Source organism: Rutidosis leptorrhynchoides, chromosome 3 (assembly GCF_046630445.1).
Source record: "Rutidosis leptorrhynchoides isolate AG116_Rl617_1_P2 chromosome 3, CSIRO_AGI_Rlap_v1, whole genome shotgun sequence".
Taxonomy (NCBI): Eukaryota; Viridiplantae; Streptophyta; class Magnoliopsida; order Asterales; family Asteraceae; genus Rutidosis; species Rutidosis leptorrhynchoides.
The window spans coordinates 69249087-69393265 of record NC_092335.1 but is presented as its reverse complement, the minus strand read 5'-3'; the positions used below and the strand labels follow the sequence as shown (position 1 = coordinate 69393265).

The 144179-nt window shown below is 34.6% G+C and overlaps 2 protein-coding genes and 2 pseudogenes across 2 annotated transcripts; all 4 read right to left on the bottom strand.

Annotated features, from left to right (window-relative positions):
- Positions 1-44888: 44888 nt before the first annotated feature.
- Positions 44889-48287, bottom strand: LOC139900075 (uncharacterized). The gene is made up of 6 exons (XM_071882880.1): positions 48218-48287; positions 46684-47873; positions 46360-46609; positions 45825-46274; positions 45395-45405; positions 44889-44972 (listed from the first exon to the last, which is right to left on the bottom strand). The coding sequence occupies exons 1-6, from the start codon at positions 48285-48287 to the stop codon at positions 44889-44891; spliced, it is 2055 nt and encodes a 684-aa protein (XP_071738981.1).
- Positions 48288-49462: 1175 nt separating this feature from the next.
- Positions 49463-54698, bottom strand: LOC139896293 (RNA pseudouridine synthase 3, mitochondrial-like; annotated as a pseudogene).
- Positions 54699-56164: 1466 nt separating this feature from the next.
- LOC139896292 (conserved oligomeric Golgi complex subunit 4-like) lies at positions 56165-110037 on the bottom strand (annotated as a pseudogene).
- A 424-nt stretch (positions 110038-110461) lies between these two features.
- Positions 110462-111157, bottom strand: LOC139900074 (conserved oligomeric Golgi complex subunit 4-like). Its single transcript, XM_071882879.1, has 2 exons — positions 110843-111157; positions 110462-110782 (listed from the first exon to the last, which is right to left on the bottom strand). Exons 1-2 carry the CDS (start codon positions 111155-111157, stop codon positions 110462-110464), a joined length of 636 nt encoding a protein of 211 aa, XP_071738980.1.
- Between the last annotated feature and the right edge of the window lie 33022 nt (positions 111158-144179).

The window sequence follows — 144179 nt, the reverse complement described above, 5'->3', positions numbered from 1 at the left end:
ACAGCAATTACAACAATAATCGCAATAATTATCCCAACAATCGCAACATCAATCGCAACTACAACAAACGGCCCAACAACAACAACAACAACAACATCAGCAACTACAACAATCATCCCAACAACAATAATAACCGCAACAACAACAACAATCAGAAGCAGCTATGCCAAAGGTGTGAAAAGTATCACTCGGGGTTCTGCACCAAATTTTGTAACAAGTGTAAAAGAAATGGTCATAGCGCAGCGAAGTGTGAGGTCTATGGACCAGGGGTTAATAGAACGAAAGGAACAAATGGTGTCGGAACGAGTAATGGCGGAGCAAGTAGTGTCGGAGCAAGTTATGCCAATGTAGTTTGTTATAAATGTGGAAAACCAGGCCACATTATTAGAAATTGCCCGAACCAGGAGAACACGAATGGACAAGGCCGCGGAAGAGTTTTCAATATTAATGCGGCAGAGGCACAGGAAGACCCGGAGCTTGTTACGGGTACGTTTCTTATTGACAATAAATCTGCTTACGTTTTATTTAATTCGGGTGCGGATAGAAGCTATATGAGTAGAGATTTTTGTGCTAAATTAAGTTGTCCATTGACGCCTTTGGATAGTAAATTTTTACTCGAATTAGCAAATGGTAAATTAATTTCAGCAGATAATATATGTCGGAATCGAGAAATTAAACTGGTTAGCGAAACATTTAAGATTGATTTGATACCAGTAGAGTTAGGGAGTTTTGATGTGATAATCGGTATGGACTGGTTGAAAGAAGTGAAAGCAGAGATCGTTTGTTACAAAAATGCAATTCGCATTATACGAGAAAAAGGAAAACCCTTAATGGTGTACGGAGAAAAGGGCAACACGAAGCTACATCTTATTAGTAATTTAAAGGCATAAAAACTAATAAGAAAAGGTTGCTATGCTGTTCTAGCACACGTCGAGAAAGTACAAACTGAAGAAAAGAGCATCAATGATGTTCCCATTGCAAAAGAATTTCCCGATGTATTTCCGAAAGAATTACCGGGATTACCCCCACATCGATCCGTTGAATTTCAAATAGATCTTGTACCAGGAGCTGCACCAATAGCTCGTGCTCCTTACAGACTCGCACCCAGCGAGATGAAAGAACTGCAAAGTCAATTACAAGAACTTTTAGAGCGTGGTTTCATTCGACCAAGCACATCACCGTGGGGAGCTCCTGTTTTGTTTGTCAAGAAGAAAGATGGTACATTCAGGTTGTGTATCGACTACCGAGAGTTGAACAAACTTACCATCAAGAACCGCTACCCACTACCGAGAATCGACGACTTATTTGATCAACTACAAGGCTCGTCTGTTTATTCAAAGATTGACTTACGTTCCGGGTATCATCAAATGCGGGTGAAAGAAGATGATATTCCAAAGACTGCTTTCAGAACACGTTACGGTCATTACGAGTTTATGGTCATGCCGTTTGGTTTAACTAATGCACCAGCTGTGTTCATGGACCTTATGAACCGAGTGTGTGGACCATACCTTGACAAGTTTGTCATTGTTTTCATTGATGACATACTTATTTACTCAAAGAATGACCAAGAACGCGGTGAACATTTGAGAAAGGTGTTAGAAGTATTGAGGAAGGAAGAATTGTACGCTAAGTTTTCAAAGTGTGCATTTTGGTTGGAAGAAGTTCAATTCCTCGGTCACATAGTGAACAAAGAAGGTATTAAGGTGGATCCGGCAAAGATAGAAACTGTTGAAAAGTGGGAAACCCCGAAAACTCCGAAACACATACGCCAGTTTTTAGGACTAGCTGGTTACTACAGAAGGTTCATCCAAGACTTTTCCAGAATAGCAAAACCCTTGACTGTATTAACGCATAAAGGGAAGAAATTTGAATGGAATGATGAACAAGAGAAAGCGTTTCAGTTATTGAAGAAAAAGCTAACTACGGCACCTATATTGTCATTGCCTGAAGGGAATGATGATTTTGTGATTTATTGTGACGCATCAAAGCAAGGTCTCGGTTGTGTATTAATGCAACGAACGAAGGTGATTGCTTATGCGTCTAGACAATTGAAGATTCACGAACAAAATTATACGACGCATGATTTGGAATTAGACGCGGTTGTTTTTGCATTAAAGACTTGGAGGCACTACTTATATGGGGTCAAAAGTATTATATATACCGACCACAAAAGTCTTCAACACATATTTAATCAGAAACAACTGAATATGAGGCAGCGTAGGTGGATTAAATTATTGAATGATTACGACTTTGAGATTCGTTACCACCCGGGGAAGGCAAATGTGGTAGCCGATGCCTTGAGCAGGAAGGACAGAGAACCCATTCGAGTAAAATCTATGAATATAATGATTCATAATAACCTTACTACTCAAATAAAGGAGGCGCAACAAGGAGTTTTAAAAAAGGGAAATTTAAAGGATGAAATACCCAAAGGATCGGAGAAGCATCTTAATATTCGGGAAGACGGAACCCGGTATAGGGCTGAAAGGATTTGGGTACCAAAATTTGGAGATATGAGAGAAATGGTACTTAGAGAAGCTCATAAAACCATATACTCAATACATCCTGGAACGGGGAAGATGTACAAGGATCTCAAGAAACATTTTTGGTGGCCGAGTATGAAAGCCGATGTTGTTAAATATGTAGGAGAATGTTTGATGTGTTCTAAGGTCAAAGCTGAGCATCAGAAACCATCAGGTCTACTTCAACAACCCGAAATCTCGGAATGGAAATGGGAAAACATTACCATGGATTTCATCACTAAATTGCCAAGGACTGCAAGTGGTTTTGATATTATTTGGGTAATAGTTGATCGTCTCACCAAATCAGCACACTTCCTGCCAATAAGAGAAGATGACAAGATAGAGAAGTTAGCACGACTGTATTTGAAGGAAGTCGTCTCCAGACATGGAATACCAATCTCTATTATCTCTGATAGGGATGGCAGATTTATTTCAAGATTCTGGCAGACATTACAGCAAGCATTAGGAACTCGTCTAGACATGAGTACTGCCTATCATCCACAAACTGATGGGCAGAGTGAAAGGACGATACAAACGCTTGAAGACATGCTACGAGCATGTGTTATTGATTTCAGAAACAGTTGGGATCGACATCTACCATTAGCAGAATTTTCCTACAACAACAGCTACCATTCAAGCATTGAGATGGCGTCGTTTGAAGCACTTTATGGTAGAAAGTGCAGGTCTCCGATTTGTTGGAGTGAAGTGGGGGATAGACAGATTACGGGTCCGGAGATTATACAAGAAACTACCGAGAAGATCATCCAAATTCAACAACGGTTGAAAACCGCCCAAAGTCGACAAAAGAGCTACGCTGACATTAAAAGAAAAGATATAGAATTTGAAATTGGAGAGATGGTCATGCTTAAAGTTGCACCTTGGAAAGGCGTTGTTCGATTTGGTAAACGAGGGAAATTAAATCCAAGGTATATTGGACCATTCAAGATTATTGATCGTGTCGGACCAGTAGCTTACCGAGTTGAGTTACGTCAACAACTCGCGGCTGTACATAACACTTTCCACGTCTCGAATTTGAAGAAATGTTTTGCTAAAGAAGATCTCACTATTCCGTTAGATGAAATCCAAATCAACGAAAAACTTCAATTCATCGAAGAACCCGTCGAAATAATGGATCGTGAGGTTAAAAGACTTAAGCAAAACAAGATACCAATTGTTAAGGTTCGATGGAATGCTCGTAGAGGACCAGAGTTCACCTGGGAGCGTGAAGATCAGATGAAGAAGAAATACCCGTATCTATTTCCAGAAGATTCGTCAACACCTTCAACAGCTTAAAATTTCGGGACGAAATTTATTTAACGGGTAGGTACTGTAGTGACCCGAACTTTTCCATGTTTATATATATTAATTGAGATTGATATTTACATGATTAAATATTTCCAACATGTTAAACAATCAAACTTGTTAAGACTTGATTAATTGAAATATGTTTCATATAGACAATTGACCACCCAAGTTGACCGGTGATTCACGAACGTTAAAACTTGTAAAAACTATATGATGACATATATATGGATATATATATATATATATATAGTTAACATGATACTATGATAAGTAAACATATCATTAAGTATATTAACAATGAACTACATATGTAAAAACAAGACTACTAACTTAATGATTCTTAAACGAGACATATATGTAACGATTATCGTTGTAAAGACATTTAATGTATATATATCATATTAAGTGATATTCATACATGATAATATCATGATAATATAATAATTTAAAATCTCATTTGATATTATAAACATTGGGTTAACAATATTTAACAAGATCGTTAACCTAAAGGTTTCAAAACAACACTTACATGTAACGACTAACGATGACTTAATGACTCAGTTAAAATGTATATACATGTAGTGTTTTAATATGTATTTATACACTTTTTAAATACTTCAATACACTTATCAAAATACTTTTACTTAACAAAAATGCTTACAATTACATCCTCGTTCAGTTTCATCAACAATTCTACTCGTATGCACCCGTATTCGTACTCGTACAATACACAGCTTTTAGATGTATGTACTATTAGTATATACACTCCAATGATCAGCTCTTAGCAGCCCATGTGAGTCACCTAACACATGTGGAAACCATCATTTGGCAACTAGCATGAAATATCTTATAAAATTACAAAAATATGAGTAATCATTCATGACTTATTTACATGAAAACAAAATTACATATCCTTTATATCTAATCCATACACCAACGACCAAAAACACCTACAAACACTTTCATTCTTCAATTTTCTTCATCTAATTGATCTCTCTCAAGTTCTATCTTCAAGTTTGCTAGCTCACTTCCAATCTTGTAAGGTGATCATCCAACCTCAAGAAATCTTTGTTTCTTACAGTAGGTTATCATTCTAATACAAGGTAATAATCATATTCAAACTTTGGTTAAATTTTTATAACTATAACAATCTTATTTCAAGTGATGATCTTACTTGAACTTGTTTTCGTGTCATGATTCTGCTTCAAGAACTTCGAGCCATCCAAGGATCCGTTGAAGCTAGATCCACTTTTCTATTTTCCAGTAGGTTTATCCAAGGAACTTAAGGTAGTAATGATGTTCATAACATTATTCGATTCATACATATAAAGCTATCTTATTCGAAGGTTTAAACTTGTAATCACTAGAACATAGTTTAGTTAATTCTAAACTTGTTCGCAAATAAAAGTTAATCCTTCTAACTTGACTTTTAAAATCAACTAAACACATGTTCTATATCTATATGATATGCTAACTTAATGATTTAAAACCTGGAAACACGAAAAACACCGTAAAACCGGATTTACGCCGTCGTAGTAACACCGCGGGCTGTTTTGGGTTAGTTAATTAAAAACTATGATAAACTTTGATTTAAAAGTTGTTATTCTGAGAAAATGATTTTTATTATGAACATGAAACTATATCCAAAAATTATGGTTAAACTCAAAGTGGAGGTATGTTTTCTAAAATGGTCATCTAGACGTCGTTCTTTCGACTGAAATGACTACATTTACAAAAACGACTTGTAACTTATTTTTCTGACTATAAACCTATACTTTTTATGTTTAGATTCATAAAATAGAGTTCAATATGAAACCATAGCAATTTGATTCACTCAAAACGGATTTAAAATGAAGAAGTTATGGGTAAAACAAGATTGGATAATTTTTCTCATTTTAGCTACGTGAAAATTGGTAACAAATCTATTCCAACCATAACTTAATCAACTTGTATTGTATATTATGTAATCTTGAGATACCATAGACACGTATACAATGTTTCGACCTATCATGTCGACACATCTATATATATTTCGGAACAACCATAGACACTCTATATGTGAATGATGGAGTTAGCTATACAGGGTTGAGGTTGATTCCAAAATATATACAGTTTGAGTTGTGATCAATACTGAGATACGTATACACTGGGTCGTGGATTGATTCAAGATAATATTTATCGATTTATTTCTGTACATCTAACTGTGGACAACTAGTTGTAGGTTACTAACGAGGACAGCTGACTTAATAAACTTAAAACATCAAAATATATTAAAAGTGTTGTAAATATATTTTGAACATACTTTGATATATATGTATATATTGTTATAGGTTCGTGAATCAACCAGTGGCCAAGTCTTACTTCCCGACGAAGTAAAAATCTGTGAAAGTGAGTTATATTCCCACTTTTATAATCTAATATTTTTGGGATGAGAATACATGCAGGTTTTATAAATGATTTACAAAATAGACACAAGTACGTGAAACTACATTCTATGGTTGAATTATTGAAATCGAATATGCCCCTTTTTATTTAGTCTGGTAATCTAAGAATTAGGGAACAGACACCCTAATTGACGCGAATCCTAAAGATAGATCTATTGGGCCTAACAAACCCCATCCAAAGTACCGGATGCTTTAGTACTTCGAAATTTATATCATATCCGAAGGGTGTCCCGGAATGATGGGGATATTCTTATATATGCATCTTGTTAATGTCGGTTACCAGGTGTTCACCATATGAATGATTTTTATCTCTATGTATGGGATGTGTATTGAAATATGAAATCTTGTGGTCTATTATTATGATTTGATATATATAGGTTAAACCTATAACTCACCAACATTTTTGTTGATGTTTTAAGCATGTTTATTCTCTGGTGATTATTAAGAGCTTCCGCTGTCGCATACTTAAATAAGGACGAGATTTAGAGTCCATGCTTGTATGATATTGTGTAAAAACTGTATTCAAGAAACTTATTTTGTTGTAACATATTTGTATTGTAAACCATTATGTAATGGTCATGTGTAAACAGGATATTTTAGATTATCATTATTTGATAATCTACGTAAAGCTTTTTAAAACCTTTATCTATAAAATAAAGTTTATGGTTTATTTTAAAAATGAATGCAGTCTTTGAAAAACGTCTCATATAGAGGTCAAAACCTCGCAACGAAATCAATTAATATGGAACGTTTTTAATCAATAAGAACGGGACATTTCAGATGACATACTTATTTACTCAAAGAATGATCAAGAGCACAAAGAACATTTGATAAAAGTGCTAGAATTGTTGAGGAAAGAAAAACTGTACGCTAAGTTTTCAAAGTGTGCATTTTGGTTGGAAGAAGTTCAATTCCTCGGTCACATAGTGAACAAAGAAGGTATTCAGGTGGATCCGGCAAAGATTGAAACCGTAGAAAAGTGGGAAACCCCGAAAACTCCGAAGCATATATGTCAATTTTTAGGATTGACTGGTTACTATAGAAGATTCATCCAAGATTTTTCCAAAATAGCAAAACCCTTGACTGCATTAACGCATAAAGGAAAGAAATTTGAATGGAAGGATGAACAAGAGAAAGCGTTTCAGTTATTAAAGAAAAAGCTAACTACGGCACCTATATTATCATTGCCTGAAGGGAATGATGATTTTGTGATTTATTGTGACGCATCAAAGCAAGGTCTCGGTTGTGTATTAATGCAACGAACAAAGGTAATTGCTTATGCGTCTAGGCAATTGAAGATTCACGAGCAAAATTATACGACTCACGATTTGAAATTGGGTGTTGTTGTTTTTACATTAAAGACTTGGAGGCATTATTTATATGGGGTCAAAAGTATTATATATACCGACCACAAAAGTCTCCAACATATATTTGATCAGAAACAACTGAACATGTGGCAACGCAGGTGGATTGAATTGTTAAATGATTACAACTTTGAGATTCGTTACCACCCGGGGAAGGCAAATGTGGTAGCCGACGCCTTGAGCAGAAAGGACAGAGAACCTATTCGAGTAAAAGCTATGAATATTATGATTCACACTAACCTTACTACTCAAATAAAGGAGGCGCAACAAGGAGTTTTAAAAGAGGGAAATTTAAAGGATGAAATACCCAAAGGATCGGAGAAGCATCTTAATATTCGTGAAGACGGGACCCGGTATAGGGCTGAAAGAATTTGGGTGCCAAAATTTGGAGATATGAGAGAAATGGTACTTAGAGAAGCTCATAAAACCAGGTACTCGATACATCCTAGAGCGGGGAAGATGTACAAGGATCTCAAGAAACATTTTTGGTGGCCGGGTATTGAAGTCGATGTTGCTAAATACGTAGGAGAATGTTTGACGTGTTCTAAGGTTAAAGCTGAGCATCAGAAACCATCAGGTCTACTTCAACAACCCGAAATTCTGGAATGGAAATGGGAAAACATTACCATGGATTTCATCACTAAATTGCCAAGGACTGCAAGTGGTTTTGATACTATTTGGGTAATAGTTGATCATCTCACCAAATCAGCACACTTTCTGCCAATAAGAGAAGATGACAAGATGGAGAAGTTAGCACGACTGTATTTGAAGGAAGTCGTCTCCAGACATGGAATACCAATCTCTATTATCTCTGATAGGGATGGCAGATTTATTTCAAGATTCTGGCAGACATTACAACAAGCATTAGGGACTCGTCTAGACATGAGTACTGCCTATCACCCACAAATTGATGGGCAGAGTGAAAGGACGATATAAAGGCTTGAAGACATGCTACGAGCATGTGTTATTGATTTTGGAAACAGTTGGGATCGACATCTACCGTTAGCAGAGTTTTCCTACAACAACAGTTACCATTGGAGCATTGAGATGGCGCAGTTTGAAGCACTTTATGGAAGAAAGTGTAGGTCTCCAATTTGTTAGAGTGAAGTGGGGGATAGACAGATTACGGGTCCAGAGATAATACAAGAAACTACCGACAAGATCATCCAAATTCAACAACGATTGAAACCCGCCCGAAGTCGACAAAAGAGTTACGCGGACAATAAAAAAAAGATATAGAATTTGAAATTGGGGAGTTGGTCATGCTTAAAGTTTCACCTTGGAAAGGTGTTGTTCGATTTGGTAAACGAGGGAAACTAAATCTAAGGTACATTGGACCATTCAAGATTATTGATCGTGTCGGACCAGTAGCCTATCGACTTGAGTTACCTCAACAACTTGCGGCTGTACATAACACTTTTCACGTCTCGAATTTGAAGAAATGTTTTGCTAAAGAAGATCTCACTATTCCGTTAGGCGAAATCCAAATTAATGAAAAACTACAATTCATTGAAGAACCCGTCAAAATAATAGATCGTGAGGTTAAAAGACATAAGCAAAACAAGATACCAATTGTTAAGGTTCGATGGAATGGCCGTAGAGGACCCGAGTTCACCTGGGAGCGTGAAGATCAGATAAAGCTGAAATACCCTCACCTATTTACAGAAGATGCGTCAACACCTCCAACCGCTTAAAATTTCAGGACGAAATTTATTTAACGGGTAGGTACTGTAGTGACCCAAACTTTTCCATGATTATATATTAAATGAAAACTATATTTGCATGATTAAATATTTCCAACATGTTAAGCAATCAAACTTGTTAAGACTTGATTAATTGAAATGAGTTTCATATAGACAATTGACCACCCAAGTCGACCAGCAATTCACGAACGTTAAAACTTGTAAAAACGACATGATGATATATATATATATATATATATATAGTTAACATGATATTATGATAAGTAAGTATCTCACTAAGTATATTAACTATGTGTTATATACATAAAAATGAGATTATTGAGTTAAGAAACACGAAAACGATATGTATAACGATTATCGTTATAACAACGTCTTACTAAATACATATGAATCATATTAAGATATTGTTACACTATGTTTAACATGATAAAATGATAATTAAGTATATCATTAAGTGTGTTAACAATGAACTACATATGTAAAAACAAGACTACTAACTTAAGGATTTCGAAACGAGACATATATGTATCGATTATCGTTGTAACAATATTTTAATGTATATATATCATATTAGGAGATATTAATACATCATAATATCATGATAATATAATAATTTAACATCTCATTAGATATAATAAACAATGGGTTAACTACATTAATTGAGATCGTTAACTTAAAGGTTTCAAAACAACACTTACATGTAACGACTAACGATGACTTAACGACTCCGTTAAAATGTATATACATGTAGTATTTTGAGATGTATTAGTACACTTTTGAAAGCCTTAAAGACATATATCAAAGTACTTCTACTTAACAAAAATGCTTACAATTACATCCTCGTTCAGTTTCATCAACAAATCTACTCGTATGCACCCGTATTCGTACTCGTACAATACGCAGCTTCTAGATGTATTTACTATTGGTATATACACTCCAATGATCAGCTCTTAGCAGCCCATGTGAGTCACCTAACACATGTGGGAACCATCATTTGGCAACTAGCATGAAATATCTCATAAAATTACAAAAATATTAGTAATCATTCATGACTTATTTACAAGTAAACAAAATTACACATCCTTTATATCTAATCCATATACCAATGACCAAAAACACCTATAAACACTTTCATTCTTCAATTTTCTTCATCTAATTAATCTCTCTCAAGTTCTATCTTCAAGTTCTAATTGTTCTTCATAAATTCTATAAGTTATAGTTTTATAAAATCAAGAACACTTCCAAGTTTGCAAGTCTACTTCCAAGCTTTCTAATCCATTCTAAGTAATCATCTAAGATCAAGGAACCTTTGTTATTTACAGTAGGTTATGTTTCTAATTAAATATAATATTCATATTCAAACTTTGATTCAATTTCTATAACTATTACAATCTTATTTCGAGTGAAAATCTTACTTGAACTGTTTTCGTGTCATGATTCTGCTTCAAGAACTTTCAAGCCATCCAAGGATCCTTTGAAGCTAGATCCATTTTTCTCATTTCCGGTAGGTTTATCCAGAAAACTTAAGGTAGTAATGATGTTCATAACATCATTCGATTCATACATATAAAGCTATCTTATTCGAAGGTTTAAACTTGTAATCACTAGAACATAGTTTAGTTAATTTAAAACTTGTTCGCAAACAAAAGTTATCCTTCTAACTTGACTTTTAAAATCAACTAAACACATGTTCTATATCTATATGATATGCTAACTTAATGATTTAAAACCTGAAAACACGAAGAACACCGTAAACCGGACATACACCGTCGTAGTAACACCGCGGGCTATTTTGGGTTAGTTAATTAAAAACTATGATAAACTTTAATTTAAAAGTTGTTCTTCTGGGAAAATTATTTTTCTTATGAACATGAAACTATATCCAAAAATCATGGTTAAACTCAAAGTGGAAGTATTTTTTCAAAATGGTCATCAAGACGTCGTTCTTTCGACTGAAATGACTACCTCTTACAAAAATGACTTGTAACTTATATTTCCGACAATAAACCTATACTTTTTCTGTTTCGATTCATAAATTAGAGTTCAATATGAAACCATAGCAATTTGATTCACTCAAAACGGATTTAAAACGGAGAAGTTATGGGTAAAACAAGATTGGATAATTTTGCTTGTTGTAGCTACGTGAAATTTGTAACAAATCTATATTAATCATATCCTAGCTAACTTATATTGTATTACATGTATTCAAACATATATTATGTAATCTTGGGATACCATAGACACGTATACATTGTTTTGACATATCATGTCGACCCATGTATATATATTATTTGGAACAACCATAGACACTCTATATGCAGTAATGCTCGAGTTAGCTATACAGGGTTGAGGTTGATTCCAAAAATATATATACTTTGAGTTGTGATCTAGCATGAGGCGTGTATACACTGGGTCGTGGATTGATTCAAGACAATATGTATTAATTTATTTCGGTACATCTAACTGTAGACAACTAGTTGTAGGTTACTAACGAGGACAGCTGACTTAATAAACTCAAATCATTAAAATGTAATAAAAATGTTGTAATTATATTTTGATCATACTTTGATATATATGTACATATTTGTATAGGTTCGTGAATCGACCCGTGGCCAAGTCTTATTTCCGACGAAGGAAAAATCTGTAAAAGTGAGTTATAGTCCCACTTTTAAAATCTAATATTTTTGGGATGAGAATACATGCAGTTTTATAAATGTTTTACAAAATAGACACAAGTAATCGAAACTACTTTATATGGGTGAATGATCGAAGCCGAATATGCCCCTTTTTGCTTGGTAGCCTAAGAATTAGTAAACCGATCTACTAATTGACGCGAATCCTAAAGATAGATCTATTGGGCCTAACAAACCCCATCCAAAGTACCGGATGCTTTAGTACTTCGAATTCTTTTTATATCATGTCCGAAGGGTGTCCCGGAATGATTGGGATATTCTTATATGCATCTTGTTAATGTCGGCTACCAGGTGTTCACCATATGAATGATTTTTATCTCTATGTATGGGATGTGTATTGAAATATGAAATCTTGTGGTCTATTATTACGATTTGATATATATATATATATATATATATATATATATATATATATATATATATATATATATATATATATATATATATATATATATATATAGGTTAAACCTATAACTCACCAACATTTTTGTTAACGTTTAAATCATGTTTATTCTAAGGTGATTATTAAGAGCTTCCGCTGTTGCATCATAAAATAAGGACAAGATTTGGAGTCCATGTTTGTATGATATTGTGTAAAAACTGCATTCAAGAAACTTGTTTCGATGTAATATATTTTTATTGTAAACCATTATGTAATGGTCGTGTGTAAACGGTATATTTTAGATTATCATTATTTGATAATGTACGTAATGCTTTTTAAACCTTTATTGATAAAATAAAGGTTATGGTTATTTTAAAAATTAATGCAGTCTTTGAAAAACGTCTCATTAAAGGTCAAAACCTCGCAACAAAATCAATTAATATGGAACGTTTATAATCAATATGAACGAGACATTTCACTTTCATGTTTCAAACCTGAAGAAATGCCTAGCTACCGAAGATCTCATTATTCCTTTAGACGAGAAACTAAATTTCGTCGAAGAACCTGTCGAAATTATGGATCGTGAGGTCAAACGACTCAAACAAAGTAAGATACCAATCGTTAAGGTTCGATAGAATGCTAGTAGAGGACCTGAATTTACTTGGGAACGAGAAGACCAAATGAAGCCGAAGTACCCACATTTGTTTCCCGATATCGCACGTTAACTAGGTACTATTCTAAATTTCGGGACGAAATTTAATTTAACGGGTGTGTAATGTAACGACCCGGATTTTTCCGATAATATATCGAAGATTAATATTTATATAATTAATATTTTCAACATGTTAAGCAATCAAACTCATTAAGATTTGGTTATTTAAAATGAATTTTATACAAATGTTTGAACACCCAGTCTGTCTGACGATTCACGAACGTCATAACTCAAAATAATTATATAATGATGTATATATGGATATATATATATACTTATGATTTGATAAAATGATATTTAAGTATCTCATTACATATAATAACAATTGGTTATATACATAAAATGAGATTACTAACTTAAAGACTTCAAGATTATAAACATATATACGTAACGATTATCGTTGTAATAACGTCTTAATATTTATATATCGTATTAAGATATATTAACACACTATGTTATCATGATAATATAACAATTTAACATCCCATTAGATATAATAACAATGGGATTAATTACATTTAACAAGGTCGTTAACTTAAAGGTTTCGAAACAACACTTACATGTAACGACTAACGATGACTTAACGACTCCGTTAAAATATATATACATATAGTGTTTTAAGATGTATTAGTACACTTTTTAAAGGCTTAAGTACATATATCAAAATACTTGTACTTAACAAAAATAATCATAATTGTATTCCCATTTGTTTTCATCAAGAATTCTACTCGTATTCGCTCGGTATTTGCACTCGTATTATACCCAGCTTCTAGATATATTTACCATAGGTATATACCAATAAAAATCTGCTCCTTAGCAGCCTTAAATGATTAAGGAACATGTGGAACCAACCATTTGTGAAGTAGCATGAATTATTTAGCAAGAAAATAAAATTAGGAATTTTTTCTTTCTTTATAAACTAAAAACGTTTTTATGCATACACACCATTTCTTCATTCCATTTTCTCATACTTACACTCCCATTTCTCTCTCAAAATACTCCTAACTTCGTACTTGATAATCAAGGTAAAATACTTCTCAAAAATCTTTGTTCAATTCCTTGTATAGTTGCTATCTTATTATACTTATAAAACTTGTAAAAACTAAAAGTTGTTTTGGTGAACACCAAGCTTGTTTGAAAAAATAATCTAATCTTTCTAACTTAATTCTAATAACACTTATTTATATGTATTATGATGTTATATTAAGTTAATATAAGAACTTATAACTTGTACATATGAAGAACACCTTGAAAATTAATATATATCCTTTAATCTTCATTCAGTAAAAAGCGGGCTGTTTTGGGTTGGGAATTAAAAACGTATCTTAGACTTTGAGTTCGAGGCTAAGACTTTGGAAATATGTTAATATATGTAAATAAGACTTCCAGTATTTTTTCATGATTTTAGACAAAGTGGAAGTATTTTATCAAAAATCATATATTGGGTGGATGTCGGGATTTTTCCAAATCTGTCCACCGACACAAAAAGAGGGTAAAGCTCTAAAAATTACTACTTGGGATGAACTTTTCGAATTGATTTTTTAAAATTTACTTTTTAAGGAATCCATAGCAATTTGATTCACTTTAAATGGAGTTGTAATGAATATTTGGCGAGCAAAACAAAATCTGCTAAAATTAACGTTGTATGGACGAAATTTATATTATAAAAACTATATTAACCATATCCTTGTTAACTTGTCCTATATCCTATATATATATTTGGACATGTTATCAGTAGTATAATAAAATATTATAATCTTGGTTAATTCTGTGATTGTATAATAATATTCTTGGTACGTTCTAACACAATAAGTATACAATACGTTTTGATAAATCCTAAGACAATACGTACACACTACGTCTTAGTTAATTCTAAGACAATAAGTATACAATACGTCTCTGGATTGATGCAAAGACAATACGTATACAATACGTCGTGGGGTAATTCTAAGATTATATATATATATATATATATATATATATATATATATATATATATATATATATATATATACCGATTATTAGACTGTTGGACTTTTCAGACTATTTTGGACTACTAACAAAGGACTAATAACAATGAAATATTAAAAATTATTATATAAGTATTCTATGAACTTGCTATATTAATTTTATTCACATGTATTATTATCTGAATCGTTATTATTGTTATAGGTTCGTGAATCCAAGGACGACGGCCATATTTTTAATAAGTTGAAAACTTATTATTAATATACTTTTACTACTGTGAGTTATAGTCCCATTTTTACTATCTAAATTATTTTGGGATGAGCATACATGCAAATTTATAAATGTTTTACAAAATAAGCACAAGTTCATGAAACTACATTCTACGGTTGTTTTGTTATACCGGATATCTGTACTTATTATTATTATGCTTGGTAACCTAAGAATTAGTGAAAAACACTAATTGACGCGAACCCTAAAGGTAGATCTACGGGCACCAACAACCCCCATTTTCGAATAGTGGAAATGCTTTAGTAATTCGAAGGGTTCTTGTCATACATTTGAATAGTGGAATGTATGATGCCAGATATCTTAAGCGCTCTATGTTAAGGTCGGTTACCAGGCGACTCATCGTATGAATGATTTTTGCAGTTGTAATGATCCTGCGCATTTAATTAAATGAAATCTTGTGGCTTATTAATTATTATGATTATTATATAGAAATTAAACCTATGACTCACCAACACTTTTGTTGACATTTTAAGCATGTTTATTCTCAGGTGAATATTAAAAACGCTTCCGCTAGCTGTTGTATGTCAACCCAAGGTCAAGATTTGGAGTCGGCATAATTGTTTATATTGTTTAAACTTGCATTCGGAGTGTTTGTTGTAATATATTTGATCATATTGTAATGGGTTGTGTAAAAACTTATTTGTTTGAGGAGATTGTCTTTGATAGACAATCTAAATTATGTCATTAAAACCTTTATTCAATAATAAAGGTTATGGTTGTTTTTAAAAACGAATGCAAGATTTCAAAAACGTCTCATATAGAGGTCAAAACCTTGGAAAGAAACTAATTAATATGAAACGTTTATAATTAATATGAACGGGACATTTCACATCAATGTCTTTTAATTTGGAAACCGGTTTGCAGTTGTTACCCGATGTCTTTGAGGTGGAATTTGTTTTTCGGTTAAGTTGTGAAAATTTTAATTTTTGACCACTTCGCGCACAATGTTTAATGTATAAGAATTTGGATCTTGTGCTAATCTTGACGCTTTCAAATGGAGGTTTGTGGATGTGTTGTGGTTTCAATGGGGATTTAGGGACCTGAGTGTCACGAGCAACTTTCTTGAAACAAACATTATTAGTTTTCACGTAATGATTCTTTCTGTTTCTTTTTCCTTTATCGAGCGACTTCTTTTGGCCAACTGATGGATTAGTTAATATATCAGATAGATCGATATGATATGTTGAGATATGTGACGGTGTAGTACCATGGTATTTTACGGTTGGAGAGTGGGTTGTGGTAGTAGGGGTAATGGGCTTAGGTGTTGGTGGCGGGCTATTGGGCTTGGTTGTTGTGTCATTAGGCGTGTGGATGGACAATGGGCTGGACAGGTTGTTGACATGTAAAGGTGAATCCATGTTTAAGTTCATGGGGTTGAAACATGGAGTCTATGGCTCATTAGGGAAGGGTATGGTAGATGGTGTAATGGGCTTGGCTGCTAGCACGTTATCCATTAATTCAATTGGGCTTAATTGAGTGGTTTGGTTTGGGATAGTTATACTTGGCGAATTGGTGTTGACATGAGAGTTAATGTTGGATTGGTTTGGTGGGCCATCATCGAAGGTTGATTCCGAGATATGTGTTGTTTCTTGTGCCAACTGAACGTTATTGTTTAGGTTTCCAACATTCTCTGTTTCTTTGCAATGATTAGGGGTGGTTGAGAATTTGGTAGTTTCAATGCGTCTTGAGGTTGATGTCGACGTGGAGTGATTCCGGTGAGGTGATTGTGCATTGCCGGAGTTAACTTGATGGGCATAATTATCAATATATATATATATATATATATATATATATATATATATATATATATATATATATATATATATATATATATATATACATATACATATATACATATTTATTTACAAACAATTGTTCGTGAATCGTTGAAAACAGTCGAAGGTTAAATGAATTCATGAAAACAGTTCAAAATTTTTGAGACTCAACATTACAGACTTTGTTTATCGTGTCGAAAATATTAAATCATATAAAGTTTTGAGTTAAAATAAGTCAAAATTTTCCGGGTCGTGACAAACAGAAACAAACCACATCCACTACACAACCACATACTAAAGAAAACCCTCACTTCAACTCTAATAACCTAGTTAATGAAGACGCAAAATTCGCTGACGTCCTCAACAACAAAATCCACATCAAACACACCGATGATACGCCCTTTACCAAACAATTATCTATCAAAGTGCCTAGTGACGATAAAATCATTGGACTTCTCGCACACGCGCTAATTGGTGAAATCAGAAACATTGAACATCTAGAGTACTTCAACGAAATTTGTAAGTCCGAAATCTAAATGGTTTTGATTCTAAATACATAGGGGGTAAGGAAATCATGTTAATTTTTGAGGATATTCGTCTAGCATTAGATGTAATCAATCTTCAAAGTTTTGGTAAGAAACACCCGCTATGGAACCGGCTAGATAATATTAGACCATGGGAGCCGGATGAATACACGTTATCTGGCCGTCTGATTTGGATCGATATAAAAGGTGTTCCAATAACAAGTAGGTCCGAATCCACGTTCCACAAAATTGCAAACTGTTGGGGAGAGGTCATCGAACTACAAAATTGTTCACTGGACGACAAAGATTCTCAAGATTTATCCACCGGCAAAGCCCTTATAAAATATGATTCATACGCTCCTGTTATCGGCCAGGTATGTTTACACCATAATTCCAAAATATTTCACGCATACGTGACTGAAAACCGCTACACACCCATCGAATTTAATTCCACAGATAATGACTCTTCTATTTGGGAAGAAGATAAGTTGTCTGAAGATTACATCTCAGATGAAGAATCCCATATGGATGAAGATTTTGGAAACGGGGCACAAAAACCCGATAACCACAAATCACAATCCACAAACGAGCCTATATGTATATATAAATATATATTATTACTATACATAATTGATAATTATATGTATATGATAATATATTAAAATGTATAACTATTAAATATTTAATATATGTTATATATGTTATATGATATTACATAATTAATAATATATAATATTAATATGTTAAATTTGATTATAAGTTAAAAATATAGTTGTTATAATAATATTATCATTACTTTCATTATTATTATTGGTATTAATATCAATATTAGTATTATTAATATTATTATTATTATTGTTATAATTATAATTCTAAGGTTATAATTATCAAAATAAAGATGTTAAATATAACTGTTATTATAAGAATGATTAAAATTATAATTTTAGTTATTATTATGATTATTATTATTACCAAAAATTATCATTTTCATTTAAAATTATTATTATCATTAGTCTTATTACTTTCATCACTATTCTTATTATTATTAGTATTATTTTGATATTATTAATATTAATATTATTATTACTATTAGTTCTATTATTAATTATTAAACTACATACTAATTTACGTAACTAAACTACAACTCCATTGGCTATTCCACCTACAGCAAACCAGCAACATGCACAATATAACAGTGCCCTCACTTCACTGTTTAACCTAATAGTGATTCTTCCAGACTCCACCCTCCTTGGCTTCTTCACCCTTTCTCACCCACCAAAGCTGAAACTCATTATCACACACACACACACACACACACACCCCCCCCCCCCTTTATCATCACCATATTCATTTAATGTCCAGATGGCGATGACGAAGACGGAACTGAATCGGCAGCAATAACACCCCGCTATCTTCCACTTCTACTCGCTCAAAATTAGGGTTCATAACATTATACAGTAATAAAATCAGAACGCCTGACATCGATTGAAACTCTATTGGCTGTGATTGTTACGGTGTATGGATTCATCATCGGAAACTGACGGAAACAAACCGAAATACATCGCCGGTTCAACTTAACGACCCAGGTTAAATTTCATTACTCACTTTGTTAATTAATTTGGGTTTTTTCATGTGATTTAAATTATTTAGGGTTTGAATATACTTTTCTTAGTAATTTCGTATATATGTAACTTATATAATTAATTTGGGTTTTTTTAATGTGATTTAAATTATTTAGGGTTAGAATGTACTTATGTTACTAATTTTGTATGTATGCAATTTATGTATGATTAGGTTTGTTTAATATTATCGTATATTTTGTTAATCAAATTGGCACCGAGTGGTTTTGTTATAATTGTTATGTTATTGTTATTATTATAAGTCATAATAAAGTACACAATATAGTATAAAAATATATTTGAACTAGTTGGGTGGCCCGCACTTCGTTGCGGGTTTTGATTATGTGTAGTAAAACAATTTAACGTATACGTGTGCAAATTTTTTTTTGTCTAAGACCTTTAAATTGTTGAGACGGCTCTGTTGGTCATTATATACCCTGTTTTCCATTTTTTGTTGTAAAATATGTATATATATAAATATGTATACCCACATGGAACCGAAACTAACTCCTAGACTTTTAATGCGTTTGTATTTGTTTTTAAGAGTATTGTGCAAGCCCGCTTCGCTGGGCTGGCCCAAAAGAAAGAAAAATATCCTCTGTAACTTAGCACTCGGGTTTTTTTATTACTCATTTTCTTAATAATTGATATTGATATATTCAGTAAATTGAAATTGAAATTGAAATTCATTATAATATACTAATAATATACATTTCTCTCTCTACCAAATTATCTTCTCTTTGTTTCTAAAATCTTCTCCCACCACACACAACTTAGACCACTCCCAACCATGACATGCTTCTTAAGAAAGACTGAACTCCACGTCAGCACCACATCAACAATTTTTTATAAAGAGAAAAAAAGACTGAACGCTACCAACAATAATACATAATTCTTCAAAAAAGAATGGACCCACTCATTTTTCATTCAAAATTATTAAATACCAATAGTAATAAATTAATATTATAAAACTCCAAAATTAGACAAAAGACTCGAATAATATGTTGGCCTGACACTCTTGGCCCCACAATTCACTTTTACACCGTCTCTCATAGTTTGTTGAACGACCGAAGTGCAATTTTATTTTAAAAAAGACGTAGATGACGTTTAAATGCCTATGGTGTCATTTTATGTTGAAAAATGACGGTACAAAAGACACCACCATTGGTTGTGGTCTTACAACTTCTCAGCTCCTTGACTCCTTCTCTGATCAGGCCACCGCCATCACCACGAAACTCCTCTAAGAAACCAGCTCTCTATCAACCAAATGCTGCTTTTAAGGTATGTGTTTATGTTTATGACTTACTAAACCGCTCTATTTTAGATCTTATTTGTTTATTTTTCAGATCTGTATAAATTTTTCATCAATCACCAAAGGCGTTTATTTTAGATCTGTTTTTGATTTTTTTTCCCTTTAGGTATGCGTTTTTTCAGATTTAATTTTGTTTTGTATATACATATGTTATTTTTATGTTTTAATTACATTTCTTTTTACAGATCTGTGTAATAGTAGTGGTCCATAGGAATCTTTATTAATTAAAAAAGTAAAAGTTGTTCATCTTTGAGTTAATGTTTTTTCATATTTGAGCTAATGTAATATTTTTGTATCCATGTGTGTTTTTAAAGAGAATATTGAATTTTCATTTAGTTTTTTAATTTTAGAAAAAACTTGTTTATATATTCTTCCTGTCATTTCTTCCTTGTCTCTTCAAACTTTCTTACGATAATGATTTTTTTGTTGTTTTGCAGGTTTTTGCTACGTAGGTTGTGTTTTTACTATATAGGTGGCGGTAGGTGCGACGTTTACCGGTAGGTGTTGCTGGTGGTGGTTGATGACGGTGGTTGTTCATTTTTTGTTTTTGTATTTAAATTATTAAGTATTAAATGTTGTACTCTATGCTATCGAAGTTGTACCAACTCTGAAAAGTGATAGTAGTGTATGGGTATTTTTGTTTTTGTGTGTTTGTTGTGTGGGAACCACCGACGTATGGTAGTTAGTATATATAGTAATAATATATCAAGGGTCCAGAGTCTTCTTCCAAAAAAAAAAAAAAAAAAAAAAAAAAAAAAAAGGGAAAAAAAGAGTAGTCGCTACAGGTGAACAGTGGGGTTAAGGTTAGAAAGCACAGTGGGGTTAAGGTTAGAAAGCTGTACGCAAATTAGTATGTAGTATAATAATATAATATAATTTAATGTATCTTTATCATGCTTATGCCTGATATTTTTGCTGCTGTAGTGTGTGTAGTTTCTTATATATATCTTGAATGTTATGGATTTGTTATGTATGTATTTGAGTGTTTATATGAAATATATTGCCACATATTACTGATTATAAGTTTATAATCTTTTGATTCAGAATTTAGAACTTGATACACTTGCTGAACTGTTTTGTTATTTGAGATTGATGCATATGTACGGTTTTTGCCTGAAATAAACTTGCAACATGTAACGTTCAGATTGGTGACTCCTTGGTTTGCTAATAAGATTGAATGACTGTTTGTTCCGACATGGTAACATTCAGATTGGTGCGACTGAGTTGTAGCCATGTAAACTCATGTATATAAATGAGGTGTTTCTTGGTTGGGCATATCGGTTGGAGCCATCCTCGATGACGAATAATTATACCTATATCTAATTGAGATAGTCCAAATGAATAGTACTATTTAGACTATCTCAATCTCACACTAACGCCCTCAAACTTTATTCAAATTACGAATCCACCCCTTCTCAATTTTTCTAAAAAACCTCACACCTTCAAGAAAATACCAAATGAATAGTCCTATTTGGACTATCTCACTCTCACACTAACGCTCTCAAACTTTATTCAAAGTACGAATCGGCCTCTTCCCAATTTTCCTAAAAAAACCTCACACCCTCAAGAAAATACAAAACACTCCCCAACCCTACCCCTTTACCCCGACCCGACTCGCCTCCCCATATTATAACTATAATAATATTATATAATATATTTCATCATTTCACCTTTTTTTATTTTTTTTATTTTTTTTTTGTTTTCACCTTTTTTTCCTTTTTCCAAAAAAACCTCCAAACTTTGTTCAAAAATTAAAACCTCCCCCCAAAACAGGGGAGTAAAGTGTCAAATAACCATTTTCATAAAAACTCTTAACTAAACTCCACCCAAATATTCAACGGGTCATATCTTCTCGCTCGCAACGAGTTAAATTTTTCCGACACCATCGTTAAACTCGAAATAATTTTAAGAACACAATATCACTAACTATACGCAAAATGGAATCTTTTTAAAAAACGCTAAATATTTGAGGTACTTTTCATACACGTTGATTTTGCATCAAATTTTTAAAAGTCGGCAATTCCATAGTGAAACGCGGATATGCACATAACACATATATTGTTAATTTAAAATAACATTTAAATCTTTCACGGATTATACATTTTAGTTCGACTCGAGTTGCGCTTCAACGACATCATCGTTAGCCACGAAATAATTTTACAAACTAAAAGCATTAAAATACATTGAAAACCGAACCTCCGGCGCGAAGCGAGGGTTCGTAAACTAGTTATTACTACATCCTGAAAATGGACAAGAATCGGGTCATATCTTGGCATGATGATCCCTTCTCTCATTATTTGAATTATTAATTGTATCACTTACATGGGCAATGATGATGAACATGTGAGTGCTAAATTGAGCAATAATAATAAATGGGGTTGTAACTTGGCAAGACAACATAAGTTGCAGCCGTTACGACTCATTATTTGTTGTTTAATTGATACACATGTTTGAGCCCCAATTATTATATTATCCTAATATATTATGTAAAAAAGTTGCCCCTGCCCCTGTGAAGTTACTGTTTTCTTTGTCCTGAGTTGTCCTTTTACAAATTTTTTAGGGTATTTCGATTGCTTTAGTAAATAGTTTTATATTGGCTGTGATGGTAAACATGTGATAAGATGGTCAATGAAGGAAGGAAGATGAATACATACCTTGGCGTGGCAACCTACTGATTGCAGCCATTACGAATCACATCCTATTCCCTTATGATATTATGCACATGTCTAAGCCTAATTTTATTAGCTGCTTAACTTAACATATAACTAAAGGTTTTATGAGTTGTTGTGGCATGTGTTAAATAAGGAAGCTCATTGTACAGGAAACATAAGGTAAGTCCAAGTATATATATGTGAATACCCGTCCTAATCCATCCGGACGAAGTCCATATCGATTATAAACGATTCACAACAGTTGATTACATCGCGAGGTACTTGACCTCTATATGATACACTTTACAAACATTGCATTCAATTTTAAAAGACATTCTTTCTTTACAACGAAAATTGACGGCATGCATACCATTTCAGAATATATCCAACTATAATTGACTTAATAATAATCTTGATGAACTCAACGACTCGAATGCAACGTCTTTTGAAATATGCCATGAATGACTCCAAATAATGTTTCTAAAATGAGCAAATGCACAGCGGAAGATTTCTTTAATAAACATGCTTTAAAGTGTCAACCAAAAGGTTGGTGAGTTCATTAGTTTAATATAAATAACCATTATCATCATTTTAATAGACCACAAGATTTCCATATACAGTTCTCATAAACATACGTCCCATGCATAGAGACAAAATATCATTCATATGGATTGAACACCTGGTAATCGACATTCACAATATGTATATAAGAATATCCCCATCATTCCGGGATCCTCCTTCGGACATGATATAAATTTCGAAGTACTAAAGCATCCGGTACTTTGGATGGGGCTTGTTGGGCCCGATAGATCTATCTTTAGAGTTCGCGTCAATTAGGGTGTCTGTTCCCAAATTCTTAGATTACCAGACTTAATAAAAAGGGGCATATTCGATTTCGATCATTCAACCATATAATGTAGTTTTGATTACTTGTGTCTACTTCGTAAAAACATTTATAAAAATTGCGCATGTATTCTCAGCCCAAAAATATAAAGGGTAAAAAGGTAAATGAAACTCACCTAATGTATTTTGTAGTAAAAATACATATGACTATAGTGAACGACTGAACAATGCAGGGCTGGCCTCGGATTCACGAACCTATATCATTATATATATATTAACACACATACCATTTAATCAACTATGTTTACTTATATTTTATAATTTATTAAAATTAGTATCTTTAACTATAATTATACTTATATTAAATATATGATATATAATTTAATTAAAGTTTTATTAATATAAATGGTAATGTATTAGTTGAAACATATTAGTATGTAATATTAGTTGTCTTGTAATATATTTTTATATATAGATAACATTTGTTTGCTGAAAATAATAATTATAATAATACTAAAATAATAATAGTAATGATAATAATAATAATGATAATACTTTTAATAGTAACGATAATAAAAATAATAATACTTATAATGATAATAATAATGAAAATGATAATGAAAAAAAAAAAATAATGAAAATGATAATTTTAATAAAAATACTTTTGTTAATAATAATAATTTCAAGAATGATAATTTTAGAGATAATACTAACAATAATATTAATAATAATAATAATAAATATAATAATACAAAAAAAATATACTTAATAATAACAATAATATTATCAAATAATACCTTAGAAGCATTAAAAAGAAACAAGCTGCCCAGGACGGGACTCAAACCCACGACCTCTCGATTAACACAAACACTCCTCACCACTCCTCAGCGATTTCATTTATGTTATTATAAGAATTTTATTTTGTTTTAACTTATTTTCTGTTTTCACCTTATTCTTCTTAAAACTAATCCAGCAAGTGACACTCGATAATCATAACCACTTCATCATCAACATACATCACCATCATCTTAATCATCACTATTATAAATATCATTATGCACCGTCATCTTATTTTCATTATCGAATCATTATATCATCACCATTCATAATTTCATGTTTACGGTTTCATCTTCATAATCGTCTAACATCATTCAACATGATCATGAAATCGTAATAGGTAGCAGTTTGATGTTGAATAAGTTAGTTTTCCAGGTTTAGTTCGAACAATGAAATAAAATAAAATAAAAACGATGGTTCTTGATGACTCAATATCATCTCAACGGTAATGGCCCAAGTTCATTAAGTACATTAGGAGCCCAATTTGTATTTAGTGGCTCAAGAACATCAAAAGTCCAAGTGAATGTTCATAAAAAGAATCGGCCCAATACCTGACAGTCCAAATATGTAAATTCGTGGCCTGTTCAACTTTTCCTGAATCTCGACGAGTAATAATAAAGAGTAAGTACCGCAGCTAATTGTTAACATCTTTTAAGAAATTCTTCATGTCGGCCATAGATCCACATGTATGCTTTTATATAATAAATAAGAAAGTTGACAAGCTTTTTAATAGAGGACATATTTAATACTTCCCACTTGGTGATCTTTAACTATGAATATAATTAACTCATTGCATCAGTTTCTTTTCATTCCTACATGTTTTATCTTCTTTGATCGATGGTTGAACAGAAGTTGAAACAGAGACGGGATGCAGTAGACGAAATAGTTGTAAGGTAGTGATTGGTGACGGTTGTTGGGAAAGTTAATCTGATGAGTCAAAGTATTTTGCAGATTTTAGAGTCTGATGATGTTAGAGTCTGAGGAGCAGATGATGTTAGAGTCTGAAGTTTTCAAAAGTCAACTGCCGAATGATTTCTTGTTGATAAAGCCATTTGAAGATTCTGGAAGATCTCTTTTATATTTAGAAGATATATGATGATGCGTTTTTGTGTTTATCTTCCAGAATTAATCTCCTTAAGTTTAGCTTTGATCCTTGTATGTCTTTTCCTATTTTGTAGAGTAGTTTGTTAAGAAACCAAATCTGGAAGATTTGGTTCTTCTTGTATAAATACACGTTTATGTTTGCAGTTTATATATATAAAAAAAAAAAACACGATTGTGCTTAATATATTATTGGTTTTCTTCTAATTCGTGTTCTCTTAATTTTCTGCACTTTAATTCCTATTGTTTGTGTGAAATTAAGAGTCTGGTGTTCATAGTTGAATTACTGTGAACTAATAACTGGTATCAGAGCGGGTAAGGTGTAAATCCGTCAAAGGTAATCTTTAAAACGATCTATTTTTCATCTTTGAAGAAATCAAGATGTCTACCAGTACAATTGTTACTCCAGTCATGGCTGGAAAAGGTGTGCCGATTTTTGATGGCACAGACTTTGCAACATGGAAGCTAAAAGTTCTATGGTTTCTTGGATCTGTTCATGAAGATGCAGAAACTGTCCTTACCACAGGACCCATTACACCAGGTCAAATGGTCGATGCTGTTCCTGGATCAGATACTGTTGCTGCACAACCTGCTTATTTTCGTTCAACTCCAAGAGAAAGATGGACAGAAGCAGAAGCTATAAAGTTTAAGCTTGACAGCAAAATAAGAAGTATTATTGGTAATGCTGTCACTGTTCCTATTCTCAGGAAAATTAGTCATGCCAAGACTGCTAAAGCTATGTGGGATCTTTTACTTAATGATTATGAAGGAGTCACAGTTGTTAAGACTCAAAAGAGAAAGAATCTGATCAGATGCTATGAAAACTTTGCTGCTGAGCCTAAAGAATCCTTAAGTGATCTCCACTCAAGGTTTCAGGTTTTGATAAATGATCTTGAAAGTGTTGGTATAGAAAAGACACAACAAGTTTTGTGTCAAAAGTTCATTGAATTACTACCTTCAAACTTTGAATCGGTTATTACTTCTATGGTAATAAGTGAGAAGATTGAAGGGTATGAGCTAAGTGAGTTGTTTGGTATTCTATCAAATTTTGAAGAAACACAGTTGAAGAACAAGATCAATGTTAAGAAGGTTGCTAAAGATCCAGAGGCAGCTTTGGTGGCTACTACAAAGAAGAACAAACAGTTGTTCTCCAGTTACTCTAGTAAGGTTGAATCTGAGGATGATGAAACTTCTGATGATAGTGAATCTGAAGAAGATGAGGAAGATGATGATCTGGAGGCCCAGATAGCTCTTTTGGCTCAGAGAGTTGAGCAAAGAAAGTTTGGTTTTAAGAAGGGTAAAGGTAAGAGTTCATTTGATCCAAAGAAAGCTAAGTGTTTCAAGTGTGGTAAGATAGGGCATATAGCTGCTGATTGCTGGTCTAAGGTTGAAGGAGGTTCAGATTCCTACAAGTCTGTTGACAAAGCAAGAAAGTACAAGTTGAAGTACAAGAAATTAAAGAATGAAGCTGAGAAGGCAAAGGGTAAAGAACAGGAGAAGGCTTTGTATACTGAAACATGGGAGGATGAAGATTCATCATCAGATGATGAGGAAGACAAGTGTTTTATGGCTTTAACTGAAATGGTTGGTGGATCCAGTAATTTTGAAGAGGATCTGAAGGCTATTGAGAAGATGGATATGGATAGTTCTTGTAATAAAATTTCTGCCTATAAGGTACAAAACTTTGTGAACTATTTTGATAATGAAAAAGTGAGAATGTTTCAGTACTTGTTGCTTGACTTTAAGTGGTGTTTAGAAGACATTGATAGGTTAAGAACACAAATCTTTGATCTTAAACAGTCAATTATGGAAAAAGATGCTGAAATTAAAGGATTAAAATCGTGTGAGGCTGAATTAGACACTTATAAAATGGCATATGCTGAAGAAACTAAAAGATTAAATACAGAATTAGGAAGATCAATTAAAAGGTCAAAACATTATGAGTCAATTTGTAGATCTTGGTGTGTATCTTCTAAAAAGAATTCTGATGCTATTGCCAAACAAATTCCAGATGATGTTAAGGCTATATTAGGTGAAAACTACATATTAGACAATAATGTGGAAGCTGATCCTAATAGATTTAAACCTGATATTTTACCAGATACTTTTGTAAAGTTTGATGGTGATAAAAAGATTTTGACAAATGCTTTTGTAAAATCATTAGATCCTGTTGAGCCTTTAGACATCATTGTACTTGAGAGCAGAGATCCTTTAGAGTCTGAAATTTTGTTACCATCAGACTCTAACTGGTCAGAAAGTAAAAGTCAATCAGAGTCTGAACTTGAGAAATCTTCAGACTCTAACAGTTTAGATTTGAAAATTAAAAGTGAATGTTCTGACCAGGAGTCTATCACCCATGAGTCAAGTTGCAAGGACATATCTGATTTATCTTCTGTTACTAGTACCAGTCCAGATTCTAAAAGGTCAAAAAGAAAGTCAAAGTCCAAACAGACTAAGACTATTCGAAAACTTAAAAAGGAAATTTCAAAACTTAATAATGTAATCAAAAGTAAAGAGAAATCTCCTGTTAAGAGTACATGTTGTCTTCCAAAGAGAATTGAAAAGTGTTGGAAACCCAAAGTCTGTGAAAGTGAAAGTGTTTTGAAATCTGTTAAAGACAAGTTGATCTGGATTGGTAACAAAGCTTTTGTATGGAGAGTAAAAGATTCTCCTATTGAACCCACTGAAAAGTGGGTTCCCTCCAAGAATTAATTGTGTAGTTGTTTGTGTCTTGTGTAGCAGGGTAGTAAGTGGTATCTGGATAGTGGCTGCTCAAGACATATGACTGGATGCAAAGAACATCTTGTAGAGTTTGTAGAAGAGAAGGGTCCTCCTGTGAGATATGGTGATAATTCTGTTGCAAAGACAGTTGGTTATGGTACTGTGAAAGCTGGTAGTGTTACTTTGATGAAAGTTGCCTTAGTTGAAGGGTTGATGCATAATCTGCTAAGTGTTAGTCAAATTGCTGAAAGAAGAAACAGAACCCTTATTGAAGCAGCTAGAACTATGCTATGTCAATCGAATGTAGCTTTAAGGTTCTGGGCTGAAGCTGTAAACACAGCATGTTACACTCAAAATAGGTCACTGATTGTGAAGAAACATGGTAAAACTCCTTATGAGTTATATCACAAAAAGGTGCCTACTATTCATTATTTTCAAGTTTTTGGGTGTAAGTGCTACATTTTAAATCAAAGAGATCAGCTTGATAAGATGAAGCCAAAGTCTGATGAAGGTATTTTTATGGGATATTCTTCTGTATCTAAAGCTTATAGAGTTTACAATCAGAGGAGAATGAAGATTGAAGAATCTATCAATGTTTCTTTTGATGAAAGCTCCTTAGAAATGGATCAATCATCCAATTCTGAGAATTCTGCACTTGAAGAAATGTCTAAGTTAATTTCAGAGAACATTGTTCAGACTCTGGATTCAGAGTCTGAGTCTGATGAACAGTGGTCAGACTCTAAAAATATTATTGCTGAAGGTGTTCATACAGAAGAATCTACACAAGAAGAAGAGATTGTTGTTAATCAAGAGAGTGGCCAATCATCAGATACCACCTCAGATCCCATTGTACCTATCAGAAGATCTTCAAGAAGCATAGTTCATCCAAAGCATCTTGATGATTATGTTGTGGATACTACAGGGTTACCCAAGACTAGTTCTTCTAATCAGGCTGCTGTGTCTGAATCTGCCATAGCTAATTTCTGTTTGTTTTCAAGTTTTCTTTCACTTATTGAGCCTAAGAAGATTGATGAGGCACTAGGTGATGATGACTGGAATGAGGCTATGACTGAAGAACTTACAGAGTTTGAAAGGAATGAAGTATGGGAATTGGTTCCAAAGCCTGATGATAAAACTATCATTGGCACAAAATGGGTATTCAGGAACAAGGTGGATAAAGATGGTATTGTTATCAGAAATAAGGCAAGGTTGGTTGCTCAAGGGTACAGGCAAGAAGAAGGGATAGATTATGATGAGACTTTTGCTCCTGTGGCTAGAATTGAAGCTATCAGATTGTTTTTGTCTCATGCTGCTCACAAAGGGTTTAAGGTATCTCAAATGGATGTGAAGAGTGCTTTCTTGAATGGAGTTTTGCAAGAAGAGGTGTATGTGAAACAACCTCCTGGTTATGTAAGTAAGAAATTTCCAAAACATGTTTACAAATTGAAAAAGGCATTGTATGGTCTGAAGCAAGCTCCAAGAGCCTGGTATGATACCTTGTCAACATTTCTTCTAGAAAATAATTTTTCCAGAGGAGCTATTGACAAGACTTTGTTTGTCAAAAAGGACAAAGGTGATGTGCTACTTGTTCAAATTTATGTAGATGACATTATATTTGGGTCTACTAATCCTAACTTGGGAAAATGGTTTTCTGATATTATGTCAAAAGAGTATAGAATGAGTAATTTGTGTACATTAAACTATTTTCTTGGGTTGCAAATAAAACAAAGTTCTGAGGGTATTTTTATAAACCAGAGTAACTATATTGCTAACATGTTAGACAAATATGGTTTCAAAAATTGTTCTTCTATAAGAACACCAATGAGCATTTCTGAAAAACTTGATAAGGATGAGTCTGGTAAACCCACTTGTCAATCAACCTATAGAGGTTTGATTGGATCTTTGTTATACTTAACTGCAAGTAGACCTGATATAATGTTTGCTACATGTCTTTGTGCACGTTACCAATCTGACCCTAAGGAGTCTCATTACAAAGCTGTGAAAAGGATTTTTAGGTACTTAAAAGGTACCCCTAACCTGGGTCTTTGGTATCCCAAAGACTCAGGGTTTGATCTAATTGGTTACACAGATGCAGACTATGCAGGTTGCAAATTAGACAGGAAAAGCACTTCTGGTGGATGTCAATTGTTAGGTGGAAAACTGGTTAGCTGGTCTAGTAAGAAGCAAAACTCTGTTGCTACTTCTACAGCAGAAGCTGAATATGTTGCTGCAGGAAGCTGCTGTGCTCAATTACTTTGGATGCAACATCAACTTTTGGATTTTGGGTTGACATTGTCCAACACTCCAATCATGTGTGACAATGAGAGTGCAATTGCTATTACTGAGAATCCAGTGTTTCACTCAAGAACAAAGCACATTGAAATCAGACATCATTTTATAAGGGATTGTGTTGAAAAGGGCAAAGTGTATTTGAAGCATATTGGTGCAAAGGATCAATTGGCAGATATTTTTACTAAGGCACTTAATGAAGAAAGGCATTTTTATCTTCTTGGACAACTTGGAATGTTAAATCCATCTAGTGAAATGTTGTCTAGTGATGACTCTTCCGGAGTCTGATGTTTTAATGAGTCTGGATGAGTCGATCATCTCAAAACCCTCATCTGTTTTTCGAAATTCTCTTGCGATTACAATGGCGAACATGAAATTCATCCCTTTTGTTCTGGAACCAACTGAAAGGATGCATCGAGCAAAGGATTTTAGAGGTAATAAGGAGGTACAGGTATCGGTGAACAATAGGGTAGCTTGTGGTAGAATTCCAGAAGGGTTTGCTAATGAGGGATATGAGGAATTGATGCTGTTTATGAGGAATCATCCTTTGAAGGATGCCTTCTTTAAGACAACGGTGATGTATCCTGAGATGCTGGCTGAGTTCTGGTACACTTGTAATGGGAACAGAGAAGCAAGGTCAATTACTGGTACTTACAGGAATGGTAACAACACCTTAACAATTACTGAAAATCATTTAAGGGCTGCTTTAAACCTTCCTTTTAATGAGAATTTTGTTCGAACAGCAGCAAAATCTGCTGTACGAAATTGTTTTAACCTAGTTGGTCAGCCCTTAACCAATTCTAGTGTCAAAATCAGTATGTTCAGTCCAAGGTGGATGTTTCTATTGTCAAATATAATCAGAAGTTTGAGTTTTAAATGTGGGAGTCTAACTGAAATAAATGATTTTGAGGCTCATATTTTTGATGCCATGGTAACAGGGAGAAATATAGACTTTGCACGTCTGTATTTTAATGAACTCTTAGTGCTTACTGAAAAACCTTTAAGAGATCACAATGTGCCATTCATAAGATTTATGAGTCTAATGTTTGAACAAGCAATGACACCAATTTTGTACAATGGTTTGCAAACTTTTAATGTCTATGAGTACAGGTATTTACCTGAATGCAGTGTCAAAATGTTTCATAGGCACATTGATGATGGTCAAGAAGTCCCTCTTACAGCTGCTATGATGCATTGGGTCAATTTGGGCCGTGCAGACCAACCTGCAGATCCTGAGCAATCAGAATCTGAAGGGGCATCTTCTTCAGGATCTGAGCAATCAGAATCTGAAGAAGGTCACAACAATGGTCAACAACATTCAACAGAATCTGAACATTCAGTTTCTACCCCCCCAATTACTCCACCCCATATTGTCAATCAAACAGAGCAGGCTGAAGATATGGTTGAAGAAACACCACTTCAATCTAACCCATCTTCACCCACTGCTACTGAGCAAATATCTTCATCAAACAACCTTATGAACTCACCAGTTCATACAGAGAATACCACCATACTTGAACCCTTAGATGATTCAGCACCTGTGAATTCACCATTACAATTCACTAGGCAAGATGGTGCTAGTACTGTTTCTTCACCTCTGCTAGAGGTTGTTGCAAGCAGTGCTTTGACCTTAACCAAACCTGATAGGTTAGTTAACTTGGATACCCACATTACAGTTACTGATGCAACCCCCTCAGTTAACTTACAAACAGAGGTCCCAATCCTGGACTCATCAAACCAAATTCAACAACCTACTGAAATGGCCAAACCTACTTCTACCTCAGACTTAAGTCTGTCACTACCTTTCCAGAGCATGTCATCCTTACACACTCTTGCACAGGCTGCCAATGCCACACTCATGTCACAGGGTGTGGTACAGGCCTCAACACCTTCTTTATCCAAGGATTGCTTTTCTTCACAACAGGAAAGTCATGAGGATATACCAACCATACCCACATCTATTGACACTGCAGGTCAGACTGGGGCACCAGTTGAATTGGTTGGCTTGAATAAGGCTTTGACTAATTTGACTAAGAAGTTTGATGACAAACTATCTGTTGTGCAGTCTGATCTTTCTAAAAACTTTAATAATAATTTTGTTTCAAAATCAGAGTTGATGGAGGTGAGGAGGTTGGTTGGGGAGTTGCAGGGTGGTGCTGGTAATTCAAATTCTGTGGTGATGTTTAATGACAGGTTGGATGTATTGGAAAAGAAAGTTGATGGGGTAGAAAGTTGTTTTACAGGGTTTGCTTCTGATTTGGTTACTTTAAAAAATCAACAAGCTGAAATCTGGGAAATCATATCTTCTCTTCAGGTGGATGATGTCAAAAAGGGGGAGAAAAGAAAGAGAGTTGATGATGCAGAGGTTGCTGGTGATAAGAATAAGAGAGCTGCTGTTGAGGGGGAGAATCAAATTGAGGGGGAGCACATTGTTGTTGATGAGGTTGTGGTTTCAGAAAATGTGGTTGAGAATGTTACTGTTGGTGATGAAATTGTTGCTGGTGGTGTTAAGGATAAGGGTAAAAATGTTGCAGCTGTTGGTGAGATGATTGCAGAATCTGCTGGTGATATTTCTGAAAATCCTGCGGTCTTGAATGATCTGAGAGCTAAGTTGAATAAAAGGTTTAGATTTAGAAGGTATGAAGGAGAAGTGTTGAAGGTTGAAATTGATAGGACTGAGTATGATGGAGTGTGTTTGTTTCTGACTTTATCTCATGCTTCTGATAAAAGATTAAGGGTGAAGTTGAATCAAATATTGAGGTTAGGATTTTGTGAATGGAGAGGAATTGCATTTGGTTTGAGAGGTTGTGAAGGTGACAGGGTGATTTTAAGTGAGGTGTTTAAGAGGATTTTTATGTTTGTGCATCTGGTGTTTGAAGAAGGGTTTATTAGTTTGAAGGATTATGAAGTTTTCTGTGAAGCCTTTAATTTGAGAAAGAAAGAAAGAAGGGTCAAGAGGATAGTTGATACATATGCTGTTCCTGAACATATGGAGTTTATAGATGATTTTTATGTTGAGTATTTGGATGCATTGCTGGTTAAAACTTCTAATGGAAGGAGAATGTTGATTAGAGTGGATCAGTTTGAGGATGCTAATATTGAGCTGCTATTAAGTTTGATGACAAGGTGTGAATCTCTGCAGACCTTACCTTTTCGAAGAAAGTTGTTGATGCACTTGTACAGCAAGATCAGTATGATGAAGAAGATCTCACACATGAAGCATAAGTGCAAGCTGATTGAAAGAGAGGTCAAGAAGTTGATGGGTTAGTAGCTTGAATTGTTTTGACATCATCAGATAGGGGGAGATTGTTGGGAAAGTTAATCTGATGAGTCAAAGTATTTTGCAGATTTTAGAGTCTGATGATGTTAGAGTCTGAGGAGCAGATGATGTTAGAGTCTGAAGTTTTCAAAAGTCAACTGCCGAATGATTTCTTGTTGATAAAGCCATTTGAAGATTCTGGAAGATCTCTTTTATATTTAGAAGATATATGATGATGCGTTTTTGTGTTTATCTTCCAGAATTAATCTCCTTAAGTTTAGCTTTGATCCTTGTATGTCTTTTCCTATTTTGTAGAGTAGTTTGTTAAGAAACCAAATCTGGAAGATTTGGTTCTTCTTGTATAAATACACGTTTATGTTTGCAGTTTATATATATAAAAAAAAAAAACACGATTGTGCTTAATATATTATTGGTTTTCTTCTAATTCGTGTTCTCTTAATTTTCTGCACTTTAATTCCTATTGTTTGTGTGAAATTAAGAGTCTGGTGTTCATAGTTGAATTACTGTGAACTAATAACGGTTATAAAGGAATAAACAAAAGTTGCTGCAGTAGTAGTTTAACAAGTTTTGGATTATGAAAACTAATCATACAGAAGCAAATGAAAATGTTCGACTGGGACAGAAAATGATAGCAGATAAAAAGTTATTCAAATGGGTTTGGTTGTTCATGGTGTTTCACGAAGAAGTGAGAGAAAAATAATGAGAGAGAGAGAGAGATGGTTGCTCAAGGTCGTTATGGTGGTGGTTCGGCTACTTGATGGTTGGTTAAACAAGACAGAAACAATAGTATGGCAGTTGATAAGTTAAGTGATGGTGGTATTTGTTTTCATCAAGTAAAAACATGAAATGAAACCGGGTTTGTTTTAGTCGTGATGGTGGCGATGAGTTTCATGAGGTAGGTAGTAGTGGTAGTCGATGGTTGGGTATTGTTGGTGATGATTGATGGCGTAGAGATGGTTTGGGGTGGTGACCGTGGCGGTAGCGAAGGCTTAGGGTGATGGTTGATGAAGCAAGTTCACCAAAGGGACAATAGTACTGTTAGTTGCATCATATAATGGTGATGGCAATGGATATTTTTTTTTCTTCAAGTATGTATGTGTTAATATATATAGAAAATTTGGACAGCTAATCACTATAGCCTTAATTTCACATTCAATCAATATTTGATTGCTTTCACGTGCAAAATTTAACAACTAATTCTCCACTAGCATGAATAGAACAGCAGCCTAAAATTTTGTATTGTATCTACCGACGGTTCTAGTAGGTACTGCTAAATCGGGCTCCGTTGATAAATAGTAGTGAATAAAAGTCTTCAGAAAAATCCTAAATTTTTAGATTAACTAAATTTATTTATTTTGGTTATTATGATATAAAATTTGATCATGAATTATTAAATAATAATTTCATCAACTGTCCCTCTCATTTATGGGTGAAATATAAAAAGTGTTGAAAGTTATTAATTAGCTTCTAAATATATTTTTAATAAGCCTAAAAATTTATATAGTTCAATTTCGGATCACCGTTTATTTTAAAATAATATAAGTTTAAATTTTACTTGTGTAATATCCTTCGAATGGCGATTGAGTGCTACTGTCGTTTACTAAATAGATTTGAAATCACAAAATATATATTGAATATACTTTATATATGTTTATTTTAATAATAACTTTTATTATTACTTATATCATTTTATTTTACAAATTTAATTCTAATAACTACATAATGTAATATTTCAAATTATATTAAAATGTACATATATACATTTTTAAATATATATGTATCTATTTACAAAAAGTTGTTCGTGAATCGTCGAGAATAGTCAAAGGTTAAATGAACACATGAACATAGTTTTCAAAGTTTTCGAGACTCAACATTACAGACTTTGCTTATTGTGTCGAATTCATATAAAGATTAAGTTTAAATTTGGTCGAAAATTTCCGGGTCGTCACAATATATATATATATATATATATATATATATATATATATATATATATATATATATATATATATATATATATATATATATATATATATATATATATATATATATAGTGGTAGGATCAAGAGGGAAGTAACCAATCGGGGGAGAAGCGGGGGAAGCAATTTTTTTTTCTTCGTTTTTTGAAAAAATTTTGTTCACGAACATTATAGATTGGATGAAAATAAGAAAATTTAGAAAAGACACTTCGTGATGAATGTTATTATTTTGGCGGGAAAACGCTCGAAGAAGTAATATATAACAATTATCGTGTTTTCCGAGCGTATGTTGAGGGTTTAGATATTAGGGTTTATAGGGTTTAGATATTAGGGTTTAGAAATTTAGGGTTTAGGGTTTAGATTTAGGATTTAGATTGAGTTTTTAACACGAAAGGTTTAGAGTTTAGGGTTTAGGGTTTGGTGTTTTGGGTTTATGGAATAAACCCAAAACACCAAACCCTAAACCCTAAACTCTAAATCGGGCTAAATTTTACTTCACAAAACATGAAGAAGAAAAAACGTTAACATTTTTCACGAACAATATTATCTTGAATGTTATTTTTGTCGAGCGTTTTCCCGCCAAAATAATAACATTCATCACGAAGTGTCTTTTCTAAATGTTCTTATTTTCATCCAATCTATAATTTTCGTGAACAAAGTTTTTTCAAAAAATGAAAAGAAAAAAAAATTTGCTTCCCCCCGCTTTCCTCCGATTGGTTACTTCCCCATTGATCCTGCCCCTATATATATATATATATATATATATATATATATATATATATATATATATATATATATATATATATATATATATATATATATATGAAAACTATTTTGGGTTAAATCTTAGCTGGATTCTTATAGTATTAGGGCTTAATTAGTGTTTTTAAGGGTTTGGTACTAATAATTAAATACATTGATTTTAGCATAAGGTGTAAATAGTTGGACTATGCACTCTTAAGTAAGTACAATAATTTGTTGGATAAATGCAGTCAATTCGATTCGTAGTATGGTATGCATGTTTCTACTGTTAACATAATGGATCATTTCCTATAGAATAAAAATATGCCTAATAATGGGGAGAAAAATGTTTATAGGTATTAAATGCATTTTGTGTATGAGAAATATATTAAGCATGTCTTTTAGATGTTGTATCATTGCTATTTTTTTGGGTTGGATGTTAATGAATTTATTAAGTGGGTGGTTTGTCAATTGTACTATACTTCATATGGGCTTTGAATTTTGATTTATAAGCTTCTTGATAATGTTAGTGGGTGGTTTATAAGCTTACAGTATGATTTATTTTTACAATTAAGTAGTCAATATATAATTATTTGTGGATGTATGGTTCTTAAATTTGTTATCTTTATCATTATTTATTCACATTCATACATTATTTGTTATGGTCTTCCACTATTTATTCTTTTTTTTACATGATCTAATTTACCTTTAGTCAATCAACACTGGATATAACATGTTTGTGCTCTTCCAATATAATAGGAAAATGATTGAAGACATGGTCTTCCAATATAACATGTTTGTGGTGCACTTACAGCTTCTATCAGTTACCTTCCGATATTAATGGTATGATGTTTTGCAGAAAAAAGGATTTCTCTGTTGTGTTGGGTATTTTATTTAGTTTCCAAATATGAGGAAATTAAAATCAAGCCCAAGGCCTAACAAATTAGGCCCAAATGTTGGTTGACTTGGTCAATCATTTGAGGGCATTTCAAATCTCAATTGGGTGCAGCTGTTTTCATTATCAAGAGAGAAAGAAAGAGAGTAGAGAGATCAAAAAGATCAAAAAGAAAAAGAGAGATTCTCAATTTCCGTCTAAAAATACAGCAGTTCAGAAAATCGACGATCCCCGGAGATCTAACCGTTGGATCTTCATCAAATTTGGGCTGTGTCTTCCTGACATCAGTGCCAAGGTTTTCAACCGTTGAATTCGACTAAAGAGGACTGTAGCTCGTGTTCTCGCTGCTGGAACAGAGGGCAGTTTATTGGGTGAATCATTCATCTTTTGTCTTTAATTTCTTCATATACTTGTTGATTATTGTTGTTCAAGAGTATGATGATGTTGTATACCTCTAGTTGATCTAGAGAAGGATTATTGTATTGCTCTCTTTGTTGATGATAGTGGAATTTAAGTGGCTTACGAGTCCCGTGGTTTTTACTCTCGATTTTGAGGGGTTTTCCACGTAAAAAGTCTCGTGTATTTAGTGTGTGCTTGATTATTGTTTAGCTACTGATTTGGAACAGATTTGGGGACTGATTTGGGTTGGATTTGATATAGCTTGTTTGTTAGTTTCCTCACGGGTTCATACGGGTCGGAAAAGTGTTGGTCAAACGGGTTTGTTTCCGCTTTGTAGATTGTCCGTCGTGACCATTTTCCCATCAAATTGGTATCTAGAGCTAGGTTATTTGATTTGACTTGTGTAAAAGATGGAAGCTAATACAAGTAAAATGATTAGTTTAAATGGTTCAAATTATCATGTTTGAAAAGGCAAGATGGAAGATCTTCTTTATGTGAAAGATTATTATTTGCCTGTTTTTACTGAGGATAAACCTGAGAAAAAATCTGATGCTCAATGGAAAATTTTGCACAGACAAGTATGTGGGTATATTCGGCAGTGGGTTGATGATAATGTTGTGAATCATATTACTGGGGAGACTGATGCGAAAGCCTTATGGAAAAAGCTTGAGCAGTTATATGAACGAAAGACTGGGAATAACAAGTTGTTCTTAATTAAGCAGATGATGGCTTTGAAGTATCATGATGGGACTCCTATTACAGATCACCTAAATGCATATCAGGGTATTATAAATCAGCTTGCAGGTATGGGTATCAAGTTTGAGGAAGAGATTCAAGGTCTCTGGTTACTTGGTACATTACCGGACTCTTGAGAGACTTTTAGGACATCTTTGTCCAACTCTGCACCGAATGGTACTATCACCATGGAATTGGCTAAGGGTAGTATTTTGAATGAAGAGATGAGAAGAAAGTCACAAGGTTCCTCTTCACAGTCAGATATCTTAGTCACAGAAACGCGGGGGAGAAGTCATAGTAGAGGTCAGGGTAAAGGAGGAAATCATCGTAGCAGCTCACGCAAAGGTAAATTTGCTAATGTTGAATGTTATAATTGTCATGAAAAGGGGCACACAAAGTGGTATTGTCCAAAGTTGAAGAATGAGAAGAAAAAGGCATATGACAAAAATAAACTAAAGAAAAGTGATGGTGGTGATGATGATAAGGTTGAAGTTAACGCTATCACAGATGAGTTCTTTGTTTGTATTGATTATGATATGATCAATCTTACTCATGATGACACGAGTTGGATTGTTGATAGTGGTGCTACATGTCATGTTGCAATTTGTAGAGATCACTTCTCATCTTACACTCCGGGTGACTATGGATTTGCTAGGATGGGTAATGCCGGGTTATCAAAAATCATTGGTATTGGAGATGTTTGTTTGAAATTTGACACGGGGATGGAGTTGGTTTTGCATAATGTAAAACATGTTCCGGATATGAGACTTAATGTCATTTCAACAGGCATTCTTGATGATGATGGTTATCATAGCGGTTTTGGTAATGGTATTTGGAAACTAACTCTTGGTTCTATGATAGTGGGAAGAGGCAAGAAAGACTCAAGATTATACATCACGCGTCCGAAGATCATCCAGAACGTTGTTAACGCAGTGGACAATGTTGATTCTACTGAGTTGTGGCATAAAAGACTTGGCCACATGAGTGAAAAGGGGATGTCTATCTTGTTTAAGAAGAATGTGTTGTCGGGTGTTAATGATATTAATTTGAGTAAGTGTTCTCACTGTTTGGCAGGAAAACAGACCAGAGTTGTGTTTAAGAGTCATTCTCCTTTTCGAATGGAGAACGTACTTGATCTAGTTCATTCGGATGTTTGTGGGCTTATGAAGACTAGGACACTTGGTGGATGTTCCTACTTTGTTACATTCATCGATGATCATTCCAGGAAGGTGTGGGTTTATACCTTAAAGTCAAAGGATCAAGTATTTGAGAAGTTTAAGGAATTTCATGCACTAGTTGAAAGGCAAACGGGAAAGAAACTCAAGTGTATTCGAACTGATAATGGCGGTGAATACATTGGCAGATTTGATGCTTATTGTAAGGAGAATGGTATTCGGCATCAAAAGACTCCACCAAAGACACCTCAGTTGAATGGCTTAGCAGAGAGGATGAACAGAACTTTGGTTGAGAGAGTTAGATGTTTGCTTTCACATGCAGGGTTGTCCGATTCCTTTTGGGGTGAGGCTTTAAATACGGCAGTTCATATTATTAATCTAACCCCTTGTGTTCCTTTGCGTTTTGATGTTCCTAACAGGGTTTGGAGCGGCAAAGATGTTTCTTACCATCATTTACGAGTCTTTGGATGTAAAGCATTTGTTCATGTTCCTAAAGATGAAAGGTCAAAGCTTGATATGAAGACTAAGCCATGTGTATTTCTCGGCTATGGTGAAGATGATTTTGGGTACAGGTTATATGATCCAGTTCAAAAGAAACTTGTACGAAGTCGAGATGTTATTTTTTCAGAAGATCAAATGTTGAAAGATGTTGAGAAGACAGAGTCAGTTCGTCAACACAATGCCGATCTTGTTGATTTGGATCTAGTTCCTCCACAACATGTTGATTCAAATGTTGGAGATGATGTTCAGAATGATGAACATGGTACTGATGATAATGATGCTCTGGAGCAGGTAGAGATTCCAGTACCAGATATTCCCTCATTTGTCCCACTTAGGCGGTCTACCCGAGACCGTCATCCTTCTGTCAGATATTCTGCTGATGAGTATGTATTAGTTACTGATGGGGGAGAGCCAGAATGTTATTCAGAAGCAATGAAAGATGAGCATAAGAAAGAGTGGGGTGAAGCTATGCAAGATGAGATGAATTCTTTGCATGAGAACAATACTTATGAGCTGGTGACGTTACCTAAAGGCAAGAGAGCTTTGAGAAACAAATGGGTATTCAAAGTGAAGACAGATGAGCTTACTTCACAACCAAGGTACAAAGCTAGGTTAGTCGTTAAAGGATTTAGCCAGAAAAAGGGTATTGATTTTGATGAGATTTTCTCTCCGGTCGTGAAGATGGGATCTATTCGAGTGGTTCTTGAGTTAGCTGCTAGTCTTGATCTTGAGGTTGAACAGATGGATGTCAAGACTGCTTTTCTTCACGGTGATTTGGATAAGGAAATCTACATGATGCAACCTGAAGGTTTTCGGGTTAAGGGTAAAGAAGATTATGTTTGTAGACTTCAGAAAAGTCTATATGGGTTGAAGCAAGCACCGAGACAGTGGTATAAGAAGTTTGAGTCGGTTATAGGAAAGCAAGGCTACCGAAAGACAACTTCAGATCATTGCGTTTTCTTTCAGAGGTTTGGTGATGATGATTTCATCATATTGTTGTTATACGTTGATGATATGTTGATTGTTGGTAAAAATATTAAAAGAATTGTGCAGTTGAAGAGAGAATTGAGCAAGTCTTTTGCTATGAAAGACTTAGGGCCAGCAAAACAGATTCTTGGCATTCGTATTTCTAGAGATAGAGGTGCTAAGACGTTACATATATCACAAGAGCAATACATTGAAAAGGTGCTTAGTAGATTCAACATGGAGAATGCTAAAGTGGTTAGTTCCCCTCTTACTAACAACTTTAAGCTAACAGATAGAGATTGCCCTTCTTCAAAGGAGGATATTGAGGAGATGGACAAAGTTCCATATGCTTCAGCGGTTGGTAGCTTGATGTATGCTATGGTGTGTACTAGGCCAGATATAGCTCATGTGGTAAGTGTTGTTAGTCGGTTTATGTCAAATCCGGGTAAGAAGCATTGGGAAGCTGTTAAATGGATTCTGAGATACTTAAGAGGTACTTCTAAGTTGGGTATCACGTTTGGAAAAGGAGAGCCGATGCTCGTTGGTTATACAGACTCAGATATGGCAGGAAACAAAGATAACATGAAATCCACTTCTGGATATTTGATGACTTTCGCAGGGGGAGCAGTTTCATGGCAATCAAGGTTACAAAAGTGTGTTGCATTGTCTACGATCGAGGCTGAATATATGGCAGCAACAGAAGCGTGCAAAGAACTATTGTGGATGAAAAGGTTTCTACAAGACCTTGGGTTTAAGCAATCACGATATGTGATTCTTTGTGATAATGAGAGTGCGATTCATTTGGCTAGAAATTCTATGTATCATAAGCGGACAAAACATATAGATGTGCGGTATCATTGGATTAGAGAACGTCTTGAAGATGGTTCGTTTGAACTTGATAAAGTTCACACCGATGATAATGGTTCCGACATGTTCACAAAGACTTTAGCAAGTGAGAAGCTCAAGGTATGTTGCTCGATCGCCGGGATGGCGATTCCTTCCTCATAATTGAAAAGAGGGAGATTTGTTGGGTATTTTATTTAGTTTCCAAATATGATGAAATTAAAACCAAGCCCAAGGCCCAACAAATTAGGCCCAAATGTTGGTTGACTTGGTCAATCATTTGAGGGCATTTCAAATCTCAATTGGGTGCAGCTGTTTTCATTATCAAGAGAGAAAGAAAGAGAGTAGAGAGATCAAAAAGATCAAAAAGAAAAAGAGAGATTCTCAATTTCCGTCTAAAAATACAGCAGTTCAGAAAATCGACGATCCCCGGAGATCTAACCGTTGGATCTTCATCAAATTTGGGCTGTGTCTTCCTGACATCAGTGCCAAGGTTTTCAACCGTTGAATTCGTCTAAAGAGGACTGTAGCTCGTGTTCTCGCTGCTGGAACAGAGGGCAGTTTATTGGGTGAATCATTCATCTTTTGTCTTTAATTTCTTCATATACTTGTTGATTATTGTTGTTCAAGAGTATGATGATATTGTATACCTCTAGTTGATCTAGAGAAGGATTATTGTATTGCTCTCTTTGTTGATGATAGTGGAATTTAAGTGGCTTACGAGTCCCGTGGTTTTTACTCTCGATTTTGAGGAGTTTTCCACGTAAAAAGTCTCGTGTATTTAGTGTGTGCTTGATTATTGTTTAGCTACTGATTTGGAACAGATTTGGGGACTGATTTGGGTTGGATTTGATATAGCTTGTTTGTTAGTTTCCTCACGGGTTCATACGGGTCGGGAAAGTGTTGGTCAAACGGGTTTGTTTCCGCTTTGTAGATTGTCCGTCGTGACCATTTTCCCATCATGTTGGTACTTTTTTTTTCCTTCCTGTTAATTGTTACTGTATTTCACTTTATTTTAGAAATCTCATACAAGCCTACTGCAGCTGCTACTTGGAAGCTGCAGCTGGACCTCAACAACACTAAGAATATAGATGAATGACAGATGCTGGTACTTCGATGCTGTTGCTGCTACCGTCGACAAAACTTGAGAATAGTGTAGACGTAGATGAATACTGCACCGTGTAAAAAACGTGTAATACACAAACATTCGCAAAAAAAGCGCAGCAACGCGCCCCCCTATTACTAATTATTATTATTATTAGTATTTCTACTATTATTAATAATATTAATATTAATATTAATAGAATTATTATTAATAATATATATTTATTAATTTTTAATAATTATTAAAAATAAAATATAATAGCATATAGATACAAATTCAGTTTAACTATCAGTTTTTTTAATTTTTCTTCATGATTGAAAACTTTGTCGACTCCAATTCACTACAAAACTACAGATACAATTTGTTAGCAATCGTAATCAACTTTTTATTTTTATTTTTTTGTTTCTCCTGTCCTTGTTTGTCTGATTGAGAAAAATTGACACCCACGTTCCTTATATGATCGATCAATTCAGGTTATAAAGCAGTCATTCGAATCTATTTTCACTATCAAAAGCAATTATAACAACCATTAGCTGTTAGATTGAACAGAAATATAAATAAAAGCTCGATATACTCTGTACGTGTATCTTTTTGTCAAAAGCTCGAATTCGAAACAATTTTTCAAAATATATAAATGCAGTATTGTTAGGATTCATCTAGTAAAACTATCTTCAAAATCTTGGCTTCCAATTCTTGATATCGATTTCGAATTTTAGAGTCAAAGTTTTATTTCAAAAAGTCAACCGAAGTGTTCTTGGTGAAATTCAAACTCGTTTTAATGTTTCAAGTTAAATTGAGGATTACGGAAGATTCTGGGAAGGTTTTAAAACTTATTTCATGTAGTAATTTTTGGCTAAAACGATCTTAAATTCAAAAAGCAATTTAGAGTTCATATTTTTTTTTTTCTCGTACAGACTGCTGCTGCAGTTTTAATTTTTATTTTTTTTTTATTCAAAACACCACAACTGATGATTCATGATACGTTTGAAAATCCTAAAACCAAATAAATAATTCGTTGTTATGATCGGATTGAACTCTGGTCGTGTGAATCTTAAACGGAAAATATAGGTTAAATAAAATTTATATTGATACTTAATCAGATATGAACGAACGGAGGAATGGTTAGAATGGTTAGAGGGGTTTTCGGGTTACCGTGACGTCTCGGGTTCGAGCCCGGCCAATGGCGTTCCGCGACTAGATAAGATCGTCTCTCCTTCTACTCGAGAGCCAAGAGATTGCTTCCCAAAGGACCTCCGGCCACAAAATGCTCATCAAAACGAAAAAGTGCTAGCATGCGTACCTGTGAGAGTTATGTGAGCCTAGGCAGATGCAATCATACAAAGCATCCATAAAAGAAGACACATATAGCAGTGATGCACAACGGTATGACATATAGCATGAATAATAAGAAGCGCAGAGATATGTAATATCAAGTAGACATACCAACAAGCAAAAAAAAAAAAAAAAAAAAAAAAAAAAAAAAACACACATACACACACACACACACATATATATATAAATGTATATATGGATCTATATACCTAGGTACATATACATACATACGTATATACATGCACCTAGATACATAGAAACATATACAACTACAAAAATATACATGAGTACCTATATATAACCTAAAAACATACACATAGATACCGAGGCCTATACACGTATACATATAAACATAGGTGCAAAAACCTATACGTAGATACATATACTGACCATCGAATAACCTGTAAATACAATGGGAAAATATGAAAACAATAATGCAATGTATAACTATACAGCCTAAATCCAACTAAAAGAAATATTACTACACCTTGAAAAAAAAAATTAATAAAAAAAATAAAAAAATTAAAAATTAAAAAAAAAATTACTCAATTACTCTAATTCTACTCCTCCACATGCTCCTATCAGAAGTCTTATTCTCTAAGGTAGAATTATTATTATTATTATTATTATTATTATTATTGTTATTATTATTATTATTATTATTATTATTATTATTATTATTATTATTATTATTATTATTATTATTTCTTAGGTCTTCCAACTGGATTGTGGTGTTTTGGTGCCTTAATAGTTATTGATGCCTGAGACTTTACCTACATGTTCCTTCCATTGATTGGTTTTATTTTGTTGCTATACACACTCTTCCAGGTCTCAAGCCAATAACATGGATGAACCCATGATTCTTCTGGGCCTGGATTTAAATTATTATCAGCCATATCCATGATGGCACGCACAGCATGCTTGCAAGGCATTCCTGTCAATTCCCACTTTCTACAACTACATACTCTTTGTGTTAAATCAACCACACATTGGTCACCCCATGGTCCAGTAACTTGGTATTGACTTCCTCCGTTACAAATTACATTATATTGGGTTGCTTCATTTTTTATAACATTAAATAACCTGGTAGCTTTTGGTGTTAGTGGACCTTCAGATTTCTCTATCACTCTTTGAACATTAACAATCCTCTTCATTAAGTACTCACGCACATACTCTAAAGCAGTGATAATTGGCTTATCTCTTCCATCTCTCAATTCCTTGTTAAATACTTCACACAAATTATTTAACAACAAATCCGAATGAGCTCTACCTGTAAAGATTATAATTATTTAACAACAAATTAGTGACTAACAAAAACAGATTCATATGTATATAAAGATCATAATATATGTTACCTGTGAAGTGTGATCTAGTCCAATTTTGAGGTGGAATTTTTGTCAACCATATATATGCTGCAGTGCTCAACTGCCTAATCTCTTGCATAGCACTTTCAAAACATAGAACAGTTGTTGCACTTGCTGCCTTCCATAGGGCTTTTTTATACTCTTCACCCCTCCAATTCTTTTTAAAGTTCTGATGAAGGTGTCTAACACAATACCAATGCTCTGCACATGGATATACACTTGCAACAGCTGGAAGAATACCCTGTTAACATTATTAGTAGTTAGTAAAAGCTAAAGTACTATTAACTCAAAGACAAAGTCAAATATATGTATTACCTTTTGTCGATCAGATATGAAGGTGAAGTTGGAGTTAACTGATAAGTCCAAGTCTTTTCCTAAGCATTCTAAAAACCAAGTCCAAGATTGAATGCTTTCTGCTTCAACAATTGCATAGGCTAACGGGTATATGCCATTGTTTGGGTCAATTCCTACAGCCGTGAGTAACTGTCCAGGAAATGGACCTTTCATAAACGCACCATCTAAGCCAATCAGTTGCCTCATACATGCTCTAAAACCTTCTTTAAGTGGGCCCAAACAAATATAAATCCTTTTGAATTGCCTAGAAGTAGATGTAGCATTATGCAAAGGTTCAAGATCAATGGTAATTGTTGTGCCTGGGTTCTTATCAATTATCTCACCACAGTAATCTCTAAGCAAACCGTATTGTTGTTTGTAATCACCTCGAATACGTTGAAGTGCTTTCTGTTTTGCATAATATGCTTTTTGATTACTCACCTTGACTGCATACTTTTTCTCTAACTCTTGTTTTAAAGCTTGCGTTGGTATGTCAGGATTGCCCTCAATTTGTTGCATAATCTCCTTTGCCAAATACACAGATGAACATTGCTTGATCACTCTAGATTGGTCACATTTATGTTTATCACAATATGTTTTAACCTTCCATGTTTCACCAATTTGTAACTTGCTAACGTGTAACACCCAAGGACATTTGAATTCATTCTCATCAGAAGCCCCTAAAACAGTTTTTTTTCCAACACAAATAACTCTTACTCTCTTCAAGTCATTTTTTACAATCTTCAATTCCCTTCTAGTTTCAACTGCAATCTTGTTGACTAAATCTTTAACTTCTCTTGAAGTTCCAAAGGTTTGCCCAAGTAAGAATTGTGTCTTTGGATCGTGATCAAGACCTAAATCCTGAAGTTGATTCTTTTTCAATTCCCTTATTTTCCTTGCTCTAATTTTAACATTTTCATCAACCTCATCTTCATCTGTAGCACTATCATTCAAATTATCAATAATTTCCAAATCTTCATCTTCAAATATTGGTTCATTATCACATGTGAGGACGAGTTGATTTCGAGAAGTACCCATAAACTCAACCTCCGTATCAATATGTAAGTTGAAATCGATCATATCAACATGAATATCATCTGCTTGGTTCTCCTCATCAACTAAATAATCACTATCTTCTGCCTCATCACTCTCGTCACCTTCACCATCAATATCTATACAAATACACATATAATCCATTAAAACATAAACCTTATCACTAAATCACATTATGACTTTAAAACATAAACCTAAACAATTAAAAACCTTATCAATATATCACATTAACCTTATCAATATATCACATTGAGATATGCCTGATCAGTTTTGAGTAACAAAGTATTCAGATATCTATTTTGAGATAAGCCTGATCAATTGTGAGAACATATCAGATTATCATAATTAATGAGTAGAAAGCAGTCGTTCTATATCAGTAAAAAAGATATGCCTGATCAGTTTTGAGTAACAAAATATTCAGATATGAGTATTACATCTAATAAATGTATTAACTACAACTTACGTGTATCATCATCTTCACATTCATCTTCCAATTGTTGAACCTCATCCTCTTTTTCTTGTGCTATGTTCATCGTGGAATAGAACAGTTGGGAAACTGAAACTTTTTTTTTTTTTTTTTTTTGCGATATAAAATTATGGGGAAAACCCTAATGGGTGCTCGTACGGGTTTAAGTAATATGAATCGACCAAATACATATCAGTAGGGTTAAATTACCATATTAGACATCATGTGAGATTCACGTGTGTAAAAGGAACGGAGCTGTTAGCCAGAAACTTGATAGAAGGACTAGCGCCATTGAACATTAAAACCACAGTGACTAATGATGTAATTTTTGAGAAATAAGGACGACCGCCGTAATTTACATTAGACCACAGGGACGAACGGTGTAATTTACTCTTATTGTTACTCTTATTGTTATTATTATTATTATTATTATTGTTATTATTATTATTATTATTATTATTATTATTATTACTAATATTAGTGTTAATTATCATTTATTATCATTATTATGATTATAGTTACAACAAGATCCGGCCGGCCCGCGCGATGCGGCGGGGGCCTCTGGAATGTGTATTTATGGTTAACGTAGCGATTTGTATTTATGTACATAGTTGTTTACATAAGTTAGTTACACTAAGCTCGTTTTACAAAATCCTATTATACAAAAGCTACATTAGGATTCAGGGGCAAAAAATTCTAGTCTAAGCTATATTGGGATTCTAAAGACAAAAGATTCTAGTCTTTTATTCTAGTTTTTTTTTATTCTTTTTGCTTTCTTGGTGTGCGTCTTCTAGAAATAGTGGTCGTTTTGTTCCGGTGTTGCTTGTTTGTGCTTCGTCTTTTTGCGGTGTTGGTGGTATTGGTGTTGTGGGGTAAGCTACTACTGTATTAAAGAGTAAGCATGAAGTATGACAGGTACGCTTCAAGCATATGCAAAACCTCCCTCGAGAAGTAACATAAATCCCACTTTTCAGTTGGAAGTGTCATATTCACTCGTACAATATACACATAATATTATATTATAATTTACAAAAAATTAATAAATATATTTATAAAGTCATAACACATGTCTAATGATCTGCATAGACATATGGAGATAGTAAAGGAAATCATTCAAGTTCATTTCACTATATTGGTGGAATAATTACAGATATTTTGGTAATTTTTTAAGATACTAAGTGACTATAGTATGTATAAGCATCCATATGACAGGAACTTCAAAATGTTCATTAATGTTACATTTTAACAAATCATAAAGAATACTTATTAATTATTTTCAATATAGTCGATATTTAAGGTCAAAAGTCACATTTTAAACAACATAAAAAGTTAAACCAAGTAAGATGACATGAGATTCCAACTAATCTTCATGTGTGAAGGCCATTGATGCCACAAATCTAAGCACATCTGGCTTCAAATTTTTTTAGAATTTGTCGTTTTGAGGACCTCAAGATGTTTAGCAACATTAGGTATTACAAGCTCCCTGCAATGCAAACGCAGTAAAGGAACTTTTGATAATACACTTCCTTTTTGAACATCTAAACCTTCGGGCCGTCTCATCTTGTACGCTTCCGGGTTGTCGGCTCATAATCAGTTCTCGGCATTTGTTTCCATCTGCTGTGCACAAACCAACCATATTTGTAGTCGCCGACTACAGGCGTACCAAACGCTTCAGCACAGTGCACCCGGATCTAATATGAAATTATATATGATGTGATTATAATTGAACTTAGAAGAGTTTTGACTTTAAAGTGGCGGTTATTGAATATTACAAGCTTTTTATGCACTTAACGATAGCCCTAAGCGCTGTCGATAGAAAAATCCAAACAAAATTGAATTTCAATAACCAGTTTCTATATTCGCTAAACAAATCTGGTTTACGGAATATCGGATTACTAATGGGCAAGGTTGAAAAAGACGCGAGACGGGGCCGAAACGGGGCCGAAACGGTAGCGACCTCAAAACGTCGCAACGGAAAAAACGGAGCCGAGACGGGGTTGAAACGGATGTTGACTAATGTTGACTTTTATATATATAAATATATATTTACACATATTTTAGAGCTAAAAAACCTTCGTTGACAAGTTTGTACCTATAATTGCTATTAGCGTTAATATAATACAAAATGGAATACTAAACTAAGTCAATTTTTGATTGATTTAACCGATTTTAACAGAATTTCTGACTTTTGACCGGCGTTGACCCAATTTTTCCTGCAGTTGACCTGACTTTTGACCGTTGACCGGCTTATAAGAAAACGGGACGGGGTCGAAACGGTTTAGTCACCAAACGCCGCAACGGACGTCGCAACGGACGCCGTTTACAACAGTGCTAATGGGTAAGAAAATACCTATTTTTCTTATAAACCAATTTAAGGGACCTATATTCAAAAACACGTCACCTTTTATACAAACACTGGAACATTTAGTTATCTGATTATGTCAACACAAAATCAGTTATGGTTAATGAATTTAATACTAGCGGCGACAAACAGACTATTCAAGGGTATGATAATCTTACCTCTCTATTCAATATTTGCTAAAACAATCAAATCATTTCATAATTTGATTATACAACTTGTAAAAAGATAAGCAATTTCACATCCATTCAGTATTTTGTACAACCACCACACCTTATTATGTGATTATGATTATATGAAGACATGGAATCACATTAACAATGCACATTCACGCAACAACTTAGTTATTTGAAAACACAATATTAATATATATTGAAATTCAGGGTAACGAAACGAGTGTCAACATGGTTCATACCTGATGCTTATGATTTGTAAGTGGGCGCAGCTCTAGCCATGAACAACCGCTACTTGTAGGACCAAGCACTCGATATTCGGTGACAGCCTCTTGAGAACCTTCTGAACCAGAACCATAAGCCAACATTACCCTTTCAGCTTTACCGCCATTAAGGAGAACCTGTAGCCAATAACAAGAAACACTTCACATGTTGTTTTCTTTTTCCTTTTTTCAAGTTTAGAAAAGTCGTGAGACGGAGACGAGTCGGTTGGGACTTTGAAACGGCTAGTCGGTCGAGTCGGGGACGAGTCGGGTGTTGACTTTTAGTAATATATGTAGTACACATATATATATCAAACATAAATATTTCAAACGTAAATATTTTCCAAAATTTGACTACAAAAAATACTATGATTTTGAGTACAAGAATTATTAAGATTTTGACCTAACTTTGACCAACTCAGACCCAACTGAGACAGACTCAGACCGACTTTGACTAACTTTTTTGACCTGACTTATTAGCGTTGAACGACTAATTAGACATTTTTGGGCGAAACGGGACGGGCTAGTCACCAAACCGACTAATCGATCCGCTACTCGGCCGAGACGGCCGCTGTTTACAACACTGTCTTTTCTTCATACTGGTGAAACTTATAACGATGAAAGGCGAAGAAATAAACCTTACTGAGAGGGGCACATATTAAACCCTCCTTTTCCTTAGGGGTACCAATGACCAGCGCCCAATACTTTTGATATGTAGTTTCGCCCGAATCATTCCTTGCCTTATTTTTTTGATGAATAATGACATTAGGATCATAAGTCAACAGTAGCCTGCCTAAAAGTTGATGTGTACCTTTAGTGAGGACTTTGTTGTTCGGTTAACGTCACTGAACAACCAATGAAGATGAGAAATGCTCTCTTTTGATCTGCCCATTAGAATAATCCCTCTGCTTTCTCTATCAAGACGATGAACCTACATAGCAGTCACATACTTCAAATGAAAAAAAAAAAAAAGAGGGTTTTAGGGAGATGCAAAAACTGGTGAGTCGGCTAACAGACCATATTGGGTGGGTCGAAAACGAGTCAATATTGAGAAAGGAATCGGGTTGCACACCTGCCAACATCTTTTTGCCTGTTTTTTTTTTTTTTTTTTTTACTATTCTAAATAATATATGTAATATGTATTGAATATGATTACAGAGGAGATAAAACAGGTTGGTTGGGTAACAGGCCAAAGAGATTCAGGTCAAAACGGGCCACTTGCAGTCGTGGATCCATAAGTTGAAGTGACCCGCATCACGATTTTTTTCATAGTACTAAACAAATAAAAAAAATTATGAACATGTACGATATCATTAAAAATTATATCTAAATAGTAGTTATTTAACATAAAAAGGGGCTAATCAACTACTGAATCAGTAGCACAATTTTTTGGACCTGTAACAATTATAACAAACAAGTTCTTTTTAAGGAAAAGAAAAAAAAAAAAAAACGTTTCAAATGTCAAACGGACCCATAGCTACGTCTCTCGTCACTTGTCACTTTTAGGTACAGCTCTAGAAGACCATTAGGCATAAATTTATAGCGCTACCAGAAATTGCACACTTAAGTGATATATAGTGGATTAGTGACAAATTTAGAGATAATTACCAGTTTAGGACCCTCGTCATAATCATAGCATAATGCAGCAGCTGCCAACGCAATGCATCCATACTATTATGAACAGCCAATATTCCCCTAAATCATAGATGCAAAGTATAAGGGAAAATAGCATAAAATGGCCTGAAAATATAAAGTTTGAGCTAAATTACTAACCTTTACCGGCACCTTTGGCGGCTTATTAAGAACAAGTAGAGCAGAATCCTAAAGTTTCAGAATAAAGTGATCAATGAATAACATGTACTGTATAAAACTACAAAAATCAATCCTAACAAATGTCACAAATGCTACAATTCACGTATAAAAAAAAAACCCTCATATTATATGCAGATAACATAAAGGTATGAGAGGTATAAGTATACCTTGTACATGACAAGTCTGCAAATATTGTATTTCGTCTGCGTTTGGACATTGAGATGCACTTGGTATCCTATCAAATCTCTTGGAAATTTTAGATTCGGCAACAGACACAGGTACATGTATTGTGGACCCTGTCTTCATAACCTCATTGTGTTTGATCTGTACATTGATGAAGGATTGTCAGATCAGACTTAAAAGAGAGAAGTATAAATGGGAGCCAAATTTGATATTTTAAATGAACAAAATTTTAAAATCTCCTGCGAAAGCACCAAATGTACTCCAACATTGTTTGGAGTGGTACAGTCTAAACAAGCACTCTGATACATTTTGTAGTAAATTTTCTTTCAGATTGAATAGCATATTAATTTTTTTTTTATTTGAACAACATGTTAGGAGTCACTGACGGGGGTCAGAAGCCACACACCCGATCATATCCGGACTACGTGTTAGGAGGAAACCCCAGATGAACTGAACTGCCCAGAAGGCACCCCCTAGGAGAAACCCTAAATTAACTGCCCCCCATAAGGCACAATCTGAAGATGACTCCCCCTCCATTCGAACCCTCCATCCCATGAAATCCGGATACCGTGGGGTACCACTCCTCTGTTAACGCAAAGTGGCATAATAAATAGGCTCTACCTTTTTCGCAAATTTTGTGTGTCCTTGCTTCCCTTCATCTTCATCAGTATCGCAACACTCCATTTTCACCTGGGAACAAATATAACATTAAACCCAGACATTTGAAACAATCACAACATTGCACATAATACTCTTTATCAACTTAATTACCTAAAACAAAGATTGTGAATAGGAGTTTAAAAGGGAAATGTACTCACAAGTCCCTTGTTAAAATGTGACTGGATCACAGAACCCTCCACATCAGCAAAGTAATACTTCATCCAACTAATAGCGGTAGTATGAGAACTGTGATTAACATTCTTTCCAGGTAGAGGATGAGGTGGGAACGGAGGCAAGGATAAAAGTTGTCGAGGTTTGTGGCCAGCTTTCGGGCAACCCAAATAAGTTATGTTGTTTGAAACACGCAAAACGGTTTCATCGCATTTAGGTGGTGGAGGAGACACTCTGGAAAAGTACCTCACAGTAAAAGACATGCATTGATGACGTGTGATGTTGAGCCACATTGTAGCACATACTGCCCCTGAATATAAAGCAGTGAAATAATAAGTAACACTAGCCATATCGGCCGAAATATATTTACTACTTGAGAAAAATTAGTATCATATCATAAAATTCAAACCTTACAACAAGGACATTGTTCAAAATCAATCTTCCCACTTTCTGTTAACGGTTGGCTTCATATGGAGCTTTGATTGTGCCTACAAATGCAGCAGCCGAACTTTGAATTAACGACTTAAGTCCGTAAACTTCGAGTGATCTACTCTTCACCTTAACTAATTGGACTTTCAAAATCCTCAACGCAGATTCATAATTATAGAAAATGCGGATGTGAATGTTGTTGAGACAAAAGTGTCTAGTCTTCTCTATTTTTCACTGTAGAATACTTGCAATTTGTAATAATGATTATAACATAAAAATGAAGTGTCAGGTTATTAGTTTCTTTAATACCGGTAGTAGTGATAGCTATTAGATACAAATAGATTGACCACTAAAATTCTGACTACACATATATATAAATAAAACTTCATATACAAATTAACCTAGCTAAATGCGATGCAAAATCCATGTTTTAGTTAGAAAACCTCTCATAGGTAGTTACAGTACACAATCTGATCATGGTGATACGATAGAATGAGTCTTTGTCAACATAATAAGCTAACGAAGAGCGAATTTGTGTTCAAAGACATTTCATCAAACAGTTGGTGCGCATAATGCTGGAACAGTACATATAACACATTTAGACCAAACAGATTTGAATGAAAGTGAAAATAATGATTGTTGGCATCTAGGTGATGTTCAATACAGTAAATAGGAACTTGAACTAACGGAAGATTGTAGCATGTGATACCTACTAATCCAGGAATGTTCAATTATCTGTGTGTCAGTAGCAAATGAACTGAAGAAGCTGACCAAATGGAGATTGTTGTGTTCGGCGACGACTTCAGGATTTGACTTTTGATCAAACGTAAAGCAAATTTTGAGTGACAAAATTATTTGTGTGGAGTAAAAAAACATGAGGGCTAAAAAAGCTTTTTACTAAAAGTTTGATTAGTTTTGTGTTATACAGTACTAGTACTATTTTGATTGATATTGATATTGATATTGATACAGATAACTAGTCTTAGCTTAAACTTTTTTTTTTTTTTTTTTTTTTTTTTTTTTTTTTTTTGAGAACAGCACTTATGTGATAATGTGAATGAAGCGTTTCTCTCCCGCAATTGAATAATCCACCTCAACTACAACAACAACAATATCCAATATCACATTATGGGGGATAATCCACCTCAACTGCTACCCAAAAACAAAAAAAACTCGGCATAATTCTAAGGCATGGACGGTAAAAACCCTCTTCCCTACCGCCCTTGCAACACGACGATGTGCCGAACCTTCTAAACTATCTACTCCTTTTTAATGAGTTCATAACCATTGATACGGTGTTTCATGTTACTATGGAGTATAATTTAACTTCTAAGAAAGCAATTCTTTCGTATGTGTTAAAAATACTAATTATAAAATGCTCCCTTCTACAATCATTATTTTTCACAATGAGTCTAAATTTGTTTATCCATTGCTCATCATACCACTACAAGATAGCATAGCATTATCATATTTTTTACAATGAATATCAAGTGCAATCCTCATTAACAACACGTGCCAAAATAGCCACAGACATGGCAGACCTAGCACCAACATGGTGCAATCGGGATCCTATACGACCTAATTTTGAGTATTTGTATGTTAAAGTTTGAATGTCTTAAGCTATTGTTTATACAATTTGTAACATTTTGCCCCGCTGGAAAAAATTGGTTCTCCCCCTAGCCGGAACTTGAAAAAACCATCGCAATTTACCAAATAAAAACAAGTAATATATAAGCAGTTAAATAAGTTATAATACTGCTGACCTACATATCATATTTTTTTAATCGACTCTATAAAGAGATTCCACTTTTTTAACAAAAATGAACGAACCAAGTTACATATTAAGCAAGATATAGAAAAGGATCCAGTGTTGCAAACTGAATTGAATATCTGTAAAAACCCGTAATTATAACTTAAGAGCAGCAATGGCCTCCGGTTTGAAATCAACCCTCATACCCAAAACTCTCCTCACCTCAGCTGGAGTCAGTCTCCATGTCATGGGTCCTGAATTTTCACCCCAAAAGTCCAAAATCTCAGACACCTTTTCCAAGTTCAAAATTGTCGCCATTTGTGTTAACCGCGCAAACTTATCTCTAACAGTCCGTTGTGTCACACCAGAAAAATGGCTCACGAGAGTTCTCACGTCTCGGTCCAATTGCAAACCACCAAGCTGACTAAATCTTTTTTGCATCATAATAACTTCAAGCCTTTTTACAATAAAGTCAATCACCAAATGAATAAACGAGTCGTAGTTATTGCCGGTCATTAAAGGCTGTAGCCAACTTGTGTTAGTCTCGACAGCATGAAGAAGTCTCTGGACCCACGGGTCGTTTACCTCGTTTTCTGCATATTCTGTTTCGGAGAGTTCATTGTTGGGAAATTACGGTCTCACTAATTCCCACCACCCAGCCCAACAATAATAGTAAAGAAATAAGAACAATACACAACACAAGATTTAACGTGGAAACTCCAAAACAGGAGAAAAACCACCGGCCCCCAAAGAGAGAAATACACTATATCACAAATTGTTACAATGATATAGACGACTCTCTTAAGCCAACTACACTCTCCAAAATATTTAACTAATACAACTCTCAAACAAGAGTAAGAAAGAAAGAAATAATCAAATACTTAAAGTGTATTGATTGGTGCGATTTGGAATGAAGACTTAGCCTCTCTTATATAACCAAGTCACTCACTCCTCACATCTTCCTCCCACCAATGTGGGATAAACATATCTTCTACTAGCCAAAATAAACCAACAAATCTCCACCTTTTGAATAGAAGAAGATAACCATGCTTCCACATTGCAAGGATAACCGATGTAGACGCTTCCTCGACGACAACTTCAAGATCCTCATCTTCATGCCGTTGACATTATCTCTAACCCAAGAAATAAAATTTGCATCTTCATCGAATATTGTCAAGACTCGACAATCATTGTCATAACAGACAATCATAACTCTTAACAGAATTATCATACTCCACCATAAAGAGTATAGCACTTAGAATATCGCATTCCAAGCATTTCACCTCGGCACGTGTTGTATAACCAGATGAACAATTATGGTGCAACTTCCTGTTTGGCTTTCCCTGGAAGTTTCATCAGCTACAACATCAGCTTCCACCACACACCTTGCATCAACGCCAAACCAATGTCCATGTGTAATTGTGGAACCGCTAACAAACATCCCTTTCCACGGTGGCGCGGACACACCATGAGGATGACGTGACTTCAGAGGAATTCGTCACTCTCCGTAACAACGGAGACAATGTTAGCGTCTTTGGAGCCATTTGCCGGATTAGCTCCACCGGAACAATTAACCCTTACATGTCCAGTCTTCCCGCACTTCCAGCATATCAGATTCTTTCTAGAGTTTCTCTTCTGCCTATCCGAACACAACAGTACCGTAGCTTCTGATGACGAGACTCCGTTACCTTCCAATCTTTTCTCCTCGGATAGGAGCTTGCTAGTAACATCTTCAAACTTCAACGTTTCTTTCCCGTACATTAAAATAGGTTTCATGTGTTCATAAGACGATGACAAAGATAATATCAACCTCAAAGCTTTATCTTCATCATCCGTTTTAACTCCAATAGCCTCCAGTTCTGAAACAATACCGTTAAGAATACTTAGATGATCTGAAATCTTTGAACCCCCATCCATACGCAGAGTATGAAATTGTTCTTTAAGACACAACCGATTTGAGATGCCCTTGCCCTGGTACAACTGCTCTAGTTTAACCCAAAGCTCCTTTGCCGTTGATAACCCGTGCACATTTGCAAGCACGTTCTTTGCAAGACACAAACGAATCGCACTTGCCGCCCTCAAATCCATATCATCCCATTCTTCTTCATCGAACTTCTTGCTAGAATCACTACCGGGAACAAGGGTGGGTTTACCCTTCAAAGCCTTGTGTAAACCAGACTGAATCAACACATCCTTGACTTGAACCTGCCATAAGCCAAAATTGATCATCCCATCAAATTTCTCTACATCAAACCTCATTGGACTGAACTTCGACATCGTATCCGTATCCTATAGACAACAACTTTCTCTGATTTTGCTCACGTTTCGAATAGCCAAAAGATGTAGCAGGTAGCCAGGACCCTTTAAATCGGAAATCCACAACTCGCCACTAACAAATCCAACTATTACTACGAATCAGAAAAAATATTGTCTAACCAGATACCCTATACGATCGATAGAACTCGTTTCTGATGTGGACGATCCACTCCCGTGGCAACCACAGAGCATACTCCGACTCCTATAACCGAGACTCCCGTCAAACCTGACGCTCTGATACCAGTTGTTGGGAAATTACGGTCTCACTAATTCCCACCACCCAGCCCAACAATAATAGTAAAGAAATAAGAACAATACACAACACAAGATTTAACGTGGAAACTCCAAAACAGGAGAAAAACCACCGGCCCCCAAAGAGAGAAATACACTATATCACAAATTGTTACAATGATATAGACGACTCTCTTAAGCCAACTACACTCTCCAAAATATTTAACTAATACAACTCTCAAACAAGAGTAAGAAAGAAAGAAATAATCAAATACTTAAAGTGTATTGATTGGTGCGATTTGGAATGAAGACTTAGCCCCTCTTATATAACCAAGTCACTCACCCCTCACATCTTCCTCCCACCAATGTGGGATAAACATATCTTCTACTAGCCAAAATAAACCAACATTCATAACCGGCGGTTGCTACGTTGTCTAAGACGGGTCGGATTCGGTGTGTAACCGTACCTAAGAGCTGCTCCAACCCAGCAACTAAGGCTTTTTTGAAGCCGTTGCTCATCTCTACTAACTCAGATAGACATGACTTGATCCTTTCTCTATCAGCCGGAGCAGGAAATACCTGATAAAAACCAATATTGTTAAGTGATTGAAATTCAAGCCTCGTTAGAACTAGTTTAACAAGGATAATATTGGTGCATGTAATGGGCCGATTTTGGTTATGTTTTCACTCTAATGAGTCAAACAGCTACGATAAAAGAAAATGGGTGTACTAGAAATAGGTAAAGATTGTCTCACTAGTCGAAAAAACATCCAAAGTGTGTGTGTGTGCGCTTGCGCGCGTATGATAAACTGCCTAAATCAATTAAATCTATGGACTGGAGAATGGAGTTTATATTAAAATTGTCACCATATGTGCACAATGTTTTTTCACATAAGGATCAACGATTCAACGATAAACACGGCTATTTAAGTTAAAGAAAGTAAATGCATTGACAAGTTCAAACGCATAAGCAACTAAAAGTTGATACTATATGTGATTATGTGTAACATAAGTCCATCCTAAGATAAAGCCTACTGGTTGGGTCCTCAGGGATCCAACCACTTGACGTTCCCGGGTAGCCTGATTTGCTGCAACTAAAAAAGGACGTGTACCATGGACTAACCAGTTAACCATAATGTAAGAGTTATGCAGTTTCAACTCATTAAAGGCATAAAACCTGTAACAAGTTTCTAGCATTCAGCTGCTGATATCCACCACTTCAAAACATCACCGTGCTAGATATGCCAAGCGTCCTCTTGCGTAATATATATCGTTACCCTCTTTTGTAATATATGATATATGATATATAATACCGTTCAACGTTATTTTCAGTAAATTCAGTAAATACGACTTTCGAGCTCTAAGAAAATTATCTTAATTAAGTAATAAATTATAAACTTCAAAGTTGAGCTAAATATATTGGTTACTAAAATTATAATACTCGAGTAAGAAAAGGAAAGGAAAAACCAACCCATTAGACTCGGTTGTTGATTGAACTAGTTGGGCCAGTATTTTAAATGGCTTATAACTAAGACCCTCTTAAATTTTACCTGTATTCAATAAATCACTAATCTTCTATCCCTTATCAAAAAACCAGCAAGCTTAGTACCCTCACATCCACCATCTTCTACCTCTTGTGGAAGGTCTACTCCATCTGACCATTTGACATCAGATAATAATATGGATGTATTAAACTATGTCACCCTAAAGAACATATATCAAACCATTATTCAGTGTCCGGTTAACACAATGTTGTCCGGTGTTTAAAAACACAATAAAGATACAGATAATTGACTCGGTTTCTGAGCAATGATGACTGAAGTGAAACTGTATTGAGCAGAACTAGGAAAAAATATAGTACTCCGTATGATTTAGGAACAAATCTCGAAAGTTGCGGGATTGGATTGCACTTCATCGAGGCGTTTAAGGTGAGTGTAAATTTACTATACGTGTATGTATGCATAGGATGGGTGCGTGTGTGTAGAGTGACCCTTGCTCGGGTTTACTCTATGTTGTGTGGGAGAATGGACTCCTCTTGTGCTTCGGGTCCATCTGATACGCTTATGCGTTTTGGGTTACTACCCTTGATGTTGTGATTGGCTAGCGTGTTGGATAAACCCTTTGGCGATGGGTTTTGCTAGCATTTGTCGTGGAGATGATTCGGGTAGTGAGTCGCGTGATGTTCGGGTTCACTAAGGCGCGTGAAGTTCGGCCAACCCTATTGTGATGTTTGACTAAGGTATGAGTCGCGTGATGTTCGGATTCATAAAGGCGCGTGAAGTTCGGCCATCCTTAATAGTCAAGTTGTTTGAAGGTAGTGAGTCGCGTGAAGTTCGGATTCACTAAGGCACGTGAAGTTCGGCCAACCTTCATGTGGATTAGGTTAAGGGGTTAACCTTGTCGATGTTGTTGATTATATTTATTGTATATGCGTATATACTTATTGTTGTGTTGTAGCTAATCTTGTGGCGTTAGCTTGGTGATTACGTAGCGTGTAGCTACTTTGTGTATGTGCTCTTTTGTAGCTTGTTTACCATGCAGAGGTGGTATGTGTTTACTTTTGTGCTTGGTGATGCGTAGTCATTTTATGCATATGTATGTGTATAGTATCTTTACATTCACTAAGCATTAGCTTACCCTCTTGTTGTTGATATTTTAATAGGTTCGCGTGATGGCGGCTCGGGTAAGCGTGGGGGTTTGAGATCTTGGCTAGGTTGCTTTAGAAGATCTTGCTTTTGGACTCGATTTAGGATTGGGTAGCGTAGTCCCAATCACCATGCTCGGTTTTGTGTTAAGTAACTAGTCGGGTCATGTGACGTATATCGGTGTAGTCAAATGGGTCATGAGTAATAACTGGTTTATGATTTAACTAACGTATTATTGTATTAAGGAGTTTAAATTATTATTGTATGTTTTTAAGTTCGTTGAACTTACTTTGAAGACAAATACGTTTTAGAAATTGTACCTAAAGTGTTATTTAATGTATATTAAAAGAAAAAAAAATTATGGGCCGGTAATTGACGGATTGGGTCGTTACAGACCCTCTTAAATTTTACTTGTATTCAATAAATCACTAATCTTCTATCCCTTATCAAAAAACCAGCAAGCTTAGTACCCTCACATCCACCATCTTCTACCTCTTGTGGAAAGTCTAATCCATCTGATCATTTGACATCAGATAATAATATGGATGTATTAAACTATGTCACCCTAAAGAACAGATATTAAACCATTATTCAGTGTCCGGTTAACACAATGTTGTCCGGTGTTTAAAAACACAATAAAGATACAGATAATTGACTCGGTTTCTGAGCAATGATGACTGAAGTGAAACTGTATTGAGCAGAACTAGGAAAAAATATAGTACTCCGTATGATTTAGGAACAAATCTAGAGAGAGGCCAATCCCTTATAAAATGGGTTCGATAATGATGATGATGATGTGATGATGATGTATTTTTTATATTTGAAGAACTAAAAATGAATCATCTTATTATCTGATACCGGATAAACATTTTATTCTATTTTCACATTACGCTTTTATGGTCTCCCTGAAATCACTTAAGACATGGAGGAGACCCAAAACTAACCCTCGGATTTCACACAGGGAAAGAAAGAATTACAAATTCGGAAGTTAGCCCAATATCGCCATAAGCTTAAGTATTAACTCACTCCCAAAAGCTAGCTTGAAGGAGGAGAACACTTAAGTTTAATAGCTATCAATTGGTCCCATACCCCGCCAATGTGGGATCATGAAAATACCCCATCCTTAAGAATCAGAGTCCTCGTGGATGGGTTGCTCTGATACCAATTGATAATGCTCAACCTGGATTATTAATAAAAATCAAGGTATTTACACACCTGATCTGATCGTTCAAGCAAGAAAAAGAACAGTGATCTCAAATGATTGTATTAATTAAAGTAGTTGAATGTTTACGGAGTTTTTTAGAATCCCTACACTGTATTCTCTATAAACTCTGTAAACATCAACTACTTGATTCAATACAATCATTTAATTCCACTGTTCTATGTCTTGCTTAAATGATTAGATCAAGTGCGTAACTAGCTGGATTTCGATTAAGAATCCGGGTTGAGCATATAAAATCGGCTGAATTTCCATTGATGTCAGGCCAAATAAAAAAAATCTAATTTCAGCACGATTCCTTTTACAGAGATTTAAGGTTTAAACCCTTTTGTTTAATAGACACTGAAAGATTATGATCCCAGTTGAATCCTAACACAAATAAGATATCACCGGAAATTACTAAGATCTCCTCACCCGTTCCTCCTCTCAATCTGCCTCATCCCTTCTAAATCTCAATCGGGTTCTTTTTGTTTTGACTTACATCTCGTAAATTAACGATATAATGAATAATGAAGTTTCAGACACCAACGTGAAGTTTATAAGTACATAATGTAGAACTTCATAGTTTACAATACAAAAGAAAATAATACAACACTTCATGTTTAAGGAACTGATTAGGTAATTTTGTCATTCTCCAGGCAAGCATGAAGCTAGATAGGTACATTTTGACAGATGATGAGAATAAACAGATATCAATCTATTAACTATGCATGAAGCTGAATGAGATAACACTGTATTACTTATTAGTCACTTTCAAGTTGAAGTGAAGAACATGTAACTTAAGCATGATGATAATTAGAACATCGCGAAGATTCAACATCAAAATTTAGTAGTGTCAGCTCTTACTAATGGCATAATGAAAGGAAGTGCACCGGGAACAAGTTCCACATAACTACTATACTCAGTAAAGTGATTGGCAGATGGACACTTAAGTGTGAATAATTGATAATGTAAACAGTGATGCACTAGCTAGCTTAGTGTCGGGACCAACCTAAGTGTGTACTATGTTAAGTTCATCCATTGGTTCACATATAAAAAGTTCTAATTCAGATATTTTTTAATTTACTTTATTATGAGAAGGATTATCTCTAATGGTGTACATTCTCAGCATCAATACTACATTAGAACATAGTACATATACGACAGATGTGCTCTAAGAGACTAAGACTATGGACCAACTTAGGGCCTATTTACTACTTTATACACTAAAATTTCAATCACTCAGTTCCAAACCAAAAGTTCTACTTTCACAAAGTCCTGTTTTGGGACGTGAAAAGGGGAAATTCTAGTGCATTATTAGTATTAGTATAAACATGAAAAGAGGGGGTGAGCATATAGTTTTGGATGATGAATACTCACATTAGCACATTGCTCTTCAATCTCATGTCGTAGTTTCAAGGCATACTCACTGCTAACATCCATATTGTTCAAGGCAGTAGCAATATCAGTTCCTGTCTTCTGTACTCCAACACCACCCAAAAACAACTTCCCACCAAGGTTTGGCTCCCTCATTTTATTCAACAAAGCATCATTATACTCGCCACCAAGCAAACTTACAGCACTACTCAAAGATGCAATAACTGAATTAATGTTGGATGTGGATATCGACCTACGACAGCAACTCTGTAGAACATAAAACACATCATCAACCATTGAGGTTGTAAGACTGTTCGGCACATGTTCATCAATCTTAATTGCCTTCCTGACATTTTCAACCATGAAGAATCCCTCCAATATCACATAATAACTAGTAATGTCTTGAACAACTTGGCTAAAATTCCCACTCCTAAAGGTTTTAGTGGCTCGGGGAGTTATTTCTGGATTGATTCCCCTTAACCCCTTTATCTTTGAAACCATATACTCAGTATAATCCTCACCAAGCTGCGTAAGTGACAATATTTCTTCAAGAATCAACTCGGTTTCTCTCGGGTCTGTCCCTTCTTCTTCCCTACCAGAAATTAAATCACTCTTATACGAATTGATCTCGGATGTTAATTTTGACAACTTACGAAACTCCACATACTTTGTAACGACCCTGGATTTTCCAACGTTAATTTATTAATAATTATTATTATTAATACGTGTGATTAAACAAATGTATGTTATTACATTTACATGTTGCCATGATTGCCCGTACTTGACTTTAATTGCCCGAAACGTCTTTGTGACACCCGAGACTTACACGAATAATATTTTTAGAGTATTATTTACATTCATGATTGATTTTATTAATCATTTTAATTAACTATGGTGATTAGTTAGTTACTTGGGCTTTAATTGGATTTACTTGTTAATTAATTGAACTTGGGCTTTATTAGTGTAATGGACTCTTGATATTGGGCTTATAAGCCCACCCTACCTTTTAAGTGGACTAAATAGCCCACTCTTCCTTGTAAGTATTATTTAGAACATGTAACTAGTTAGTTAAAGCAATTGGAATCTTGTTAGCTCTTAATCCCCATGTAAACCCATCTTTTATCCAACTTTTGAAGGCTTTACTTGCAATTACCTTGTGAACACTTCCCTTTCCCCTCTTTGAGCTGCTGACCGTCGGTTGGGATGGCTACAAGGAGTGTTTTTGTTTTCATTTTTGCATTACTTCATTCCTTGTATACTCTCTCAAAAACACACACACAAAATACTTGTAATTTCTCTCAAACATTCTCTCTTTTCTCTCTAGTTGTTGTAAGTAACTTGGACTCTTTTTCTCTTCTTCATTTCTTGTAAAAACTGAATACTAATCACTCTTAATCATCATCATCATTTGTTGTTTGCTACTTGTTCTTGATTATTATTTAGTTACATGTATTTGTTAGTTACTTTACTTACTAGTTTCCAAGAACCAAACTTTCTAGTTTGATTCTTCATTTTATCTTGTTATAACAAGAACAACAAGAACATAAACTTACTAGTTATGTTCTACATATACTTTCTTAAAGGATTGTAAGTTCATGTGTTGAAATCATACTTGTAGTTCTTGAAGTAAACTTAAAGTTTACTTTACTTAAAGATCAAACTTTGGTTGAATCTTTAAAAGTATGAACAACCATGAACCTTTTACTTGTTTATTTAGTTTATCTCTTTATATCATGCACTTTAATTTCATGTTTGTTAGTTAAATGGTCAAGTACTACAAGTTAGTCTTGATCTCATTAATCTTGAACTAAAAGTTAACTTTAAAAGTTCAAGAACATATAAATGAAACTTTTTAATTATAACTTTGTACACTTATGTTAGATCTAGACTTTTGAGTCTTGGATCTTCAAGATCAAACTAAGAACTATGTTCTACAACTTAAGATCTTGATTTCATAAGTTCACTTTCAAGTTTGTAACTTATTATTAGTTTTAAAGTTCATGTATGTGTTAGATCTAAGACTTTGATGTAACTTTGGTTCATGAAACTTCATACAACTCTTAAGTGAGTTGTGCTTCATGTCTTAGACTTACACTTGGGTTATGATGGTTAAACCATGGTAAAGATGATGTAAACACATCAATGAGTTATACACTTGAAGCTATAGGCATCAAGGATGAGAACCATGATGAACATCAAGCACCAAACTCACCGGAACCCATTATTTTTCTGCTTTCTGCCTTCTACCTACTGTTTTCTGGTTTCTGTAACAGAGCAGTACACCTGGGCTACTGTAACCTTGATTTTCAAATATCTCTGTTCGAGTAGATAACTTTTCATATAGGACTCGTCTTAATCCGAGTTACGGTTTAGGATTTATGGCCCTCCGATCGTCACTATGTCCTTTTAACGTTGTGCAGAAATTTCTGACCTACTCGCACTTAGACCGTCGCCACGGTCAAACGAAGACGATTTTGTTCTGTAAATTTTACCACACTTAAAGGACTCATATACGGAACCATGGCCACTGGTCTCACCTTAATTCAGTAAGGGTAGAGGCCGTAGTGACTGACTGAAGTCAGCCTTTGTTTTAAACTACTTTCATAAACTAAACTTACTTTACGCCTTTTGTTTGATGATGAATGATGATGACCTTTAAGACCTTATTTACATACTTTTAAACCTATTCAGATGATTTACTGACTTAGTACTATTTGACTTAGGTTGAGGACTCGTTGGACCTTTCGGACCGATTACTTGCACACTTTTCCCGACTCGACTTTACCGCTACTTTATCATTGTGAGTTATAGCATTCCCTTTTTACTTTAACTTATTTTGGGAACTGAGAATACATGCGGATTTTATGTTTTACATACTAGGCACGAGTACTTAAACTTATATATGTGTGGGTTATACAACGGCATAAACATTTCCTTTAGCTCGGTAACGTTTAATCATTGGTTTTTGAACCGTGAACGCGAATCTTAGATATGGATCCATAGGGTTTGACATCCCCACTCGGGCTAGTAGCGCTAGCATTTAACGAGTGTTTAATACTTCGTAAACATACGCACTTGCCAAGTGTACTTTCAGGGGGTATAAACGTTAAGTTAGTTACCAAGTGCCCACGGTTAACATATACTTTATCATACTGTTTTGAAACGCTCTTTGTAGCACTGAAATCTCGTGGCCTACCTTACATTACTATTACACTTAAACTATAGCTCACCAACCTTTGTGTTGACGTTTTTAAGCATGTTTTTCTCAGGTGCTTAAGGTTATTGCTTCCGCTGTCGTGCTAGTCTTGCCGTAGACACCCGCTGCTCTAGTGTTATCACCGCATGAACTGTTTATCTTGCATTCAAACTTTAATACATTTGAAACTATGTTTTGTAACAACCTAAGGGTCACATACATTTATTCATGCTTGCTATTCATAGAAGCATACTGTTGGTGTAAAACAATTGACGTCGGTTATGACGTCATCTTTTTATCGTGAATGCAACTTCTTTTATTACGGCATATAGTACTTAACCTTGTAATGATCCTGTTGTTGATGATTCGTACACGATGGTTTTGTACGGGGCATCACATTTGGTATCAGAGCATTGGTTGTAGGGAATTAGGTTGCATTAGTGAGTCTAAGACCGACCCGAGTAGGATTCACTAATAGGACTAATCTACAACTTGCTAGTTTACGTGTTTCTGCTGAACTTACTGCATGCTGCTGCTTACTTTTACTGCTATATGCCGCCGTATGCTACTACATGATTTCACTACTGTATGATATCACTGGCTTTCGATTGCATGCTACTTCTGTACGATTCGTTATTATTGCCATGCTACTTATTGTTATACATGATTTAAACTGTTGGCCTAATACGTGCTTGCTTTATGACTTACTGACATGGAAAATTTATTTTTCCTTGTTTAGATGTCAGATGTACCACTTGCTATCGTTTTGGGCAGTTTAGACTCGTCAGCCACCCCACCTGCTGCTGCTGCTGACACACCGATCCCGATACGCACCAGTGACCCCGACGATTCATCTTCCGGGACTAGCAGCCAGCCGTCTGCACCAGTGGCTACTATTGACGGACACGTGGACCCTACGGAGACTCCAGCTCCGTCTGCTCCCGGACCCTCGGAGCCACAGCCCCGCATCGGTGGTGTTGTGATTCCCGCGGAGTTCGGGGAAGGGCCATTCCGTAACCATATGCGCATGCCGTGCCGATGCGCTCCTAATGGACGTTTAGTGCCGATTCCGCCAGGCAGACATAGAGAGATGTTGGCCGCCTTCGGACTGCCAGTTCAGCCACCTGTGCCACCACCACATGATTCGGATGACTCATCATCCGCCGATTCTTCATCAGATGATTCTTCATCAGACTCCAGTGATGATGAGGACCCTGCCGATATACCTATTCAGCCACCCTCCACCCCGCCGAAGAAGCGGTATCGCTTCGACGGTACCATCATTCCGGGGATCAACGGAGGCCGTGCTTTCACTGACGCATTTGGTCGGCATCGTAGGGTTACTGCTCGTAAGTGGCTTGTGCCGTACCCTGCCGACCCACAACTGCGTAAGACACCCCGTTACGTACTGACTATTTCTGGAGCCGGAACGTCTGCACCCCGTTTCGTGCGGTCTGCACTACCCGCACCACCGGCATCACCCGCACCACCTACACCACCAGCACCACCTGCCCCACCATCTCCCACTGTCGAGGAATTGACAAGGGAGGTGGGAACCCTCCGAGCTCGGGTTACTGAGCTCGAGGAGCAGTTGGCTCAGGTTTAGACATCCTACACCCACCTTCACCGTAGGACCTTTTGTATTAGATTTCATGATGTAATCTAGTTGTAGTTTCATATTTCACTTATGTATTGTACGAATCTATCATGATGTATGAAACTTGTTATTAATGAATGGAACTTTGCGTTATTTAATTCTGGCACGATGTTCTATTTACATTACTGTACGATGATTCTGTGGTATTTGTACCTAGATGTGTTATTTAATAACATATAATGTTTTGATTCCATGTTGGTTACTATATACTGTATTATTATTATTGAATGCTGGATTTTGACTTGAGTCAAAATGTTTGTATAGAACACCATGGCTAACGGTCGATCCACACCTACTGCTGCTCAAATTGAAGAGATGATCCAAGAACGTGTAGCCGCAGCCATTGCGAAAATGCAACCCCAAGCTCCACCGCCACCGCCACCACCACCGGTTATTCAACCCATTCGAAATGGGTGTACCTACAAGGAATTCCAGAGCTGTAAACCACATAACTTCAGCGGCACTGAGGGACCGGTTGGTCTCACCAGATGGTTCGAGAAACTTGAATCGGTATTCCAAGTTAGCAACTGTTCGGAGGACAACAAAACCAAATTTGCTTCTTGCACGCTATCTGACGGCACGCTCACGTGGTGGAACATAATGGCACAGGCACAAGGCATTGATGAGGCGTATGCTACGCCATGGGAAGAATTTAAATGTGCCATGATTGAGGAGTATTGTCCGAGAACCGAAATCCAAAAGATGGAAATGGAATTCATGCAGTTAAAGGCCGTTGGGAACGACCTTGATGGTTACAACAGGAGATTTTTGGAGTTAGCCCTGATGTGTCCGACAATGGTCACCCCAGAATTCAAGCGAATGGAGAGATACTTCTGGGGACTCCCTAAGAGCATTAAGGGAAATGTTACCTCGTCCAAACCACCGAATGTTCCCTAAGCGATGCGCATGTCGCATACTTTAATGAATCAAATAACCATCAATGAACCGTAGAAAACTAAATCTGAAGCGGGTACTAGTGAGAAGCGCAAATGGGATAACCACAACAACAACAACAACAACAACAACAGGGGAAGGAACTATGATCTAAACCCGGCGAAACGACATGAGGGTTTCAGAGGAAACAACAACGGTGGAAACCCCAACCCCAACAACAACACCAACTCCAACCCGAACTACAAGGGAACCCTACCTCAATGCAAGAGGTGTTACAAACACCACACTGGATATTGCAATGTTGTCTGCGAGAAGTGCCAACGGTCTGGGCATGTTGGAAAAGACTACAAGATCACCACTTTGAATGGGAAGCCGAACCCCACAGGGCCAAAGAAGTGTTATGAATGCGGGCAGACGGGCCATTTCAGAAATGCGTGTCCAAATAAGCGAAAAGATGGCGGACCACCGCGCACTAGAGCTTTCAACGTTAATGCAAGGGATGCCCGAGAAAACCCCGACTTGGTGACAAGTATATTCAAAATCAACAATCTTTTAGCTTCTGTCTTGTTTGATACTGGTGCGGATAGAAGTTATGTATGTAGACATTTTTGCGATAAGATTAATTGGTCATTAGTCCCGTTAAAAGAGAGTATGTGTAGTGACCCGAACTTTTCCATGTTTATATATATTAATTGAGATTGATATTTACATGATTAAATGTTTCCAACATGTTAAACAATCAAACTTGTTAAGACTTTATTAATTGAAATATGTTTCATATAGACAATTGACCACCCAAGTTGACCGGTGATTCACGAACGTTAAAACTTGTAAAAACTATATGATGACATATATATGGATATATATAGTTAACATGATACTATGATAAGTAAACATATCATTAAGTATATTGACAATGAACTACATATGTAAAAACAAGACTACTAACTTAATGATTTTTAAACGAGACATATATGTAACGATTATCGTTGTAAAAACATTTAATGTATATATATCATATTAAGAGATATTCATACATGATAATATCATGATAATATAATAATTTAAAATCTCATTTGATATTATAAACATTGGGTTAACAACATTTAACAAGATCGTTAACTTAAAGGTTTCAAAACAACACTTACATGTAACGACTAACGATGACTTAACGACTCAGTTAAAATGTATATACATGTAGTGTTTTAATATGTATTTATACACTTTTGAAAGACTTCAATACACTTATCAAAATACTTCTACTTAATAAAAATGCTTACAATTACAGCCTCGTTCAGTTTCATCAACAATTCTACTCGTATGCACCCGTATTCGTACTCGTACAATACACAGCTTTTAGATGTATGTACTATTAGTATATACACTCCAATGATCAGCTCTTAGCAGCCCATGTGAGTCACCTAACACATGTGGGAACCATCATTTGGCAACTAGCATGAAATATCTCATAAAATTACAAAAATATGAGTAATCATTCATGACTTATTTACATGAAAACAAAATTACATATCCTTTATATCTAATCCATACACCAACGACCAAAAACACCTACAAACACTTTCATTCTTCAATTTTCTTCATCTAATTGATCTCTCTCAAGTTCTATCTTCAAGTTCTAAGTGTTCTTCATAAATTCTACAAGTTCTAGTTACATAAAATCAAGAATACTTTCAAGTTTGCTAGCTCACTTCCAATCTTGTAAGGTGATCATCCAACCTCAAGAAATCTTTGTTTCTTACAGTAGGTTATCATTCTAATACAAGGTAATAATCATATTCAAACTTTGGTTCAATTTCTATAACTATAACAATCTTATTTCAAGTGATGATCTTACTTGAACTTGTTTTCGTGTCATGATTCTGCTTCAAGAACTTCGAGCCATCCAAGGATCCGTTGAAGCTAGATCCATTTTTCTATTTTCCAGTAGGTTTATCCAAGGAACTTAAGGTAGTAATGATGTTCATAACATCATTCGATTCATACATATAAAGCTATCTTATTCGAAGGTTTAAACTTGTAATCACTAGAACATAGTTTAGTTAATTCTAAACTTGTTCGCAAACAAAAGTTAATCCTTCTAACTTGACTTTTAAAATCAACTAAACACATGTTCTATATCTATTTGATATTCTAACTTAATGATTTAAAACCTGGAAACACGAAAAACACCGTAAAACCGGATTTACGCCGTCGTAGTAACACCGCGGGCTGTTTTGGGTTAGTTAATTAAAAACTATGATAAACTTTGATTTAAAAGTTGTTATTCTGAGAAAATTATTTTTATTATGAACATGAAACTATATCCAAAAATTATGGTTAAACTCAAAGTGGAAGTATGTTTTCTAAAATGGTCATCTAGACGTCGTTCTTTCGACTGAAATGACTACCTTTACAAAAATGACTTGTAACTTATTTTTCCGACTATAAACCTATACTTTTTCTGTTTAGATTCATAAAATAGAGTTCAATATGAAACCATAGCAATTTGATTCACTCAAAACGGATTTAAAATGAAGAAGTTATGGGTAAAACAAGATTGGATAATTTTTCTCATTTTAGCTACGTGAAAATTGGTAACAAATCTATTCCAACCATAACTTAATCAACTTGTATTGTATATTATGTAATCTTGAGATACCATAGACACGTATACAATGTTTCGACCTATCATGTCGACACATCTATATATATTTCGGAACAACCATAGACACTCTATATGTGAATGTTGGAGTTAGCTATACAGGGTTGAGGTTGATTCCAAAATATATATAGTTTGAGTTGTGATCAATACTGAGATACGTATACACTGGGTCGTGGATTGATTCAAGATAATATTTATCAATTTATTTCTGTACATCTAACTGTGGACAACTAGTTGTAGGTTACTAACGAGGACAGCTGACTTAATAAACTTAAAACATCAAAATATATTAAAAGTGTTGTAAATATATTTTGAACATACTTTGATATATATGTATATATTGTTATAGGTTCATGAATCAACCAGTGGCCAAGTCTTACTTCCCGACGAAGTAAAAATCTGTGAAAGTGAGTTATAGTCCCACTTTTAAAATCTAATATTTTTGGGATGAGAATACATGCAGGTTTTATAAATGATTTACAAAATAGACACAAGTACGTGAAACTACATTCTATGGTTGAATTATCGAAATCGAATATGCCCCTTTTTATTAAGTCTGGTAATCTAAGAATTAGGGAACAGACACCCTAATTGACGCGAATCCTAAAGATAGATCTATTGTGAAATGTCCCGTTCTTATTGATTAAAAACGTTCCATATTAATTGATTTCGTTGCGAGGTTTTGACCTCTATATGACACGTTTTTCAAAGACTGCATTCATTTTAAAACAAATCATAACCTTTATTTCATCAATAAAGGTTTAAAAAGCTTTACGTAGATTATCAAATAATGATAATCTAAAATATCCTGTTTACACACAACCATTACATAATGGTTTACAATACAAATATGTTACAACAAAATAAGTTTCTTGAATGCAGTTTTTACACAATATCATACAAGCATGGACTCCAAATCTCGTCCTTATTTAAGTATGCGACAGCGGAAGCTCTTAATAATCACCTGAGAATAAACATGCTTAAAACGTCAACAAAAATGTTGGTGAGTTATAGGTTTAACCTATATATATCAAATCATAATAATAGACCACAAGATTTCATATTTCAATATACACATCCCATACATAGAGATAAAAATCATTCATATGGTGAACACCTGGTAACCGACATTAACAAGATGCATATATAAGAATATCCCCATCATTCCGGGACACCCTTCGGATATGATATAAATTTCGAAGTACTAAAGCATCCGGTACTTTGGATGGGGTTTGTTAGGCCCAATAGATCTATTTTTAGGATTTGCGTCAATTAGGGTGTCTGTTCCCTAATTCTTAGATTACCAGACTTAATAAAAAGGGGCATATTCGATTTCGATAATTCAACCATAGAATGTAGTTTCACGTACTTGTGTCTATTTTGTAAATCATTTATAAAACCTGCATGTATTCTCATCCCAAAAATATTAGATTTTAAAAGTGGGACTATAACTCACTTTCACAGATTTTTACTTCGTCAGGAAGTAAGACTTGGCCACTGGTTGATTCACGAACCTATAACAATATATACATATATATCAAAGTATGTTCAAAATATATTTACAACACTTTTAATATATTTTGATGTTTTAAGTTTATTAAGTCAGCTGTCCTCGTTAGTAACCTACAACTAGTTGTCCACAGTTAGATGTACAGAAATAAATCGATAAATATTATCTTGAATCAATCCACGACCCATTGTTTACGTATCTCAGTGTTGATCACAACTCAAACTATATATATTTTGGAATCAACCTCAACCATGTATAGCTAACTCCAACATTCACATATAGAGTGTCTATGGTTGTTCCGAAATATATATAGATGTGTCGACATGATAGGTCGAAACATTGTATACGTGTCTATGGTATCTCAAGATTACATAATATATAATACAAGTTGATTAAGTTATGGTTGGAATAGATTTGTTACCAATTTTCACGTAGCTAAAATGAGAAAAATTATCCAATCTTGTTTTACCCATAACTTCTTCATTTTAAATCCGTTTTGAGTGAATCAAATTGCTATGGTTTCATATTGAACTCTATTTTATGAATCTAAACAGAAAAAGTATAGGTTTATAGTCAGAAAAATAAGTTACAAGTCGTTTTTGTAAAGGTAGTCATTTCAGTCGAAAGAACGACGTCTAGATGACCATTTTAGAAAACATACTTCCACTTTGAGTTTAACCATAATTTTTGGATATAGTTTCATGTTCATAGTAAAAATAATTTTCTCAGAATAACAACTTTTAAATCAAAGTTTATCATAGTTTTTAATTAACTAACCCAAAACAGCCCGCAGTGTTACTACGACGGCGTAAATCCGGTTTTACGGTGTTTTTCGTGTTTCCAGGTTTTAAATCATTAAGTTAGCATATAATATAGATATAGAACATGTGTTTAGTTGATTTTAAAAGTCAAGTTAGAAGGATTAACTTTTGTTTGCGAACAAGTTTAGAATTAACTAAACTATGTTCTAGTGATTACAAGTTTAAACCTTCGAATAAGATAACTTTATATATATGAATCGAATGATGTTATGAACATCATTACTACCTTAAGTTCCTTGGATAAACCTACTGGAAAAGATAAAAATGGATCTAGCTTCAACGGATCCTTGGATGGCTCGAAGTTCTTGAAGCAGAATCATGACACGAAAACAAGTTCAAGTAAGATCATCACTTGAAATAAGATTGTTATAGTTATAGAAATTGAACCAAAGTTTGAATATGATTATTACCTTGTATTAGAATGATAACCTACTGTAAGAAACAAAGATTTCTTGAGGTTGGATGATCACCTTACAAGATTGGAAGTGAGCTAGCAAACTTGAAAGTATTCTTGATTTTATGTAACTAGAACTTGTAGAATATATGAAGAACACTTAGAACTTGAAGATAGAACTTGAGAGAGATCAATTAGATGAAGAAAATTGAAGAATGAAAGTGTTTGTAGGTGTTTTTGGTCGTTGGTGTATGGATTAGATATAAAGGATATGTAATTTTGTTTTCATGTAAATAAGTCATGAATGATTACTCATATTTTTGTAATTTTATAAGATATTTCATGCTAGTTGCCAAATGATGGTTCCCACATGTGTTAGGTGACTCACATGGGCTGCTAAGATCTGATCATTGGAGTGTATATACCAATAGTACATATATCTAAAAGCTGTGTATTGTACGAGTACGAATACGGGTGCATACGAGTAGAATTGTTGATGAAACTGAACGAGGATGTAATTGTAAGAATTTTTGTTAAGTAGAAGTATTTTGATAAGTGTATTGAAGTCTTTCAAAAGTGTATAAATACATATTAAAACACTACATGTATATACATTTTAACTGAGTCGTTAAGTCATCGTTAGTCGTTACATGTAAGTGTTGTTTTGAAACCTTTAGGTTAACGATCTTGTTAAATGTTGTTAACCCAATGTTTATAATATCAAATGAGATTTTAAATTATTATATTATCATGATATTATCATGTATGAATATCTCTTAATATGATATATATACATTAAATGTCTTTACAACGATAATCGTTACATATATGTCTCGTTTGAAAATCATTAAGTTAGTAGTCTTGTTTTTACATATGTAGTTCATTGTTAATATACTTAATGATATATTTACTTATCATAGTATCATGTTAACTATATATATATATATATATATATATATATATATATATATATATATATATATATCCATATATATGTCATCATTTAGTTTTTACAAGTTTTAACGTTCGTGAATCACCGGTCAACTTGGGTGGTCAATTGTCTATATGAAACATATTTCAATTAATCAAGTCTTAACAAGTTTGATTTGTTAACATGTTGGAAACATTTAATCATGTAAATATCAATCTCAATTAATATATATAAACATGGAAAAGTTCGGGTCACTACAGTACCTACCCGTTAAATAAATTTCGTCCCGAAATTTTAAGCTGTTGAAGGTGTTGACGAATCTTCTGGAAATAGATGCGGGTATTTCTTCTTCATCTGATCTTCACGCTCCCAGGTGAACTCGGGTCCTCTACGAGCATTCCATCGAACCTTAACAATTGGTATCTTGTTTTGCTTAAGTCTTTTAACCTCACGATCCATTATTTCGACGGGTTCTTCGATGAATTGAAGTTTTTCGTTGATTTGGATTTCATCTAACGGAATAGTGAGATCTTCTTTAGCAAAACATTTCTTCAAATTCGAGACGTGGAAAGTGTTATGTACAGCCGCGAGTTGTTGAGGTAACTCAAGTCGGTAAGCTACTGGTCCGACACGATCAATAATCTTGAATGGTCCAATATACCTTGGATTTAATTTCCCTCGTTTACCAAATCGAACAACGCCTTTCCAAGGTGCAACTTTAAGCATGACCATCTCTCCAATTTCAAATTCTATATCTTTTCTTTTAATGTCAGCGTAGCTCTTTTGTCGACTTTGGGCGGTTTTCAACCGTTGTTGAATTTGGATGATCTTCTCGGTAGTTTCTTGTATAATCTCTGGACCCGTAATCTGTCTATCCCCCACTTCACTCCAACAAATCGGAGACCTGCACTTTCTACCATAAAGTGCTTCAAACGGCGCCATCTCAATGCTTGAATGGTAGCTGTTGTTGTAGGAAAATTCTGCTAACGGTAGATGTCGATCCCAACTGTTTCCGAAATCAATAACACATGCTCGTAGCATGTCTTCAAGCATTTGTATCGTCCTTTCGCTCTGCCCATCAGTTTGTGGATGATAGGCAGTACTCATGTCTAGACGAGTTCCTAATGCTTGCTGCAATGTCTGCCAGAATCTTGAAATAAATCTGCCATCCCTATCAGAGATAATAGAGGTTGGTATTCCATGTCTGGAGACGACTTCCTTCAAATACAGTCGTGCTAACTTCTCCATCTTGTCATCTTCTCTTATTGGCAGGAAGTGTGCTGATTTGGTGAGACGATCAACTATTACCCAAATAGTATCAAAACCACTTGCAGTCCTTGGCAATTTAGTGATGAAATCCATGGTAATGTTTTTCCATTTCCATTCCGGGATTTCGGGTTGTTGAAGTAGACCTGATGGTTTCTGATGCTCAGCTTTGACCTTAGAACACGTCAAACATTCTCCTACGTATTTAGCAACATCGGCTTTCATACCCGGCCACCAAAAATGTTTCTTGAGATCCTTGTACATCTTCCCCGTTCCAGGATGTATTGAGTATCTGGTTTTATGAGCTTCTCTAAGTACCATTTCTCTCATATCTCCAAATTTTGGTACCCAAATCCTTTCAGCCCTATACCGGGTTCCGTCTTCCCGAATATTAAGATGCTTCTCCGATCCTTTGGGTATTTCATCCTTTAAATTTCCCTCTTTTAAAACTCCTTGTTGCGCCTCCTTTATTTGAGTAGTAAGGTTATTATGAATCATTATATTCATAGATTTTACTCGAATGGGTTCTCTGTCCTTCCTGCTCAAGGCATCGGCTACCACATTTGCCTTCCCCGGGTGGTAACGAATCTCAAAGTCGTAATCATTCAATAATTCAATCCACCTACGCTGCCTCATATTCAGTTGTTTCTGATTAAATATGTGTTGAAGACTTTTGTGGTCGGTATATATAATACTTTTGACCCCATATAAGTAGTGCCTCCAAGTCTTTAATGCAAAAACAACCGCGCCTAATTCCAAATCATGCGTCATATAATTTTGTTCGTGAATCTTCAATTGTCTAGACGCATAAGCAATCACCTTCGTTCGTTGCATTAATACACAACCGAGACCTTGCTTTGATGCGTCACAATAAATCACAAAATCATCATTCCCTTCAGGCAATGACAATATAGGTGCCGTAGTTAGCTTTTTCTTCAATAACTGAAACGCTTTCTCTTGTTCATCATTCCATTCAAATTTCTTCCCTTTATGCGTTAATGCAGTCAAGGGTTTTGCTATTCTGGAAAAGTCTTGGATGAACCTTCTGTAGTAACCAGCTAGTCCTAAAAACTGGCGTATGTGTTTCGGAGTTTTCGGGGTTTCCCACTTTTCAACAGTTTCTATCTTTGCCGGATCCACCTTAATACCTTCTTTGTTCACTATGTGACCGAGGAATTGAACTTCTTCCAACCAAAATGCACACTTTGAAAACTTAACGTACAATTCTTCCTTCCTCAATACTTCTAACACCTTTCTCAAATGTTCACCGTGTTCTTGGTCATTCTTTGAGTAAATAAGTATGTCATCAATGAAAACAATGACAAACTTGTCAAGGTATGGTCCACACACTCGGTTCATAAGGTCCATGAACACAGCTGGTGCATTAGTTAAACCAAACGGCATGACCATAAACTCGTAATGACCGTAACGTGTTCTGAAAGCAGTCTTTGGAATATCATCTTCTTTCACCCGCATTTGATGATACCCGGAACGTAAGTCAATCTTTGAATAAACAGACGAGCCTTGTAGTTGATCAAATAAGTCGTCGATTCTCGGTAGTGGGTAGCGGTTCTTGATGGTAAGTTTGTTCAACTCTCGGTAGTCGATACACAACCTGAATGTACCATCTTTCTTCTTGACAAACAAAACAGGAGCTCCCCACGGTGATGTGCTTGGTCGAATGAAACCACGCTCTAAAAGTTCTTGTAATTGGCTTTGCAGTTCTTTCATCTCGCTGGGTGCGAGTCTGTAAGGAGCACGAGCTATTGGTGCAGCTCCTGGTACAAGATCTATTTGAAATTCAACGGATCGATGTGGGGGTAATCCCGGTAATTCTTTCGGAAATACATCGGGAAATTCTTTTGCAATGGGAACATCATTGATGCTCTTTTCTTCAGTTTGTACTTTCTCGACGTGTGCTAGAACAGCATAGCAACCTTTTCTTATTAGTTTTTGTGCCTTCAAATTACTAATAAGATGTAGCTTCGTGTTGCCCTTTTCTCCGTACACCATTAAGGGTTTTCCTTTTTCTCGTATAATGCGAATTGCATTTTTGTAACAAACGATCTCTGCTTTCACTTCTTTCAACCAGTCCATACCGATTATTACATCAAAACTCCCTAACTCTACTGGTATCAAATCAATCTTAAATGTTTCGCTAACCAGTTTAATTTCTCGATTCCGACATATATTATCTGCTGAAATTAATTTACCATTTGCTAATTCGAGTAAAAATTTACTATCCAAAGGCGTCAATGGACAACTTAATTTAGCACAAAAATCTCTACTCATATAGCTTCTATCCGCACCCGAATCAAATAAAACGTAAGCAGATTTATTGTCAATAAGAAACGTACCCGTAACAAGCTCCGGGTCTTCCTGTGCCTCTGCCGCATTAATATTGAAAACTCTTCTGCGGCCTTGTCCATTCGTGTTCTCCTGGTTCGGGCAATTTCTAATAATGTGGCCCGGTTTTCCACATTTATAACAAACTACATTGGCATAACTTGCTCCGACACTACTTGCTCCGCCATTACTCGTTCCGACACCATTTGTTCCTTTCGTTCTATTAACCCCTGGTCCGTAGACCTCACACTTCGCCGCGCTATGACCATTTCTTTTGCACTTGTTGCAAAATTTGGTGCAGAACCCCGAGTGATACTTTTCACACCTTTGGCATAGCTGCTTCTGATTGTTGTTGTTGTTGCGGTTATTATTGTTGTTGGGATGATTGTTGTAGTTGCTGTTGTTGTTGTTGTTGTTATTGTTGGGCCGTTTGTTGTAGTTGCGATTGATGTTGCGATTGTTGGGTAATTGTTGCGATTATTGTTGTAATTGCTGTTGTTGTTGTATTGGTGATTCTTATCACCGTTTTCCTCCCACTTTCTTTAGACTTACTTCACATTGGCCTCTTCAGCAGTCTGTTCTTTAATTCTTTCTTCAATCTGGTTCACTAGTTTGTGAGCCATTCTACATGCCTGTTGTATGGAGGCGGGCTCGTGTGAACTTATATCTTCTTGGATTCTTTCCGGTAATCCTTTCACAAAGGCGTCGATCTTCTCTTCCTCATCTTCGAATGCTCCCGGACACAATAGGCACAATTCTGTGAATCGTCTTTCATACGTGGTAATATCAAATCCTTGGGTTCTTAACCCTCTAAGTTCTATCTTGAGCTTATTGACCTCGGTTCTGGGACGGTACTTCTCGTTCATCAAGTGCTTGAATGCTGACCACGGTAGTGCGTACGCATCGTCTTGTCCCACTTGCTCTAGATAGGTATTCCACCATGTTAACGCAGAACCTGTGAAGGTATGCGTAGCGTACTTCACTTTGTCCTCTTCAGTGCACTTACTTATGGCAAACACCGATTCGACCTTCTCGGTCCACTGTTTCAATCCGATCGGTCCTTCGGTTCCATCAAATTTCAAAGGTTTGCAGGCAGTGAATTCTTTGTAGGTGCATCCTACACGATTTCCTGTACTGCTAGATCCAAGGTTATTGTTGGTATGTAGCGCAGCCTGTACTGCGGCTATGTTTGAAGCTAGAAAAGTACGGAATTCCTCTTCATTCATATTCACGGTGTGTCGAGTAGTCGGTGCCATTTCCTTCAAAATAGTCAAATGGAACAAGTTAATCATACAGAATATTAAGAGTAGTTAATAGTATTTCGTAGCATAATATGAACTCATTTATAAAAGCTTTTTCTTCATATTAGCGTTTTATAAGTTTAAATTCGGGTAGTACCTACCCGTTAAGTTCATACTTAGTAGCTAATATACAATTCAACTACTACAATTCTATATGAAAAACTGATTATAATAATATTTCGCATTCAAACTTTTTCACAATATTTTACAAACTTACAATACCGCTTATTTTACATATAGCATGAAATATAGCACACAATAAATTTGATACAAGATGGTTGTGAAGATAATTCTAGCTAGTACACAAGTCGTTCAGCAAAGGCAATAAAGACACGTAATTCATACGTCCAGAAATAAGTCATGCATTCTGGTTTTACTAGGATTACTTCCCATCCTTGGTCTTGTGGAACATAACCGTTATGGCCGTTGATAAGACAGCGTGTTGTAACGTCGTCAAAGGGACGAGGGTTACGTAATGTCCAACAGTCCCGTAACAATCTAAAAACCTCATTTCTTACCCCAATTACCGACTCCGTCACTTGTGGGAACGTTTTGTTTAATAGTTGTAGCCCGATGTTCTTGTTCTCACTTTGGTGAGAAGCAAACATTACTAATCCGTAAGCATAACATGCTTCTTTATGATGCATGTTAGCCGCTTTTTCTAAATCACGAAGTCCAATATTCGGATATTTTGAGTCAAAATAATTTCTTAACCCATTGCGTAAAATAGCATTTGGGTTCCCCGCAATATATGCGTCAAAGTAAACACATCGTAACTTATGGATTTCCCAATGTGATATCCCCCATCTTTCGAACGAAAGCCTTTTATAAACCAAGGCATTCTTGGAACGTTCTTCGAATGTCTTACAAACTGATCTCGCCTTAAATAGTTGTGCCGAAGAATTCTGACAGACTCTAGACAAGATTTCATCAATCATGTCTCCGGGTAGGTCTCTTAAAATATTGGGTTGTCTATCCATTTTGTGTTTTTAAACTGTAAAATAGACAAGAGTTAGATTCATAAAAAAAAATTACTTATTAATACAAGCAATTTTTACATATATCATAAAGCATAAGAACACTATATTACATATATTACACCACACGAATACAACTATCTTATTCCGACATGCTCGTTTCTTCTTCTTCGGTTTTGGTTCGTTTTGCCAAGTTTCTAGGGATATATGATGTTCCCCTAATACGAGCCGTCGTTTTCCACATTGGTTTAGAAAAAATTGGTGGTTTAGAGGTTCCCGGGTCATTGTTACAACTTAAGGACTTCGGGGGTTGACGATTCATATAAAGTTCATCGGGGTTGGAATTAGATTTCTCTATTTTTATGCCCTTTCCCTTATTATTTTCTTTTGCCTTTTTAAATTCAGTTGGGGTAATTTCTATAACATCATCGGAATTCTCGTCGGAATCCGATTCATCGGAGAATTGGTAATCCTCCCAATATTTTGCTTCCTTGGCGGAAACACCATTGACCATAATTAACCTTGGTCGGTTGGTTGAGGATTTTCTTTTACTTAACCGTTTTATTATTTCCCCCACCGGTTCTATTTCTTCATCCGGTTCCGATTCTTCTTCCGGTTCCGATTCTTCTTCCGGTTCCGACTCTTCTTCCGGTTCCTCTTCGGGAACTTGCGAATCAGTCCACAAATCATTCCAATTTACATTTGACTCTTCATTATTATTAGGTGAGTCAATGGGACTTGTTCTAGAGGTAGACATCTATCACATAATATCAAACGCGTTAAGAGATTAATATATCACATAATATTCACATGTTAAAAATATATAGTTTCCAACAAAATTTGTTAAGCAATCATTTTTCAAGTAAACACGGTCGAAGTCCAGACTCACTAATGCATCCTAACAAACTCGATAAGACACACTAATGCAAAATTCTGGTTCTCTAAGACCAACGCTCGGATACCAACTGAAATGTCCCGTTCTTATTGATTAAAAACGTTCCATATTAATTGATTTCGTTGCGAGGTTTTGACCTCTATATAAGACGTTTTTCAAAGACTGCATTCATTTTAAAATAAATCATAACCTTTATTTCATCAATAAAGGTTTAAAAAGCTTTACGTAGATTATCAAATAATGATAATCTAAAATATCCTGTTTACACACAACCATTACATAATGGTTTACAATACAAATATGTTACAACAAAATAAGTTTCTTGAATGCAGTTTTTACATAATATCATACAAGCATGGACTCCAAATCTCGTCCTTATTTAAGTATGCGACAGCGGAAGCTCTTAATAATCACCTGAGAATAAACATGCTTAAAACGTCAACAAAAATGTTGGTGAGTTATAGGTTTAACCTATATATATCAAATCATAATAATAGACCACAAGATTTCATATTTCAATATACACATCCCATACATAGAGATAAAAATCATTCATATGGTGAACACCTGGTAACCGATATTAACAAGATGCATATATAAGAATATCCCCATCATTCCGGGACACCCTTCGGATATGATATAAATTTCGAAGTACTAAAGCATCTGGTACTTTGGATGGGGTTTGTTAGGCCCAATAGATCTATCTTTAGGATTCGCGTCAATTAGGGTGTCTGTTCCCTATTTCTTAGATTACCAGACTTAATAAAAAGGGGCATATTCGATTTTGATAATTCAACCATAGAATATAGTTTCACGTACTTGTGTCTATTTTGTAAATCATTTATAAAACCTGCATGTATTCTCATCCCAAAAATATTAGATTTTAAAAGTGGGACTATAACTCACTTTCACAGATTTTTACTTCGTCAGGAAGTAAGACTTGGCCACTGGTTGATTCACGAACCTATAACAATATATACATATATATCAAAGTATGTTCAAAATATATTTACAACACTTTTAATATATTTTGATGTTTTAAGTTTATTAAGTCAGCTGTCCTCGTTAGTAACCTACAACTAGTTGTCCACAGTTAGATGTACAGAAATAAATCGATAAATATTATCTTGAATCAATCCACGACCCAGTGTATACGTATCTCAGTATTGATCACAACTCAAACTATATATATTTTGGAATCAACCTCAACCCTGTATAGCTAACTCCAACATTCACATATAGAGTGTCTATGGTTGTTCCGAAATATATATAGATGTGTCGACATGATAGGTCGAAACATTGTATACGTGTCTATGGTATCTCAAGATTACATAATATATAATACAAGTTGATTAAGTTATGGTTGGAATAGATTTGTTACCAATTTTCACGTAGCTAAAATGAGAAAAATTATCCAATCTTGTTTTACCCATAACTTCTTCATTTTAAATCCGTTTTGAGTGAATCAAATTGCTATGGTTTCATATTGAACTCTATTTTATGAATCTAAACAGAAAAAGTATAGGTTTATAGTCGGAAAAATAAGTTACAAGTCATTTTTGTAAAGGTAGTCATTTCAGTCGAAAGAACGACGTCTAGATGACCATTTTAGAAAACATACTTCCACTTTGAGTTTAACCATAATTTTTGGATATAGTTTCATGTTCATAGTAAAAATCATTTTCTCAGAATAACAACTTTTAAATCAAAGTTTATCATAGTTTTTAATTAACTAACCCAAAACAGCCCGCAGTGTTACTACGACGGCGTAAATCCGGTTTTACGGTGTTTTTCGTGTTTCCAGGTTTTAAATCATTAAGTTAGCATATCATATAGATATAGAACATGTGTTTAGTTGATTTTAAAAGTCAAGTTAGAAGGATTAACTTTTGTTTGCGAACAAGTTTAGAATTAACTAAACTATGTTCTAGTGATTACAAGTTTAAACCTTCGAATAAGATAACTTTATATATATGAATCGAATGATGTTATGAACATCATTACTACCTTAAGTTCCTTGGATAAACCTACTGGAAAAGAGAAAAATGGATCTAGCTTCAACGGATCCTTGGATGGCTCGAAGTTCTTGAAGCAGAATCATGACACGAAAACAAGTTCAAGTAAGATCATCACTTGAAATAAGATTGTTATAGTTATAGAAATTGAACCAAAGTTTGAATATGATTATTACCTTGTATTAGAATGATAACCTACTATAAGAAACAAAGATTTCTTGAGGTTGGATGATCACCTTACAAGATTGGAAGTGAGCTAGCAAACTTGAAAGTATTCTTGATTTTATGTAACTAGAACTTGTAGAATATATGAAGAACCCTTAGAACTTGAAGATAGAACTTGAGAGAGATCAATTAGATGAAGAAAATTGAAGAATGAAAGTGTTTGTAGGTGTTTTTGGTCGTTGGTATATGGATTAGATATAAAGGATATGTAATTTTGTTTTCATGTAAATAAGTCATGAATGATTACTCATATTTTTGTAATTTTATGAGATATTTCATGCTAGTTGCCAAATGATGGTTCCCACATGTGTTAGGTGACTCACATGGGCTGCTAAGAGCTGATCATTGGAGTGTATATACCAATAGTACATACATCTAAAAGCTGTGTATTGTACGAGTACGAATACGGGTGCATACGAGTAGAATTGTTGATGAAACTGAACGAGGATGTAATTGTAAGAATTTTTGTTAAGTAGAAGTATTTTGATAAGTGTATTGAAGTCTTTCAAAAGTTTATAAATACATATTAAAACACTACATGTATATACATTTTAACTGAGTCGTTAAGTCATCGTTAGTCGTTACATGTAAGTGTTGCTTTGAAACCTTTAGGTTAACGATCTTGTTAAATGTTGTTAACCCAATGTTTATAATATCAAATGAGATTTTAAATTATTATATTATCATGATATTATCATGTATGTATATCTCTTAATATGATATATATACATTAAATGTCTTTACAACGTAATCGTTACATATATGTCTCGTTTAAAAATCATTAAGTTAGTAGTCTTGTTTTTACATATGTAGTTCATTGTTAATATACTTAATGATATGTTTACTTATCATAGTATCATGTTAACTATATATATATATATATATATATATATATATATATATATCCATATGTATGTCATCATATAGTTTTTACAAGTTTTAACGTTCGTGAATCACCGGTCAACTTGGGTGGTCAATTGTCTATATGAAACATATTTCAATTAATCAAGTCTTAACAAGAGAAAGCGTTTCAGTTATTGAAAAAAAGCTAACTACGACACCTATATTGTCATTGCCTGAAGGGAATGATGATTTTGTGATTTATTGTGACGCATCAAAGCAAGGTCTCGGTTGTGTATTAATGCAAAGAACGAAGGTGATTGCTTATGCGTCTAGACAATTGAAGATTCACGAACAAAATTATACGACGCATGATTTGGAATTAGGAGCGGTTGTTTTTGCATTAAAGACTTGGAGGCACTACTTATATGGGGTCAAAAGTATTATATATACCGACCACAAAAGTCTTCAACACATATTTAATCAGAAACAACTGAATATGAGGCAGCGTAGGTGGATTGAATTGTTGAATGATTACGACTTTGAGATTCGTTACCACCCGGGGAAGGCAAATGTGGTAGCCGATGCCTTGAGCAGGAAGGACAGAGAACCCATTCGAGTAAAATCTATGAATATAATGATTCATAATAACCTTACTACTCAAATAAAGGAGGCGCAACAAGGAGTTTTAAAAGAAGGAAATTTAAAGGATGAAATACCCAAAGGATCGGAGCAGCATCTTAATATTCGGGAAGACGGAATCTGGTATAGGGCTGAAAGGATTTGGGTACCAAAATTTGGAGATATGAGAGAAATGGTACTTAGAGAAGCTCATAAAACCAGATACTCAATACATCCTGGAACGGGGAAGATGTACAAGGATCTCAAGAAACATTTTTGGTGGCCGGGTATGAAAGCCAATGTTGCTAAATACGTAGGAGAATGTTTGACGTCTTCTAAGGTCAAAGCTGAGCATCAGAAACCATCAGGTCTACTTCAACAACCCGAAATCCCAGAATGGAAATGGGAAAACATTACCATGGATTTCATCACTAAATTGCCAAGGACTGCAAGTGGTTTTGATACTATTTGGGTAATAGTTGATCGTCTCACCAAATCAGCACACTTCCTGCCAATAAGAGAAGATGACAAGATGGAGAAGTTAGCACAACTGTATTTGAAGGAAGTCGTCTCCAGACATGGAATACCAATCTCTATTATCTCTGATAGGGATGGCAGATTTATTTCAAGATTCTGGCAGACATTACAGCAAGCATTAGGAACTCGTCTAGACATGAGTACTGCCTATCATCCACAAACTGATGGGCAGAGTGAAAGGACGATACAAACGCTTGAAGACATGCTACGAGCATGTGTTATTGATTTCGGAAACAGTTGGGATCGACATCTACCGTTAGCAGAATTTTCCTACAACAACAGCTACCATTCAAGCATTGAGATGGCGCCGTTTGAAGCACTTTATGGTAGAAAGTGCAGGTCTCCGATTTGTTGGAGTGAAGTGGGGGATAGACAGATTACGGGTCCGGAGATTATACAAGAAACTACCGAGAAGATCATCCAAATTCAACAACGGTTGAAAACCGCCCAAAGTCGACAAAAGAGCTACGCTGACATTAAAAGAAAAGATATAGAATTTGAAATTGTAGAGATGGTCATGCTTAAAGTTGCACCTTGGAAAGGCGTTGTTCGATTTGGTAAACGAGGGAAATTAAATCCAAGGTATATTGGACCATTCAAGATTATTGATCGTGTCGGACCAGTAGCTTACCGACTTGAGTTACCTCAACAACTCGCGGCTGTACATAACACTTTCCACGTCTCGAATTTAAAGAAATGTTTTGCTAAAGAAGATCTCACTATTCCGTTAGATGAAATCCAAATCAACGAAAAACTTCAATTCATCGAAGAACCCGTCGAAATAATGGATCGTGAGGTTAAAAGACTTAAGCAAAACAAGATACCAATTGTTAAGGTTCGATGGAATGCTCATAGAGGACCCGAGTTCACCTGGGAGCGTGAAGATCAGATGAAGAAGAAATACCCGCATCTATTTCCAGAAGATTCGTCAACACCTTCAACAGCTTAAAATTTCGGGACGAAATTTATTTAACGGGTAGGTACTGTAGTGACCCAAACTTTTCCATGTTTATATATATTAATTGAGATTGATATTTACATGATTAAATGTTTCCAACATGTTAAACAATCAAACTTGTTAAGACTTGATTAATTGAAATATGTTTCATATAGACAATTGACCACCCAAGTTGACCGGTGATTCACGAACGTTAAAACTTGTAAAAACTATATGATGACATATATATGGATATATATATAGTTAACATGATACTATGATAAGTAAACATATCATTAAGTATATTGACAATGAACTACATATGTAAAAACAAGACTACTAACTTAATGATTTTTAAACGAGACATATATGTAACGATTATCGTTGTAAAAACATTTAATGTATATATATCATATTAAGAGATATTCATACATGATAATATCATGATAATATAATAATTTAAAATCTCATTTGATATTATAAATATTGGGTTAACAACATTTAACAAGATCGTTAACCTAAAGGTTTCAAAACAACACTTACATGTAACGACTAACGATGACGTAACGACTCAGTTAAAATGTATATACATGTAGTGTTTTAATATGTATTTATACACTTTTGAAAGACTTAAATACACTTATCAAAATACTTCTACTTAATAAAAATTCTTACAATTACAGCCTCGTTCAGTTTCATCAACAATTCTACTCGTATGCACCCGTATTCGTACTCGTACAATACACAGCTTTTAGATGTATGTACTATTAGTATATACACTCCAATGATCAGCTCTTAGCAGCCCATGTGAGTCACCTAACACATGTGGGAACCATCATTTGGCAACTAGCATGAAATATCTCATAAAATTACAAAAATATGAGTAATCATTCATGACTTATTTACATGAAAACAAAATTACATATCCTTTATATCTAATCCATACACCAACGACCAAAAACACCTACAAACACTTTCATTCTTCAATTTTCTTCATCTAATTGATCTCTCTCAAGTTCTATCTTCAAGTTCTAAGTGTTCTTCATAAATTCTACAAGTTCTAGTTACATAAAATCAAGAATACTTTCAAGTTTGCTAGCTCACTTCCAATCTTGTAAGGTGATCATCCAACCTCAAGAAATCTTTGTTTCTTAAAGTAGGTTATCATTCTAATACAAGGTAATAATCATATTCAAACTTTGGTTCAATTTCTATAACTATAACAATCTTATTTCAAGTGATGATCTTACTTGAACTTGTTTTCGTGTCATGATTCTGCTTCAAGAACTTCGAGCCATCCAAGGATCCGTTGAAGCTAGATCCATTTTTCTCTTTTCCAGTAGGTTTATCCAATGAACTTAAGGTAGTAATGATGTTCATAACATCATTCGATTCATACATATAAAGCTATCTTATTCGAAGGTTTAAACTTGTAATCACTAGAACATAGTTTAGTTAATTCTAAACTTGTTCGCAAACAAAAGTTAATCCTTCTAACTTGACTTTTAAAATCAACTAAATACATGTTCTATATCTATATGATATTCTAACTTAATGATTTAAAACCTGGAAACACGAAAAACACCGTAAAACCGGATTTACGCCGTCGTAGTAACACCGCGGGCTGTTTTGGGTTAGTTAATTAAAAACTATGATAAACTTTGATTTAAAAGTTGTTATTCTGAGAAAATTATTTTTATTATGAACATGAAACTATATCTAAAAATTATGGTTAAACTCAAAGTGGAAGTATGTTTTCTAAAATGGTCATCTAGACGTCGTTCTTTCGACTGAAATGACTACCTTTACAAAAATGACTTGTAACTTATTTTTCCGACTATAAACCTATACTTTTTCTGTTTAGATTCATAAAATAGAGTTCAATATGAAACCATAGCAATTTGATTCACTCAAAACGGATTTAAAATGAAGAAGTTATGGGTAAAACAAGATTGGATAATTTTTCTCATTTTAGCTACGTGAAAATTGGTAACAAATCTATTCCAACCATAACTTAATCAACTTGTATTGTATATTATGTAATCTTGAGATACCATAGACACGTATACAATGTTTCGACCTATCATGTCGACACATCTATATATATTTCGGAACAACCATAGACACTCTATATGTGAATGTTGGAGTTAGCTATACAGGGTTGAGGTTGATTCCAAAATATATATAGTTTGAGTTGTGATCAATACTGAGATACGTATACACTGGGTCGTGGATTGATTCAAGATAATATTTATCGATTTATTTCTGTACATCTAACTATGGACAACTAGTTGTAGGTTACTAACGAGGACAGCTGACTTAATAAACTTAAAACATCAAAATATATTAAAAGTGTTGTAAATATATTTTGAACATACTTTGATATATATGTATATATTGTTATAGGTTCGTGAATCAACCAGTGGCCAAGTCTTACTTCCCGATGAAGTAAAAATCTGTGAAAGTGAGTTATAGTCCCACTTTTAAAATCTAATATTTTTGGGATGAGAATACATGCAGGTTTTATAAATGATTTACAAAATAGACACAAGTACGTGAAACTACATTCTATGGTTGAATTATCGAAATCGAATATGCCCCTTTTTATTAAGTCTGGTAATCTAAGAATTAGGGAACAGACACCCTAATTGACGCGAATCCTAAAGATAGATCTATTGGGCCTAACAAACCCCATCCAAAGTACCGGATGCTTTAGTACTTCGAAATTTATATCATATCCGAAGGGTGTCCCGGAATGATGGGGATATTCTTATATATATGCATCTTGTTAATGTCGGTTACCAGGTGTTCACCATATGAATGATTTTTATCTCTATGTATGGGATGTGTATTGAAATATGAAATCTTGTGGTCTATTGTTACGATTTGATATATATAGGTTAAACCTATAACTCACCAACATTTTTGTTGACATTTTAAGCATGTTTATTCTCAGGTGATTATTAAGAGCTTCCGCTGTCGCATACTTAAATAAGGACGAGATTTGGAGTCCATGCTTGTATGATATTGTGTAAAAATTGCATTCAAGAAACTTATTTTGTTGTAACATATTTGTATTGTAAACCATTATGTAATGGTCGTGTGTAAACAGGATATTTTAGATTATCATTATTTGATAATCTACGTAAAGCTTTTTAAACCTTTATTGATGAAATAAAGGTTATGGTTTGTTTTAAAATGAATGCAGTCTTTGAAAAACGTCTCATATAGAGGTCAAAACCTCGCAACGAAATCAATTAATATGGAACGTTTTTAATCAATAAGAACGGGACATTTCAGTTGGTATCCGAGCGTTGGTCTTAGAGAACCAGAAATTTGTATTAGTGTGTCTTATCGAGTTTTTTAGGATGCATTAGTGAGTCTGGACTTCGACCGTGTTTTCTTTAAAAATGATTGCTTAACATTTTTGTTGGAAACTATATATTATTAACATGCATATATTATGTGATATATTAATCTCTTAACATGTTTAATATTGTGTGATAGATGTCTACCTCTAGCACAAATCCCATTGACTCACCTAATAATAATGAAGAGTCAAATGTAAATTGGAATGATTCGTGGACTGATTCACAAGTTCCCGAAGAGGAACCGGAAGAAGAGTCGGAACCAGAAGAAGAATTGGAACCGGAAGAAGAATCGGAACCGGATGAAGAAATAGAACCGGTGGGGGAAATAATAAAACGGTTAAGTAAAAGAAAATCCTCAACCAACCGACCAAGGTTAATTATGGTCAATGGTGTTTCCGCCAAGGAAGCAAAATATTGGGAGGATTACAAATTCTCCGATGAATCGGATTCTGACGAGAATTCCGATGATGTTATAGAAATTACCCCAACTGAATTTAAAAAGGCAAAAGAAAATAATAAGGGAAAGGGCATAAAAATAGAGAAATCTAATTCCAACCCCGATGAACTTTATATGTATCGTCAACCCCCGAAGTCCTTAAGTTGTAACAATGACCCGGGAACCTCTAAACCATCATGTTTTTCTAAACCAATGTGGATAACGATGGCTCGTATTAGGGGAACATCATATATCCCTAGAAACTTGGCAAAATGAACCAAAACAGAAGAAGAAGAAGAAACAAGCGAGTCGGAATAAGATAGTTGTATTCATGTGGTGTAATATAAGTAATATAGTGTGCTTATGCTTTATGATATATGTAAAAATTGCTTGTATTAATAAGTATTTTTTTATGAATCTAACTCTTGTCTATTTTACAGTATAAAAACACAAAATGGATAGACAACCCAATATTTTAAGAGACCTACCCGGAGACATGATTGATGAAATCTTGTCTAGAGTCGGTCAGAATTCTTCGGCACAACTATTTAAGGCGAGATCAGTTTGTAAGACATTCGAAGAACGTTCCAAGAATGCCTTGGTTTATAAAAGGCTTTCGTTCGAAAGATGGGGGATATCACATTGGGAAATCCATAAGTTACGATGTGTTTACTTTGACGCATATATTGCGGGGAACCCAAATGCTATTTTACGCAATGGGTTAAGAAATTATTTTGACTCAATATATCCGAATATTGGACTTCGTGATTTAGAAAAAGCAGCTAACATGCAACATAAAGAAGCATGTTATTCTTACGGATTAGTAATGTTCGCTTCTCACCAAAGTGAGAACAAGAACATCGGGCTACAACTATTAAACAAAACGTTCCCACAAGTGACGGAGTCGGTAATTGGGGTAAGAAATGAGATTTTTAGATTGTTACGGGACTGTTGGACATTACATAACCCTCTTCCCTTTGACGACGTTACAACACGCTGTCTTATCAACGGCCATAACGGTTATGTTCCACAAGACCAAGGATGGGAAGTAGTCCTAGTAAAACCAGAATGCATGACTTGTTTCTGGACGTATGAATTACGTGTCTTTATTGCCTTTGCTGAACAACTTGTGTACTAGCTAGAATTATCTTCACAACTATCTTGTATCAAAGTTATTGTGTGCTATATTTCATGCTTTATGTAAAATAAGCGGTATTGTAAGTTTGTAAAATATTGTATAAAAGGTTGAACGCGAAATATTATTATAATCAGTTTTTCATATAGAATTGTAGTAGTTGAATTGTATATTAGCTACTAAGTATGAACTTAACGGGTAGGTACTACCCGAATTTAAACTTATAAAACGCTAATATGAAGAAAAAGCTTTTATAAATGAGTTCATATTATGCTACGGAATACTATTAACTACTCTTAATATTCTGTATGATTAACTTGTTCCATTTGACTATTTTGAAGGAAATGGCACCGACTACTCGACACACCGTGAATATGAATGAAGAGGAATTCCGTACTTTTCTAGCTTCAAACATAGCCGCAGTACAGGCTGCGCTACATACCAACAATAACCTTGGATCTAGCAGTACAGGAAATCGTGTAGGATGCACCTACAAAGAATTCACTGCCTGCAAACCTTTGGAATTTGATGGAACCGAAGGACCGATCGGATTGAAACGGTGGACCGAGAAGGTCGAATCGGTGTTTGCCATAAGTAAGTGTACTGAAGAGGACAAAGTAAAGTACGCTACGCATACCTTCACAGGTTCTGCGTTAATATGGTGGAATACCTATCTAGAGCAAGTGGGACAAGACGATGCGTACGCACTACCGTGGTCAGCATTCAAGCACTTGATGAACGAGAAGTACCGTCCCAGAATCGAGGTCAATAAGCTCAAGACAGAGCTTAGAGGGTTACGAACCCAAGGATTTGATATTACCACGTACGAAAGACGATTCACAGAATTGTGCCTATTGTGTCCGGGAGCATTCGAAGATGAGGAAGAGAAGATCGACGCGTTTGTGAAAGGATTACCGGAAAGAATCCAAGAAGATATAAGTTCACACGAGCCCGCCTCCATACAACAGGCATGTAGAATGGCTCACAAACTAGTGAACCAGATTGAAGAAAGAATTAAAGAACAGACTGCTGAAGAGGCCAATGTGAAGCAAGTCAAAAGAAAGTGGGAGGAAAACGGTGATAAGAATCACCAATACAACAACAACAGCAATTACAACAATAATTGCAACAATTATCCCAACAATCGCAACATCAATCGCAACTACAACAAACGGCCCAACAACAACAACAATAACAACAACAACAACAACAACAACAACAACAACAACAACAACAACAACAACAACAACAACAACAACAGCAACTACAACAATCATCCCAACAACAATAATAACCGCAACAACAACAACAATCAGAAGCAGCTATGCCAAAGGTGTGAAAAGTATCACTCGGGGTTCTGCACCAAATTTTGCAACAAGTGTAAAAGAAACGGTCATAGCGCGGCGAAGTGTGAGGTCTACGGACCAGGGGTTAATAGAACGAAAGGAACAAATGGTGTCGGAACGAGTAATGGTGGAGCAAGTAGTGTCGGAGCAAGTTATGCCAATGTAGTTTGTTATAAATGTGGAAAACCGGGCCACATTATTAGAAATTGCCCGAACCAGGAGAACACGAATGGACAAGGCCGCGGAAGAGTTTTCAATATTAATGCGGCAGAGGCACAGGAAGACCCGGAGCTTGTTACGGGTACGTTTCTTATTGACAATAAATCTGCTTACGTTTTATTTGATTCGGGTGCGGATAGAAGCTATATGAGTAGAGATTTTTGTGCTAAATTAAGTTGTCCATTGACGCCTTTGGATAGTAAATTTTTACTCGAATTAGCAAATGGTAAATTAATTTCAGCAGATAATATATGTCGGAATCGAGAAATTAAACTGGTTAGTGAAACATTTAAGATTGACTTGATACCAGTAGAGTTAGGGAGTTTTGATGTGATAATCGGTATGGACTGGTTGAAAGAAGTGAAAGCAGAGATCGTTTGTTACAAAAATGCAATTCGCATTATACGAGAAAAAAGGAAAACCCTTAATGGTGTACGGAGAAAAGGGCAACACGAAGCTACATCTTATTAGTAATTTGAAGGCACAAAAACTAATAAGAAAAGGTTGCTATGCTGTTCTAGCACACGTCGAGAAAGTACAAACTGAAGAAAAGAGCATCAATGATGTTCCCGTCGCAAAAGAATTTCCCGATGTATTTCTGAAAGAATTACCGGGATTACCCCCACATCGATCCGTTGAATTTCAAATAGATCTTGTACCAGGAGCTGCACCAATAGCTCGTGCTCCTTACAGACTCGCACCCAGCGAGATGAAATAACTGCAAAGCCAATTACAAGAACTTTTAGAGCATGGTTTCATTCGACCAAGCACATCACCGTGGGGAGCTCCTGTTTTGTTTGTCAAGAAGAAAGATGGTACATTCAGGTTGTGTATCGACTACCGAGAGTTGAACAAACTTACCATCAAGAACCGCTACCCACTACCGAGAATCGATGACTTATTTGATCAACTACAAGGCTCGTCTGTTTATTCAAAGATTGACTTACGTTCCGGGTATCATCAAATGCGGGTGAAAGAAGATGATATTCCAAAGACTGCTTTCAGAACACGTTACGGTCATTACGAGTTTATGGTCATACCGTTTGGTTTAACTAATGCACCAGCTGTGTTCATGGACCTTATGAACCGAGTGTGTGGACCATACCTTGACAAGTTTGTCATTGTTTTCATTGATGACATACTTATTTACTCAAAGAATGACCAAGAACGCGGTGAACATTTGAGAAAGGTGTTAGAAGTATTGAGGAAGGAAGAATTGTACGCTAAGTTTTCAAAGTGTGCATTTTGGTTGGAAGAAGTTCAATTCCTCGGTCACATAGTGAACAAAGAAGGTATTAAGGTGGATCCGGCAAAGATAGAAACTGTTGAAAAGTGGGAAACCCCGAAAACTCCGAAACACATACGCCAGTTTTTAGGACTAGCTGGTTACTACAGAAGGTTCATCCAAGACTTTTCCAAAATAGCAAAACCCTTGACTGCATTAACGCATAAAGGGAAGAAATTTGAATGGAATGATGAACAAGAGAAAGCGTTTCAGTTATTGAAAAAAAAGCTAACTACGACACCTATATTGTCATTGCCTGAAGGGAATGATGATTTTGTGATTTATTGTGACGCATCAAAGCAAGGTCTCGGTTGTGTATTAATGCAACGAACGAAGGTGATTGCTTATGCGTCTAGACAATTGAAGATTCACGAACAAAATTATATGACGCATGATTTGGAATTAGGAGCGGTTGTTTTTGCATTAAAGACTTGGAGGCACTACTTATATGGGGTCAAAAGTATTATATATACCGACCACAAAAGTCTTCAACACATATTTAATCAGAAACAACTGAATATGAGGCAGCGTAGGTGGATTGAATTGTTGAATGATTACGACTTTGAGATTCGTTACCACCCGGGGAAGGCAAATGTGGTAGCCGATGCCTTGAGCAGGAAGGACAGAGAACCCATTCGAGTAAAATCTATGAATATAATGATTCATAATAACCTTACTACTCAAATAAAGGAGGCGCAACAAGGAGTTTTAAAAGAAGGAAATTTAAAGGATGAAATACCCAAAGGATCGGAGCAGCATCTTAATATTCGGGAAGACGGAATCCGGTATAGGGCTGAAAGGATTTGGGTACCAAAATTTGGAGATATGAGAGAAATGGTACTTAGAGAAGCTCATAAAACCAGATACTCAATACATCCTGGAACGGGGAAGATGTACAAGGATCTCAAGAAACATTTTTGGTGGCCGGGTATGAAAGCCGATGTTGCTAAATACGTAGGAGAATGTTTGACGTCTTCTAAGGTCAAAGCTGAGCATCAAAAACCATCAGGTCTACTTCAACAACCCGAAATCCCAGAATGGAAATGGGAAAACATTACCATGGATTTCATCACTAAATTGCCAAGGACTGCAAGTGGTTTTGATACTATTTGGGTAATAGTTGATCGTCTCACCAAATCAGCACACTTCCTGCCAATAAGAGAAGATGACAAGATGGAGAAGTTAGCACAACTGTATTTGAAGGAAGTCGTCTCCAGACATGGAATACCAATCTCTATTATCTCTGATAGGGATGGCAGATTTATTTCAAGATTCTGGCAGACATTACAGCAAGCATTAGGAACTCGTCTAGACATGAGTACTGCCTATCATCCACAAACTGATGGGCAGAGTGAAAGGACGATACAAACGCTTGAAGACATGCTACGAGCATGTGTTATTGATTTCGGAAATAGTTGGGATCGACATCTACCATTAGCAGAATTTTCCTACAACAACAGCTACCATTCAAGCATTGAGATGGCGCCGTTTGAAGCACTTTATGGTAGAAAGTGCAGGTCTCCGATTTGTTGGAGTGAAGTGGGGGATAGACAGATTACGGGTCCGGAGATTATACAAGAAACTACCGAGAAGATCATCCAAATTCAACAACGGTTGAAAACCGCCCAAAGTCGACAAAAGAGCTACGCTGACATTAAAAGAAAAGATATAGAATTTGAAATTGGAGAGATGGTCATGCTTAAAGTTGCACCTTGGAAAGGCGTTGTTCGATTTGGTAAACGAGGTAAATTAAATCCAAGGTATATTGGACCATTCAAGATTATTGATCGTGTCGGACCAGTAGCTTACCGACTTGAGTTACCTCAACAACTCGCGGCTGTACATAACACTTTCCACGTCTCGAATTTAAAGAAATGTTTTGCAAAAGAAGATCTCACTATTCCGTTAGATGAAATCCAAATCAACGAAAAACTTCAATTCATCGAAGAACCCGTCGAAATAATGGATCGTGAGGTTAAAAGACTTAAGCAAAACAAGATACCAATTGTTAAGGTTCGATGGAATGCTCGTAGAGGACCCGAGTTCACCTGGGAGCGTGAAGATCAGATGAAGAAGAAATACCCGCATCTATTTCCAGAAGATTCGTCAACACCTTCAACAGCTTAAAATTTCGGGACGAAATTTATTTAACGGGTAGGTACTGTAGTGACCCGAACTTTTCCATGTTTATATATATTAATTGAGATTGATATTTACATGATTAAATGTTTCCAACATGTTAAACAATCAAACTTGTTAAGACTTGATTAATTGAAATATGTTTCATATAGACAATTGACCACCCAAGTTGACCGGTGATTCACAAACGTTAAAACTTGTAAAAACTATATGATGACATATATATGGATATATATATATAGTTAACATGATACTATGATAATTAAACATATCATTAAGTATATTGACAATGAACTACATATGTAAAAACAAGACTACTAACTTAATGATTTTTAAACGAGACATATATGTAACGATTATCGTTGTAAAAACATTTAATGTATATATATCATATTAAGAGATATTCATACATGATAATATCATGATAATATAATAATTTAAAATCTCATTTGATATTATAAATATTGGGTTAACAACATTTAACAAGATCGTTAACCTAAAGGTTTCAAAACAACACTTACATGTAACGACTAACGATGACGTAACGACTCAGTTAAAATGTATATACATGTAGTGTTTTAATATGTATTTATACACTTTTGAAAGAATTCAATACACTTATCAAAATACTTCTACTTAACAAAAATGCTTACAATTACAGCCTCGTTCAGTTTCATCAACAATTCTACTCGTATGCACCCGTATTCGTACTCGTACAATACACAGCTTTTAGATGTATGTACTATTAGTATATACACTCCAATGATCAGCTCTTAGCAGCCCATGTGAGTCACCTAACACATGTGGGAACCATCATTTGGCAACTAGCATGAAATATCTCATAAAATTACAAAAATATGAGTAATCATTCATGACTTATTTACATGAAAACAAAATTACATATCCTTTATATCTAATCCATACACCAACGACCAAAAACACCTACAAACACTTTCATTCTTCAATTTTATTCATCTAATTGATCTCTCTCAAGTTCTATCTTCAAGTTCTAAGTGTTCTTCATAAATTCTACAAGTTCTAGTTACATAAAATCAAGAATACTTTCAAGTTTGCTAGCTCACTTCCAATCTTGTAAGGTGATCATCCAACCTCAAGAAATCTTTGTTTCTTACAGTAGGTTATCATTCTAATACAACGTAATAATCATATTCAAACTTTGGTTCAATTTCTATAACTATAACAATCTTATTTCAAGTGATGATCTTACTTGAACTTGTTTTCGTGTCATGATTCTGCTTCAAGAACTTCGAGCCATCCAAGGATCCGTTGAAGCTAGATCCATTTTTCTCTTTTCCAGTAGGTTTATCCAAGGAACTTAAGGTAGTAATGATGTTCATAACATCATTCGATTTATACATATAAAGCTATCTTATTCGAAGGTTTAAACTTGTAATCACTAGAACATAGTTTAGTTAATTCTAAACTTGTTCGCAAACAAAAGTTAATCCTTCTAACTTGACTTTTAAAATCAACTAAACACATGTTCTATATCTATATGATATTCTAACTTAATGATTTAAAACCTGGAAACACGAAAAACACCGTAAAACCGGATTTACGCCGTCGTAGTAACACCGCGGGCTGTTTTGGGTTAGTTAATTAAAAACTATGATAAACTTTGATTTAAAAGTTGTTATTCTGAGAAAATTATTTTTATTATGAACATGAAACTATATCCAAAAATTATGGTTAAACTCAAAGTGGAAGTATGTTTTCTAAAATGGTCATCTAGACGTCGTTCTTTCGACTGAAATGACTACCTTTACAAAAATGACTTGTAACTTATTTTTCCGACTATAAACCTATACTTTTTCTGTTTAGATTCATAAAATAGAGTTCAATATGAAACCATAGCAATTTGATTCACTCAAAACGGATTTAAAATGAAGAAGTTATGGGTAAAACAAGATTGGATAATTTTTCTCATTTTAGCTACGTGAAAATTGGTAACAAATCTATTCCAACCATAACTTAATCAACTTGTATTGTATATTATGTAATCTTGAGATACCATAGACACGTATACAATGTTTCGACCTATCATGTCGACACATCTATATATATTTCGGAACAACCATAGACACTCTATATGTGAATGTTGGAGTTAGCTATACAGGGTTGAGGTTGATTCCAAAATATATATAGTTTGAGTTGTGATCAATACTGAGATACGTATACACTGGGTCGTGGATTGATTCAAGATAATATTTATCGATTTATTTCTGTACATCTAACTGTGGACAACTAGTTGTAGGTTACTAACGAGGACAGCTGACTTAATAAACTTAAAACATCAAAATATATTAAAAGTGTTGTAAATATATTTTGAACATACTTTGATATATATGTATATATTGTTATAGGTTCGTGAATCAACCAGTGGCCAAGTCTTACTTCCCGATGAAGTAAAAATCTGTGAAAGTGAGTTATAGTCCCACTTTTAAAATCTAATATTTTTGGGATGAGAATACATGCAGGTTTTATAAATGATTTACAAAATAGACACAAGTACGTGAAACTACATTCTATGGTTGAATTATCGAAATTGAATATGCCCCTTTTTATTAAGTCTGGTAATCTAAGAATTAGGGAACAGACACCCTAATTGACGCGAATCCTAAAGATAGATCTATTGGGCCTAACAAACCCCGTCCAAAGTACCGGATGCTTTAGCACTTCGAAATTTATATCATATCCGAAGGGTGTCCCGGAATGATGGGGATATTCTTATATATATGCATCTTGTTAATGTCGGTTACCAGGTGTTCACCATATGAATGATTTTTATCTCTATGTATGGGATGTGTATTGAAATATGAAATCTTGTGGTCTATTGTTACGATTTGATATATATAGGTTAAACCTATAACTCACCAACATTTTTGTTGACGTTTTAAGCATGTTTATTCTCAGGTGATTATTAAGAGCTTTCGCTGTAGCATACTTAAATAAGGACGAGATTTGGAGTCCATGCTTGTATGATATTGTGTAAAAACTGCATTCAAGAAACTTATTTTGTTGTAACATATTTGTATTGTAAACCATTATGTAATGGTCGTGTGTAAACAGGATATTTTAGATTATCATTATTTGATAATCTACGTAAAGCTTTTTAAACCTTTATTGATGAAATAAAGGTTATGGTTTGTTTTAAAATGAATGCAGTCTTTGAAAAACGTCTCATATAGAGGTCAAAACCTCGCAACGAAATCAATTAATATGGAACGTTTTTAATCAATAAGAACGGGACATTTCAGTATGCTTGTCGAGGTTGCCAACGGTAAACTTGAAAAAGTTAACCACATTAGTCGAGGAGCTATTATCAACATAGCTGGTGCAGATTTCGAAATTGATTTGATACCTATCAAATTGGGAAGTTTTGACGTGATCGTCGGTATGGATTGGTTGAGCAAGATAAGGGCCGATATTATCTGTGGAGATAAAGCTCTTCGTATACCGCAAGGAGACGATGAACCACTGGTTATCTATGGAGAGAGATGTACCTCGAAGTTGAACCTCATTAGTTGCGTGAAAGCACAAAAGATTATGAAGAAGGGACGTCTTGTTGTCCTAGCGCATGTTAAAATAGTAGAAACTGAGGTGAAAGGCGTGAACGACGTTCGAATTTTGAACGAATTTTCTGATGTTTTCCCTGAGGAATTTCCTGGATTACCGCTGCCGAGAGCCGTAGAGTTTCAGATTGATTTAGTGCCAGGAGCTGCACCTGTAGCTCGCGCACCTTATAGACTCGCACCTTCCGAGATGCAAGAATTACAAAGCCAACTATAAGAACTACTAGACCGAGGGTTTATCTAACCAAGTTTCTCGCCTTGGGGTGCACTTGTGTTGTTTGTGAAGAAGAAGGATGGATCCTTCCGTATGTGTATCGACTACCGTGAGCTCAACAAATTGACTATCAAGAATCGGTATCCTCTTCCACGAATTGATGATCTTTTTGATCAACTACAAGGATCGAGTGTCTACTCAAAGATCGATTTACGATCCGGTTATCACCAGTTGAGGTTGAAGGAAAGTGACGTGATGAAAACTGCATTCAGGACCCGTTATGGTCATTATGAGTTTCTCGTGATGCCATTCGGTTTGACAAATGCACCTGCCGTGTTCATGGACCTCATGAATCGTGTCTGCAAGCCGTACTTGGATAAGTTTGTTATCGTCTTCATAGATGATATCCTCATCTACTCTAAGAGCGAAGAAGAACATGAGCAACACCTCCAATTAGTACTTGAACTCTTGAGACAAGAGCAACTTTACGCCAAATTCTCCAAGTGTGAATTTTGGTTGAAGGAAGTTCAATTTCTGGGTCGTTGTGAGAGACCAGGGTATCAAAGTTGACCCCGCCAAGATTGAAGCCATCAGCAAGTGGGAGACCCCCACTACTCCGACTCATATTCGCCAATTTCTAGGTCTCGCCGGTTATTACCAGAGGTTTATCGAAGGATTTTCTCTGATTGCGCGTCCTTTGACCGCGCTGACTCACAAGGGTAAGAAGTTCATTTGGGAACCCACACACGAATCAGCATTCCAAACTTTGAAGAAGAAGTTAACCACCGCACCTATCCTATCACTTCATGAGGGCAGTGATGACTTTGTTGTTTATTGTGATGCATCGAGTAGTGGTTTTGGTTGTGTACTGATGCAACGATCAAAAGTTATTACCTATGCCTCCTACCAATTGAAGATACACGAGCGGAACTACACTACTCATAATCTTGAACTTGGAGCCGTTGTCTTTGCACTCAAATTGTGCAGACACTATTTGTATGGAACTAAGAGCACTATCTTCACTGATCACAAGAGTCTCCAGCACATCTTCGATCAGAAGCAACTGAATATGAGACAGCGTCGATGGATCGAGATGCTCAACGACTACGATTGTGAACTCCGTTATCACCCTGGCAAGGCCAATGTTGTAGCTGACGCTTTGAGCCGAAAGGAGAGGGCGGCACCTCTTCGTGTTAGGGCTCTGAACATCTCCATCGATTCGAACCTCAACAGTCAGATCCGAGTAGCCCAACATGAGGCTCTCAAGGAGGAGAATATATCTTACGAACATTTGAACATACTTGTCTCTCGATTCGAGGTTAGGGAGTCTAGACTCCGATGTTATGCCGGAAGAATTTGGGTACCTCGTTATGGAGATCTACGGAACCTTATACTTGATGAAGCACACAAATCGAGATATTCGATTCATCCTGGAGCGGGCAAAATGTACCACGATCTAAAAGAACAGAATTGGTGGCCGAATCTTAAGAAGGACGTTGCGACTTATGTTGGTAAGTGTTTGACTTGCTCGAAGGTTAAATCCGAGCATCAGAGACCTTCTGGTTTACTTCAACAGCCGGAAATCCCACAATAGAAGTGGGAAAGGATCACAATGGATTTCATTACCAAGCTACCAAAGACGGTTGGCGGATACGATACCATTTGGGTTATTTTTGACCGCCTTACCAAATCTGCACACTTCCTAGCGATGAAGGAAATTGATACAATGGTGCTTAACTGTACATCAAAGAGGTTGTATCTCGTCATGGTGTACCTTTATCGATCATCTCAGATCGCGATCCCCGTTTTGCTTCTAGATTTTGGCGTTCTTTACAAGAAGCCATGGGAACTCTTCTTGACATGAGTACTGCTTACCATCCACAGACCGACGGGCAAAGTGAACGAATGATTCAGACATTGGAAGACATCCACAGACCGACGGGCAAAGCTGATTAGGTAATTTTGTCATTCTTCAGGCAAGCATGAAGCTAGATAGGTACATTTTGACAGATGATGAGAATAAACAGATATCAATCTATTAACTATGCATGAAGCTGAATGAGATAACACTGTATTACTTATTAGTCACTTTCAAGTTGAAGTGAAGAACATGTAACTTAAGCATGATGATAATTAGAACATCGCGAAGATTCAACATCAAAATTTAGTAGTGTCAGCTCTTACTAATGGCATAATGAAAGGAAGTGCACCGGGAACAAGTTCCACATAACTACTATACTCAGTAAAGTGATTGGTAGATGGACACTTAAGTGTGAATAATTGATAATGTAAACAGTGATGCACTAGCTAGCTTAGTGTCGGGACCAACCTAAGTGTGTACTATGTTAAGTTCATCCATTGGTTCACATATAAAAAGTTCTAATTCTGATATTTTTTAATTTACTTTATTATGAGAAGGATTATCTCTAATGGTGTACATTCTCAGCATCAATACTACATTAGAACATAGTACATATACGACAGATGTGCTCTAAGAGACTAAGACTATGGACCAACTTAGGGCCTATTTACTACTTTATACACTAAAATTTCAATCACTCAGTTCCAAACCAAAAGTTCTACTTTCACAAAGTCCTGTTTTGGGACGTGAAAAGGGGAAATTCTAGTGCATTATTAGTATTAGTATAAACATGAAAAGAGGGGGTGAGCATATAGTTTTGGATGATGAATACTCACATTAGCACATTGCTCTTCAATCTCATGTCGTAGTTTCAAGGCATACTCACTGCTAACATCCATATTGTTCAAGGCAGTAGCAATATCAGTTCCTGTCTTCTGTACTCCAACACCACCCAAAAACAACTTCCCACCAAGGTTTAGCTCCCTCATTTTATTCAACAAAGCATCATTATACTCGCCACCAAGCAAACTTACAGCACTACTCAAAGATGCAATAACTGAATTAATGTTGGATGTGGATATCGACCTACGACAGCAACTCTGTAGAACATAAAACACATCATCAACCATTGAGGTTGTAAGACTGTTCGGCACATGTTCATCAATCTTAATTGCCTTCCTGACATTTTCAACCATGAAGAATCCCTCCAATATCACATAATAACTAGTAATGTCTTGAACAACTTGGCTAAAATTCCCACTCCTAAAGGTTTTAGTGGCTCGGGGAGTTATTTCTGGATCGATTCCCCTTAACCCCTTTATCTTTGAAACCATATACTCAGTATAATCCTCACCAAGCTGCGTAAGTGACAATATTTCTTCAAGAATCAACTCGGTTTCTCTCGGGTCTGTCCCTTCTTCTTCCCTACCAGAAATTAAATCACTCTTATACGAATTGATCTCGGATGTTAATTTTGACAACTTACGAAACTCCACATACTTTGTAACGACCCTGGATTTTCCAACGTTAATTTATTAATAATTATTATTATTAATACGTGTGATTAAACAAATGTATGTTATTACATTTACATGTTGCCATGATTGCCCGTACTTGACTTTAATTGCCCGAAACGTCTTTGTGACACCCGAGACTTACACGAATAATATTTTTAGAGTATTATTTACATTCATGATTGATTTTATTAATCATTTTAATTAACTATGGTGATTAGTTAGTTACTTGGGCTTTAATTGGATTTACTTGTTAATTAATTGAACTTGGGCTTTATTAGTGTAATGGACTCTTGATATTGGGCTTATAAGCCCACCCTACCTTTTAAGTGGACTAAATAGCCCACTCTTCCTTGTAAGTATTATTTAGAACATGTAACTAGTTAGTTAAAGCAATTGGAATCTTGTTAGCTCTTAATCCCCATGTAAACCCATCTTTTATCCAACTTTTGAAGGCTTTACTTGCAATTACCTTGTGAACACTTCCCTTTCCCCTCTTTGAGCTGCTGACCGTCGGTTGGGATGGCTACAAGGAGTGTTTTTGTTTTCATTTTTGCATTACTTCATTCCTTGTATACTCTCTCAAAAACACACACACAAAATACTTGTAATTTCTCTCAAACATTCTCTCTTTTCTCTCTAGTTGTTGTAAGTAACTTGGACTCTTTTTCTCTTCTTCATTTCTTGTAAAAACTGAATACTAATCACTCTTAATCATCATTATCATTTGTTGTTTGCTACTTGTTCTTGATTATTATTTAGTTACATGTATTTGTTATTTACTTTACTTACTAGTTTCCAAGAACCAAACTTTCTAGTTTGATTCTTCATTTTATCTTGTTATAACAAGAACAACAAGAACATAAACTTACTAGTTATGTTCTACATATACTTTCTTAAAGGATTGTAAGTTCATGTGTTGAAATCATACTTGTAGTTCTTGAAGTAAACTTAAAGTTTACTTTACTTAAAGATCAAACTTAGGTTGAATCTTTAAAAGTATGAACAACCATGAACCTTTTACTTATTTATTTAGTTTATCTCTTTATATCATGCACATTAATTTCATGTTTGTTAGTTAAATGGTCAAGTACTACAAGTTAGTCTTGATCTCATTAATCTTGAACTAAAAGTTAACTTTAAAAGTTCAAGAACATATAAATGAAACTTTTTAATTATAACTTTGTACACTTATGTTAGATCTAGACTTTTGAGTCTTGGATCTTCAAGATCAAACTAAGAACAATGTTCTACAACTTAAGATCTTGATTTCATAAGTTCACTTTCAAGTTTGTAACTTATTATTAGTTTTAAAGTTCATGTATGTGTTAGATCTAAGACTTTGATGTAACTTTGGTTCATCAAACTTCATACAACTCTTAAGTGAGTTGTGCTTCATGTCTTAGACTTACACTTGGGTTATGATGGTTAAACCATGGTAAAGATTATGTAAACACATCAATGAGTTGTACACTTGAAGCTATAGGCATCAAGGATGAGAACCATGATGAACATCAAGCACCAAACTCACCGGAACCCATTATTTTTCTGCTTTCTACCTTCTACCTACTGTTTTCTGGTTTCTGTAACAGACCAGTACACCTGGGCTACTGTAACCTTGATTTTCAAATAGCTCTGTTTGAGTAGATAACTTTTCATATAGGACTCGTCTTAATCCGAGTTACGGTTTAGGATTTATGGCCCTCCGATCGTCACTATGTCCTTTTAACGTTGTGCAGAAATTTCTGACCTACTCGCACTTAGACCGTTGCCACGGTCAAACGAAGACGAGTTTGCTTCTGTAAATTTTACCACACTTAAAGGACTCATATACGGAGCCATGGCCACTGGTCTCACCTTAATTCAGTAAGGGTAGAGGCCGTGGTGACTGACTGAATCAGCCTTTGTTTTAAACTACTTTCATAAACGAAACTTACTTTACGCCTTTTGTTTGATGATGAATGATGATGACCATTAAGACCTTATTTACATACTTTTAAACCTATTCGGATGATTTACTAACTTAGTACTATTTGACTTAGGTTGAGGACTCGTTGGACCTTTCGGACCGATTACTTGCACACTTTTCCCGACTCGACTTTACCGCTACTTTATCATTGTGAGTTATAGCATTCCCTTTTTACTTTAACTTATTTTGGGAACTGAGAATACATGCGGATTTTATGTTTTACATACTAGGCACGAGTACTTAAACTTATATATGTGTGGGTTATACAACGGCATAAACATTTCCTTTAGCTCGGTAACGTTTAATCATTGGTTTTTGAACCGTGAACGCGAATCTTAGATATGGATCCATAGGGTTTGACATCCCCACTCGGGCTAGTAGCGCTAGCATTTAACGAGTGTTTAATACTTCGTAAACATACGCACTTGCCAAGTGTACTTTCAGGGGGTATAAACGTTAAGTTAGTTACCAAGTGCCCACGGTTAACATATACTTTATCATACTGTTTTGAAACGCTCTTTGTAGCACTGAAATCTCGTGGCCTACCTTACATTACTGTTACACTTAAAATATAGCTCACCAACCTTTGTGTTGATGTTTTTAAGCATGTTTTTCTCAGGTGCTTAAGGTTATTGCTTCCGCTGTCGTGCTAGTCTTGCCGTAGACACCCGCTGCTCTAGTGTTATCACCGCATGAACTGTTTATCTTGCATTCAAACTTTAATACATTTGAAACTATGTTTTGTAACGACCTAAGGGTCACATACATTTATTCATGCTTGCTATTCGTAGAAACATACTATTGGTGTAAAACAATTGACGTCGGTTATGACGTCATCTTTTTATCGTGAATGCAACTTCTTTTATTACGGCATATAGTACTTAACCTTGTAATGATCATGTAGTTGATGATTCGTACACGATGGTTTTGTACGGGGCATCACATACTTTTTCAAGATCGTTGAACCCCTATAGTTACACTCCTCTTGAAGCTCACAAATTGTATACACAATCCCATCTTCTCCACACAAACTGCTCAATATCTCTACATTCTATTCAATTGCCATCACAATATCCTTAAACAAGTTAGTCAAACAAGCAACAAAATTAACTGAGTTTCGATTCTGCTCCATGAGCTCCACCAATTGCTCATACTCAACTTTAGATCTAACCGATATCACTTTCTTTAGATAACTAACATACGCCTGCAATCCTTCTTCCTCTAAAGCTAGCGGCGAATAAAGTTTAATAAACTTTAAAACCATAGCATGATCTCGCTGATCCACAGCAGCCGATAACCTCCGTCTAACAATCGAGTCCAGTTGTTTCTTAGCACTAAACAACATCTCTCTCTGATCAGAACCTGAATCCTTATATATCCCATCGATTTCGAGAAATGTTTTAACATAATTAGCAGCAGATTCAAAGTCTTCACTCTCTAAAGCCTTTTGTACACCATCAATACAATTAGACCTTTCAACAATCGCATCAATACGCTATAAAGTATCATTAACACGAGATTGAGCTAAATCGAGTTCTCGAACCTTAACACGTTGAATTGACATTCGATAACATGTGATCTGATTCCGCTTTCACTATTTCTAATACGTCCGATGATTTCTGTAGGGAATTGAGGTGCTTATCAAGATCTGGGCGGAGAGATAAGATGTTTTCGAGCTGTAGATCTAGGTTACGTTGATACGCAATGCATTCGTGAAGAGGACGTGTCATTGCTCCGACGTCGGTTAGGGTTTGAACGTGTTCTAAGGCTTATGCTGTACCGAATTTGATGGATGAAGTGTTGCTGAATAATTCTTCATCTTCGATCACCGACGAAGATGACGTCATTGTCGGCTGTTACGTTAGTTGAGGTCTTTGCTTCGCCGGATATTTTAGATCAGAAATCAGGAATCCCTTGTTTCACAGAAATATCGCAGATTGCAGATTTGAGAGGGGAGGGAGGGGGGAGATCGATATGAATGTGAGTATTTGTTGAAAAAGGAGTAATTAGAATGATTTAATTTTTGAAAAGCATATACGGTACTTCGTAAATATTATTAGATATAAATATAGTGAAATGATCCATAGAGAATTAGACTATGTAGAGAATCCATAGAACTCATAGATTGAAAAAAAAAATCAATCTGCAAAAAAAAAATGAAAAAAACAGTCAATCTGTACACAAAAAAAAGTCAATCTCCACAAAAAAAAGTCAATCTGCAAAAAAAACTGAAAAAAACAGTCAATCTGCACACAAAAAAATCAATCTGCAAAAAAAAATCTTTCTGCATAAAAAAAGTCAATCTGCACAAAAAAAACTGAAAAAAACAGTCAATCTGCAAACACAAAAAAGTCAATCTGCAAAAAAAATTGAAAAAAAAAGTCAATCTGCACACAAAAAAGTCATTCTGCACAAAAAAAGTCAATCTGCAAAAAAAAAAAAACTGAAAAAAACAGTCAATCTGCAAAAAAAAATTCAATCTGCACAAAAAAAACTGCAAAATAAGTCAATCTGCACAGAAAAAAAATCAATCTGGAAGATTGACTTTTTTTGTGTGCAGATTGACTTTTTTTTCAATTTTTTTTGTGCAGATTGTCTTTTTTTTGTGCAGATTGACTGTTTTTTCAGTCTTTTTTTTTGTGCAGAATAACTTTTTTTTATGCAGATTGACTTTTTTTTTTGCAGATTGATTTTTCAAAGTCTTCACTCTTTAAAGCCTTTTGTACACCATCAATACAATTAGACCTCTCAACAATCGCATCAATACGCTGTAAAGTATCATTAACACGAGATTGAGCTAAATCGAGTTCTCGAACCTTACCAGATACCTGATTAACGAGAATACACGTTGAATTGACATTCGATAACATGTGATCTGATTCCGCTTTCACAATTTCTAATACGTCCGATGATTTCTGTAGGGAATTGAGGTGCTTATCCAGATCTGGGCGGAGAGATAAGATGTTTTCGAGCTGTAGATCTAGGCTTTGTTGATACGCAATGCATTCATGAAGAAGACGTGTCATTGCTCCGACGTCTGTTAGGGTTTGAACGTGTTCTGAGGCTTCTGGTGTACCGAATTTGATAGATGAAGTGTTGCTGAATGATTCTTCATCTTCAATCGCCGACGGTGATGACGTCATTGTCAGCTGTTGACGTTAGTTGAGGTCTTTGCCTCGCCGGAGATTGTCATTCATAAATCTGGAATCCCTTTTTCCACGGAAATGTTGCAGATTGGGGGGAGATCGATATGAATGTGCACGTATTTGTTGGAAAATGAGTAATTAAAATGATTTTTCTTTTATGAAAAGCAAATAAATATTAAAAAACATTATAAATTATACGAAGTAATCATAAATAAATTAATTAATACTCTTAGACTACTAGCAGGTTATTTTGCTACAAAGTTTTTTGAAGTTTTTTTTTTTTTTTTGAACCTTTACCTGAATATAACAGCAGAGTGTATCGTTTGGTGTTTATTTTCAATATTTTCTGACACGGTGAAAGTGCCCGAGGAAAAAAAAATAGGTGTCATTCAGCATCAATTTCAATGCTCATTTAATTATTTTATTCATTCTTTAGATAACTAACATACGCCTGCAATCCTTCTTCCTCTAAAGCTAGCGGCGAATAAAGTTTAATAAACCTTAAAACCGTAGCATGATCTCGCTGATCCACAGCAGCCGATAACCTCCGTCTAACAATCGATTCCAATTGTTTCTTAGCACTAAACAACATCTCTCTCTGATCAGAACCAGAATCCTTATATATCCCATCGATTTCGAAAAATGTTTTAACATAATTAGCAGCAGATTCAAAGTCTTCACTCTCTAAAGTCTTTTGTACACCCTCAATACAATTAGACCTTTCAACAATCGCATCAATACGCTATAAAGTATCATTAACATGAGATTGAGCTAAATCGAGTTCTCGAACCTTACCAGATACCTGATCAGCGAGAATACACGTTGAATTGACATTAGATAACATGTGATCTGATTTCGCTTTCACTATTTCTAATACGTCCGATGATTTCTGTAGGGAATTGAGGTGCTTATCCAGATCTGGGCAGAGAGATAAGATGTTTTCGAGTTGTAGATCTAGGTTACGTTGATACGCAATGCATTCGTGAAGAAGACATGTCATTGCTCCGACGTCGGTTAGGGTTTGAACGTGTTCTAAGGCTTCTGGTGTACCGAATTTGATGGATGAAGTGTTGCTGAATAATTCTTCATCTTCGATCACCGACGGAGATGACGTCATTGTCGGCTGTTGCGTTAGTTGAGGTCTTTGCTTCGCCGGATATTTTAGATCAGAAATCAGGAATCCCTTGTTTCACTGAAATATCGCAGATTGCAGATTTGGGGGGGGGGGGGGGGGGAGATCGATATGAATGTGAGTATTTGTTGAAAAAGGAGTAATTAGAATGATTTAATTTTTGAAAAGCATATACGGTACTTCGTAAATATTATTAGATATAAATATAGTGAAATGATCCATAGTGAACTAGAGTATGTAGAGAACCCATAGAACTCATAGATTGAAAAAAAATCAATCTGCACAAATAAAAAAAACTGAAAAAAACAGTCAATCTGTACACAAAAAAGTCAATCTCCACAAAAAAAAGTCAATCTGCAAAAAAAAATCAATCTGCAAAAAAAAAACTGAAAAAAAACAGTCAATCTGCACAAAAAAAATCAATCTGTAAAAAAAAAAATCAATCTGCATAAAAAAAGTCAATCTGCACAAAAAAACATTGAAAAAAACAGTCAATCTGCACAAAAAAAAAGTCAATCTGCACACAAAAAAGTCAATCTGCACAAAAAAGTCAATCTGCACAAAAAAAAAGAGTCAATCTGCAAAAAAAACTGAAAAAAACAGTCAATCTGCACACACAAAAAATTCAATATGCACAAAAAATACTGCAAAAAAAAGTCAATCTGCACAAAAAAAAAAGTTAATCTGCACAGAAAAAAATCAATCTGCAAGATTGACTTTTTTGTGTGGCAGATTTACTTTTTTTGTTCAAATTTTTTTATTTTTGCAGATTGACTTTTTTTTGTGCAGATTGGCTTTTTTTGTGTGCAGATTGACTGATTTTATTCAGTTTTTTTGTGCAGATTGACTTTTTTTTATGCAGATTGATTTTTTTTTTTTTTTGCAGATTGATTTTTCAAAGTCTTCAGTCTCTAAAGCCTTTTGTACACCATCAATACAATTAGACCTCTCAACAATCGCATCAATACGCTGTAAAGTATCATTAACACGAGATTGAGCTAAATCGAGTTCTCGAACCTTACCAGATACCTGATCAGCGAGAATACACGTTGAATTGACATTCAATAACATGTGATCTGACTCCGCTTTCACGATTTCTAACACGTCCGATGATTTCTGTAGGAAGTTGAGGTGTTTATCGAGATCTGGACGCAGTGATAAGATGTTTTCGAGCTGTAGATCTAGGTTACGTTGATATTATACGATAGAAGATTATTTTCGAGTTTTATTGCTTGAGGACAAGGAAAACTCTAGTGTGGGGTGGTTTGATATTACATATTTTATACACGTTTTCCTTAGCGATATCGATCACATTTTAGTCCGTTCGGATACGATTTGGCGGTTATAATGATGATATTGGGAACTTCCGAGTTTGAAGAGTTTATTGTTGAAGAGTGGCGTTTTATGGAGTTTTTGAGGCATTTGTTAATCGATTATTATTATTGATGCTCCGGGGTTGAAAACGTTAAGTACATATCGGGTATTTTGGTTCTAAGTTATTATAAGTGTTGTAAAAGTGCAAGGGAAGGATAGAATCAGCACACGTTGAAGGCCGCGGCGCGGAGACCTTGGCCGCGGCGTGGTAATCTAAATATTTCGATATCAGAAAGGGGTTTAAAGAAGGGTCCAGAATCAGTTATAGGCCGCGGCGCGACAAATGGGTCCGCAACGCGTAGTTTGCCTAGTTTCATTCTCAGGAGAGGATTTAAGAAAGTCCTAGTTCAAGTTATTTTCCGCGGCGCGACAAATTTAGCCGCGGCGCGGCCGTAGGTCGGTACAGATATTTTTGGCAGCTATTTAAGGCCCGAAAAATACCTTAACTTATGACTTTTACATCCAGATGAATTCCAGCAGTTTTTTGACGAACCAAGGTGATTTTTGGGGAATCCCAAGGTCATTCTAACGCATCAATCATTCCGGGAACGCTTCTCGATCTGTTTATCAATCAAGAACACAATTTTCATTAGGTTTAATTCTTATCTTTATAATGAATACTCTTAATTGTTTATTGGTGATATTGGTTCTAGCCATGATTATTGGCTAAGCTTTTTTAATGTTTGTCTAGGTTGAATATTCGTATGTGTTTGGATGATAATTTAATGTTTGATTTGATTAATGCATGATAATTATGAGTTTCGATTAAGAACCATTCTTGTGGGGGTTGATTATTGTTACTAGGTTGATTAGTGATCTTGTTTGAACAAAGGGAACCCTGTTTCAATTTAGTACACTAGTTTTCAATTGATTTCTCTTTACCAATTGGGTGCTTACTGGACCAAAGGGGTAAACCGGGTAACAAAGATAAAACAAAATAGGGGTGAATTGTGTGGAGCGAAAGCGTAACCAATTGAATCTTAATCTTATAATTAGGTAATTACTAAGTCACGAACGAAAGAGGTCTTTGGTGAAAGGGAACTCTAAGCTAATAAATCTAAGTTTGACGTGTTTGCTAAACGAGAACTCTGGGTAAACCGACTCTGTAGTTGCATGTATTGATAAATTGAACTAGAGCTTAATAACAAATCATCCGACACTGCAAATAGGAGATCTAGGCGAACATTCTTTTATCCATTGAATTCAAATATCTTTACTTTTAGTTGAATCTGCATTTATTTCTATAAACTTAAAAACACAAAAATATTGTCTTTTACTTTTAATCAATCTTTGATTTGGCTAATCGTTAAATAGCCACAAAATAAACTATCTCGTACTTTCGATTTTCATAGATTAACTTAGTTTATTTTATTAGTTGCAATCTTAATTCTCACGTTTAAAACTGTCCTTGGAACGATTTCGGAATTACCAACTTTATACTATTACACGATCGGGTACACTGCCCGTTAGTGTGTAGTAATCTTTAAACCGGCATTTTCCAAGATAAATTATATACTAGATTTAACACATCAAGTTTTTGGCTCCGCTGCCGGGGACAGTTGTGTTGAAAATTAAGATTGTTATCTAACTGTTCTTAGTTTAGTTTAGTTATAGTTTATTATTTCTTTTCGTATATTCTCAGTTGAATCGGTACATTTAATCAGTTGTTAGTTGTGATTTTGCAGATAACAGGTAGTGCATGCCACATACGCGTTTTTCTAATTCTCCGATTCTTCAACCATTTGCAGAACCCGAAAGAGAGTTATTCAGAGCGTTAAGTCAAGAGCAACAGTCTATAGTGGATTCATCTTTTTCTTCGAGTACTAATATAATTAATTTGGGTAGTAGTTCTGAGACTGTGGTGCCCGATACACCACCTGAAATCAGAGAAGAAGAAGAATCTTACATTTCATTAGATCTTTTCGAGACTGAAGATATGGCTGACCAAGCTGATCAACCGAATCGTCCTCAGACTATGGCAGAAAAGTTGAAGGCCACATGAGGGGGTCAAGGCAATTCGATTACTCAACCAAACATCACTCAGCCTTTTCAAATCACAGGGCTGATCCTGAGTTTGATTTCTTCTGACTGCCAATTTCATGGCAAGGATAGTGAGGATGCTAAAGAGCATCCTCGTATTTTCAATGATGTTTGCAACTTGTTCAAACTGCATGAGGTTGCCGATACTTCGATCAAGACAAGGCTTTTTCCCTGGTCTCTTAAGGGAGAAGCTAAGAGATGGTTAGATAAGCAACCAGAAGGAGCGATTACCTCTTGGGATACGTTGGTAGATAAGTTCTTATCAAAGTTTTTCCCTGCATCTCGAGCTGCTAGACTTCAAGCAGATATTTCTCAATTCAGACAGAAGAGCAGTGAGACATTGTTTGATGCTTCGGACCATTATTCTAATATGTTACGCTCGTGTCTGCAACACGGGTTGAATGATTTACAAAAGGTCCAGATTTTCTATAAGGGGTGTGACATACCAACTCGTCAGAGTATTGATCAAGCAGCAAGTGGAACTTTAATGGATAAAACCGAAGAACAGGCACTAGAAATTATTGAAAAGAAAGCTGCTTACACTCACGAATGGCATCAAGATCCTGAGTCAACTCATTCGGCGTCAGTTAAGAAAACTGAAACCACTGGTGCATATGATGATTTTGGGTCTATTAATGCTAAGTTAGACAAATCTGGTAGACACTTGGAGAAGTTGGAGAAGGACATGCATGGTATTAAGGTTAGTTGTGAGTTTTGTGGGGGATTACTGTGACGATCGCTCCAAATCTATATGGACAATACGTCATTCATTGATTTCATTGCGAGGTATTTGACCACTATATGATACGTTTTGTAAACATTGCATTCTTTTGAAAAGGTACACCATGAGTGAATATTTAAATCAAAGGTTTTCGACATCTGATGATTTCTACATATAGATAATCACCGTAAATAATAGTTTACAATAGTACTTCCGTTGACAATGCAGTCAAAATAAGATACATAGTGATGATTTGGTGAATGCAACGTTTCCTTGAAAAATATGTCATGTAAGACTCCATGCACATAGCTTGTCTAGCATATAAGCAAACAGCGGAAGACTTCTAGGGAACCTGAGAATAAACATGCTAACAAGTGTCAACACAAAGGTTGGTGAGTTCATAGTTTTAGTGTTTCTTATAATCTGTATATAAAAGTGGATCACAAGATTTCAGTTGTTTCATCCAGAAACGTTTATCAATAGATTCTACATAACAGAGCACCCTGGTAACTAAACTTTAACGTTATAATGATAAATACCCCATTCGTTTTAATACACGTAAACCAACGTGTCCTAAACTCAAATAACACATGTCCGTTAAAAGGCTAGCGCACTAGCTCGGACGGGAATGTCAAGCCCTATGGATCCATATACTGTTATTCGCGCCCACCAGTCCACATACTATGTACTGGCAGTTACTAGTTACCAAAGCTAAGGGATTTTCGGTTTAAACTCAGTGTAGAATTAAGTATGTACTTGTATCCATTGTGTTTAAAATAAATTGCATGTATTCTCAGCCCAAAAATATATTGCAAAAGCAATTAAAAATGGAGCAATGAAACTCACCTCAGCAGCATATAAAGTCGTTCACCAAAATGTGACTGAAACTCGGAATATCAAATAATCGTAGATCTCAACCTAGAGAACATATGTTGGTCAATAAATGTCTATCAAGCTAGGCCAGGTCATAGTGTATCATAATCCTAATGCTCGATATCGACATACAAAAGTTATCCAAAGTTGTTTCAAAAAGTCAATTTTGACAATAGTTCAACAAACGAGACGTACCTTATATAAGGATTCATTTACTCGGCTGGTAATATTTAAAAATCCATTTTGTCAATCTTGTAAACAAGTTGTTTAAATCTTAATTGCAGATTCAAAAGCAATTTCAATTATCATCAATCATAATTCAGTTGATCATATCTTTTAATCCGTTCATCGAAACTATTCGATATCTAAATGAAAAGTCATTGATTTTTCGCCAGCTTTCCAAAAACATGTATATCATATACCTTTTACCAGTAATATATGTATTTAATTCGTGATTCATTATAAACTGTTTAGCAACAAAATTTAGCATACAAGCATGTATAAATATATATACTCGAGCACTAGACATGGATACACAATTAATATATAAAAGATAAATTATGAGTGCTTACGTATCAGTATTGAGATTCAATATTGTAGGAAAGTACGTAGACGTAACGGAGATGATAAACACTAGGTTTGATTCACAAATATACCCCCGAACATTACCCATAACCTCCTTGGCAATAACCCATAATTTCCTTAGCTCTATCCCGCTTGAAAACCATTTTGAAAGTGACACGCTCATAATCTCGTCGTAGTATTTTATGTATAATATTAATTAATATTAATAATACTAATAATAATAAGATTAATAATAATATTAATCTTAATAATAATAATAATAATAATAATAATAATAATAATAATAATAATAATAATAATAATAATAATAATAATAATAATAATATAAATAAGTTATACGGAGTGTAAGATGAAAGAAATATATATCACAAAAACTGAATTCGATAGCTTTATAAAGACTTGGCCTGAAAAAGTACCCCATGCTATCGCATGGTATTTGTGCTTCAAGGCTATGCGATCGCATGGCCCTCTGATCCAGCTCACAAACTTTTGTTTTCTTGTTTGTCGACATATTTATTTATTAATATATAATATATATAATTTATATTAATTAATTATATATTATATTATATTCTCGTGCATAGTTAACTTGAAATTTTTGTTCTGATAAGTCGTACGTCGTCACTCGACTTATGTCCCGGTTCCGATTTTTCGAGTGTCCCTTCGTACGCTGAGAAAACTTGTAATTTATATTTTGGGACACGTACCTTTGTCAAAATATAGCCTTAAATTATCCCTAAATTATATCACTCAAAGTGTATCTTAAACTTTCGAGTGTTTTGGTCATTTACTTCTATAAATCATTGTCTCGCTATTTATTAAAATACATTTTAAAATCATTTGAAATTGTTATATCGCATATTGTTTATACATTTAAACTTAAATTCATGTAATTAATTTATGTGTCATCGTTTATTTCTCAAACGTTCTAATTAACATAACTAAATATCAATTGAATCAATAACCGAATGTTATTATTGTTTTCAAATAACCTGAAGCTATATATTCATAAATATATATTCAATATACTTAAACACGTTCTAAATATACGTTGCAAGTTGTTCATAGATTCAATTCTAACAGTTAATATTCCTTATTATTGTATGTGTCCAAATTACGTTATTTAAACAAATACTTTACTATTAATTCCGAATACCGTTAAACATTAATGATTTCCCAAATCAACGTAGACCTTACAACAGAGACCCATAATAATATCATAATCCTTAAGGGACTCTGTAAATATCTTTTAATTCAATCGTTTAGCATAATCTTTTAACTTCATAGTTAAATATATCAATCAGATAATCAAACCAATATGTTTAATGCACAGTATCGTTTACTTAACACTTTGTTACATTTTCAAGTTATAGTATATGTATCTATTTACATATAATTGTTCGCGAATCATTGAGAACAATCGAGGGGTAATTAAATAGTTCAAGATTTTGAGATTCAACTTCATAGACTTTGCTTATCGTGTTAAAAACATTAAAGATTAAGTTTAAATTTGATCAGAAATTTCCGGGTCATCACAATTACACTTAGGAAAAGATTGTGATGCAGGTTTGACTATGAACCAGAAAGAAGAGATCGCTTATATTAGTCAACAGAACAACAATCAGTTTCAGGGACATGCGCAGTTTAATAGGAATTTCAACAATCCCTATAATCCTCAAGGTAATCAAGGGTCGAGGTTCCAGGTAGGTTCTAGTAGAGGATATCAACAGCAAGCTCCCGGGTATTTTCAGAAACCCCAAGCCGAAGGAAAAAAGTCCAACCTTGAAGCTATGATTGAAAAGGTTGTGATGTCTCAAACTCAGCTGGTTACTACTGTTACTCAGAACAATGAGAAGAATGATCAAATGTTTCGAAATCAACAAGCAGCTATTCAGAATTTAGAGAAACAAATTGGTCAACTTGCTAATCAGAATAATGAGAGGAAACCGGGGGAGTTACCGAGTAAGACAGATAATAACCCGAAGAATGGTCACGTTAATGCTATCACCACCCGAAGTGGTTTAGCCTATGATTCATCTCGGAAGCCAGATGAGTATGATTTGCGAGTGACGTTGGTTAAGGATAGTAAGCCAGTTGTTGTTAGTGAACCGGAGGAGGATAAGGCGCCGAAACAGGTGATTGAGAAAGTTGTGAGGGTACCGGAAACTGTTGCTGCTAAACTGGTAGTTAAAGAGTATCAACCACCGCTCCCATTCCCGAGGAATCAGAGACTGGAGAAGCTGGAGGCAGAAAAGTCCAAGTTCATGGACTTGATTAAAAAAGTTAACATAAATTTGCCTTTTATTGATGTGATTGCAGGTATGCCCAAGTATGCAAGGTTTCTTAAAGACTTGCTAACTAACAGGAAGAAGCTGGAGAACGTGTCTTCAGTCAGGTTGAATGCCGCATGCTCAGCGGTAGTTGCAAACAAGCTTCCCGAGAAGCTTGAGGATCCTGGGAGTTTCACCATCCCTTGTTTACTGGGTAATTTGGATTGTATGAGGGCGTTGGCAGATTTGGGGGCTAGCATTAATTTAATGCCCTATTCTATTTACTTAAAGCTAGACCCCGGGGAGTTGAAACCCACGCGTATGGCTATTCAGCTAGCTGACCACTCTATTAAATTCCCTCATAGAATTATAGAGAATATGCTAGTTAAGACCGGGTCGTTGGTTTTCCCGGCATGGTGTTGGATATGGAAGTGAATGAGAGGATTCCACTGATTTTGGGTCGGCCATTTTTAAATACGGATAGATGTATCATTGATGTTTATGGCCAACAGTTGACCCTTAGGATAGATGATTTGCATGAAACTTTCTCAATCGACCATGCTTTAAAATACCCTGCCTACACTGATGATACATGTTATTTTCTTAACACTGTGAATGTCCAGTCTGAGTTATTGCAGGAATTCTCAGAGTTACAGGGTTCAGGAGAATGTTCATTGGTTGAAATTGATGAAGAGTTGCAGGTTGAGGAGGTGGATATTTTGACCACCTTGATGGAAAACGGCTATGAGCTGACTGAGGAGGAGTTCAAAGAACTCGAACGTGATGCGGATTACCGGAGCAAGTCTTCAATTGAAGAACCTCCCGAGTTAGAATTGAAGCCACTTCCAGATCATTTGGAATACACTTATTTGCAGGAAGAATCTAAGCTCCCGGTAATTATTTCTTCTTCTCTTACTACAGGTCAGAAAACTGAGCTTGTAACCATGCTGCAGGCCCATAAACCGGCCATTGCATGGAAAATTCACGACATTAAGGGTATTAGTCCCTCCTATTGCACCCACAAAATCTTAATGGAGGATAACTCCAAACCTGTGGTGCAACGACAAAGGAGGTTGAACCCGCACATGCAAGATGTCGTGAAGAAAGAGATCATTAAGCTCCTCGATGCAGGTCTGATTTACCCAATTTCTGACAGTCCTTGGATTAGCCCGGTACACTGTGTACCTAAGAAAGGTGGTATGACTGTTACCACCAACGATAAAAATGAGTTAATTTCCACTAGGACTGTCACGGGGTGGCATGTTTGTATTGACTATCGGAAGTTGAACGATGCCACACGCAAAGACCACTTCCCGTTACCTTTCATGGATCAAATGCTAGAGAGATTAGCGGGAAATAGCTTTTACTATTTTCTTGATGGTTTTTCGGGCTATTTCCAAATTCCTATCTCACCCGAGGACCAGGAGAAAACTACTTTCACGTGCCCGTATGGCACATTTTCATACCGACGCATGTCCTTTGGCCTTTGCAATGCTCCGGCCACTTTTCAAAGGTGCATGATGGTTATATTCCATGATATGATAGAGGATTGCATGGAGGTGTTCATGGATGACTTTTCGGTCTTCAGTGACACTTTCGATTCATGCCTTCTTAATTTAGAACGGATGTTGAAAAGGTGGGAGAAGTCTAATCTTGTGCTCAATTGGGAAAAGTGCCATTTCATGGTTCAAGGGGGAATAGTTCTCGGGTACAAGATTTTTAAGGACGGTATTGAGGTGGATCCCGCGAAGGTAACAGCTATTAAGAACCTTTCACCTCCCACTGATGTTAAGGGTGTTCGGAGTTTTCTCGGGCACGCCGATTTTTACCGGCGGTTCATTAAGGATTTTTCTAAAATTGCTAACCCGATGAACAAACTCCTCGAAAAGGACAAACCGTGGAATTTCTCCGAAGAGTGCCTAAAGGCATTCAATCTTCTTAAGGAGAAACTAATCAATGCACCCATCATAATTGCTCCGAATTGGTCCCTTCCATTCGAGCTTATGTGCGATGCTTCTGATTTTGTTGTTGGCTCTATTCTAGGTCAAAGGGTCAAGAAACATTTTCGACCCATTTATTATGCAAGCAAGACCTTGCAAGGAGCGCAATTGAATTATACTACCACTGAAAAGGAGCTCCTTGCGGTGGTCTTTTCATTTGATAAGTTCCGGTCCTACTTAGTCTTGTCTAAGGCTATAGTCTTTACGGACCATTCTGCTCTTAAGTACCTATTTTCGAAACCGGATGCAAAACCTCGACTGCTTAGATGGATCTTGCTTTTGCAAGAATTCAATATCGAGATCCGGGATAAGAAGGGTGCTGAAAATCTAGCGGCTGACCACTTGTCTAGACTCGAGAATCCAAATCTCGAAGTCCTTCACGAATCGAGTATCCATGATGATTTTCCCGATGAATATCTCATGTCGATGGACAAGGTGGACGAGCCATGGTACGTGGACATTGCTAATTATCTCGTTAGGGGATTCTTGGAAAAAGGGTGGTGACATCAAAAGAGGAAGAAATTCTTCAGTGACCTTAAGTACTATTTCTGGGCGGCCCCCTATCTTTTTCGTTGTTGTCCCGATGGGGTTATCCGCCGGTGTGTTTCCGGTGAAGAGTGTATGCGTATTTTGACCGAGTGCCATAGTGGGCCTACCGGTGGGCATTTTGGACCCTAAATCACGGGGCGTAAAGTCTATGATGCCGGCTTCTTTTGGCCGACAATTTTCAAGGACGCCCACCGGATTTGCAAATCGTGCGATTCTTGTGAAAGGGCTGGTAAAGTCACCAAACGGGATGAGATGCCTCAACAAAGCATCCAAGTTTGCGAAGTATTTGACGTTTGGGTGATTGACTTTATGGGGCCATTTCCGAAATCTCAGAATTATAGTTACATACTCGTTGCCATTGACTACGTGTCTAAATGGGCCGAAGCGCAAGCTTTGGCTACAAACGATGCACGAGTTGTGATTTCTTTCCTTCAGCGTTTATTCTCTCTATTTGGAACTCCTAAAGCTTTAATTAGCGATAGGGGCACTCATTTTTGTAACACCCAAATAGAGAAGGTATTGAAGCGATATGGAGTTCTCCATAAAGTTTCCACTTCATACCATCCCCAAACGAGCGGACAAGTTGAGAATACCAATCGAGCTCTTAAAGGAATTCTTGAGAAAACTGTGGGGTCGAATCCGAAGTAGTGGGCGAATAAGCTCGATGAAGCTTTGTGGGCGTTTCGAACCGCCTACAAAACGCCAATTGGTACCACTCCTTATCAGTTGGTTTATGGGAAAGTATGCCATCTCCCGTTGGAGATTGAGCATAAGGCTATGTGGGTACTTAAAAAGTGCAATTTGAATTCGAAGGAAGCCAGACGCCTAAGGGCTGGGCAACTGAATGAGCTTGGTGAATTACGCCTCGATGCGTATGAAAATTCGTTGATTTATAAAGAGAAAACCAAGCAATGGCAAGATAGAAGGTTAAAGGGTCTGAAAGAGTTTAATGAGGGTGGTCGAGTGCTCTTGTTTAACTCTAGATTGAAGCTTTTACCGGGAAAACTTAAGTCCCGGTGGACGGGACCATTTGAGGTTGTTAAGGTATACCCATACGGTGCGATTGAGTTAAAAAAACGTGAGTGGTACTACCTTTAAGGTTAACGTACATCGAGTGAAGAAATACTTCGATGGTCCGTTGGAGATTGGTGACGGGGTCCACGTTGAACCCGATCCTAACGTCACTTGAAGTTGGTAACGAGTCTTGTGAATGACTCGGTAATAAACTTCACATTGTTGTATAGTTTGTATTAATAGGTGTGATCATGGGTTTGTTGCGTCTTACATGCTAAATGATTAATTATGATAGATTTCTTGTTATTTTTGTTGGTTGTTTTGGTTCTTGAAAGTGATTTTAGGTTGCTGAATAATTCTTACGTCGAAGTATCAGGTCACGTACATTGCCGCGGCACGACACATATGGCTGCGGCGCGACATTTCAAAGTTTTCAAAGTCAGGAAGCCAATTAGAATAGGTTAATACCACGTTCATTTCCGAATCGCGACAAATGAGGTCGCGACGCGAGTTTTCATAGTTTTTGAGGTACACGTATTATTAAAGAAAATGGAATCAGGTATAGCACATCGCCGCGGCACGACCACTTATGTCGCGGCACGACATTCCTGCTGCACAGATTCTGAACTGGCATTAATTGTTTTAATTCAAATGGGTCAACCCGACCCAACATTAAACCATACGGGAATTCACCCCTTTTAGGGGTTTTTGGATCTGTTTTTCACCCACTATTATTATACTCATCTCTCTAACACACTTGGAGCTTTCAAACCCTAAGTTCAATTATCACTAATTCTTGCCTAATTCCTTCAATTTCTTGTTCAATCATGCCGGTTAAGGTCCGATTTTGCTATTCTCTTGCTTTTTCTCTCATGTTTCTTGATTAATTTTATTAATTCTAGGGTTCATGTTTGAAATTTTGTGGGGTTTGTTTAATTGAGACTTTTATGCCTTATTATGTGATGAATTGTTGATGAATATGATATTATTGTGTTTTCTTCATGAATCCTTGTGTAGTTTATGCATAATATTGATTCTTGAGATTAGGGTAGCGATAAATCCGAATTTGATGTTGAATATTTGGGGATTTTGTTTGTGAGAGAGATGTTTGCTACTAGATACATGTTTAAAGATAGTGTGGGGTGATTTGGGCGGGTCATATGTGATTTTGGTAATTAGTAAAGCATGATGATTTTTGTGATTTGTGTGATGTTTATTTGGTTGTAGGAATTGTTTAATCTTCTTGCAAGTTTAGAAGTTAACTTGTGATTATGGGAATGATTTATCGTAGGTTGGTGAATTAATTAGACGAGTTGTGAATTTGGGTTAAGTGAGGATTGTTTAATGGGGCACTTACATGATATAGTGTTTTGAGAATTAGTTTGATATTGGTACCATGGAACAAGAACACATGTTTTAAATACTTGCTTTTGTTTAAATGCCTAATTGAAATTGAAACGAGTATTAATGGTAGTCGATGCAAGTATGTGGAACATGTTGGTTTGATTATTATAATTGTCCTAACGCTAACTTTTCAAGGTTTTGTGTTTGGGTTAATTCTTGTTTCATGTGTGCAGAGAAGCATGAAATGTCCCGTTCTTATTGATTAAAAACGTTCCATATTAATTGATTTCGTTGCGAGGTTTTGACCTCTATATGAGACGTTTTTCAAAGACTGCATTCATTTTAAAACAAACCATAACCTTTATTTCATCAATAAAGGTTTAAAAAGCTTTACGTAGATTATCAAATAATGATAATCTAAAATATCCTGTTTACACACGACCATTACATAATGGTTTACAATACAAATATGTTACAACAAAATAAGTTTCTTGAATGCAGTTTTTACACAATATCATACAAGCATGGACTCCAAATCTCGTCCTTCTTTAAGTATGCGACAGCGGAAGCTCTTAATAATCACCTGAGAATAAACATGCTTAAAACGTCAACAAAAATGTTGGTGAGTTATAGGTTTAACCTATATATATCAAATCATAATAATAGACCACAAGATTTCATATTTCAATACACATCCCATACATAGAGATAAAAATCATTCATATGGTGAACACCTGGTAACCGACATTAACAAGATGCATATATAAGAATATCCCCATCATTCCTGGGCACCCTTCGGATATGATATAAATTTCGAAGTACTAAAGCATCCGGTACTTTGGATGGGGTTTGTTAGGCCCAATAGATCTATCTTTAGGATTCGCGTCAATTAGGGTGTCTGTTCCCTAATTCTTAGATTACCAAACTTAATAAAAAGGGGCATATTCGATTTCGATAATTCAACCATAGAATGCAGTTTCACGTACTTGTGTCTACTTTGTAAATCATTTATAAAACCTGCATGTATTCTCATCCCAAAAATATTAGATTTTAAAAGTGGGACTATAACTCACTTTCACAGATTTTTACTTCGTCGGGAAGTAAGACTTGGCCACTGGTTGATTCACGAACCTATAACAATATATACATATATATCAAAGTATGTTCAAAATATATTTACAACACTTTTAATATATTTTGATGTTTTAAGTTTATTAAGTCAGCTGTCCTCGTTAGTAACCTACAACTAGTTGTCCACAGTTAGATGTACAGAAATAAATCGATAAATATTATCTTGAATCAATCCACGACCCAGTGTATACGTATCTCAGTATTGATCATGTGACAACCCGGAAATTTCCAACCAAATTTAAACTTTAATCTTTATATGTTTCCGACACGATAAGCAATATTTGTTAAGTTAAATTGCAAGAATTTTAAACTATGTTCATACATTCATTCAACCTCGACCAAGTTCCAACGATTCACGAACCATTAAACGAATATGATTATATATGTATATGTGTATATATATTATAACTTGAAACGTAAACAAAATATTAGATTAAATACTTTATATGATTGTATCTGTTTCAAAATGTTTATCAATGGAATTAGAAGATAAGATCAAATGATTGAATTATCAGATATATTGAATTATGATTACAAGTCTCTGTTGAAAGGCCCACGTTGATTTGAGAAATCTTTCCATTTTAACAATATTCAAAAAATGGTAAAGTGATTTATAAATAAGAATAAATTGTCAATCATTGAGAACTAGACAAAGGATAGTGGAAGATTGAATCTCATAAAGACTCGATTGATCTATTTAGTTTCAAACGTACAAAAACGTTTTCAATTTAAAAAGAACTTTATTATTAAAACGTATATAACTTTTATAAATATCTAGAATCACTTTTTACAACTCATTACTTAACTAGTATGATAAAGATAACGATATTTATATTTTATTTTATTAAATATATATAACAATTTAAATTAATATTATATATATTTATACGCGTATTATATGTATATAATTTTATACTTTTACTATACTTAAACTTTACCTTTACTTTATTTTTACTTTACTTTAACTTTAATAATTCACTTTAATAATTCATACTTTAATAATTCACTTTAATAATTCATACTTTAATAATTCATACTTTAATAATTCACTTTAATAATTCATACTTTAATAATTCACTTTAATAATTCATACTTTAATAATTCACTTTAATAATTCAAAAATCTATTATAAATAGAATTCAATAGGTTTCATTATTTCATAGAAACTTGAAAATATTTTTCTCTAAACTCTCTCAATCGATTTACATATATATATTTACTCCGTATTATTTCAAGATATTATTAGTATACATAAAATATTACGTCAGAGTGCTGTCCGAGTGATTTCGAAATTGTTTTTCGAGTGGGATTGGATTAAGGAAATTATGGGTTATAGCTATGGAGGTGATTGGTATGGTTCATGGGTATGCTCGTGAGGTCAATATAGTGTTTATCATCTCCGTTGCGTCTACGTACCTTTCCTGCAATATTGAATCTCAATATTGATACATGAGTACTCATAATTTAACTTTTACATACTAATAGTGTATCCCTGACTAGTGCTCGAGTATATAGGATTATGCATGTTTGTACTTTTGATATTGCCTTTAGTTAGGTTATGTTGAATCCTGAATTAGTTATATATGCGACTGAGATAAGGTATAAGATATGCATGTCGTTGGAAAGCTAGCGAAAAATTAAGAACTTTTCATTTAGATATCGAATGATTTCGATGAACGGATTTGAAGTTATAGTCCATCGATTTTTGTATTATTATTAAAAATGATTATTATTATCGTCGTTATTATCGTCGTTCTAGTTTTATCTTATTATTATTATTATTATTATTATTATCTTTATCAATAAAAGGATTTATCATTAAATTTTTTTTATTATTATTACTATCGTTATTATCGTTAAAGTTATAATTAGTATTATTATTATTATCCAATTATTATTATTATTATTATTATTATTATTATTGGTATTATTATTATTATTATCATTATTAATATATATATCATTATTTAAAAATGGTTATTGTTATTATTATTATTACTATATTATCATTAAGATAATTATTAGTATTATCGTTAATAATGTTATAGTAACTATCATTATTAATATTAGTGTAATTAAAACAAATATTTGTAACATCTAATTATTTTGATTACTATTATTATCATTATTACGAACACGATATAAAAGACGATTAAAAGCTATTAAACGAAACGATTAGGAAATAATGGGTAAGAGTATCATGATGAAATTAAAATATTATAAGATATTGATTTAGATAAAATTATCGTTCTTATTATTTTTATCATTACTATTATTATTAAAATTATCGTTAGTATTAAAACTATCATTTTAACAAAAATTATCATTTTAATAGAAATGTCATTGTTACTATAAAATATCATTATTATTATTATTTTAAATAGAATTATTATTTTAAAGATAATATTAAAAATTATCGTAAATATTAAAGTTATCATAATTAGAATTATCGTTTTATCATAATGTCATCTTAGTAATTATAAATATTGATATTTTTATAATAATAATTATTATTACAAAATAATACAACTTTTACTTACTATCATTATAGATATTATTTTATCAAATAAATATTTGATACAAACATATTTTACTACGTGTAATAACTTACTTTAATAATACGTATCATATTATCTTTATAATATTAAATGAACCCTATAAATTTTATTACTTAATATATATAAAAGTATATTTTATTATATAAATATAATATAAAATTTTATTTATTAATAAATAATTTATATTATTTACTCTAATAAATCTTTTAAAAATATTTAAAAATATAAAACGACGATATTTAAACTATATATTAATCATGTATAAATTTTTGGAAATTATTTTGAGTCAAATTTACCTTTGTTGACTTTTGCATATTAGTCTCGAGCATTAGGATTGTGGTACACTATGACTTGACCTAATTTGTTAGACAAATATTGACCAACACATAATTATATATAATTAATTTAGGTTCGTGAATCCGAGGCCAACCTTGCAATTGTTCAATGACGTTATATGTATTTTTACTACGAAATACAGTATGGTGAGTTTCATTTGCCTTTTTACCCTTTATATTTTTGGGACTGAGAATACATGCGCTTTTATAAATGTTTGACGAAATAGACACAAGTAATTGAAACTACATTCTATGGTTGAATTATCAAAATCGAATATGCCCCTTTTTATTAAAGTCTGGTAATCTAAGAATTAGGGAACAGACACCCTAATTGACGCGAATCCTAAAGATAGATCTATTGGGCCTAACAAACCCCATCCAAAGTACCGGATGCTTTAGTACTTCGAAATTTATATCATATCCGAAGGGTGTCCAGGAATGATGGGGATATTCTTATATATGCATCTTGTTAATGTCGGTTACCAGGTGTTCACCATATGAATGATTATTTTTTTGTCTCTATGCATGAGACGTATATTTATGAGAACTGGAAATGAAATTCTTGTGGTCTATTAAAATGATGAAAATAAATGATTATGATAAACTAATGAACTCACCAACCTTTTGGTTGACACTTTAAAGCATGTTTATTCTCAGGTGTTAAAGAAATCTTCCGCTGTGCATTTGCTCATTTTAAAGATATTACTTGGAGTCTTTCATAGCATATTTCGAAGAACGTTGCATTCGAGTCATTGAGTTCATCAAAGATTATTATTAAATCAATTTATAGTTGGATAGTGGATATTATGAAATGGTATGCATGCCTGTCAATTTTCAATGTAAAGAAAGTTTGTCTTTTAAAAACGAATGCAATGTTTGTAAAATGTATCATATAGAGGTCAAATACCTCGCAATGTAATCAACTATTGTGAATCGTTTATAATGTATATGAACAGGTCCTTTCAGTTGGTATCAGAGCGGTGGTCTTAGCGAACCAGGTCTGCATTAGTGTGTCTAACTGATAAGTCGTTAGGATGCATTAGTGAGTCTGGACTTCGACCGTGTCTGCATGTCAAAAGTTTTGCTTATCATTTCTAGTCGGAAATCATCTGCTTATCATCCATAGGAAATTACCTGCTTATCATTATTAGTCTAGACACGTCTTGCTACATTAATTGCATGAGTAGTGTATAGACAAACTTCATATCTTAGCGTATCTGCTAAATCATATCTTATCGTATCTGTTACTTTAAACTTTACCTGACATACCCCGAAAATTCCTCCGTAATCTATGAAATCTTTTGAACTCTATATATAGATATCCTATGTAAATAGAATACCACCCGATAGCCGAAAAATCATTTTTATATCGAAAATCCTTTATCCAATCGTACGAAATGGAATTTGTCATCAGTTCAAGTCACTCGGATTCCGAAATGGAATCTCACTCAAGCTCCGAAAGCAGTGTGACCGGAATGGATCAACCAATCAGTCATCATCTATTCTGGATGAATTGGGGATGGGTTCGTAGCCTCCTCAATCATTGGAGACAAGAAGAAGGTGATCCCTTCCATCCACCCCATTGCCCTCTTAACGAAGAACCTGAAGCACTTACCGGCGAACCAATCCGAAACACCATTTTCTCTCTCATTTCCAGAGTATCTCGTCACGATTATATACTACATCAAATTCTAGATTATATTTATCCGCTCGTCCGAACCGACAATCACCCCGGTATAATAGAAGAAGTCAACGAACTTCGCGCTCGGGTAGTGGCTTTGGAGAATATGGTGCAGAGATTACAAACACCAGCAGCAGCACCAGCAGCATAACCAGTACCACCATCATCAACGCCAACAGTACTATTACCACCTCCAACCACAACTGCGTCGTAAACCTCAACTTCACAATCTGTCCCACGAGCATCAACGTCATACGCACCATAGATACCAAGGAGTACCAACAACAACAACTGACGAAGTATTAATTCATAACTTCATTGGAGAAACATTCCGCGGCGATTATATAATCTCTAAAGTCTTAGAGATTATCTAATCTAGCCCTAACCATAAATCAGTTAAGCGAACCAAAATGATAGAAGGAAGAGTAGAAACCCTGACAAAAATGGTGTGTGATTAACAAGTTAAACTTGTTTTACCAACAGCATCAACAGTACCGTCAACGTCACCAGCATCATCAGTACAGTCAACATCAGAATCAACAACACCTATAACATCACAAACTCCGTCAGTTCAAGAATCACTGTGGACATCATTACCAATCAATAACGTGTATATTGTATCAACAAGTTATGAAGAATTAACTCATTCCCTCTGAAGAAATTATATATATATTATATATATATATATATATATTTTTAAAATAAAAAATAAATCTTTCCGTGCTAAGCTATTGTGTGTGAATCTTAACTACTCAGTTAATTCATATTACAAATATGCAATAATGTACGTCCCTCACCCGCGACTTAACCATCGTTAACTACAATCTCTGTCTTAATTCAACAAATTCCAATTCCTAATAAATCAAGTATATATTTGATTTTACACTTCATCATTGATGTAATCAAAACTTTTCAGATAACATCATTCGTACTTTACGAAGTTCACAATAATTTAACGAAAAACAACATCACATCTCAACAAATAACGAAGTATTGATTCATAATTTCAATATTATTGAAGAAATACTTATGTAACCTCTAAACCTTCAAGGAATTATTCAATTCTAGTTCCAACCGTAAATCGAATGAGTTTAATTTAGTATTAACTCATTAAAATCTATGTTACATCTGCGGAGAATACATACATATATATTTTCATAAAGACTGTAATAAAATTCTTATGTACAAAATATTAATTGTGAAAATTTTTTTAACGGGTAGGTAATACCCGAGAGATATATATAAATTCACAATTAATATGTTACATTCTTCGAATCAGATTAAGCAAATTATCAATTATACTTCCTACTTTCACAATAATATACATTCTTTCATAGATATCAAAACAACCATACTCATTCAAACCCAATTACGTATTCTGATTTTAAAATCTCAGAATTAAATTCGAGATATAACCGGTATCATTACTTTTAGATTCCTACATCTTTCAAAGCTATACTTTGACTTCAAAAGTGTGTTAGAACATCAAATGTATACAAACGATTACAATCTATGTTCAAACCCTTCGAAAATCTCTGAAGACACTTCAAATAATGAGCAATCGAGATGATGATCCAACCACATATTACCCACAGTTATGTACTTAAAAAGCTCTCGAAACCAAAGTCATAATTCAACACATATCTGTGTCAGATCTTTTGGCATTTATTAGCAAAAATAACCTTGCAATTCCTTTGCAAAGTAGCAAATTATATCACAGCTCCAGCAAAACAACTTCGATTTTTTCATTCGGAGTAGCCTTATCATAATTTTGATATATGTGATTACCCTTTTGTTACCGGAGAACCTTTCATATTCCACCACATTAGCAATAAACTTACCAACAACTTCACTGATCTTGGGCATTCTGAAGAATCTTTATATTTATCGAAACCTCATCATTTACTCATCTGCCTCTTGTAACGAGAATTGTCATACGAATCATTGGGAGTTAGCAATCAGTATTTTGAAATCTCACAGCATGTTGACGCCAACAGTTATACATAACGTCTATTTCCAAGGCTTACATACTTCGAATGTGAAATTTCTGAAAAACACTCTGAACCGCGAACTAGTTCTCGAAATGCTGATGAAGCAACAAAAACTGTAAAAGACTTTAGCAGTAAAAAGTTTGATGATAAAGATTAGTGTATTAACAAAGCTCAGAAATAGAGAAGTTTTGGAACTGGAAAACGGATTGAGCAAAGTACGAAGGAGGCTGTGGACAAATCACAAAGACTGAACCTGCCTTCAAAGAATCCAAATGATTCAGTGTCTGCTGAAGTCATTAACGAATACCTTGCTCCTGACTCTAAACCCTTGTGGACAATATTCTTCATCATCCTCTGATATTAGAAATTCTAAAATATCATCATATCTTTCATTATAAATATCCTCCATATTTCTGAAGATATTTTCTTAATTTTTCTTATTTGAAATCATTTACCTCTTCGCGCTATCTGTATTACATCATAAAAGAAACTATTTTAGTTTCTAAATTCTGAAACATTCAAGTTTAAAATAGGAATATTTTGAAGTAATGTTGGGAACTGAAGCATGAATTAGTATAATATAATGACACTTGATCAATGTGATTATATTACAGTAAGTCATGCTGAGTTTCTAAATGGAACGTGATGATTCACAGATCATAACATCATCATGTGCCATGTTATACGACTCTTGTATTCTATTTTACCTCTAAAATATCAAGAAAATATTTCTTGATGATTCGGCCTTTTCCAAGGTATTCTAGTAATTTGACAAGTCAAGATCGTGACATCACAATTTCCTTCCTAGAACATTAACAATGTTCATTCTGAAAATCATATTTGTGAATTCTGGACCATTACAAGCGGTGCTTAATCACAAGAAGAAGAAATGAAAGGACAAAACTCCGAAATAGAAATTGGGGTATAAATTGCAGCAAATAAAAGAGAGCATTAACTGTGGATGACAATGATTATAGAAGATAGAAACATAGACTTTGAAATATAAGGGAACATATAAATCCCAACGACAAACCAGAAATTATAAATCATATATATCGATGCATATAGCAATATAAAGACACGGGAGAACTAGAAACACTATAAACCCAAGAGTATAGTAGAAGTAAATAGATTCTTCCGGCGGTAGATGAAAAAGAAGAATGACCGATATGAAAGTTATAAGTATATCGAGAATCAGAACTGGATGGAGCATATTGATGAATACTTTAAAATATGAGTTGAGGGGGAAAGAATAGAAGGTGATGAAACATGACTAGGAACTTAGAAATCAACAGATTTAACTCACACAATGACGGAATAAGTGAATCAAACCCTCTAGTGAATAGGTTAAGCTTTTTGTGATTAATTTAGTCATACCATAACTAAATCAAGTGTGATTAGATCAACACCTAGAGCTATTATTCACCACCTGGGTGATTTGAACTGAGAGAGAATCGGAGGAGCTCACTAGATCTGAGTGTGTGTAACAAATGAGAGGCTTAACCTAAAATGAAGAACATAAGACTTTATATACCCCTGCTGTTGACTCACCCATACGATTCATTCATCACACGTACGAGTTGGCTTCATCAGCCGTACGGGTGATCACTCACTCGTGTCTTCTCATTTAGGTTGTAATTGTGACTTAGCTCAGGATCAACCGTGCGTATGAGCCTGTCAGCCATACGAGTGAGGCTTCACTCGGACATCTGACTAAGTCTAACATAGTCAAACATCCACATCTCGTTCCTGCAGTTGCTGTAACCACATACAAACACGGATAGGATAATAACAAACGATCATGGTGGCCTGTAAACTGTTGTACCTGCAATGGACGTGGGTAGATGTCTAGGGACTTGCATAAAATGCATCAACAGAAGGTGTGAGTTGTAAGAAAAGGAAGGAGGTGAATTTATAAGAAAATCTCCGACAGAACAATTAAAATGGACGATCGCATTTAAAGCGGATCCTAATTCCTTTTGTTACCGGAGAATCAAATCTTATTACAAAGATTTTCTTCAAATCCCTTGAAATCTGGAAATCAATCATATCTACGTCAAATGATAAGATGAATCTACACTTACTCATTTCACTCTTCTATGTTAGCTTCATTCGTACTCTTCATATAAATGGATTGTTTATCCAAATTATTTGCTGATGATAAAACTCTAATTTTCAGCCCGTATGCATCATGAAAACATACTTATTATCATTCACGACCTTTCCACTCAAATTTCGGGACGAAATTTCTTTAACGGGTAGGTACTGTGACAACCCGGAAATTTCCAACCAAATTTAAACTTTAATCTTTATATGTTTCCGACACGATAAGCAATATTTGTTAAGTTAAATTGCAAGAATTTTAAACTATGTTCATACATTCATTCAACCTCGACCAAGTTCCAACGATTCACGAACCATTAAACGAATATGATTATATATGTATATGTGTATATATATTATAACTTGAAACGTAAACAAAATATTAGATTAAATACTTTATATGATTGTATCTGTTTCAAAATGTTTATCAATGGAATTAGAAGATAAGATCAAATGATTGAATTATCAGATATATTGAATTATGATTACAAGTCTCTGTTGAAAGGCCCACGTTGATTTGAGAAATCTTTCCATTTTAACAATATTCAAAAAATGGTAAAGTGATTTATAAATAAGAATAAATTGTCAATCATTGAGAACTAGACAAAGGATAGTGGAAGATTGAATCTCATAAAGACTCGATTGATCTATTTAGTTTCAAACGTACAAAAACGTTTTCAATTTAAAAAGAACTTTATTATTAAAACGTATATAACTTTTATAAATATCTAGAATCACTTTTTACAACTCATTACTTAACTAGTATGATAAAGATAACGATATTTATATTTTATTTTATTAAATATATATAACAATTTAAATTAATATTATATATATTTATACGCGTATTATACATACATAATTTTATACTTTTACTATACTTAAACTTTACCTTTACTTTATTTTTACTTTACTTTAACTTTAATAATTCACTTTAATAATTCATACTTTAATAATTCACTTTAATAATTCATACTTTAATAATTCATACTTTAATAATTCACTTTAATAATTCATACTTTAATAATTCACTTTAATAATTCATACTTTAATAATTCACTTTAATAATTCAAAAATCTATTATAAATAGAATTCAATAGGTTTCATTATTTCATAGAAACTTGAAAATATTTTTCTCTAAACTCTCTCAATCGATTTACATATATATATTTACTCCGTATTATTTCAAGATATTATTAGTATACATAAAATATTACGTCATAGTGCTGTCCGAGTGATTTCGAAATTGTTTTTCGAGTGGGATTGGATTAAGGAAATTATGGGTTATAGCTATGGAGGTGATTGGTATGGTTCATGGGTATGCTCGTGAGGTCAATATAGTGTTTATCATCTCCGTTGCGTCTACGTACCTTTCCTGCAATATTGAATCTCAATATTGATACGTGAGTACTCATAATTTAACTTTTACATACTAATAGTGTATCCCTGACTAGTGCTCGAGTATATAGGATTATGCATGTTTGTACTTTTGATATTGCCTTTAGTTAGGTTATGTTGAATCCTGAATTAGTTATATATGCGACTGAGATAAGGTATAAGATATGCATGTCGTTGGAAAGCTAGCGAAAAATTAAGAACTTTTCATTTAGATATCGAATGATTTCGATGAACGGATTTGAAGTTATAGTCCATCGATTTTTGTATTATTATTAAAAATGATTATTATTATCGTCGTTATTATCGTCGTTCTAGTTTTATCTTATTATTATTATTATTATTATTATTATCTTTATCAATAAAAGGATTTATCATTAAATTTTTTTTTTATTATTACTATCGTTATTATCGTTAAAGTTATAATTAGTATTATTATTATTATCCAATTATTATTATTATTATTATTATTATTATTGGTATTATTATTATTATTATCATTATTAATATATATATCATTATTTAAAAATGGTTATTGTTATTATTATTATTACTATATTATCATTAAGATAATTATTAGTATTATCGTTAATAATGTTATAGTAACTATCATTATTAATATTAGTGTAATTAAAACAAATATTTGTAACATCTAATTATTTTGATTACTATTATTATCATTATTACGAACACGATATAAAAGACGATTAAAAGCTATTAAACGAAACGATTAGGAAATAATGGGTAAGAGTATCATGATGAAATTAAAATATTATAAGATATTGATTTAGATAAAATTATCGTTCTTATTATTTTTATCATTACTATTATTATTAAAATTATCGTTAGTATTAAAACTATCATTTTAACAAAAATTATCATTTTAATAGAAATGTCATTGTTACTATAAAATATCATTATTATTATTATTTTAAATAGAATTATTATTTTAAAGATAATATTAAAAATTATCGTAAATATTAAAGTTATCATAATTAGAATTATCGTTTTATCATAATGTCATCTTAGTAATTATAAATATTGATATTTTTATAATAATAATTATTATTACAAAATAATACAACTTTTACTTACTATCATTATAGATATTATTTTATCAAATAAATATTTGATACAAACATATTTTACTACGTGTAATAACTTACTTTAATAATACGTATCATATTATCTTTATAATATTAAATGAACCCTATAAATTTTATTACTTAATATATATAAAAGTATATTTTATTATATAAATATAATATAAAATTTTATTTATTAATAAATAATTTATATTATTTACTCTAATAAATCTTTTAAAAATATTTAAAAATATAAAACGACGATATTTAAACTATATATTAATCATGTATAAATTTTTGGAAATTATTTTGAGTCAAATTTACCTTTGTTGACTTTTGCATATTAGTCTCGAGCATTAGGATTGTGGTACACTATGACTTGACCTAATTTGTTAGACAAATATTGACCAACACATAATTATATATAATTAATTTAGGTTCGTGAATCCGAGGCCAACCTTGCAATTGTTCAATGACGTTATATGTATTTTTACTACGAAATACAGTATGGTGAGTTTCATTTGCCTTTTTACCCTTTATATTTTTGGGACTGAGAATACATGCGCTTTTATAAATGTTTGACGAAATAGACACAAGTAATTGAAACTACATTCTATGGTTGAATTATCAAAATCGAATATGCCCCTTTTTATTAAAGTCTGGTAATCTAAGAATTAGGGAACAGACACCCTAATTGACGCGAATCCTAAAGATAGATCTATTGGGCCTAACAAACCCCATCCAAAGTACCGGATGCTTTAGTACTTCGAAATTTATATCATATCCGAAGGGTGTCCAGGAATGATGGGGATATTCTTATATATGCATCTTGTTAATGTCGGTTACCAGGTGTTCACCATATGAATGATTATTTTTTTGTCTCTATGCATGAGACGTATATTTATGAGAACTGGAAATGAAATTCTTGTGGTCTATTAAAATGATGAAAATAAATGATTATGATAAACTAATGAACTCACCAACCTTTTGGTTGACACTTTAAAGCATGTTTATTCTCAGGTGTTAAAGAAATCTTCCGCTGTGCATTTGCTCATTTTAAAGATATTACTTGGAGTCTTTCATAGCATATTTCGAAGAACGTTGCATTCGAGTCATTGAGTTCATCAAAGATTATTATTAAGTCAATTTATAGTTGGATAGTGGATATTATGAAATGGTATGCATGCCTGTCAATTTTCAATGTAAAGAAAGTTTGTCTTTTAAAAACGAATGCAATGTTTGTAAAATGTATCATATAGAGGTCAAATACCTCGCAATGTAATCAACTATTGTGAATCGTTTATAATGTATATGAACGGGTCCTTTCAGATCACAACTCAAACTATATATATTTTGGAATCAACCTCAACCCTGTTTAGCTAACTCCAACATTCACTATGGTTGTTCAGAAATATATATAGATGTGTCGACATGATAGGTCAAAACATTGTATACGTGTCTATGGTATCTCAAGATTACATAATATACAATACAAGTTGATTAAATTATGGTTGGAATAGATTTGTTACCAATTTTCACGTAGCTAAAATGAGAAAAATTATCCACTCTTGTTTTACCCATAACTTCTTCATTTTAAATCCGTTTTGAGTGAATCAAATTGCTATGGTTTCATATTGAACTCTATTTTATGAATCTAAACAGAAAAAGTATAGGTTTATAGTCGGAAAAATAAGTTACAAGTCGTTTTTGTAAAGGTAGTCATTTCAGTCGAAAGAACGACGTCTAGATGACCATTTTAGAAAACATACTTCCACTTTGAGTTTAACCATAATTTTTGGATATAGTTTCATGTTCATAATAAAAATCATTTTCTCAGAATAAAAACTTTTAAATCAAATTTTATCATAGTTTTTAATTAACTAACCCAAACAGCCCGCGGTGTTACTACGACGGCGTAAATCCGGTTTTACGGTGTTTTTCGTGTTTCCAGGTTTTAAATCATTAAGTTAGCATATCAAATAGATATAGAACATGTGTTTAGTTGATTTTAAAAGTCAAGTTAGAAGGATTAACTTTTGTTTGCGAACAAGTTTAGAATTAACTAAACTATGTTCTAGTGATTACAAGTTTAAACCTTCGAATAAGATAGCTTTATATGTATGAATCAAATGATGTTATGAACATCATTAATACCTTAAGTTCCTTGGATAAACCTACTGGAAAAGAGAAAAATGGATCTAGCTTCAACGGATCCTTGGATGGCTCGAAGTTCTTGAAGCAGAATCATGACACGAAAACAAGTTCAAGTAAGATCATCACTTGAAATAAGATTGTTATAGTTATAGAAATTGAACCAAAGTTTGAATATGATTATTAACTTGTATTAGAATGATAACCTACTGTAAGAAACAAAGATTTCTTGAGGTTAGATGATCACCTTACAAGATTGGAAGTGAGCTAGCAAACTTGAAAGTATTCTTGATTTTATGTAACTAGAACTTGTAGAATTTATGAAGAACACTTAGAACTTGAAGATAGAACTTGAGAGAGATCAATTAGATGAAGAAAATTGAAGAATGAAAGTGTTTGTTGTAGTGACCCGAACTTTTCCATGTTTATATATATTAATTGAGATTGATATTTACATGATTAAATGTTTCCAACATGTTAAGCAATCAAACTTGTTAAGACTTGATTAATTGAAATATGTTTCATATAGACAATTGACAACCCAAGTTGACCGGTGATTCACGAACGTTAAAACGTGTAAAAACTATATGATGACATATATATGGATATATATATAGTTAACATGATACTATGATAAGTAAACATATCATTAAGTATATTAACAATGAACTACATATGTAAAAACAAGACTACTAACTTAATGATTTTTAAACAAGACATATATGTAACGATTATCGTTGTAAAGACATTTAATGTATATATATCATATTAAGAGATATTCATACATGATAATATCATGATAATATAATAATTTAAAATCTCATTTGATATTATAAACATTGGGTTAACAACATTTAACAAGATCGTTAACCTAAAGGTTTCAAAACAACACTTACATGTAACGACTAACGATGACTTAACGACTCAGTTAAAATGTATATACATGTAGTGTTTTAATATGTATTTATACAATTTTGAAAGACTTCAATACACTTATCAAAATACTTCTACTTAATAAAAATGCTTACAATTACATCCTCGTTCAGTTTCATCAACAATTCTACTCGTATGCACCCATATTCGTACTCGTACAATACACAGCTTTTAGATGTATGTACTATTGGTATATACACTCCAATGATCAGCTCTTAGCAGCCCATGTGAGTCACCTAACACATGTGGGAACCATCATTTGGCAACTAGCATGAAATATCTCATAAAATTACAAAAATATGAGTAATCATTCATGACTTATTTACATGAAAACAAAATTACATATCCTTTATATCTAATCCATACACCAACGACCAAAAACACCTACAAACACTTTCATTCTTCAATTTTCTTCATCTAATTGATCTCTCTCAAGTTCTATCTTCAAGTTCTAAGTGTTCTTCATATATTCTACAAGTTCTAGTTACATAAAATCAAGAATACTTTCAAGTTTGCTAGCTCACTTCCAATCTTGTAAGGTGAACATCCAACCTCAAGAAATCTTTGTTTATTACAGTATGTTATCATTCTAATACAAGGTAATAATCATATTCAAACTTTGGTTCAATTTCTATAACTATAACAATCTTATTTCAAGTGATGATCTTACTTGAACTTGTTTTCGTGTCATGATTCTGCTTCAAGAACTTCGAGCCATCCAAGGATCCGTTGAAGCTAAATCCATTTTTCTCTTTTCCAGTAGGTTTATCCAAGGAACTTAAGGTAGTAATGATGTTCATAACATCATTCGATTCATACATATAAAGCTATCTTATTCAAAGGTTTAAACTTGTAATCACTAGAACATAGTTTAGTTAATTCTAAACTTGTTCGCAAACAAAAGTTAATCCTTCTAACTTGACTTTTAAAATCAACTAAACACATGTTATATATCTATATGATATGCTAACTTAATGATTTAAAACCTGAAAACACGAAAAACACCGTAAAACCGGATTTACGCCGTCGTAGTAACACCGCGGGCTGTTTTGGGTTAGTTAATTAAAAACTATGATAAACTTTGATTTAAAAGTTGTTATTATGAGAAAATGATTTTTATTATGAACATGAAACTATATCCAAAAATTATGGTTAAACTCAAAGTGGAAGTATGTTTTCTAAATTGGTCATCTAGACGTCGTTCTTTCGACTGAAATGACTACCTTTACAAAAATGACTTGTAACTTATTTTTCCGACTATAAACCTATACTTTTTCTGTTTAGATTCATAAAATAGAGTTCAATATGAAATCATAGCAATTTGATTCACTCAAAACGGATTTAAAATGAAGAAGTTATGGGTAAAACAAGATTGGATAATTTTTCTCATTTTAGCTACGTGAAAATTGGTAACAAATCTATTCCAACCATAACTTAATCAACTTGTATTGTATATTATGTAATCTTGAGATACCATAGACACGTATACAATGTTTCGACCTATCATGTCGACACATCTATATATATTTCGGAACAACCATAGACACTCTATATGTGAATGTTGGAGTTAGCTATACAGGGTTGAGGTTGATTCCAAAATATATATAGTTTGAGTTGTGATCAATACTGAGATACGTATACACTGGGTCGTGGATTGATTCAAGATAATATTTATCGATTTATTTCTATACATCTAACTGTGGACAACTAGTTGTAGGTTACTAACGAGGACAGCTGACTTAATAAACTTAAAACATCAAAATATATTAAAAGTGTTGTAAATATATTTTGAACATACTTTGATATATATGTATATATTGTTATAGGTTCGTGAATCAACCAGTGGCCAAGTCTTACTTCCCGACGAAGTAAAAATCTGTGAAAGTGAGTTATAGTCCCACTTTTAAAATCTAATATTTTTGGGATGAGAATACATGCAGGTTTTATAAATGATTTACAAAATAGACACAAGTACGTGAAACTACATTCTATGGTTGAATTATCGAAATCGAATATGCCCCTTTTTATTAAGTCTGGTAATCTAAGAATTAGGGAACAGACACCCTAATTGACGCGAATCCTAAAGATAGATCTATTGGGCCTAACAAACCCCATCCAAAGTACCGGATGCTTTAGTACTTCGAAATTTATATCATATCCGAAGGGTGTCCCGGAATGATGGGGATATTCTTATATATGCATCTTGTTAATGTCGGTTACCAGGTGTTCACCATATGAATGATTTTTATCTCTATGTATGGGATGTGTATTGAAATATGAAATCTTGTGGTCTATTATTATGATTTGATATATATAGGTTAAACCTATAACTCACCAACATTTTTGTTGACGTTTTAAGCATGTTTATTCTCAGGTGATTATTAAGAGCTTCCGCTGTCGCATACGTAAATAAGTACGAGATTTGGAGTCCATGCTTGTATGATATTGTGTAAAAACTGCATTCAAGAAACTTATTTTGTTGTAACATATTTGTATTGTAAACCATTATGTAATGGTCGTGTGTAAACAGGATATTTTAGATTATCATTATTTGATAATCTACGTAAATCTTTTTAAACCTTTATTGATAAAATAAAGGTTATGGTTTGTTTTAAAATGAATGCAGTCTTTGAAAAACGTCTCATATAGAGGTCAAAACCTCGCAATGAAATCAATTAATATGGAACGTTTTTAATCAATAAGAACGGGACATTTCATTTGTAGGTATTTTTGGTCGTTGGTGTATGGATTAGATATAAAGGATATGTAATTTTGTTTTCATGTAAATAAGTCATGAATGATTACTCATATTTTTGTAATTTTATGAGATATTTCATGCTAGTTGCCAAATGATGGTTCCCACATGTGTTAGGTGAATCACATGGGCTGTTAAGAGCTGATCATTGGAGTGTATATACCAATAGTACATACATCTAAAAGCTGTGTATTGTACGAGTACGAATACGGGTGCATACGAGTAGAATTGTTGATGAAACTGAACGAGGATGTAATTGTAAGAATTTTTGTTAAGTAGAAGTATTTTGATAAGTCTATTGAATTCTTTCAAAAGTGTATAAATACATATTAAAACACTACATGTATATACATTTTAACTGAGTCGTTAAGTCATCGTTAGTCGTTACATGTAAGTGTTGTTTTGAAACCTTTAGGTTAACGATCTTATTAAATGTTGTTAACCCAATGTTTATAATATCAAATGAGATTTTAAATTATTATATTATCATGATATTATCATGTATGAATATCTCTTAATATGATATATATACATTAAATGTCTTTACAACGATAATCGTTACATATATGTCTCGTTTAAAAATCATTAAGTTAGTAGTCTTGTTTTTACATATGTAGTTCATTGTTAATATACTTAATGATATGTTTACTTATCATAGTATCATGTTAACTATATATATATATATATATATCCATATATATGTCATCATATAGTTTTTACAAGTTTTAACGTTCGTGAATCACCGGTCAACTTGGTGGTCAATTGTCTATATGAAACATATTTCAATTAATCAAGTCTTAACAAGTTTGATTGCTTAACATGTTGGAAACATTTAATCATGTAAATATCAATCTCAATTAATATATATAAACATGGAAAAGTTCGGGTCACTACAAAGCAGAGTGGATATCCCTTCGTCCTCAACATCTCAATCACGAAGGGATGAAGAGAGAAGAACGAACCCAGAGATTTGGTTGCAAAGAGTTGCAGAAAACTACTCACAATACTTTGAATTTATTTCAGTTCGAAGTATACAAGCGACTTGGTATTTCAGTTGGGATGAGTTGAATAGAGCTACTAGTGAGATCAGGGATGAAATTACTGATTTGTTAGCAATGTCGAGAAACAGAGTTTATCTGGGCACTTGGGAAAGTGCTATGTCTTTGAGAGATGATCTTTATCGTGAGTTGGTGGTTGAGTTTTTCTCCTCTTTAAGTGTGCGTTCAAGAAGGGATCCTACGGATCAGGGGTTTATGACATTTTAGCTAGGTGGAGAGAATCGAGCCATGAGTAGAATGGATTTGGCTCGAGCCCTAAATTTGTATGAGGAATTGGATAAGAAGTCTTTAACACGGTACTTGAAAAAAGAAACTGAGTTTGTAGGACACCCGGAGGATTATAACGAGCGAGACTTTTGGTATGAAATTTCGGGTTTGTCTCCTTTTGTTTCCAATGAGTCGAAGGGGTCCGATATTCAGAGCAGACAACTACGGTTACTTCATAAATTGCTTTTGTGTACTTTTTGTGGTCGAAGAAATGGGAACGATAAAGTCAATTCGACCGAGTTGTGGATTATGCATCGGGTTCGGGCCGATGCGCATGTTGATTTGTGTATGTTAATTGCTACTTATTTATCTCATCATGCGAGGGAAACAAGGGCATCAAGGCCACTTCTTGGTGGTCATTTTGTGACAAAAATTGCGAGGTTTTTCAACATTGATTTCAGCAGGTGTACGAAATTGACCGATCCATTACAGGTTATGAAACCTTTGAATGTAAGGTTTTATATTAGTGCAAATTTTGTAATGTGGGATGCAAATCGAGTTGGTTTAGTGGCGTATGTTCGGCAACAAGCGCATGAGGGTGGTGTTCATGATCAAGGAGGTGATGACGCGGAGCCGGTTGCCCAGAATGTTCCTGCAGGGGGTCAGCCTTGGGGTATTTCCCAAGAAATTTGGGATAACTTGGTCTCGCGGGTTGATAATGTGCATATCGGTGTGTCAGATCGATTTAATGAGTTTCGGGGAGAACAACGGTCGCATAATGACCGTATGTGGGAAAGTCAGCAGAGGGTCGATGAGAGGTCGGCCGAGTCCTTACATGACCCGCAATGGATTGC

Coding starts and splice junctions, on each gene's coding strand:
- LOC139900075 (XM_071882880.1), bottom strand. CDS start 48,287: ATGAACATAGCACAAGAAAAAGAGGATGAGGTTCAACAATTGGAAGAT. Junction 47,874..48,217: donor ATGTGAAGATGATGATACAC/GTAAGTTGTAGT, acceptor GTATTTGTATAG/ATATTGATGGTGAAGGTGAC. Junction 46,610..46,683: donor TCATATCTGATCGACAAAAG/GTAATACATATA, acceptor TAATGTTAACAG/GGTATTCTTCCAGCTGTTGC.
- LOC139900074 (XM_071882879.1), bottom strand. CDS start 111,157: ATGACGTCATCTCCGTCGGTGATCGAAGATGAAGAATTATTCAGCAAC. Junction 110,783..110,842: donor CGTGTATTCTCGCTGATCAG/GTATCTGGTAAG, acceptor GATACTTTATAG/CGTATTGATGCGATTGTTGA.